The following is a 129227-nucleotide window of genomic DNA, read 5'->3' on the forward strand; positions in this document are numbered from 1 at the left end:
CCGCTGTGTTACACCCAGACGTTCGCACACGTCCTTCCCTCTGTCTTGAATCCTCCTCTGCCCTTTCGTCCCTCTGACATGGTCTGAAGGATCCGAAGTCTGAGCCCCGCCACTCCGCCGCTACAAAGTGTGCCCGTGTATCACCATGAAGCGTAATCACTCATCTGCGTGTCTGTCTCCCGCGCTTCCGGGTGCACTCTTGGAGGCTCTGTCTTCTTCATCTCTCTATCTCCAGCTTCTACCCCAGAATAAATGTTCAGTGAGTGAGTGAATGCCATTTCTTCTTGCTCTGGCACAGTCTTCTGGATCAGGAGGACATTTCTGAGCCTTAATAATTCTGAGCCTTAATAATTCTGAGCCTTAATAATAAACCAGTCAACCCTAGAATAATGCTGACACTTGCTGAGTATTTTCTGTATGCTGAGCAGAATACTAAGAAGTGGACTGAGGACTCAGCATTCATAACCGTATTAAGGATCTACCACTTGCAGTAGCGCGACCCAGAATAATGGGGCTGCGCTTCTCTTTGACTCCATTTCTGCAGGAATAAAATGGAGATAGTCAGTGTTGTTGTTGTTGTTTAACCACTAAGTCGTGTCCAGCTCTTTTTCGACCCCATGGGCTGGAGTCTGCCAGGCTCCTCTGTCCATGGTATTTCCCAGACAAGAATACTGGAGTGGGTTGCCATTTCCTTCACTAGAAGATCTTCCCAACCCAGGGATCGAACCCTTCTCTCCTGCACTGGCTGGCAGATTCTTTAGGCTGAGCCACCAGGGAAGTTCCGATAGTCAGCATACTTATATCATCATGATTAAATGAGTTATTATACATAAATACTTAGTAAGCCTCCCCAAAATGTGCTGCCACCCTAACCCCAAAGTTCAGATTAACTAAGATTATTAGTTCTAACCACTGGAGTCTACTACTTCAGAATTGCTGTGTGGCTCAGGCTGCTCAAGAAAGTAGAACTAAAAACCAACAGGTGGGGGGAACAAGAGGCAGCTATCTACTCATTATAAATATGTTTTTCTAATAAAGCCTGTAAAATTATAAATACAGCAAATTTACTTCTCTCCCTTTGAAAAACTATTATTCATGTGTATAAGTGGCATATATAAATATATACATGAAAGCCTTGTTTGCATTAATTAAAATTGGAGCAATCTCTATGTCCATCCACTTAGGAATGATTAAATAAACTGTGCTTACATAATAATTGCTTACATTAAATTAACTCATTTAATCCTCACAAGAACTCTATGGGTATCGGTATGCTATAATCCCAATTAACAAAGGAGGAAACTGGAGACTAAGGGAGTGTAATAATTTAGATAGTGCACATAGCAAGTGACAAAGCTATGATGTGAATCCAGGCAGTCTGGCACCAGAGTTCATCCTCTTAGTTAGTCCAATAATTTATTGTTGAGTGAAAAAAAAAGCAAGGGGCAGAAAGACACATAAAGTATGCTATTCATGTAAAATGTACATACAATCCTATATTGTTTCTAAATATGTATACAATGGCAAGAAAATGACCTACCAAAAAAATCATACCAAATTATAACTCTGGTTGCCTGTGCAAAAGCAACAAAGATTTAGGAACAAGGACTGGGAAGGATGGCCAGGAAGAATATCATCCTTATCTAAAATGTCCTAAATTTTTAAAAGATAATGTATTTCAGTATTGTAGAGTGATCAGAAACTTATAAAAATTGCCAGAGGGAACCAGATGATTCAGGATTAAATGCGTCCCCACATACTGTAAGGATTGAAGATATATACCTTACATTGCAACTCTTAAGGGATTCTATAGCAGGGATTCAAGTGTCAGTGAGTATTCATTGTCACCTTAGGCAAGCAAACTCAATGGGATCCACATCACTCCAGATTTTATCATAATACTTCTCACCCGTATGTCACCCCTGTGCGCATGCATACTAAGTCTCTTCAGCTGTGTCCAACTCTTTGTGACCCTATGGGTTGTCACCAGGTTTCTCTGTCCATGGGGATTCTCCAGGCAAGAGTACTGGAGTGGGTTGCCATGCCTTCTTCCAGGGGATCTTCCCAACCTATGGATCAAACCCAAGTTCCTTATGTCTCTTGCATTGGCAGACTGGTTCTTTACCACTAGTGCCACCTGGGAAGCCCCCTTGTCTCCTCTCAGTTCAGTTCAGTTCAGTCACTCAGTCGTGGCCGACTCTTTGTGACCCCATGGACTGCAGTACACCAGGCCTCCCTGTCCATCACAAACTCCCGGAGTTTACTCAAACCCATGTCCATTGAGTCAGTGATGCCATCCAACAATCTCATCCTCTGTCGTCCCCTTCTCCTCCTGCCATCAATCTTTCCCAGCATCAGGGTCTTTTCCAATGAGTCAGCTCTTCACATGAGGTGGCCAAAATATTGGAGTTTCAGCTTCAACATCAGTCCTTCCAATGAAAACTCAGGACTGATCTCCTTTAGGATGAACTGGTTGGATCTCCTTGCAGTCAGTCCAAGGGACTCTCAAGAGTCTTCTCCAACACAGTTCAAAAGCATCAGTTCTTCAGGCAACCCACTCCAGTACTCTTGCCTGGAAAATCCCATGGATGGGGGAGCCTGGTAGGCTACAGTCCATGGGGTCGCGAAGAGTCAGACACGACTGAGCGACTTCACTTTCACTTTTCACTTTCATGCATTGGAGAAGGAAATGGCAACCCATTCTAGTGTTCTTGCCTGGAGAATCCCAGGGACGGGGGAGCCTGGTGGGCTTCTGTCTATGCGGTCGCACGGAGTCGGACACAGCTGAAGCGACTTAGCAGCAGCAACAGCAGTTTTCTTTACAGTCCAACTCTCACATCCATACGTGACTAGTAGAAAAACCATAGCCTTGACTAGATGGACCTTTGTTGGCACGGTAATGTCTCTGCTTTTTAAATATGCTGTCTAGGTTGGTCATAAGTTTCCTTCCAAGGAGTAAGCATCTTTTAATTTCATAGCTGAAGTCACCATCTGCAGTGATTTTGGAATCCAAAAAAAATAGTCAGCCACTGTTTCCACTGTTTCCCCATCTATTTCCCATGAAGTGATGGGACCAGATGCCATGATCTGAGTTTTCTGAATGTTGAGTTTTAAGCCAACTTTTTCATTCTCCTTTTTCACTTTCATCAAGAGGCTCTTTAGTTCCTCTTCACTTTCTGCCATAAGGGTGGTGTCATCTGCATATCTGAGGTTATTGATATTTCTCCCGGCAATCTTGATTCCAGCTTGTGCTTCCTCCAGCCCAGCATTTCTCATGATGTACTCTGCATATAAGTTAAATAAGCAAGGTGACAATATACAGCCTTGACCAACTCCTCTCCTGATTTGGAACCAGTCTGTTGTTCCATGTCCAGTTCTAACCGTTGCTTCCTGACCTGCATACAGATTTCTCAAGAGCCAGGTCAGGTGATCTGGTCTTCCCATCTCATGAAGAATAATTTTCCACACATTATTGTGATCCGCACAGTCAAAGGCTCTGTCTCCCCTAGGTCCACGAAAAACATTGCTGACATTTACCCAGCTGTCATTATAATTCCTTTTAAATCCATCAATTTTTCTAACCCTAGCTTCTTTACCCACACTTAGTAACTTTATCTATTCTTCCTTCTAATCATTTGAACACAGCTCTTCAGCAACCCTTAAGTCTTCTCTTCTCCTACTGGCTGTAGTGGTGAGAATGAGGAGCCGTGGCGGCGGCAGTGGCCGCGGTGATAAGAGAATGGATGGTGCAGCAGGCGCTGTGGCAATGACGGCAGTGCCACCGTCGGGGGGGACGACAGTGGCAATGAGGGCGGTGGCGCTGTCGGGGGGACGACAGTGGTGGAAGTGCTAAAGCTGCTGAATATGATCTAGTGGGGGTAGCGACAGTGGGGGTGAGGAAGGCGACAGAGGTGGTGGAAAGGGCAGTGATGCTGAGAATCAGTGGCGGTGGCGGTGGCCGCGCTTGTCATTGTGGTGGTGTTGGTGGAGGTGGTGAAGGTGAGCGAAGTGACAGAGCTAGAGGAGGTAGTGGTGCTGATGGTGAGGAGGAGCAGAGGTGGCAGTGACGGTACCGGGGACGTCGTAACACGATGCTTTTGTAACCGAGGGTCACATACAGTATTTGGCGTTTGATGTCCTATGGAAAAGAACAGCACTATATACATGGTGGCAGTGGGGCCGGAGATAATGAAAATAGAGGTGTTAGGTTAAAACTAGGCACATTGCAAAAAGCCATCTAGATCTAGGGCTGATTACCTGCGTGTGAGACCAAAATCCCTCCCCTATTTTTGCTGCAGCCTTTGGGTTAGGACAAGCAGAAGGGAGGGTATGTGAACTGGAATGAGGGCAGCAACTAGGATGAAACTTCCCAGACAGGTCTACAGGACTCGACTCATCCCTCCCCAGTCACAGCTGTGTGTTCTGGATCTCCGCCTCCCTTGTCTACTGTATTTCTGGTCTGTCCACTGTGACAATTCCCCATACGCCTCTGAAAGAAAGAAGAATGGGAAGAAAAATAAGCTAAGTCTGCCAAGGCAGGCTGTTAGAGTCTCTCAGCCCACCGTAGGCAAGCCTTGGCCAGACCTATGAAAGCCCGACCCTGCTAGCTGTCATTTCCTTCCTGGAGAAGTCAACAAGGAGGAGTGTGAAGCCACATTCCAGTGACGGCAGCCAGGCCCCAATAGCCACACCTGATCAACACCCCCACAGACGCTGAGCCCTGCAGAGGGATACTCAGCCTGTTCTCCCACAGACAGTAAGGTGTGCAATTAGGGTTGGGAATCAGAAACAATATTTTTTAAAGAATAACAAATCACGGTGCCTATAACAGACTATCTAAACAGAGCCACCACAACAGCCATGGAATCTCTGGAACTCACTGGCATTTCTGACACTCATTCCAGCAAGACGACAATTACGTTGAACTTGAGCCAGTTAATTCCATCTGAAGCATCTCTGTTGTCTCACATTTGAGTCACTGGGAGTTTAGGCATAATGATAAGCATTTTTTTTCCCCAACAATTTTTATTTATCGTATTTTTGGCTGCACTGGATCTTCGTTGCTTTGCGTGGGCTTTCTCCAGTTGCAGGGAGCGGAGGCTACACTTGGCTACTTTGCAAGGGCTTCTCCCTGTGGCGGCTTCTCGTTGCAGAGCCCAGTCTCCAGGTGTGCCGGTTTCAGTGGCTCCAGCTCCAGAGCTCGGGCTCAGTAGTTGTAGCACACAGGCTCAGTTGCTTAAGCAAGGCTCAGGACAAAGTGTGGCTTCCATGGTTTTCTGTAGCCAAATCTTAAGTGGTGATGATAATGACCCTGAAGTTAGTGCTGCCCCTGAAGGCTCCCAACCAGCACTGGATGACCTACTCACCAGGACAAGCTCATCTTCTGATGCAATAACATCCTCCTCAGGCCACAAATTGCAAGAATCTCCTAAAATTATTACTCTTTCCTTTTAGACTTTATTCTCTCCAAATTCTGATTACCTGCTCCCTGTTGGGTTCAATCACCTTGGTTATGATGTTTCCCTCATTCACCTCTACAGGGCACCACTATATGACACTGGGCTAAGTACTGGCGGTTCCGGGATCAAGTGTCAGATCTACCCTCAAGGAGATCTTAGTCCAACAAGGGAGACAGATATTAACATATAGTGTAAACACAATACAGAAAATGATTTTTTAAATAATAATCATAAGCTCGGAATATTCTAGGGGTTCAGAAAAGAGGCACCTAGTGTTAGAAAAGGCTTTATGGGATGCGTAATATCTGACTTGGCTGAGGAACCTCTTTTCCATCCAACCCAAAGCCAGGTTGACTTGGAGTCTGAAACCCTGGACATCCCCTACGGAGGGAGCCACAGTGGTTTCCCTTATCTTATCACGGGAGCTTAATAAGTCAGCCTGAATTCCAGCTTCTAAAGATACTTGTTTTCTAGGATGCTCAGACATCTTGGCCTGAAAGGAGATTTGTGTGTGTGTATTTTGTCCCTATTTAGAGCAACATGAGACAACTGGACAGCTCTCGGGAAATACTAGCTGATGTTAGATGTTGACACAGAATTGTGTCACACAGGATGGAAGAGTTTGAAAAGCTTGAGTTTTGGAGTCAGACAGACCTGCCTATAATCCTGCTCAGTTACTTCAGAGTGTATGACCTTGAGCAAGGCCTTTATGCTCCTCAGACCTCACTTTTGTCATCAGCAGAATGTGGGTAATAGTCCATCAGGGTGTGGTGAGGTTTAAATTAATAAATACTAGAGTATGTAACATAGTGTTTGTCACATAGTATGTGCTCAACAAACAGTAGTTGCTATGATTGGTAATAATAGTGTTCGGTACTAAATGAGTGACTCAGAGCAGAACATGGAGAGAAGTGGACAAAGGGGCCGGCTCGCCAAACCTCCAACCCTAAGGAAGGTAAACCCATGGAGAAAATCTGCCCGGAAAGACTTCCCCTGATCTCTTTCCCACTGTCATCCTCTCAAGGACTCCTGACATTTCACCATAAGAGCTTCATCCTTTCCACTATAATTCTGATCCTAATAAACTGTGTGCCCCAGTGAAGACCCAATTTGAACTACTATCAGATGTCTATACTTTGATTTAAATGAATTGTGCAATCTTTTCTTGAATTCAACAAACATCTAATCAAACATTATTTCCTAATAGCTTTCCAGAATAATAGATCTTTTTTAATCTTCACAACATCCACAAAACACAGACAGAGCAAAACCATTTTACACATGAGGAGACAGACTCGGAGAGATTCAGTCACATTACGTGTGGTCCCACAAGCAGCTAGTGATGACACTGGGAGGCTGCCTCACATTTCCTGACACTGATTCAGTCCCCAGGGTCTCATCACAACCCACTTTTGAGAATGAACTGAAGGCAGAACAGAAGAAGCTGAGGCACAAGCCGTAGGACTAGGGTCCCAGAGGATAGGCAGCCTGCTTCACGGTGGGTCTGAAGTAAGTGTGTCTTCTCTGGCCTGCCTCTAAAAACAGATGCTCCTGAATCTGCGTCTCCCTCAGGTCGAGGAGAGAGGGAGGTGGACTTGCCCTCACACTTCTGACCCTTCCCTCTGTCCTAACTAAACATGGGGACCAGACTTCTACAGCACAGTCTGTATAACCCAGGAGGATGTCCGGAACCCTCCAAATGGAGAGAGTAGGGTCCACATAGTAGTCTAGGGTTTCTGAAACCTCAGTAATTTACATACTTCCTTCATAAGTTTTCCCATATCCATGCATCCTCTGTATTATTAATACTTTTCTCTAGGCTGACTCACTGTGTTTACTTGGCCAAATTTATTGGAAAAGGTATATGATTGCATATTACTTTCTCTTTCCTCATTCTAAGCAATAATACCCATTGTTGTTGTTCAGTCACTGCGTTATGTCTTACTCCTTGTGACCCCATGGACTGCAGCACGCCAGGCTACCCTGTCCTTCACCATCTCCCACAGTATGCTCAAACTCATGTCCATTGAGTCAGTGATCAGTGATACTATCTAACAATCTCACCCTTTGCCGCCTACTTCTCCTTTTGCACTCAATCTTCTCTTGTGGCGTGTGAGATCTAGTTACCTGTCAGTTCAGCTCAGTCACTCAGTCGTGTCCGACTCTTTGCAACCCCATGATCTGCAGCACGCCAGGCCTCCCTGTCCATCACCAACTCCCAAAGTTCACTCAGACTCACGTCCATCAAGTCGGTGATGCCATCCAGCCATCTCATCCTCTGTCGTCCCCTTCTCCTCCTGCCCCCAATCCCTCCCAGCATCAGGGTCTTTTCCAATGAATCAACTGTTCACATGAGGTGGCCAAAGTACTGGAGTTTCAGCTTCAGCATCATTCCTTCCAAAGAACACCCAGGACTGATCTCCTTTAGAATGGACTGGTTGGATCTCGTTGCAGTCCAAGGGACTCTCAAGAGTCTCCCCCAACACCACAGTTCAAAAGCATCAATTCTTTGGTGCTCAGTTTTATTTCTGGTCCAACTCTCACATCCATACATGACTACTGGAAAAAACATAGTTTTGACTATATGGATATCCATAATAATATCCATAAAAGTCATAAATCTGTAGTGCTTGTTCTAATATACATTAAAAGTAGCACATAGCTATAAACATTTCTGGAAAATATATCAAGTGTTATAAAATATCACCTTCATTCTTTCTATTCATGGCATGAAGAAATGATTAAAATAAAATTTTAGTTTGACAAATATTTAGCAAATAAGTGAAAATATTAAGCTCAGTAAGATCTTTTTAAAGGTCAGAAATAACATTTAAATAGCATTTTCTTCATTCTCTGCAAATTATCACCCAGTTATATATTTACACCTGTATAGTAAATATTTCCAACCTCTTCCCACAATCTTCAAACATAAGTCACTTTTTCAAGAGAGGAATGGGGATGGGGAGGGAAAGTACCTATTCTCTTGCTTCTCCTTTGCAAGCATTCAATTGAGAGGTTTATATTCCCAGACTGAATTTCCTAATCCTTTCTCCCAATTAAGAATGTTCATTCTCATATTTCCTGGAGGAAGATAATTCCAAGTGAAATGAATCATTGACCTCAGGGACTCTGAAATTCAGAAACTGGAGGTAAACATCCAATTGTGAATGAAAAAAATCTCCTATAGACTTGCATACGGTACTAGGTATCATATAAAGATCTAAAGAAAAATGTTTATAATTTTAAAAAATAAAATGCACACAGAATTCTACTCAATACTCTGTGATGGCCTACATGGGGAAAGCGTCTAAAAAAGAGTGGTTTAGTCGCCAAGTGGTATCCAACTCTTGTGACACCGTGGACTATAGCCCACCAGACTCTTTTGTCCATGGGATTTTTCCAGGCAAGAATACTGGAGCTGGTTGCTATTTCCTTCTCCACTAAAAAAGAGTGGATATATGTATATGTATAACTGGTTCACTTTGCTGTGAACCTGAAAGTAACAGAGCAATGTAAATGAACGAAGTGGATGTATGTATGCTCTCAGTCCTGTTTGACTTTACAACCCGGGGAACTATGGCCCACCAGGCTCCTCTGTCCACGGGATTTTCCCAAGCAATACTGGAGTGGGCTGCCATTTCCTCCCCGAGAGGATCTTCCCGACCCAGGGATCCAATCCATGTCTCCTGTGTCTGCTGAACTTCAGGCAGATTCTTTACCACTGAGCCACTGAAGAAGGCTAAGTCAATTATACTCCAATAAAAAGTTTAAAAATAAAATTCATTCATGGTCTAGGGTTGGAATTTGGCTTTCTCATATGCTAATCCAATAACTGTGAGGTCGATATTATTTTATATCTTGTTTTAAGGTAAAGTCAAGCGACTTACCTCAAATTCCAAGATTAGTAAGAAAAGAACTCAGTATCCAAACACACAGTCTAGCACAAACTTCAGTATTTTCCTAAGAGAAAAAAACTGTAGTGCATAGCTACTAAAATAAGGAGGACACGTGATTCAGCAGTGGCAAGCACACCTCACTGTATGCAACTCTTCTGTAATCCACATAGGATCCAGTGGGGATGATGAGAAGCAAAACATCATAATGAATCATAGAGAGCAAGTAAATACATGAATAATTTGATCAGATATTAATATATATATAAATATTTCGACAGTCAAATTTTATTTAATAGATTTTATTTTTAATACACTCAGTACAAGGTGAATGTAGTTACATAAAAGTATGTAAATCTTAACTATAAAACTTAATGGATTATCACAGGATGAACATATTTTTGTAATGTAGCCTATATATCAAAAAGTAAAATATCACCAACATAACAAAAGCTGCTCTCAGGCTTCTACATCACTCTCTCCACCCTATTCATCAAAGAGAAAAACTTTTCTTGCAACATCTTAGTTTAGTCATGCCATGAAAACATGCAGAATAGACTTTGGTGTCTGGCTTTGCGAATTCCAATGTTTGTCCCTCAAGCTCTGTGGCAAAGCTTAAAGACTGCTCATCCTCTCAGCCTCCTAGCCACCACTTTCTGACCATATTCTCGGCTGGTGCTTTAACTTCTAAAGCTCCCAGTGGAAAAGTGGCAGAGCACACAGGACTCACGTTGCCTTCTTTCTCTCCACGATCTTGGCTCTAAAATCTTCACTGCCTTGGAAGTGCTCCAGTGCCTTCAAATACAAGCCTTTTTATATTTTGGCCAGTTTTTCTAGTTGTTCTCAGCTGATTTCAGTCAAGCTAGTTGTTCAAGCCAATCTCAACATTTTATCCTGTTGACTACCAATAAGCTAATCTTTTCATCAATATAAGCAGAAATCAAGCAAGTATTTTCACATTCTTGAATTATTCTTTTAATTCTATTGGCAAATTTTATGGCACAGAAATTGAGCATTCTTGCTTTGACTCATAATCCTGTTAGAATCTCTTTCTTGTTGCTCTATCTCTCCTTCCCCAGGACTTACCTACTTACCACCTCACCTCTTCCCATAGGAAAAATACTACTTCTTCCACAAAAAGTGATTTTCTTCTGGTGTCCATCTTGCATCCATAATGCCTTCTGTAACCTTGAGTAACATTTCATACTTCAATCAGGTACTCGTTATTCTCTCTACCCTATTTGGAAAGAAGAAGGGAAGAGAAGGAGAAAGAATTTTATCTCTAAGAGAAAGGATGAGTGGTGGTGTTATTGCTCAGTCGTTAAGTCGTGTCCGACTTTTTCAAAATCAGGTCCATTGAGTCAGTGACCCCCTCTAACCATCTCATCCTCTGCTGCCCTCTTCTCCTTTTGCCTTCAATCTTTCCCAGCATCAGGATGTTTCCAGTGAGTCGGTTCTTCACATCAAGTGGCCAAAGTAGCGGAACTTCAGCTTCAGCAACAGCCTTTCCAATAAATATTCAGGGTTGATTTATTTATTTCAGGATTAAAGATTTGATTTCCTTGCAGTCCAAGGGACTTCCAAGAGTCTTCTCCAACACCACAATTTGTAAGCATCAATTCTTCAGTGCTCGGCCTTCTTTATAGACCAACTCTCACATTCGTACTTATCTCACATCCACACTTAAGTATATTAACCTCTAAGGATGGGTACTTGTAGGTTAATATATATTAACTATATTGATAATGAAATCACATCAATAATTCAAAAGCCTATCCTGACATTCACTTTAAAACTTCTAAAACTATCTAATCTCAATTATCTCGCCCTTTAGGGGGAGATAAGGCCCCCTTTAGGGGCCTTATGTAATTTCTGGGAGTTGCCAGAATTAGATCAGAGAACCCAAATTTGGGTAGATAGAGAAAGACATTCAGACCAGATATAAACCAGCATTGTTATAAATCCTGAAACAATCCTGTGGTCCCTTCTGTCTCTCTTTTCCTCCATTTTCTACCTCATTCTTTTTCTTTTTTTTTTCTTTCTGACTCAGAGCCTAGTGTGTCCACAGGCTCCAGGTTTACTAAGAGCTACAATGCCATCCCTGACCTGCAGGAGCAAACAGTCCTGTTGGAGAGGAGAAAATAGGACGAAGAGTTAATATCCACCCCACCCAGGCTAAAACAGCTACTATCCAGGTCACTGACAATTCCAGGAGGGGGCAGATAAAGGGCAATTCATTCATTCATCCAACCATTCTACAGGCATTCCCTGTGGACTGTGCCAAACACTGTGCTGAATGCTTGATGTGCAGGACAGTGATCAAGATCTGGTACCCTCTTCAAGAAGACCTCAGTCTAGTGGGGGCAGGGTCCTGTCCTGCAAGGCAAAGTGCTCTTGCCATCAGACTGGGGTGCTGGGGAAACTTTCCTGGAGGAGTGATATGTAATAATGTTGAAAGGAAAACAGAAGTTTGGCACATTAAGGAAAAGGGGCATTCACAGGTGCAAGGAAAATCTCCGGAAAAAATACAGACATAACATGGCTTAGCGGAGGAAAGGGTCTGACTCTCTCTGGAGCAAAATGCTTCTCTAAGAGAATAGTTCCCTGGAAGGGGACATGGCAACCAACTCCAGTATTCTTGCAGGGAAAATCCCATGGTCAAGGAGCCTGGAAGGCTACAGTCCATGGGGTTGCAAAGAGTCAGACATGACTGAAGCGAGTATAAGGGGAACAGTCAGAGTTGAGAAGGAAGTGAACCACAAAAGGCCCTTTGAACTAAGAAACCTAGGCTTCATCCTGATGTGGGGACACTGAAGATTTTGAGCAGAAGAATGACATAATAGAGCAAATCCACTGGCATGGTTAGAGAAACAGGTTGTGATGCAAGATGTGGGTCAGTCCCACACACACACACTGTTGTCACGGACACTGAGAGCTGGTTAACAAGTGAGGGTCGAGAGCAATCTCAGGGCCAAGAAGGAGTGCCCACAATCCTGTCCAAGGAGAGAGGGAACAGGTTCTACCAGGAAGAGTCAGGCCCAGGGAGAGGAGACAGACACGACACAGACTTATGTACACATATCATATGTACACACGTACATACGAAGGCAATACGAGGCCAAAGCCTAAATCTGGGGAAACTGATCTGTGGTTTTCACTGTTTCTCAATCGTAACACAAAACTCACCTCTTCCAAGAAGAATTTTCCAGTTGCTTCTTTTCTCTGCCTCCCATTACACTGATGACTCTTTTTTCCAAATGCATATTCCTCTGCCCTCCCCACGGCCTCCCCTCCCATATCCTCTCACACACGCATTAAAAGACGTTGCTTCAGATCACATGTTCCCAAGGGAATGGTGACCCAGAAGCCTGTGAAGAGAAGATGACATTGCAGGAGACAAGATGAAAACCTCTGGACGGAAACAACGATACCGTGGAGCCAGACAGAGTCTAGGAAACTGAGGCACCGGGTCCTACACAAGGAGGGTCAGGGGAGACGAGAAGCGGAGGGGGAGGATGGTACTCACACGACAAACCTTTCTTCTTCTCAGCTACTGTGCAGCCATCCTACATATAAAGTCCCACCAGCAGCCCATCAGGGAGCCAACCAAGACCCAACAAAATCCAGTAATGAAGTCTCGAGGGTTCAGAGGGTCCAGGATAGCTGGAAGGTCTAAGCGGTAAGACTCAGAATGGGCAGTGGAACACAGCCACTAATACTAGTGGTTAAGAGACCGTGGAAAAGAGCACAGAAACTCTCCCATCTCCCTGGCTGCCAGCCTCGGGCTCAGATCAGAGGTGTTTTAGGAACAGGATGGTATGCGCGTGATAACAAAGTCACATGGAAAATCAGCATCACAAACTGAGAGTTTATATAAAAAGGAAGGATAAATGAAAAGAAAGAAGAGCAAGATAAAAATAATCACCAAAACCTTAACACCAGTTCTATCTGAATACTGGAATTATAGGTGACTGTTTTTCTTTGCTTTGTTTTCAAATTATTTGTACTGAGGCTCCTTTTTTTTTTTTTTTTTTGTATTTTACAGCAGAATAACTCACTACTAGAGGGTAAGAAGGCCAGTTCCACCACCAAGGGATTCGCAGCAAAGGAACATTCAGGAGCCAAATTAATCCTTCCTCTGAGACCCAAAAGAATAGATGTTAATTGCAGGAGGTTCTAAAGCAACACAGTATGTTCACATGCCTTTCTTAATCCAGTGCAATTACATCCACCTTGGGTAATGACACGCTGCAAATGTTACTCATAACACAGGCCAGCTTTCCTCACCCAGCCCTCCTGCTGTCCCCCTTCCTCCTCCACCATAGTTAGCTCAGGGGCCGAAATGCTCTTGGGGGACAAAAGTTCCCAAAATGCCTCTGATTTGAGCCCATGGCTGGCATCCAGGGAGATATGAGTTTCTATGCTCTTTTCCAAGAGGCGTGTGGTTCTTGTCATTCCATCTAGTTTTTCCCCTATCACTGCCTCTGACCCTCCTCATCTTTCCCTCCTCTCTGTCCAAAGAGTGGACTTGGCCAGGGGTGGGGGAAGGAGAGGTTGCCCAAAAGGAAGCCAGTACAGGACTAAGTTAGACTGACCTTATGGATGAAGAAACAGGTCTGGAGGATAGTGCGTGGCCCAGACTCACAAGTCACTGGAGGTTGGTCCAGGTTTAGAGCACAGGTCCTCCCTGACCCCAAGTCAAGTCACTGGAGGTTGGTCTAGGTTTAGAGCACAAGTCCTCCCTGACCCCAACTCAAGTAACTGGTGGTTGATCCGGTTTAGAGCACAGGTCCTCCCTGACCCCAAGTCAAGTCACTGGTGGTTGGTCCAGGTTTAGAGCACAGGTCCTCCCTGATCTCAAGTCCTCAGAAAAGTTTTTGATCCCTACCCTTCAGAACAGAGCAGAGACTGCAAACCTCACAAGTCACCTGGTGCTGCTTCAGGTCCAGCCAGAAAGCTGACCACTGGATCTCAGGTGGTCAGGATCTCTGGAAGCCAGGATCCAAGGGAGATTCTGAAAAATATGAAGCAGGAGACAATGGGGCAATGAGGTGCCCTGGATGGAAGATGGGGGATGGCAAGGGAGAGGCGTTTGCCACGGCCAACTTATATAAGCTACTTTCCATGGAAAAATAAATCAGATTATAATAGCCCTGGGATCATCTTCTTGGTTGATCAAATATTTATCAAATATTCACACTGAGGCCCAGCCTTGTGGAGATTTGGAGATTTAGGAGGATCTGATCTTGTCTGGACAGTGCTCATAGTGCAGAAGGAAAGACCCTGGGAACCTACACAGATGAGAACAATGGTCCTATAGTCTCTCACCTTGGGATTCTCTGAGCACATGGATGAAACAAAAGAAAGAAGTCACTAGAGACTCTCCAACCAAACTGATCGTTTTCTACCCTGTAGGCAGTGAGAAGATTTGCCCCAAGTCATCCCCCTAATTTCAACAGGTTCAGCTATTGAACTAAAGAGTATCATTGGAAGAATGAATAAAAATTAAGAATAGCCAGAAAGTCTGAGGAACAAGCTTTCCTGGCCAAGACAGAGACTGGATCTAGATTCTGATCTTCAGTAGTAAATCCTATGAACAGTTTGTGAGTAAGAGAGAAGTTACACCCAAGGCCCAGGGCAGGCGAGGCAATTTCTGAAAGCACCAAGAGGATTCAAACCCCAAGCGGAGGGAGCACTCACCTTGCCCTGCTTTTCAATGACCCCCAGAAAAGAAGTGCCTTGGCGTGGTCACCTAATCCAGCACATGCCTGAAAAACTGGGATTAAATGAGCAAAGAAGATGTGGTCCAAATATACAATGGAGTATTTCTCAGCCACAAAAAGGAACAAAACTGAGTCACTTGTAGAGATGTGGATGGACCTAGAGACTCTTATACAGAGTGAAGTAAGTCAGAAAGAGAAAAACATATATCATATATTAACATATGTATGTGGAATCTAGAAAAAAGGTATAGACAGTTTTATCTGCAAAGCAGAAACAGAGACACTGATGTAGAGAATAAATACATGGATACCAGAGGGTTGGGGGGATGAATGGAAGATTGGGATTGACTTATATACCCCACTGTGCATGAGATAGGTAACTAATGAGAACCTACTGTACGGGAAAGGGAACTCTCCTCAGTGTTCTGTGTTGACCTAAAAGGGAAGAAAATCCAAAAAAAGAGGGGAGATATATATATATATATGTATATATATATATATATATGTGTGTATATATATATATATATGTGTATATATATATATATATATCTCTAATTCACTTTGCTATACAGTAAGACACTAACACAACATTGTAAAGCAGCTATATTTCAATAAAAAATAATTTAACAAAGAAAAAAATACTAGGATTAAACCTTTAGGCCAAAAAGCCTTTAAGGCTATGGATTTGAAATGCTTTTGCTTTTCCCTCTGTGTCATATTGACTTCCAAGATTCCATTTGACTTGGGATTCAGTTAAAACAACCTGGATTATCCACCCACAGACACCAGTGGAGACGGTGGTCAAAGAGCCAGCATGCTTGGACCTGCTATCACCACCATGTATGAAAGTCCTTAGACGGGTCAAGTGACATTGCCTATCTCAGGGCAGGAGATCGGGCCCACAAATGCTGCTCACTGCTCCTCCCTGCTATAAACTTTATGTGTAAGCCCAGGAAGTAGGCCCTGAGCCCTCAGGCTACAGAGCAGCTGCCCACCTGTGAAAGGGCTTCATGACATCAGCAGTTAATTTCCAGGCCCAGAGGCTAGAGCACACAGGCCCAGCAGCTTCCTTGAGCATGTCTGCTCAGCTCTGAAAGACTGTTACTGTCATTTTAACAACTCTCTGGTCTCACTGCCAGCACCTGGAGGTACTATTGTCAGGAGAAAGCAGACAGTCACCACTTGCATCTGCAGGAGGAGTACTGAGCGGGGAGGAGAGACCCAGGTTCTGCTCTTGGCCCTTCTGTGTGGCCTTGGGAAGTGCGTTAGCCTCTCTGGGCTTTGGGTTTGTCATCTACCTCTACAATGACAGAAGCTGACTGGATGACCTCCACTGTCTTTCCAGCTGCTGCCATCCACCAATGCATTCGAGAGTCCCTGGGGAGCTAGGAGAGCCCATATAAGGTTCCTCTGTCCCCTGCTTCCCAGAGGGCACAAACCTAGCCTGACTTGGAAGGACAGGGGGTGCAATCCCTTTGTTCTGCTCACATCGATCCAAAAGAAGAGGTATGCCGTGCTTAGAAAGAACACAAGGTTTAGAATCAAAAGACCTGAGTCCAAATCCTTTGGACTTTGGGAATTTGAGCAATTGCATTGGCCTCCATGAGGCATATCCTCAGCTAGGGAACGAAGATAACATATCCCCAGGCACACAGGACGGTTATGAGAAATGCATAAGACACGTGACAGCGGTCCATAAACCCAAGAGTCTGTCCAGACAGGAAGTCCCTAGGTGCATGGCTCACCCCACATGCTACAAGCTCCTTGGGAATGCAGAACATCTCAGCCGCCGTCCTCCTCCTCCCTGCAAGTAGGAGCTCCAGGAGCACCTGAAAGAGACACATCTCAAGAGTAAACACATCCTGAGAAGGTCCCAGTAGGCCATCAAGAACTAAAGGAGACCCTGGTCTCAAGGTTTGTCAGTGGCAACTGGACCAAGGGGACAAGGCTTCCGGCTGTGTCACTGCTGCTGCTGCTGCTAAGTCGTTTCAGTCGTGTCCGACTCTGTGTCACCAGCAGGCTGCAAAGGCACAATCATTCCTTAAGACCTCTGAAGGGGAAGGTGGCAAGAGAGATGGAAACAGTGGTCGGGATGAACCCAGGGAAGCTTCCTGGAGAAGGAATTCCAGCAGCTAGGAGCTGCTATCGTGCTGCCCTTCTGCCCGATCTCTAAGTAACAGAAACTGCTGACCAGGAGGGCTGGAGAGAGCAGACAAACGGCAACCCAGGGGGGCGTCTGGGGCTCTGAGATGCCTCCTGGTCTGTGACTAAGAGAAAACTTTTCCCACTGAATATAAACAGCACCAAGGGCTTGCAAGTTCTATGCCTGACCTGCCAGTGCTCCTGAACCCCTGCCCTGCATCCATTTTATTCTTTACAAGCCATCCATTGCCCTTTTTTCCTCAGGTAGGTTGTCAACACTCAGTCATGAGAATGCAAATATGAAAATTAGGTACTTAAAGATGGTGATGAGCAGGCTTATATCAAACTGGGGGTTCCTTAGCTCAAGAGCTGTGATCTCCCCTCACACTGGGGATTGCCTGGGGGACAGGGACCAGGTCCTGCCTCCTACAGGGCCGTCAGTCAATGGGTTCCAATAATTCCCTTCAATTTACCATCAGTATTTACTGAGCACCTGCTAATGCCTAGCTATGAAAGATTTGCTGTAAGGGCCATCCCCTCTAAGGATACAGTTATAGGCAGGAACCATGACTTCATTTGTGAGGCTACAGAATCCAGATGTACTAGCAAGCACACATGCAGATTTAAGTGTCTAAAAGCTACAAATTTTAGAAATCTGACATGCCAAGTGTTGCAAAATTCCAAAGACTTAAGTGTCATAATTCTATAAACTTTCATCATTTCCTCATTGATAATGATAATATGTAATCATCAACCACTTCCACACAGATATTCCCCTACTTCTGGTTGAAAGGGATAAAATGGAGAATCAGGTTCATAATCTCACACTTGAGGCAAGGTTAACTCAGAGCCACAAGATCGAGCACAGCTGTCAATACCATGTTGCATCAGCCTCTTCCACATGTTAAGAAAGTACCAGTTAGCAGATTTTCCTTATTAAACCTCATACAGAGTAGCAGAGGCAGGCATGGAGTACCCCTCCCCCAAATCTACCAAGGGGATCCATGCACAGCTCTAAAAACTCCTCTGCAATCCTTAGCACACTGCCCAGTACACTGGTGTTGGCGTTAGAGAAATTAGCTGGAAGGAGTCTTGTTCAGGCTTCAGAGACAGGAAAGCAGAGCAGACCTCTGACCTTGCTTCTGACCTGCCTGGTCAGTGCCCTGACTATGTGCCTGCTCATGAGTGCCCCGATTTTTCTAGTAAAACCAGCAGCAATATAGAAAAGACAGGGAGCAGGTTTTAGAATTCTTGAGCCCCAGGAGGAGGTCTAGCCAACCACGCCCGGGGCTTAACAAAATCCTGTGACTCACAAGATAAAACAAACAGTATTGTAAAAAAAAAAAAAAAAGATTAATGTGAAACCAGGGCGGCAATTTGTTCACCAACTGATGACAGTATCAGTTTGTGGCCTGGAATTATAAGCGGGACCCCCAAAATTGCAATTTTGAAGTCTCACCCGTAGGGTGGATGCATCGTCGAGTATCTTTTTCCAACAGAGACTCTAGGTTGCTGTTTACGTGGGGCTTCCCAGCGCTGTTTGAATCTGGATGCTATTTGGTCCCAGTTAGGTGATGTATGTGCTATTACATTCCTCTACTGTTTCTATTTCTCTTTTCTTTTAGTGATTGCATATTGAAAGTAAGTTAGATAATTCTCTATTAAATATTTAAATTGTTTATTTGTGTTTAACAAGTAGTTTCTTTTGTTAACAAATCTTTTAAATCTGAAATTAAAGTTGAAGCTTTCGGCAAAACGGTTGGATTAATGAATAAAGCATTAGGATATTAAATCTGATAGAAAATATCATATCTTTCTTATAAGAACATAAATGCTCCAAACTAATACAGACAATTTCAAGATTATTAGCTCTTTGAAGTCACCTGCACTTGAGGTTCCCAAACTTTAGAATTTCATAAAGAAGTAACATCACCCTGAAAAAAAAAACTGTGATAACCAAATAACATGATAGCCAAATTCTCATTTTGACAAATAAGGACATGAAAGAAACAACTTGGACCTCTTGTCAACATCACTTTTAAAAGAAACAAAGCCTTAATATATACCCAAAAGAGGCAGGAGGCTCATGATTTCTGAATTAGACTTTCCTCCGCACAAACAGCCTGCTGACATCTTTTTATTTACATTTTCCTAAGGACTAGGGTATACACAGTAATGGGCCAACACGGGTCCACAGCCCAGGGTGGGAACCATGGTCCGCATCTTCTCTTCTCCAGTGAACCCAACAAAACAAAGCTGCCCTTTATTATGTGTCTTTTGTTAAACCCACAGCTAGTTGGAGCCTTTTTTTCCCCTCCAAAACCTCCATAACACTTCAGCTTCAAGCTGAAACATGCTTTCTCCAACAGATCCGGACTTCTCCCTCCTGGGTATTCTCTCAGGAGGGGAGCTCCTAAGCTCCTCCTGGGTTCACCCGGGTTCATGCTCTCCAAACTAAAACTAGCGCCACAAGTTTCTGAAGGCCACAGTCTAATCAGATCATGCAGATCATTAAAACTCCACCATAATTAACCGTCAATTTACTACTGGGGCTGTCATTTCAACACATATCTGGGTGGAACTAACTTCAAATGTGATATCTGAAACAACAGCAGTTGAGCTCCAATGATGAAAGAAGAGGACAAAATGCTGTTTCTCATACACAGAGTTGATGCTACTGGTCCAGGGTCAGCCAGGAATTTCCAAGTTATTTTCCTAGATAAGAGCTCGCCTCACGCCATCTGTGGACTCCCTCACAGCTTCACTAAAACAACAATTACCATTCTTATTTGATAGACAAGGTAACTGAGTATCAGACAGTTTGTTCAATAATCAACAAATGCTTACTAAGTGCCTCCGGTGTGTAGGCACTGCATACGGTACTGTGACTTTACGCAAGGTGATACAGCTGGCAAGTAGCACAGGGTGCACCCAAATCCAGCCACCTAATCTCAAGTCCCTTCCATTCCATGGCTGCCTCTTACACTGAGGTCAGTGTTACCACACAAGACAAGACCCCAGAGCTGAATGGCCATGGTGGGAAGAACCACATGGTCTATCTCTTTACCTTGTTCTTCTACAAGGAAAGTCAATAGTGAAGATCAGTAGTTTTAGACATTCATTGTCTTTAGGAGTAAATCAAAATTGCTACCATTGCCCCATTACTTATGGCGCTGTCTATGCTGTGCAACCCAGAACTGGGTGCTAGGTGCTTACACACTCTCTCTAGCCAGGAAACAAGACAGGAACATCCAGTGAAGCACATCCCGGGGGAGAAACTTGGCAAAGAAGAAACAGCATCTCTCTAAAATTCTAAGAGGTTCCAAGCAATAGGACCAGGAGCCAAAGAGTGGGATGTGAAAGTTCCTACTTCTTGGACCAAAGACTAAGAACTCCAGTGGGACTCTCTTAGGTTGCTTGAAGAGTCTGAGACCTATTGCTGAAGCACAGCCCTCTGGTGATGGCATGGGCCCCATGGCAGAAATTTTGCAAACAATGTCTAACATCCACTCTGGCTGACCATCCCTGCTAGCCAGCCTGCTTCACAGTTGCATCAGAGAAGGGGCCAGTCATACAGGAGGCTGCCCATCTCAAGAATGCCAAAATCTTCATGAATGGGTCACCCCATGACTACAATCACAAGGAGGTGGGGTGACAGCCAAAGGTCACATAACTTGGGCCAAACATGTAAGGCTGGTCCAGATCGATAGCTGATGAGTCAGAACTCAGAGAGAGTATAAAACCTCAGAAGCTCCAGTGCTCCTCACACAGCCAGCATCTCCTCTCCTCACTCATCCTTACTGGTGCTTTGGGTAAGTGTGAGTTCTACTGGCTCTCATCTTCCATTGCCCAGGCTTGCATGGGCTATGTGGACCAGGGCACAGGTGGGCAAGGCCTCTCTCCCCTTTAGGACCTACAGGACCTCTGCTCTTCCAACTGTATCCATGTTCAGAGGGGCTTCAGGCAGGAAAGAGAGCTGAGCTACTGCTGTAGAGATGGCGTTTCTGATCTGGCCAAAATGTAAACGCCACAAAGACAAGACTATCATCTCCTGTCTCTCTGGCACCCCTGTAAGAGACATGCCCTGTCCCCAGCACAGAAGTGCATTCTGCAGAGACTGTCCCAGACAGCCTGTGGATGGGCTGGATGGACTTTGTGAACTTGTAAGGAGGAGAGGTTGGGTGTACTTTCAGAGAACAGGAAGAATGATTCAGAGGATGCTGCAGATGGTGAGATTTTAGCAGTCATGAGAACCCATTGCCTGTTTTACACAAGATGTTCTGAGAGGGAAATGACTTGTGAGATGCTGGACACAATTCCTGCTAGTTTGGTCCCCTCAACCCAGCTTGCCTCCTTGGTAAGCTTTGCTTGATATCTCCTAGTTAGAGATGCTGGTCTAAAGGATCATTGGGATCCTTACTCCTGTTTCCAGACAGGACAATGAGGGAGCATGCCTTTTCTGGTAACTGGTGGGTGATCATGGCTGAGGTCAATGGAACAGACCAAGAGTTTAAACTAATTCTTTTTTGCAAAGAATGGGGTGCAATAGCCCTCTGGCATTGGAACAAACCTTCCTCTGTTGTGCGGGGAGTGGATAAAATCCCCTACCCTAGGTGGAGGTTTGTCGTAATTTTCCATTTGCACTCAGTGTTGGGATCAGAGAACTAGGGAGTGAAATACTCGACTCATCTCATTTTACAGGAAATGAGGAAACGGAAAATGTGTGGGTCATTTGCCCGGAGATCACACAGCCGAGGCCTGAAGCAAAGCTGGGAAAGAAAGAGAAATGGGTACCACTAAGTGGGCTATTTAAAACTTGGTAAAGACTTTCTCAGGAGAAGCACAACCCTTTTCTAAAAGCACTAATCCAGGAGTCCCAGCTGAGTGCTCTTCCCAATCCGATCAGAAAGAGCATCAAGCCTGGCCGAGGCAGTGCTGCTCAGAGGATGATGGACGTTTCCATGGATGCAGCTGCCTCTGCCGCCGCATCCTCTTGCAGCTGGCCCACTGATGCTTTCTGCTCTCCTTCCAGGGTTCTGTTCCTCCTTAGACAAGATGTCTCACCAGACAAAGCAGCCCACCCCTCAGCCCCCAGTGGGCTGTGGGAAAACCTCTGGCGGCGGCGGCGGCGGCGGCGGCGTCTTCCATAGCGGCGGCGGCGGTGGCTCTGGTAGCTGCGGCGGCTCCGGGGGTGGCGGCGGCGGCGGCGGCTGCTCCGGTGGAAGCGTCAAGTATTCTGGAGGCGGCGGCAGCTCCGGCTGCAGCGGCGGCCACTCTGGCGGCGGCTGCGGGGGCGGCGGCGGCGGCGGCTCTGGTGGAAGTATCAAGTATTCCGGGGGCGGCGGCAGCTCGGGCTGCGGAGGCTACTCTTCCGGCGGCGGCTCCTCCAGTACTGTCTGCTACTCCAGCGGCGGCGGCGGCGGCGGCGGCTCCGGGGGCGGCTGCTACTCCAGCGGCGGCGGCGGCTCCTCCGGCCAGCAGGTCCAGTGCCAGAGCTACGGCGGCGTCTCTAGTGGGGGCGGCTCCGGCTGCGGCGGCATCTCCTCCGGGGGCGGCTGCGGGGGCATCTCCTCCGGGGGCGGCTCCGGCTGCGGCGTCATCTCCTCCGGGGGCGGCTCCGGCTGCGGCGGCATCTCCTCCGGGGGCGGCTCCGGCTGCGGCGGCATCTCCTCCGGGGGCGGCTCCGGATACTTCTCGTCCTCCCAGACCTCCCAAACCCCGTGCTTGCCCCAGCAGAGCTACGGAGGGGGCTCCTCCGGCGGCGGCTGCGGCGGCGGTTCCTCCGGGGGCGGCGGCTGCTTTTCCAGCGGTGGGGGCGGCAGTGGATCCGGCTGCGTGGGCGGCTCCTCCGGGGGCGGCGGCGGCTGCTTCTCTAGCGGTGGGGGCGGCAGCGGTTCCGGCTGCGGCGGCGGCTCCTCCGGGGGTGGTTCCGGGGGTGGCAAGGGCGTCCCAATCTGCCATCAGACCCAGCAGAAGCAGGCGCCTACCTGGCCAGGCAAGTAAGGCCCCCCTGGACACCGCGGAGACGAAGAAGCTGGAGGAGTTCTCCGTGGGTGTCGATGGGCTTACCGCTCTCATGATATTGCCCTGAGGTTTCTCAGCCCTTCACATCTGAATCCACCAGAAGCAGCCACTGAGCTCTGGAGCTGCGTCGTGTTCTGCAGTTTTCTCTCCCTGGTTTCTGTGCAACTACCTCCTAATTCCAGTACCTTCTCAGTCAATAAATTTGCAATTCATGAGAATTTCTGCGTTTCCAGGCATCTTTGCAGCTTCTGAGTTCATTCGTTCCATCCCATTCTTCTCCTTTTCTCCATCCATTCATCCACAGGGACATTCATGCAACAATACTTATTCTGTTGGGGGAGAATGGGTGATTAGATGAGAGTCAGCAGGGGAGGGAAGAATGGCTGGCAACCAAGGACCAAAGGCATGAATTATCTGATTTATGGCGTAAAATCATGAGGTGATCCCAAAGCACAAAAATCCTGAGAAGAGACTTCAGTAAACCTTCCCCGGTAGGTTCGGTAGCAATCATGGTTCTCTTCTTTGAGCTCAGTGATTTTTTTTTTTTTTTTTAAGACAAGGCTGCCCTATTCCCGAAGCAACTAGAGAAAGAAGAACAACGAAAATCCTAAGATGGTAGAAGGAAAGAAATTATACAGATCAGAGCAGAAATAAATGAAATAAAAACAAAAAAAAAAAGAAAAGAAAGAAAAGATCAATGAAACTAAAAGCTGGTTCTTTGAAAAGAACAAAATTCATAAACCTTTAACCAAACTCACCAAGGGAAAAAAAAGAGAGAGAGCCCAAGTCAATAAAATCAGAAATGAAAAGGGAGAAGTTACAACTGACACCACAGAAATACAAGACATCACAGGAGGTACTTCCCTAGTGGTCCAATGGTTAAGACTCTGCCTTGCAATGCAAGGGACTCAGGTTCCGTCCCTGGTAGATCCTTCATGCCACATGTGCCACAGTTGAAGACCGAATGCAGCCAAATAAATACATTTTTTTTAAGTAAGAAAAATTGGGGGGAAAAAAGATCATAAGAGACTACTATGGGCAATGATATGCCAATAAAATGGACAACCTAGAGGAAACTGGACAAAGATATAATCTCTGAAGACTGAACCAAGAAGAAGTAGAAAATATGAGCAGACCAATTACCAGTACTGAAATTGAGTCCCAATCTTAAAACTCCCAACAAACAGAAGTCCAGGACCAGATATCTTCACAGGTGAATAGTACAAAACATTCAAAGAGATAACACCTATTCCTCTGAAAAGGGAAAGTCGCTCAGTTGTGTCTAACTCCATGTGACCCCATGGTCTATACAATCCATAGAATTCTCCAGACCAGAATACTGGAGTAGGTAGCCATTCTCTTCTCCAGGGGATCTTTCCCACCCAGGGGTCAAACCCAGGTCTCCCATATTGCAGACAGATTCTTTACCAGCTGATTCTTTACCAGCAGATTCTTTACATATATATTACATTATATATATGTAATATATATATCTCATACACACACATATATATCACATATATATGTATATGTGATGGAATATTACTCAGCCATAGAAAAGAATAATTCCATTTACATTGAGCATGCACACAATCTACAACAATGGAGGGAAGAATATACAGTGGAGAAGAGACAGTCTCTTCAACAAGTGTGGTGCTGGGAAAACTGGACAGCTACATGTGAAATAATGAAACCAGAACATTCTCTAACATCATATGCAAAAATAAACTCAAAATTGATTAAAGATCTAAATGTAAAACTGAGTACTCTAAAACTCCTAGGAAAATATAGGCAGAACCCTCTTTGACATAAATCGCAATGATCTTTTTTTGGACCCGTCTCCTCAGTTCAGTTCAGTCACTCAGCTGTGTCCGACTCTTTGTGACCCCCATGGACTGCAGCATGCCAGGCTTCCCTGTCCATCACCAACTCCCAGAGCTTGCTGAAACTCATGTCCATCAAATCAGTGATGCCATCCAACCATCTCAACCTCTGTCATCTCTTTCTCATCCTGCCTTCAGTCTTTCCCAACATCAAGGTCTTTTCCAGTGAGTCAGTTCTTCGCATTAGGTAGCCCAAATATTGGCCTTTCAGCTTCAGCATCAGTCCTTCCAATGAATATTCAGGACTGACTTCCTTGAGGATTGACTGGTTGGATCTCCTTGCAGTCCTAGAGAGTCTCCAACACCACAGTTCAAAGGTATCAATTCTTTGGCGCTCAGCTTTCTTTATGGTCCAACTCTCATATTCATACATGACTACTGGAAAAATCATAGCCTTGACTAGACAGACCTTTGTTGGCAAAGTAATGTCTCTGCTTTTTAATGTGCTGTTTAGGTTGGTCATAACTTTTCTCCCAAGGAGCAAGCATCTTTTAATTTCATGGCTGCAGTCACCATCTGCAGTGATTTTGGAGCCCAAGAAAATAGTCTGTCACTGTTTCCATTGTTTTTCCATCTATTTGCCATGAAGTGATGGGACTGGATGCCATGATCTTAGTTTTATGAATGTTGAGTTTTAACCATCTTCTAGAGTAATGGAAATAAAAACAAATGTAAACAAATGGATCCTAATTGAACTTAAAAGCTTTTGCACAGCAAAGGAAAACATGAAAAAAAAAAAAAAAGAAGTAACCTACAGACTGTGAGGAAGTATTTTTAAACTATGCGACCAACAAGAGATTCATTTCTAAAATATATAAACAGCTCATACAGCTCAATATAAAAAAAAACAGCCCAATCAAAAATGGGCAGAAGATCTATTCAGACATATCTCCCAAGCAGGCATACTGATGGTCAACAGGCACATGAAAAAGTGCTCAGCATCACTAATTAGTAAAGAAATACAAATCAAAACTACCAGAAGGTATCACCTCATACCAGTCAGAATGGCCATCATCAAAAATTCTACAAATAAATGCTGGGGTCAGTGAAGAAAAACAAACATTTTTACAGTGTTGGTGGGAATGTAAATTGGTACAGCCACTATGAAGAACAGTATGGAGGGACCTTTAAAAAGTAAAAATGGAATTACTGCATGATCCAATGATCCCATTCCTGGGAATATATCCACAGAAAACTATAATTTGAAAAGATACATGCATCCCAATGTTCATAGCAGCACTATTTAAAAAGGCTAAAGCTTGGGAGAAACCTAAGCATCCCTTGACAGATGAATACATAAAGAAGATGTGATATATATACTTGATGGAATATTACTCAGCCATAAAAAGAATGAAATAATGCCATTTATAGCAACATGGATGGACCTAGAGATTATCATACTAAGTGAAATAAGCCAGGAAGAGAAAGACAAATATCACATGGTATCACCTATATACGGAATCTTTTAAAATGATACAAATGAACTTATTTGCAAACAGAAATAGACTCACAGACATAGAAAACAAACTTATGGTTACCAAAGGGGAAAGAGGGAGATAAATCAGGAATTTGGGATTAAAATATATATACACTCCTATATATGGAGTAGACAGCCAACAAGGACCTACTGTGCAGCACAGGAAACTAGATTCAATATCTTGTAATAACCCATAATCGAAAATAATCTAAACATGAATGTGTATATATTTACATATAACTGAACCACTTTGCTTTACACCTGAACTAATACGACATTTTACACAAACTATATTTCAATTTAAAAAAATTTTACAGACACGACTGCCCTGGGAAGGTACTGTCTCTCCTAATCTTTAGCCTAGTCTTCAAGGTCTAAAAGTAGGTGGCTGCACATTGGAAGCAAGTCAAGTCACCCCAACAGCAGAAAAAGTAGTCCTATCAGATATTTCTGAGCCACAGGACATAGGGATCAAGGTCATCCCCATGGAAAAGAAATGCTAAAAAAAAGCAAAATGGCTGTCTGGGGAGGCCTTACAAATAGCTGTGAAAAGAAGAGAAGCGAAAAGCAAAGGCGAAAAGGAAAGATATGAGGATCTGAATGCAGATGTTCCAGAGAATAGCAAGAAGAGATAAGAAAGCCTTCCTCAGCGATCATTGCAAAGAAATACAGGAAAACAACAGAGTGGGAAAGACTAGAGATGTCTTCAAGAAAATTAGAGATACCAAGGGAACATTTCATGCAAAGATGGGCTCGATAAAGGACAGAAATGGTAGGGACCTAACAGAAGCAGAAGATATTAAGAAGAGATGGCAAGAACACACAGAAGAACTGTACAAAAAAGATCTTCAAGACCCAGATAATCACGATGGTGTGATCACTCACCTAGAGCCAGACATCCTGGAATGTGATGTCAAATGGGCCTTAGAAAGCATCACTACAAACAAAGCTAGTGGAGGTGATGGAATTCCAGTTGAGCTATTTCAAATCCTGAAAGATGATGCTGTGAAAGTGCTGCACTCAGTATGCCAGCAAATTTGGAAAACTCAGCAGTGGCCACAGGACTGGAAAAGGTCAGTTTTCGTTCCAATCCCAAAGAAAGGCAATGCCAAAGAATGCTCAAACTACTGCATAATTGCACTCATCTCACATGCTAGTAAAGTAATGCTCAAAATTCTCCAAGCCATGATTCAGCAATACATGAACCGTGAAATTCCAGATGTTCAAGCTGGTTTTAGAAAAGGCAGAGGAACCAGAGATCAAATTGCCAACATCCGCTGGATCATCGAAAAAGCAAGAGAGTTCTAAAAAAATATCTATTTCTGCTTTCTTGACTATGCCAAAGCCTTTGACTGTGTGGATCACAATAAACTGTGGAAAATTCTGAAAGAGATGGGAATAACAGACCACCTGACCTGCCTCTTGAGAAATCTGTATGCACGTCAGGAAGCAACAGCTAGAACTGGACATGGAACAACAGACTGGTTCCAAATAGGGAAAGGAGTCCGTCAAGGCTGTATATTGTCACCCTGCTTATTTAACTTATATGCAGAGTACATCATGAGAAACGCTGGACTGGAAGAAACACAAGCTGGAATCAAGATTGCCGGGAGAAATATCGATAACCTCAGATATGCAGATGACACCACCCTTGTGGCAGAAAGTGAAGAGGAACTAAAAAGCCTCTTGATGAAAGTGAAAGAGGAGAGTGAAAAAGTTGGCTTCAAACTCAACATTCAGAAAACAAAGATCATGGCATCTGGTCCCATCACTTCATGGGAAATAGATGGGGAAACAGTGGAAACAGGGTCAGACTTTATTTGGGGGGGGCTCCAAAATCACTGCAGATGGTGATTGCAGCCATGAAATTAAAAGACACTTACTCCTTGGAAGGAAAGTTATGACCAACCGAGATAGCCTATTCAAAAGCAGAGACATTACTTTGCCGACTAAGGTCCGTCTAGTCAAGGCTATGGTTTTTCCTGAGGTCATGTATGGATGTGAGAGTTGGACTATGAAGAAGGCTGAGCGCTGAAGAATTGATGCTTTTGAACTGTGGTGTTGGAGAAGACTCTTGAGAGTCCCTTGGACTGCAAGGAGATCCAACCAGTCCATTCTGAAGGAGTTCAGCCCTGGGATTTCTTTGGAAGGAATGATGCTGAAGCTGAAACTCCAGTACTTTGGCCACCTCATGCGAAGAGTTGACTCATTGGAAAAGACTGTGATGCTGGGAGGGATTGGGGGCAGGAGGAGAAGGGGACAACAGAGGATGAGATGGCTGGATGGCATCACGGACTCATTGGACATGAGTCTGAGTGAACTCCGGGAGATGGTGATGGACAAGGAGGCCTGGCGTGCTGCGACTCATGGGTAGGAAAGAGTCGGACACGACCAGAGACTGAACTGAACTGAACTGAGGTATAGGTCGTGATGTGATAATGCAAGAGATAAGAAATTCAGTATTTTTGAAGAAATTCCAGAGTTTATTAGAAGGATAATGAAATGAAATGTCTCTAAAATATTCCAGAAAGGCTATTTGGAAATTGGTAGAAGTTTGTAATGTGTTCTCGAATTGAGATTTATTAATAGGTATTACAATTTTATGAGAATCGGAGCCAATTAGAGTCTTAGCTCTATTTCTTCCATTGATAATGATTAGAGCGATCAAATCAAGATAGGGTGTAAGTGATCTTGTCTCTCTAAAATGGGTATAGATCCATTCTATCAGGTATTCTTGTTGGGTAAGAAGTCCTGTGGGAGAATGGAGAGAGAGGAGTATAAATAACTCTAGAGGTAAATCCAAATGAATACAAGTAAGAAACTGCTTTTGCAATTTATTTTGCACCAAACAGAGTTCTTCTCATGTCTCTTGTGAAAGTGAACGAGGGCTATTTGAATCAGGATCTCTTTTTAAAGTGTTAAATAAATTAGTTAGTTGATAATTTGCAATGTCTAAAGAGGGTCTAATCCAATTTATATCACCTAAAAGTTTTTTTTTAATCTTTTAAGGTTGATAATTTATCAACAAGAATCTGTGTTAGTTGGGGAGTAATATGTTGTCTATTAACAATAAATCTCAAGTAATGGTAAGGTGTAGAGGTTTGAATCTTTTCAGGGGCAATGATTAATCTAGAAGCTCTTAAGCATTGTTGAGCTATGTCAAACATTTGTGGAGTTTCTAAAACAGATAGAGCCAAAAACAATATATCATCCATGTAATGAACAACAAGAAAGTCAGAAAATTGTTTTCTCACAGGTTCAAGGGCTTTGGCTATATGATATTGACATATGGTGGGAGAATTCATCATTTTTTGAGGCAACATAGTCCACTGATACCATTTATGAGGCCCGAATGTATGGATGTGAAAGTTGGACTGTGAAGAAAGCTGAGTGCCAAAGAACTGATGCTTTTGAACTGTGGTGTTGGAGAAGACTCTTGAAAGTCCCTTGGACTGCAAGGAGATCCAACCAGGCCATTCTAAAGGAGACCAATCCTGGGTGTTCTTTGGAAGGATTGATGCTAAAGCTGAAACTCCAACACACTGGCCATCTCATGCAAAGAGTTGACTCATTGGAAAAGACTCTGATGCTGGGAGGGATTGGGGCAGGAGAAGGGGACGACAGAGGATGAGATGGCTGGATGGCATCACCAACTCGATGGACATGAGTTTGGGTGAACTCCAGGAGTTGGTGATGGACAGGGAGGCCTGGCATGTTGCAATTTATGGGGTCGAAAAGGGTTGGACGCGACTGAGCGACTGAACTGAACTCATGAGGCCTGACTGATTAGGATAAGGAAGAGAGAAAGCAAATCTCTCTCAGTCTAGAGAGTGTAAAGGTACAGTAAAAAAGCAATCTTGTAAATCTATAATAATAATATGTCAGTTTTGAGGAATAGTGGTAGGTGATGGAATTTCTGGTTGTAATGTACCCATAGGTTTCATATGTGTGTTAACTTTTTGAAGATCTGTTAAAAGATGCCATTTGCTAGCGTTCCTTTTTTTTGTTTTAATTACAAAAATGGGAAAACTTCACGGAGAATAAGATTCCTCAATATGTTTTAGTTTCAATTGTGTATCTATAAGCTCTTTAGTAGCCTCTAATTTCTCTTTTGTAAGGGGCCGCTGCCTTGTCCAAATAGGCTCATCATTTTTCCAAGTTATTTTAATAATTGTATTGTTTGTTAAATGAGCAGTGGCCTCTAGGAAAAATGTGGAGAATATATTTGAGTTTTCCATTGCTTAAGTAAATCTCTTCCTATTAAATTAAAGGGTGCATCTATCACATAAGGTCGTAATGTTGCAGCCTGGCCTTCTGGTCCCTCACATGGATATATTTGGACACTTTGATAAACCTCTTGTACTTTGGTTTGAGAAACTCCTTCAATCTGGCAAGAAATTCTCTGTATAGGCCAAGATTTGGGCCATAAATGTTTGGAAATAAGTAATATCGGATCCAGATATACTATAAAGATATAATATACTATCCAGATATAATATAAATATCCAGATATACTACAAAGATATAATATACTACCAGATATAATATAAATCTCACTGGATAGGCTCAATGACAAAATGAGAAGACAAAGTGAAAGAATTAATGATTGTTCTCCCTGAGTGTAATGCCTTTCTTTTCTCTGACTGATTTTTAAAATACATTCTTTTCATCTTTGGTTTTCAGTAATTTTGACTAAAATAGGCTAAATGCTATCTCTTTTGTATTTGTCCCGATTGGCACTCTCTGAGTTTCTTTTACCTGTGGTTTGATGTGTTTCATTAACTTTTAAATATTTATTAGCCTATCACCAGAAAGATTTATCCTTCCCCTTATCCTCTGCCTCTTTTCCCTTCTTTCTGGGACTCTACGTATTTGTTGGCTAATCCCACAGGTCTTAAACACTCTGCTATGTTTTATTCATCCTCTCTTCTTCGTCTATTTCAGTTTGAGTAATTTCTATTGATTTTTTTTTTTTTTTTAGTCGCTCAGTCGTGACTACTTTTTGAGACCCCATGGACTGTAGCCTGCCAGGCTCCTCTGCCCACGGAATTTCCAAGGCAAGAATACTGGAGTGGGTAGCCATTTCCTTCTCCTTCTATTGATCTTTAAGTTCCCTGATTCTCCTGCTGAATTCAGTAGAGCTGATCTGCTGGATTTTTTCATTTCAAACATTGTACTTTTTATTTTAGAATGTCCATTTGTTTCTTTTGTAAGGAGTCCATCTTACCACTGAGAATTTACATCTAATTACCTATTTCAACCATTTTTTCCTATCAATTCTTTATCGTATTGTTAACTGCTTTAAAGTCTGCTAACCCTACCTGCTGGTTAATTCTTGATCTACATTTTTAGGGGGATGTGGATGGAGCTACATCTAGTAATGTTGGGACTTTTGGCTTTACTTTCTTTCTCTAGAAGACTGTTAATTTTTGTTCTGGCAGGCAATTACATTATTAGCAGATCACCTTAATTTTATGAAGCTGTTTTCCTTGCATTATAGTTATTTTTGTGGGAAAAAAATATGTATTTGTGTTTTCTTTTTTAAGAATTGTTAAATGTCTCACATATTCGAGGGGTAGTATTGTGTAGTTACAGTCTTAAAATAATAATGAAACAAATAGCTCAACAATTAAAATCTACTCAACACACATCTTAAGAAATAGATAATAAACAGTAGTTTGGAAACCTATTGGGTACCTCTTTCCAGTAACAACCTCTAATTCCACTTCACTTTGAATTTATGAAAATCATTTTAATAAATATTGACAATATGTGTGATATATACCTAAATCATATGTTTCCTTTTGACCACATTTTTATGTTTACATAAATGGATTCATACTTTGTTATCTTCTATGATATGCTTATTTCACTCAATATTAAGTTTTTGAGATACACCAATTTTGAAGCATAAAACTAATTTTCATTGATTTTCACTGCTGTATAGTATTCTGTGTTGTGCAGTGCTTAGTCACCCAGTCATGTCTGACTCTTTTCGACCCCATGGACTGTAGCCTGTCAGGCTCCTCTGTCCATGGGGATTCTCCAGGCAAGAACACTTGAGTGAGCTGCCATACCCTCCTCCAGGGGTTTAGTAGTCTACATTTGGCTCTAGCACAGTATATTTTATTTATTCATGGTACTGTTGATGGTATTGAATTATTTTCAAGTTTTAGGATGCTACTGTAACATTTTATTATATATTTATTTGTTATATGTGTAAGAGTTTCTGTAGAATTGGCAGAATTGCCAAATTTTAGACTACATACATCTTCAACTTTATTCTTACCAATGCCATTTGTTCTTCAAAGTGGCTGTTACAATTTAAATCTCCACTAGGAGAAGGAAATGGCAACCCACTCCAGTACTCTTGCCTGGAAAATCCCATGGATGGAGGAGCCTGGTAGGCTACAGTCCATAGGGTCAGGAAGAGTTGGACACGACTGAGCAACTTCACTTTCACTTTTCACTTTCGTGCACTGGAGAAGGAAATGGCAACCCACTCCAGTGTTCTTTCCCGGAGAATCCCAGGGACAGAGGAGCCTGGTGGGCTGCCGTCTACGGGGTCGCACAGAGTCGGGCACGACTGAAGCGACTTAGCAGCAGCAGCAGTGCTACGTAAGAGTTCCAGTTCTTCCACGTCCTTATCAGTACTTGATATTGTCAAATATTTTAACTGTTACTAATTTAGGCATGCGTGCTAAGTCACTTTAGTCATGTCTGACTCTTTGTAATCCTGCGGACCATGGCCTGCCAAGCTCCTTTGTCCATGGGATTCTCCAGGCAAAAATACTGGAGTGGGTGTCCATGTCCTCCTCCAGGAGATCTTCCTGACCCAGGGATCAAACCTGAGTCTCCTGCAGCTCCTACCTTGGCAGGCAGGCTCCTTTACCACAAGAGCCACCTAGGAAGTCCAATTTATGCATATCTTAACGCTCTAACTTTAGGTTGATTCTGTTGTTGCTTTTTAGACGTCTCAAATTACATAGTTGGCTGATTATCAGCATAACTAATAAGACTAAGTTTTTTCATATATTTATTGGCCAGTGACATTTTCTGTTACAAAATGCCTGTTCATATATTTTTGCCCATTTTTCTACTAGGTTGACTGCCTTTTTCTGGTTGAATCATTAGAGTTCTCTATATCCATGGACAGGAATTTATATTCCTGGAGTGGAAGTCAGGTTATTGCATATCACTTTTGTGCATTTAAAATACTAATAATTTTCTTTAGGATTTTTATATCTGTATACACTAAAGAAACTGGCTTGCAATTTTGCTTTATTGCCTATCTCTGGTTTTGATGTCAAGAATAACCTAGCTTTACAAAATCCATTGACATATGGGTTCTTCTTTTAAAGAACTATAAGAATTTTTATACATCTAGAAATTTCTTGAACACTAGTAGAACATGCTAATACTAATACTAATACCACACATCTCTTCTGAAGCAATGACCTCTGACTCCATCTATTTTGCCCCCATTCTCTGCTGAAAGGAAAATCTAACTTAATTGACTACAATTAAAAGAGGGTCATACACACATTCATAATGCTAAAGATTAGCCTTTCTGGTCATCTTCTTTTCTTTTCCGGATATATCTACTATGAATGCTTTACTTTTTTGGCTACTCTTCTCCCGGTCTTTGGCTCCATATCCAGAGTTCTGATTTCATACGCACAACAATGCAATAACTAAGACAAAATGTACAAAGCACTTTCACAGCTACATCCTTCTTTGACTCCTGTGATGTACACAGAGTGGAAACTATTGCCATTTTATAAATGAAACAAGTCCAAAGTAGTGTAACTCATTTATCTAAGGTCACTCCTCAAGGCTGCATTTGGACCTAGAGCACTGGCTTGAATGATTTAAGATCCAAATCCCAATGCAAATTCAAGAGAAAGCTGTGTGTGCTTATACAAGTTACTCAGTATCATCTCTGAACCTAAATTTCTCAAGTGTGAAAAAGAAGCAATGAACTAGATCTGCACTTCTAACTCTTTGTGTGCACATAAAACTTTGTTGTTCAGTCACTCAGCCATGTCCTACTCTTTGCGACCCCATAGACTGCAGCACGCCAGGCTTCTCTGTCCATCACCATCTCCCACAGTATGCTCAGACTCATGTCCACTGAGTTGGTGATGCCATCCAACCATCTCATCCTCTGTCATCTCCTTCTCCTCCTGCCTTCAGTCTTTCTCAGCATCAGGGTCTTTTCTAATGAATCAGCTCTTCACGTCATGTGGGCAAAGTATAGGTGCTTCAGTTTCAGAATCAGTCCTTCCAATGAATTGTTGATTTCATTTATGATGGACTGGTTTGATCTCCTTGCAGTCCAAGGGACTCTCAAGAGCCTTCTCCAACACCACAGTTCAAAAGCATCAATTCTTTGGCACTCAGCTTTCTTTATGATCCAATTCTCACATCCATACATGACTACTGGAAAAATCATAGCTTTGACTATAAGGACTTTTGTCAGCAAAGTAACGTCTCTGCTTTCTAATATGCTGCCTAGGTTTGTCATAACTTTTCTTCCAAGAAAAGAAAGCAAGCGTCTTTTGATTTCATGGTTGCAGTTGATTTCACTAGCTGCAGTGATTTTGGAGCCCAAGAAAATAATGTCTATCACTGTTTGCATTGTTTCAAAGTCTGTCATCTATTTGCCATGAAGTTATGGTACCAGATGCCATGATCTTCATTTTTTGAATGTTGAGTTTTAAGCCAGCTTTTTCCACTCTCCTCTTTCACTTTCACCAAAACTTAACCCAAGTGATAATAATAAAAACAGATTTTCAACCTTTACCTCTCAGAGAGTCTGGAGTGGAACCTAGGAATTTAAATTTTAAAGATTACCCACAGTATTGCTGATATGTATTGACTTAAAACAAATAGAAAGCCAATTATTTGTCCAGGAAAAAATGGTTTATTCAGGATCAGCAAAGAACTGCCATTTGGAGGTTGCAACCACAGCAAGCTATGTGCATATCCCCACATGGCAAGAAGAGGAAAGTGCTTTTCTAGAGGGGGAAAAGGAATTTGGGAGGGCTGTAGCAGAAAAGAATCCATTGGAGGAACTGAGAGTTAAAAATAGAGTGACTTTTCATTGGCTAAGTTATGACAGTCTCTCATTGGCTGAACTCTTGCCAGGCAAGAAGAGGAAGTTTTTCTTTTTCCAGTGGGGTGCCACTGTTGTTGTAGGGCCTAGGAGCTCCCCCTTCTGGTCTCATAACTTTATTTTAATTTAAGTTTCTTTTTATTAATTTTTACACTCAGATGATCCAAGGTGCATTCTTTAAAAAAACACAGTTGATTTTATCCCAGAGTGCCTCCATCTCTGACAATGGCTAGTTCTAAAATTTGACCTTCATAGGGCAGGGATGTTGTTTAATCTAGTGTTTTGTATCTTGGTGGCCAGGGGGTGAGACACAGCAAAAAGCATTCTGAATGTGGTGTGAGAGAACTTCACTTAATTTCCCCAAAGCTCCTTTTCAATCACAAAATGCAGATAATCACTCAAATATAGAGGTAAATATGATATGAAATAATGTAGGTACAAGTGCCCAGCTCATTGTTGGTGCTCAAAAAATATGAATTTATCAAAAGACTTTAAACGTGTGTTTTGACTTCTGTTGTAAGCTATCCCTTCCTTTAATCCCAACTCTTCAGCTTCTCTCAGAAGGCCACCCACATCTTTCATCTGCCTGCCCCATCTCACACTAATCCCACTCACACTCTTTGCTCCAATCATGTCAAATGCTACCCAATCCAAGAAACTCAATGTTTTGTGGGTTTGTTTTTTTTTTTTTTTTTTTGGATGGTTTCGTATGAACCCTCCTCATCCTTCACCTAGTTACTTCCTATTCTTCTCGGCTGACCTTCTCAATGCCCCAGGCCCTCACCTATGTTACCTTAGGGCTTCACATACCTCCAAGACAGCACTCCCCAGTCTGCATTGCTTGCCTACGGATATGTTTGTTGTATTCGACAGCCACATATTGGTGTTGGATTATCACTTAGAATAACCCTGCCTGACAGATTAGTAAGAGTCCACACTGACTGATACCAGACTTGCCATGAGTGACACGTCAATCTTTGTTGCATTAAGACTCTGTAACTTGGAGGGCTTTGTTAGCTAGGGAAGTCTATCCTGACTAATTCAATTTCCAACCAACAGCATAGCAGAAAATGTCCAAATACATATGGTGGAAAATTCAAATTCATACAAAGAACAGAAGGGAGTTAATATCTGACATCAATTCTGATGTGTGAGTTTTCCAACACCACCAAGTGATTCTCTGACACCAGACGAGTATCCTAACAATTCAACTCAATTCTAACACTGTGAGTGTGTGAAAGTCACTCAATTGTGTCTGACTTTTTGCGACCCCATGGACTAAACAGTCCATGGAATTCTCCAGGCCAGAATACTGGAGTGGGTAGCCATTCCCTTCTCCAGAGGATCTTTCCAACCCAGGGATTGTACTCAGGTCTCCCACATTGCAGGCAGCTTCTTTACCATCTGAGCCACCAGGGAAGATTCTGACACCATCTATCTGGAAATAGCATCAGAGCTCACTGGTTAAGAGTCAGTCCTATAAGACTGCCATACTACCACCATTTCAGATGCCAGTCACACACGCAGGTTGTTGCCAATGCTATGGATTGGAGGTTCCAATGACCTCCAGTTGGATTCAATTACTAGTAATTTGCTAGAGTAGCTCCCGGAACTCAGAGAAGCATTTTATTTACTAGATTACAGGTTTATTCGAAAAGATGTAACTCAGAAGAGCCAGATAGAGGAGATGCACAGGGCAAGGTGTGGGGAAAGGGTACAGAGCTCCCATGCCCTCTCCAGTGTGCCACTCTCTGAAATCCCCACATGTTCACCAACCCAGAAGTTCTCCAAAACCCAGTACTTCTGGGGATTTTATTTTATTGGAGTATAGTTGATTTACTTCCCTGATGGCTCAGTGATAAAGAATCCACCTGGCAATGCAGGAGAGACGGGTTCAACCCTGAGTTAGAAAAATCACCTGGAGAAGGAAATGGCAACCCACTCCAATATTCTTAGAATGAGAAAGACTAGAAATCTCTTCAAGAAAATTAGAGATACCAAGGGAACATTTCATGCAAAGATCTGCACAATAAAGGACAGAAACGGTATGGACCTAACAGAAGCAGAAGATATAAAGAAGAGGTGGCAAGAATACACAAAAGAACTATACAAAAGGATCTTAAGGACCCAGATAACCACGATGGTGCAGTCACTCACCTAGAGCCAGACATCTCAGAGTGCGAAGGCAAGTGGACCTTAGGAAATGTCATTATGAACAAGGCTAGTGGAGTTGATGAAATTCCAGTTGAGTATTTAAAATCTTAAAAGATGATGTTGTTAAAGTGCTGCGGTAAATACGTAAGCAAATTTGAAAAACTCAGCAGTGGCCATAGGACTGGAAAAGGTCATTTTCATTCCATCCCAAAGAAGAGCAATGCCAAAAACTGTTTAAACTACCACACAATTGCACTCATTTCACATGCTAGCAAAGTAATGCTCAAAATTCTCCAAGCCAGGCTTCAACAGTATGTGAATGGAAAACTCCCAGATGTTCAAGCTGGATTTAGAAAAGGCAAATGGAATCAGAGATCAAATTCCCAACATCTGTTGGATCATAGAAAAAACAAGGGAATTCCAGAAAAATATCTACTTCTGCTTCATTGATTACGCCAAAGCCTTTGACTGTGTGAACCACAACAAACTGTGGAAAATTCTCCAAGAGATGTGAATACCAGACCACCTTACCTGGCTCTTGAGAAACCTGTCTGCAGATCAAGAAGCAACAGTTAGAACCAGACATGGAACAACAGACTGGTCCCACATTGGGAAAGGAGTACATCAAGGCTGTATATTGTCACCCTGCTTATTTAATTTATATGCAGAGTACATCATGTGAAATTCTGGGCTGGATGAAGCACAAGCTGGAATCAAGATTGCCAGGAGAAATATGAATAACCTCAGATATGCAGATGACACCACCCTTATGGCAGAAAATGAAGAAGAATTAAATATCCTCTTGATGAAGGTGAAAGAGGAAAGTGAAAAAGCTGGTTTAAAACTCACCATTCAAAAAATGAAGATCATGGCATCTGGTCCTATCATTTCATGGTCAATAGATGGGGAAACAATGGAAGCAGTGACAGACTTTATTTTCTTGGACTCCCAAATCGCTGCAGATGGTGACTGCAGCCATGAAATTAAAGGACCTGATGAAGGTCCACAGAGTCAAAGCAATGGTTTTTCCAGTAGTCATGTCTGCATGTGAGAGTTGTACCATAAAGAAGGATGAGCACCAAAAAATTAATGCTTTTGAACTGCAGTGTTGGAGAAGACTCTTGAGAGTACCTTGGACTGCAAGGAGATCCTAAAGGAAATCAATTATAAATGTTCTTTCGAAGGACTGATGCTGATTCCGAACCTCCAATACTTTGGCCACCTGATGCAAAGAGTCGACTCATTAGAAAAGACCCTGATTCTGGGAAAGATAGAAGGTTGTAGAAGAAGGGGACAACAGAGGATGAGATGGTTGGATGGCACCACAGACTCAATGGACATGAGTTTGAGCAAGCTCCAAGAGGTGGTGAAGGGAAGGGAAACCTGGCATGCTGCAGTCCATAGGGTCGTAAAGAGTTGGACACAACTGAGCAACTGAACAACAACCAGTATACTTCCTAGGAAATCCCATGGACAGAGGAGCCTGGTGGGCTATATAGTACATGGGGTTGCAAAAGAGTCAGACGGGACTTAGCAACTTAAGAACAACAGTTGATTTATAGTGCTGTGGTGGTTTCAGGTGTGCAACAAAGTGATTCAGTTATACATATACATACACTCATTCTTCTTCAGATTCTTTAGCCATATAGGTTATTATAGAATACTGAGAAGAGTTCCCTGCGCTATATAATATAATATGGGAGGTTATCTATTTTATATGTAGTGGTGTATGCATGTTAACCTCAAGCTCCTCATTTATTCTTCCCTCTCATGTCTCCCCTTTATTAACCATAAATTTCTTTTTGTAATCTGTAAGTCTGTTTCTGTTTTGTAAATAAGTTCATCTGTATAATTTGTATTAGATTTCACTTATGAATGATAGTATATGATATTTGTCTTTGACATTCCACTTAGTATGATAATCTCTAATTCTATCCATGTTGCTAAAAATGACATCATTTCATCCTATTTTATGGCTAAGTAATATTCCATTATATATACGTACCACATCTTTACCATTTCTCTGTCAATGGACATTTATGTTACTTCCATATCTTGGCTATTGTAAATAGTGATGTGCATGGTAGCACAGTGCATGTATCTTTCTGAATTGTGTTTTCTCTGGATATATACTCAGAAGTGAGATTGGTGGACCTTATAGAAATATCAAATGCATAATGGAGGCTTTATTACACAGGCTTGATTGGTTAAATATTGGCCATTGGTGACTGAACTCATTTTCCAGCCCCTCTACCCTCCCTAGAGATGGGGGGCAGCACTGAAAGTTTTAACTCTCTAATCACATGGTTTGCTCCACTGGCAAGCAAACCCCAACCTTAGGTGCTTTCTGCAAGTCCCCTAATTAATATAGCAAAAACACTTTTAAAGCTCTCATTGCAGGACATTCTGAAGCTTTTAGGAGCTCTGTGTCAGAATCAGAGATGAAGAACAAACACATATATCTTATAAATCACAATGTTACAGAATATAACTTTATACTAATTGGTATCTGAACAGCTATGGACTTAATTAAGTCCTCCTCTCCAAATTCAAATGTTGAAGCCCTAACTCCCAATGTGACAGTATTTGGAGATGGGACCTTTGGGAAATAATTAAGTTTAGATGAGGTCATGAGGATGGGGCCTTTGTGATGGGATTAGTGCCCTTAAAAGAAGAGGTGGGCTCTCTCTCCCTCTGTCTACCATGAGAGGACACAGAAAGAAGGCAGCTGTCTGAAAGCCAGGAAGAGAGTTCTCCCCAGAGCCTGATTGTGGGGGCACTGTTACAGGAGGCACACTGACTGAAACCCACCCACCGTGGCCAGGCACAATAGTCACCATTTGTGTGAGTTATTTTATTACAGGAGGTCCTGGTAAGGAACACAGAACTAATAAGCCACCACTAACTATATGCAGGTCAGAAAGCAACAGTTAGAACTGGACATGGAACAACAGACTGGTTCCAAATCAGGAAAGGAGTACGTCAAGGCTGTATATTGTCACCCTGCTTATTTAACTTCTATGCAGAGTACATCATGAGAAACGCTGGGCTGAAAGAAGCACAAGCTGGAATCAAGATTGCCAGGAGAAATATCAATAACCTCAGATATGCAGATGACACCACCCTTATGGCAGAAAGTGAAGAGGAGCTAAAAAGCCTCTTGATGAAAGTGAAAGAGGAGAGTGAAAAAGTTGGCTTAAAGCTCAACACTCAGAAAACTAGGATCATGGCATCTGGTCCCATCACTTCATGGGAAATAGATGGGGAAACAGTGGAAACAGTGTCAGACTTTATTTTGGGGGGGCTCGAAAATCACTGCAGATGGTGATTGCAGCCATGAAATTAAAAGACGCTTACTCCTTGGAAGAAAAGTTATGACCAACCTAGACAGTGTATTCAAAAGCAAAGACATTACTTTGCCGACTAAGGTCCATCTAGTCAAGGCTATGGTTTTTCCTGTGGTCATGTATGGATGTAAGATTTGGACTTTGAAGAAGGCTGAGCGCCGAAGAATTGATGCTTTTGAACTGTGGTGTTGGAGAAGACTCTTGAGAGTCCCTTGGACTGCAAGGAGATCCAACCAGTCCATTCTGAAGGAGATCAGCCCTGGGATTTCTTTGGAGGGAATGATGCTAAAGCTGAAGCTCCAGTACTTTGGCCACCTCATGCGAAGAGTTGACTCATTGGAAAAGACTGTGATGCTGGGAGGGATTGGGGGCAGGAGGAGAAGGGGACGACAGAGGATGAGATGGCTGGATGGCATCACGGACTCGATGGACGTGAGTCTGAGTGCACTCTGGGAGTTGGTGATGGACAGGGAGGCCTGGCGTGCTGCGATTCATGGGGTCGCAAAGAGTCAGACACGACTGAGCGACTGAACTGAACTGAAGAGTTCCTGAAAATGTTCTAGTGTTCCTACATCTTACACGAGAACAAGAGCAGACTCGCCTGCCCCCTGCCGGTAAATGGCGGTATTGCACATTATCTTCCTCTTGGAGCCTCTGACGGGCTACAGTCCACGGAGGTCACAAGAGTTGAACAAAACCTAGCGACTAAACAACAACCCCAAAATTTGAGGTCTCCTTCCCACTCTAGCAAATACTTGCCTCATTCAGTCTCAGGGTTGCACAGGTAGCCTCATGGGGGTGATTAGCATTCTCTGACAAAGGCTCAATGGGATCAGTCACATTTTCCACACACAGAGAAAAGGCGGGGTTGGGGGTGGGGGGTCGAGTGTCCCCTGTGTCCCTAAGACTAGAGGGTATTATACTGAGGAAAGTGCTCTGGCTTTGAAGTCAGCCAGGCTTGAGTCTGCAGATCTGTGCCCTTTCCAGCCGAGCCACTTTGGATTCTTCATTGGCGCTTATTGAGAGCCACTTGGTTACCTACTTTCTGAGGCCGCTTGGTCTTTTAAGAAAATACCAACATATTAAGAGAAATAGAAATACATTAGCTGAGACTTTTGAGTTCAGTGGGAGAAGGAGAGGGTGGGATGATTTGAGAGAATAGCACTGAAAGATATGTTGCCATATGTAAAATAGACAGCCAGGGGGAGTTTGATGTACGAGCCAGAGCATCCACAGCTGGTGCTCTGTGACAGCCTAGAGGCAGGGAGGTGGAGGCGGTTACAGGATGGAGAGGAACCATGTATGCCTATGACCGATTCATACTGATGTATGGCAAAAACCATCACAATATTGTAATTATCCTCCAATTAAAATAAATAAATAAATTTAAATAAATTTTATATATATATATGTATACTAAGACCAACAAACAGTTTCCTTTTGCTAAGAAGGTTGTCGCTCCATCATTGTGGAAAACAGAACAAATTTCTCACAGCCATCTTATAGACACAAATGAAGTTAAGGCCTAGAGAGATTAGCTAAACTATCCAAAAGCACCAGGTTTATTTTTATTTCTATTGTTATTGTTGTTTAACTGTGGTCATCACCTTAAACTCCAGGAAAAACCCATAATGTTAGAGGAGGGGTAGGTAGGTGCAGAAATAGGAAGCAGAAGGAAAAGCCAGGAAGCTGTTTCCCATAGAAGAAGACAATTCTATTCCAAGGAACCCCCATGAGAGTCGCTAGCTAGGGACTAACACAGACTGAGCCCCCACCCACAAAGTATCAGCCAAGCAGTTTTAATCTGAGGGTAGCCCTGTGTCTTTATCCATGGTGACATTCAGCTCTCATTTTCCCATTCACTCACACAAGCTATTAAGCAACAATGACATTCAGGAACTCAGCTACACACAAGAATGAATGGCGCACAGGTCTTAGCCCTTTCTAAGTTCAACTTCCAGCGGGAAGACAATCAAGTAGACCAAGAATACTTTTAGTTCATTATTCACGCTGCAAATGTTTATTGAGCCCTTAGAAGTTGGGGCTGTATTACGAAATATGACAGAATGTGGTCTGTCCTCAAAAGCTCACAGGGAAACTAGAGAAATAAGTCAAAATCCAACACAACTCAGAAAACAATAGCTCCCAGGGTCTCAGATGAGGGAATTTCTGTCTTGGATGACTGAGGAGGGATGAAGAGAGGATGTGGTGTTTGTGCTGGGTTTTTAAGAACATTTATGCTACCAGGCAGAAGAGCAACGGGGAAAACGCCCAAAAAGATAGAACAGCACATTCAAAGCACAATGAAAGGCACTGACCTGAAGGGTCTGGTAAGTTCAGGGAACAGTTATGTTGGCTGAGTCAGGGGAGAAACAAGGGAATGAGGAAGGGAGTAGATGCGGACGAGGGGAGCTGAGCGTGCAGAGAGAAGGGCCTGGTGTGCCAGGACAAGAAGTTTCGACTTTATCCTGTGGGTAAAAGGAAACAGCAAGGCCTAACAGAGGGTTTTTTGTTCCTTCGCTTTCCTTTTGTTTATAAGAAAGGTTATAAACCTGTAGGATGAGAAATGAATAGCCAATAATATGATTCATGAAGTACTTGGGTGAGAAATGATGACATTAACTCAGGCCTTGGCATGAGAAAGGAAGGGAGTAGAATCAGGAGACATTTCTGAGCTGAAAACCAGAAGACTTCCAGCTCATTGCTTGTAAATAATAGTTCATATTTGTTGAGGCTTCTTATGCTCTTGGTTGATGTCAGCACTCCATCTGCATTATCTCATTCAGTCCTCACAGTAGCTTAGAAGTCGTGAACTAGTATATTCTGTTTTGCAGATTTGGGAACAGAGGCTTAGATTTGGCTCCAGCTCTGTCCAGCATATAAGTATTGAACCAGTAACAATACTGGCTCCCATAGTGGATGTGGGTGGAAAAGAGGAGGAAAAAGTGATAAGCAGTTTTCCAGCTTGTAAAAAGACTTTTGGGAAAGAAGGTGCATTCACTGTTGGACACAGGAGCCCTGGGACAGCGGCCACACAGGCCATGGCTTGCGTGCACCTGGAGCTCAGCCAAGGATCTTGGCTGGACCCACAGAATTAAGCTTTCTTAATAGACAAGAGATGAAAACTATGACAACAGGGGAGCTAGTCTGTGGAACAAGAGAGGAAACAGACAAGAGGGACAAGGACAGACCCCTGGAGAATGCTGATATTCAGAGCAGCCGGAGAAAAAGGCCCCGTGGAGGAGGGTGAGAGGCAGTCGGCGAAGCGGAGGAGCAGCAGGAGAAACGCATGCCCTCACTGGGACTCCTGTCCGCTTGGGTTTTCTCTGCCAAGGAAAGTTTGTTATCATCTGCAAACCTGAATTTCAGAATACAATTCCAACTATCAATCAAGTGAACAAAAACACACACATGGCCTGTAAGCCCCTTAATGTTTCTCTGTTACTCCCAAGATATGATTTCAGTGAAAACATTGAAATTACACCATTGTAGGGCTGATCTCTCGGAAATGCCACCTTTCATACTTCCCCTTTCATAAGAGCTTTGATTTCTGTTCTTAGGACCAACCCCAGCAAATGACAAAAATAAGTCTCCCCCGGTGCCACATTGAGCCATTGGTGTAGAATGCTGTCAATATGTGCTTCAAAGCCAGAAATACAATGTTTCCTTCAAACACAGAAAAAAAAAAAAAAAAAAAAGGTCTGTGTTCACAAACGGTGGGACTGTCTATGTAGAAAATCCCAAAGAATTGACCCAAGAAAATAAATAAATAAGCATAGCATAGTCACAGGATATAAGGCTAATATACAAAAATTAATTGCTTTCCTATATACCAGAAATGAAATGAAAATTGAATTATACAATTTACAATAGCAGCAAAACTGAGAAATCATTTAAGTATAAATCTAATTACATAGGCATAGGATGTACATGGGAGAAGGCAGTGGCTCCCCACTCCAGTACTCCTGCCTGGAAAATCCCAGGGACGGAGGAGCCTGGCAGGCTGCAGTCCATGGGATCGCTGAGGGCTGGACACGACTGAAGTGACTTAGCAGCAGGATGTACATGCAGAAAACTGCACAACTCTGATGAAACAAATCAAAAAATGACCTCAATAAATGGAGAGATATTCTGTGTTTGTAGATTAAAATATTGTTAAGATGTCCATTCTTCCCAGCTTGATCTATAGATTTAATGCAATCCCAATCAAAATTCAGCAAGCTAGTTTAGAAGTATTGCCAAACTGATTCTAAAGTTTAAACAGAAAGGCAGATGACCCAGAATAGCCAACATAATAGTGAAGATGAATGAAGTTGGAAGACTTACACTACACCTAACTTCAAGACTTGTTATAAAGCCACAGCAATCAAGACTGTAGTACTTGCAAAAGAATGGATACATAGATCAACAGAACAGAAGAGGGAGCCTGGAAGTAGATCCACACAGGTATAGTCAGCTTACTTTTAACAAAGGAATAAAGACAATTCAGTGAACAAGAGATAGTCTTTTAAAGAAATTGTGCTGGAACCATTAGACAGTCTATATGAAAAAAAAAAAAAAAGGGCAAAAAAACTAACCTAGACACAGACTTTACACCTTTCACAAAAATAACTCAATATGAATCCTAGACCTAAATGTAGAATGTGAAGCTATAAACCATCTGGAAGAAAATAAAGAAAACAATCCATGTGACCTTGGGTTTGGCAATTTATTTAGACATGACATCCAAAGCACAATTCACAGAAGAAAAGTTAAACACTGGACTTCATTAAAATTAAAATTTTCTACTCTAAGAAATGGGCTTCCCAGGTGGCGCTAGTGGTAAAGAACCTGCTTCCAATGCAAGAGACCTAACAGACGAAGGTTCAGTCCCTGGGTTGGGAAGATCCCCTGGAGAAGGGCATGGGAACCCACTCCAGTATTCTGGCCTGGAGAACCCCATGGACAGAGAAGCCTGGGGGGCTACAGTCCATAGGGTCGCAAACAGTCGAACATGACTGAGTGACTTAGCACTCTGTGAATGTCAATGATAAGAGAATGAAAAGACAAAACCCACACTGGGAGAAAACATTTGCAAACCGTATATCAAACAAAGGACTTGCACCCAAAATACGCAAAGAACTCTTAAAACTCAAAAGAAAACAAACAATCCAGCTTTAAAATGGGCAAAATACCTAAACAGACATTGCATGCACTAAAAAAGAGTTACAGATGATGAATAAGCATATGAAAAGATGCTATCACTTGTCATTAGGGAATGACAAGCTAATATAATAACAAGCTATCACTACACATCGAATGGAATGCCTAGAATCCAAAAACTAAGCTGGTGAGGATGTGAAGCAATGGGAACTTTCACTCATTGTTCAATCTATTGGGAACACAAAATGATATAGCTCTTCTGGAAGATGGTTTGGCAGTTTTTCACAAAGTTAGGACTTCCCTTGTGGCTCAGCTGGTAAAGAATCTGCCTGTAATGCGGGAGACTTGCGTTTGATCCCTGGGTTGGGAAGATCCCCTGGAGAAGGAAAAGGCTACCCACCCCAGTATTCTGGCCTGGAGAATTCCATGGACTGTGTAGTCCATGGGGTTGCAAAGAGTTGGACATGACTGAGTGACTTTCACTCACTCACTCACTCACTAAAGTTAAGCTTGGGCTTACCATATGTCTGGCACTCATTCATCTAGGGATCTATCCAACTGATTTGAAAACATATCCAAACAAAAATTTTATGAAAGTATTTGTAGCATTTTTGCTCATAATCAGCAAAAACTAGAAGCAACCAAAATGTCCTTCAATAGGCAATAGTTAAACAAACAATGGTATGTCCATACATGGAATATTATTCAGCAATTAAAAGGAAACAAGCTATCAAACCAGAAGACATGAGTGACCCTTAAACATATATTAATAAGGGAAAGAAGCCAGTCTGTAAGAGCTATATCCTGCATGCTTCCATTCATATGACATTCTGAAAAAGGCAAAACTATAGAGACAGTAAAAAGATCAGTGGTTGCCCTGGGTCCAGGGTTTTGGAGGAGTTGAACAGGTTAACTACAAAGGATTTCCAGGGAAGCGAAACAACTCTGCATGATTCTGCATTTATAAACTATGACTGCGCATTTGGAAAAACTCATTGAATTGTACAGCACAAAGAATGATCCTAAATGCATGCAAACCTTTTTTTTTTAATCATTTAGGCACAATTCCAAGATAGAACACACATATTTTCTTTAACCTAACTGAATCACAAATGTATGAAACAGCCTAAAGTTGGAGTATGAAACACTCCTGAAGGGAGTGTCTGCTGGGTGTGAAAGCAGGCGAGCGAGGCTGGAGCGCAGTGAGAAAGGGGAGAAAGAGTAGGAGATGCAGTCAGAGGCAAAACTAGGAGTGAGGTTAAGCAGGACCTTTCAGGTCATAGTAAAAGGATGTTGGCTCTTACTTTGAGTGACACGGAGAGAAACCATCAGAGGCTCTTGAGTAGAGGAGAGACAGATCTGACCTGGTTGTATCTTAACAGGTTCTCTCTGGCTTCTGTGTTGAGAATAGACTCCAGGGCTAGGGACAGGCTTCCCCGGTGGGTCAGCAGTAAAGAACCTGCCTGCAGTGCAAGAGACACAGGTTCAATCCCTGGGTCAGGAAGATCCCCTGGAGGAAGGCACAGCAACCCACTCCAGTGTTATTGCCTGGAGAATCCCACGGACAGGAGAGCCTGGCAGGCTACAGTCTGTAAGTGTCGCAAAGAGTCAGATACGACTGAAGCGCTGAGCACACATACTGGGGGGCAGCAGGATCAGGGAAACCAATTAAAAGGCTACCATAGCATTTCAAGTGATAGGTGATGTTGACCAGAACCGGAGTGTAAATCAGAGTGTAATCAGGGAGGTGCTGAGAAGGGCTGAATTTAGAATTGTAATCCTAAATATATTTTGAAGGGATAACCAATCAGATGAGGGAAACGAGAGACAGAAAGGAGTCGGTGATGGCCCCGAGAGCCTTTGGCCATGGCAGCTAGAAACAGGACATTGCCTTGCTGCACTGGGGGAGACAGCAGCGGTAACAGTTTCAGAGGAAAGAGCAGGGAGTTCAGATTTAGACATCAAAGTTGTCGATGCTACTGGAGATCCAAGCGGAGATGCACGCAGTTAGAATTTGAACCTAGTCTTCAGGAAAGGTGTTTAGTCTATAAATTATAAATTTGGGAGGTATAGGTGATGAGTTAAAAGAAGGATTCCAAAAGAGCATTAACAGGAGACAAAGGAGAAGCAGAGAGCTGGATCTTGATAGCAGAGGGGACTCATCACCTGCTGAGGCTGATGTGAAGGAAGAAAACATGTGAAGAACAGGAGGTGGGAATGTGGCTGCAAGAACATTTTTTGCAAGGTCACAGGAAGTTGAAAGATGTCTTGCAGGGTGGTCCCCAGTTTTCTCTGCTGAGTGTAAGAGGACGGGGATGGAAGCCTGGGGAAGGAAGTGAAACATGGGCGTATTTGCAACGACAGTGGGAGCATAAGCTGACCAAGAGCAAGGAGGAGATTTGTCTCAAGGCAGTGCTGGAAACCCCTCCAGGAGCTTGGGCGGGGCTCCTCTCCGACCAAGTCTCAGGACATGCTGTCTGCCACTCCGCATCCTGATGTGCCAAGATTGGTCGTACCACAAGAAGTACCAGGACTCCAACACCCAACACACCTCTGCAGCCAGCACTTGCATTTCCAGCCCTTTTCCCTTCCTTCCTGCACCTGTGCCAGCTGGGCAACCTGCCTCCTCACCCAGCAGGTCCAGGCATTCAGCCCTGGCCAATATGCACCAGCTCCACATCCACCAGGGACTCCCCGTGCCCCAGCCCAACCAGGGAGTCACCTACTGGCCCAACCAGAGCAGAACTCCAGTTCCCTTCTGTTGCTATTTCCTCAGGCACCTTCCCCTCCCCCGCCTCCACAAGAGCCTCTGGAATTAGAGCCCTTACCGGGACCCTTAGACCCCACAACATCTCAGATCTGGAAAATGCCCAGGTCACATGATTCAACCCCACAGTCACAAAAAAAGATACTGAGGACATTCATTCAGTTCCCAAGTGTTTATTAGGCTACTATTAGGTGCCAGGGGTACACCAGGGAGGTCCCTGCCCTCATAGAGCTGACATCCAGTGAGGAAGATGGGTATAAATCAAATAACAGTAGGATTAAAGATTCAGTTCTGAATCGTGCAGTGCTGGAAAAAGGCAAGTTTCTGAATGAGTATATCGCTCATGGGGAGCAGGGGTGGGGGAGGGTTTCTCTCTGAAGGCATGATATTTAGACTGGACTGAAGGATGAACAGAACTTGATGGAGGGGTGGAATGGAGATGGCGGGGAGGACACTTTAGACAGAGTTAAGCCCTGAGGTCCATACCCCATGACCACCTCACATCAGCTCCCTGGTGGGTCTCCTCCCTTACCTTGTCCCCACCTATCTCCTGATGAAGACCTCCCTAAGCTGAGGGTGGGGGTGGCAGGAAGGCAATATTGGTTGCCTTTAGCTTGCTCAGTGTGAGAGATTAGATTAGTCACTAAGACGTGTCTGACTCATTTGCAACCCTGTGGACTATAGCCCACCAGGCTCCTCTTTCCATGGGATTCTCCAGGCAAGAATACTGGAGTGGGCTGCCATTTCCTTCTCCAGGGGATCTTCCTGACCCAGGGATCAAACCTGAGTTTCCTGCATTGCAGGCAGATTCTTTACCACTGGTAAAGAATGGGTATTTTATACTTCAGCTTATGTGTAACATTGCAACTTCTCCCTCTCTTTTTCCTTTAAATAGTAATCTAGAAATTTTCATTATTACCTAAACTTGACAGAGTAGAAAACCAAGATGATTAAATAAGTGTTGTTGGATTCACAGGAACTAGAATCTAAGCCAAGATTTCCTGTGATTTTTAAGCAACAGCCTGCCTTTAACCTTCTCAAACACTAGAAGTGTACACATCATGAAGCTCCATCAACCCTCTACATGTCTTGCATTCATCAGAAAAGTCCTTGTACATGTCATATTTAGCTTATTATATAAATATAAATGCTATGCCCATGTGCCTGCTTCAGTAACAGGCGAGCATGCCCATAGTTAACGAAGAATTAAGGGGCCGTGGTACTTGCAGTGTGAACCCCGTCACATGCACACGAAAGCACTAAGAGAGGGAAGCTAATTACGAACAGAGTTGAGGCATATGCTTGCCTTTACTGAAAAACGAGAATAAAAATTCCACATTTGGGATGCATGAGAATATCAGTAGTTATTGAAATGATGCCTGTGGGTGCTCAAAAATGAAAACAGACTAATGAGAGCAATGAACAATAGTGTCTGCACACCACACATACACACACACCCCACATACACATACATTCACACATTTCAGCCGTAATTCCTCTCTCCCTCCAGCAGAGATTGAATGAGAGCATCTGTCAGCGTGTTTGTGGTCGTCGTAATGAACAGCAGAGACCTGTAGCCAGTGGAGGTGGCTTCCCGGAACAGTGGTGGTGCATGCAAGTGGGCGCTCAGTTCCGTTCTGGAGCGTGTCTTCTCAGTCACTCATCTGCGAAATGGGGGTCACAGTGCCCCCCTCACAGGTTCGAATGGGGCACTGCATGTAGGAGGGCCTGGGGCTCATTGCCCGGTATATGTGGATGTTTGGGGAATGATACTGAAGGATTTGAGTAAAAATGCTGATGACGAAGAAGTAAGTGATGACTCACAGAGGATGATAATATTAAAATTCAAAAAGATTTCAACAGAATTTCACTATGAAGAGACGCTATTAAGAGGACACTAAATCAAAACACACTAGAGTCCTGCATTTAGGTTGAAAAAAATGGGCCTGCTGAGGGCATAATGGGGTGAGAGATGGGTTACCAGCAGTTATGATGGAACAACCCCACTGGGCCAGTGGGGCTGTCAATGTGACCGAAAGTCTCGGACTACAATGCTATTATTATTGATGTTGCTACAACATGAATTCAGAACTACATCATTATATAGTTTTACATGTATCACCTTAATTGAAGAATATTGTTAGATCAAGGGAAGTAACTTCTCCAGTGAACCCTGAGTCAAGGGATCCTTGCATGTTCTGTCCACTTCTAGTCACTAGCTGTAAAAACAGTGTGAGCAAACAGAGGATAGCCTGATTTGTGCAGACAAAGGAACAGAAACTCAGCTCAGCAGCACCATGCATTAGCCGTGTAATCTTAAGAAAGTGACAGTCTCTCCAAGCTGAGCCTCAGCTCCTTCAGCTGTCAAATAGGAATGATGGCTCCTATCCTACTAACCTGTCTTAGGGATTAAATGAAATCAAGTGTATCAGGTACCTAGCAGAGTCCGGAGAAAGGACCACTGAATGTTATTGGGAACCCAGCCCTCTCTGTCAGCCATGTATGGTATCTGTTTCCAGGGTCTACTCTAATCCGGTTTGATCCCAGGCAAGTTGCCTCCCGGTCCCTCCATCAATGTGATGAACCAGTGGGAGCTCAGTGGGGCCTGAACAGACAAACCAGCTACACTGGCCACCTGCTGTAAGACAAGCCAATAGACAACCACACCTCCTGTCCCCCCAGACCTTGGGATTCCACACGGATGTTTCCTGAGCACCTGCTGCAGGGAGAAAGCCAATTCTGACTCCATGTTTCTTTGACTTCTTTTTATTATTATAATCATACTCAGTGGCTTGCCTGGAGGACCCTGCCCCTCTGCTTGACTGTAAACTAAAGTGCCTTTGTTCGGCTCACGGAGAGATAGTTTTTCCCTGCCCACCTGTGAACAGAGGAGACTAACACACCCCTTCTGAAGGCTGGACTTTCCCTTGGAGATGTTTTGCAAGACTGAGGACCCTTTCACTTTACTTCCCCACTGCATCTCCCTCTCTACTCTGCCTTTTGACTTTGGTTCTTCATCGTTTCTCTCTCTCTGATCTATCAAAGAAGCTGGCATTCAGATCCCAATAAGATGGTTGTTTTGAGGTGTTAGCCTGCCACCTTCTCAGTCTGCCGGCTCCCCACTTCAAGTCTCTTCCTTGCCTCAACACCTCGTCTCTCAGATTCATTGGCCTATCGTGCGGGGAGCAGAGAGGGCGTGGACACGGTAACACGCTATGCACCAGGAGCAGACAGACACGAACGCAGAGAGCATGATCTCCACTATCGCAGCCCTTGTAATCTAGTGGGGAAGAAAGACAGATAATAAGATATCCACCTACACAAAGAGAAACACATAAATAAAGACAGAGTGCCAAAGAAGAACAGAATAGATTACTAATTTGGGGGCCTCAAGAGATGGACTCTTACATGTGATCACAGTGCTGAGGGTGCATAAGAGATGCCCCAGCTCCCCTCTGTTGACTAAAAAAATATAGTCACAACCTGAAAGTAGAGAGTTATTTTATTTTGCAGGATGTTTAGGACTCCAAGCCAGGGAGATAGCATCTCAGTAGCTCTGAGAAAACTGCTCCAAGGAGGCAGGGGGAAAGTCTGGCTATATTTAAGTTTGCTACAAAGGGAGCAGGCAGTCTGAACATCAAATATCAGGTATCAAGTTAAGGAATTTAGCATTCTATATGGAAAGATGCAGTCCTCACAAAATCCATTCCTTTCATATGCATCTGCTATCTGGGGCCAAATCCTGTTTCCTTGTTTGCCTTGCTTCTTGCAATCACCATGGAGGAGATGGGAGTGGGCGGGGTGGCAGCACCCGCTGGATCACAGTTTGGGGAGTTCTCATTCGCATTTGAAGGCCAGAAATCACTAATGGCTATGCCATTTCTTGTTTATTAATATGGCAAGAGATATTTTCATTTCACACCTCTCTGCAGGCAGCTTCATCAACCTTGAGTGCAAAAGCTCTTGGCCACCCTGAGAGAGAACCCCCAGCTTCCCACGTTGGGGATACATTTCTTAATCCAGCCCACTGCAGAAAGTCCCCGAAAAGTCCCTGCCACCCCTCTCAGGGTCTCACACCCCCGCCCACCACTCCTCCCAGCTAATCACACCTTCCTCAACCAGAGCTGGCTCCTCTAATTAAAGCCCTGTCCTAAATCAGCTGCCCCAGCAGAACCTGCTGGGTCAGAAACACACCTGTCCATTCTTTGTGGCTCTAAGCTTCCAAAAAATGTGTGCCTTCCCCAGAGCCACCCCACCCCGGCCTTCCACCCCGACTTCCTCCTCCCCAGCAGGGCTGGCAGCCCCGGGACAGAGCAGAGCTTGGTGGAGGGCAGGGTCTACAGTACTCCAGCACAGAGCCCATCATCTCCTCCACGCCACCGCAGCCTAGATGTTAATGAGAGCAAAAGAGAAAGGGCGAAGCCAGAGATACACAGCAGTAGAAGGGTGTCAGAGAGCAAAGGAGAGGCACTGAGAGATGAAGAGGGAGGCAGCATGAGAAAAAGAGAGCGGGGGAGGCAGGAGGGAGACAGCGGGACACTAGAGAGACACACAAGTGTGGGAAGAAAGAAGCCAGTGAGACAGAGGAAGAGGCAGGGAGCACAGGAGAGGCTGGGCGGAGACCTCGGGGAGGGAGCCTTTCCCGAAGGGCCAGCTCGTGGGGAGCAGCCTCAAGGCCCCCACAGGGAGACGGTGACAGAAGCCTCCAAGGGCTGGGGGAGCACTGGGGCTGGAGAATCTCTTCCCCCCAATCTCACACCAGTGGAGAGGCCACCAGAGTGCGGGAGCCACTGAGGGCAGGGAATTAAGATGGAATTAACCTGTGGCCTCTGATGTGTTACAAAAGTGGGTGGGTTCCTGGCAGCTGGCAGACACTGGGATTTTCCACTCTGTGACAAACACCCCAAGACCAGCCTGAGAAAGGGCTGCCGCCCTTCTGGGCTGGGAACGCTGCCTCTGCTTGCCCTGCCCTGCACAGATGGGGCTCTTCCCCTTCCAGTCCACAGACAGGCAGGTGTCACATCCCCACCCCAGTGCACCGGCTCTGGGCCAGGGAGGTGCAGGCACAGGCCCAGAAATCCAGGTCAGAAGGGAGAAGAAAGGGGAACAGCAATGAGCCACCAAGAAGACCAGGAAAGGCCCCAGGCACCCAGTGGAGGGAGATGTCATCTCTGGTCTGGAGAAACAGGAAGCATCTGGAAAACTGGTGGAACTGGAGGAGTCACAAGGAGTACAGGGACAGGTGGGCAAAGGCCCCAGGTGAGCCATTGCTGGAGGAGAATCAGCAAATTGCCACCTAAGTCTCATTCTGTGCAAAAGGGTAGGTTGGAGTGATTGTGGAAAGTGCTAAATGCTGTGCGTGCTAAGACGCTTTACTTTATTCTGTCGGAAAGGAGGGGTCATATGTGATTTCAACCAGAGAGATGCAAGAATGGGGCTGTGCTCAGAATCTGAGGATTCCTAGGACTTCCCTGGTGGTACTGTTGTAGCCACACATTCCAGGAAACAAACTCGATCAGAAAGACAATGCAGATAGTGGAGTGCCCTTTATTACACCGGTGGGCCCAAGGCAGAGTCTTCTCTTAGCCAAAGACGCTGACCAGTCTTTGCGAAAACCTTGTATACCCTAAGTGTATAAGGTTCCCTGAAACTAGTCTGAACAAAGGAAAAAGAAAGATATAATCAAAGTTAACCCCGATTCATATGCCTTAAGCCTAGGTAATTAACAGCGGACAATTATCAATAGGCTTGTGGTCATACCCCAATAAGCATAATAGAATGTATGATTCGGTTGCACAGATAATTAGGGTATTCTTTTAGGAGATGGAGAGCCCTGGGGCTCTTCCTTCTGGGGGCCTGGTTTTCCAGTTGGTATGTCATTTCCATAGATACTGGGCATATAGCTCAAAGTCCACAGTCTGGCCCAAGATGGAGTCCTGCTTTCAAGATAGAGCCTGTTCTGTTTCCACCTTCAGTACAGGGATTAAGACTCCATGATCCCAGTGCAAGGGGCCCAGATTCAATCCCTGGTCAGGCAACTAGATCCCGCATGCTGTAACTAAAGATTCTGCATGATGCCTCTAAGACCTGGCACAACCAAACAAATAATCTCATCCCTTAAAGAAAGATCAATAAAGCTCTTCAGATTAAAAAAGAAGAAGAAGAATCTAAGGGTGCCTCTTTTATTTAACTCACTGAGTGAACTTAAACAAGTCATCCGCCCTCTTTGGTTTCAGTTTTCTGGAAAATAGGCTTAAATCGAATTAGTATTCCAGAATCAAATAAAACTTTTTGTGGCATTTTTTTTTTCTTTCCAAGCTTACAGTTGTGGAAAACAGCTAACAAGATGGGCTTAGAGGCCTTCCAGCCCTGAAAGTCCAGGGTCGTGAAGCCTCTGTGTCCCTCCCGTGCCAAGGGCTCCTTCACCTGTGCCCGACCGGTGGGGCTCCTCCCTGCTCTCACCAGCCTTTGCCAACTCCCCAGGAGGCTGAGACTGATGCCCACAAGCGCGTATCCTTCCTGCCAGTCAAACAACAGTAACAGACTGCAACCACCAGCACAGCAGCGACAAGAACCGTGATACCACCACTCAGCTTTGGCAGGATCACATATATGCAACCACGAGTCGTAGGACTCTAAATCCGCTTAATCCTCACAGCTAACCTCCGAGGAGGGATGTTAGTATGAACTCCACCTTTTTTGGGGGGGGGTGGGGGGGCCACTCCCCAAGGCTTGCAGGATTCCCTCATCAGGGATCAAACCTGGGCCCCAGCAGTTAGAGCTAACCATCAGACCTTCCAGGGAATTCTCTGAATCCCACTTTAAATAATTAAAGGGGAGCTGGAAAGAATTTCTGCACACAAAGGACTCCTAAGAGGCAACTGAATGGAATTGGCTGCCTCAGGATTGACCTTGAAAAAGCATTTTCCTACTGAGTGCTCTGGTTTCACCTAGATTATGTATATTTAAGACTAATAAAAGTAAATAATCTTGAAAAGAGAATAATTCAGACCCTGCAATAACGCTGATTTGAGGAGGCCTTGATGAGCACTGATGGAGATGGGGGCGTCTGCAACCCACCACCACCACCCCCCCCCCAGGAAAGCCTGCCTGGGGCAGGGGCTGGGTAGGCTAGTGAGACCCTGAGGCCAGGCATGTGCTTTGATTTAAAGGCCAGAGACAATCCTCTTTGGAGGGTGCTAAGAAAGGCAGAGAAAGCTGGAGGGCAGCTCTTTTCTTGGGATCATTTCTCATCATACATCCACCTTTTTGACCACTCCCTGTAGGAAGGGCTCTGAAACTCACCCTGGATGTTGTAAGAGAAGGGGAGACACACTGTGGCAAGTTGGGGAGGTTTCACCCCTAAGAAGGGACTGAGTTGACCAGAGCTTCTGGTCCAGTGACTCCCATCCCAACGGGGTCTCCTCCTGGAGCAGCCTCCCCTCTTCCCCTGGCTCTGTAAGTCAGAAAGGGGCATTGAGACCCCCAGGCCTATGACTCTCTATATAAACAATTCCTTCCCCTGCTTCGGTGCTCAGGTGGCCTGAGGATAAAGTGAATCCAGTGAGATTGGGGGACAGTCTTTGAAAAGCACCAACAGCTGTGAAAATGTGAGGTTGAACCTACTTTGTTCTAAGAGGTGTGAAACACTCTAGAAGCAAAGACTCATGTGAATACCAAAGGAGGGGGTGGGGAGTCCGTGTTTCTCCCCTTCTTCCTCCTTCCCTTGTTTCCAGATCAGGAAAAACTAACCACTAGCAGCGAGTTTCCAGTTCCTGTGCTTCTAGTAAAGAGCAGTCAGTGTTTCCCCCACCTGAAAGGATGAGGCTTCACTTGGGGCAGGAGGAGCCCAGGGAGGGAGGCTGCAGAGCCCCCAGGCTCTGAGTCCCTGCTCAGCTTGATGCCTAGCAGACCCAACCAGGGAAGGACAGAGAGCAGTGCTGTGTGGACACAGCCTCTGCCCTCAGGGAGCTCTGGGAGGACGGGGACACGGGAGTCTGGAGACACAATAACCATTGCAGTTGAGCAACCAGAGCAGCTCTGAGTCTCAGACTGGGAGGCAACAGAACAGAGAGAATGCTGGTGGAATGAGGTATCATCCAGCAAGTCTTCCCCAAAAGGGGGGTGATAAGCAAATTGGAAAGGCGAGCAAGGACTTGGTCCACTAATTCATTTATTCATCCATTTCTCCAATAAATACTTGTAGCACCTTCCCTGATAGCTCAGTTGGTAAAGAATCCGCCTGCAATGCAGGAGACCCCAGTTCGATCCCTGGGTTGGGAAGATCTGCTGGAGAAGGGATAGGCTACCCACTCCAATATTCTTGGGCTTCCCTTGTGCCTTAGCCAGTAAAGAATCCACCTGCAATGAAGGAGACCTGGGTTTCAATCCCTGGGTTGGGAAGATCCCCTGGAGAAGGGAAAGGCTACTCACTCCAATATTCTGGCCTGGAGAATTCCATGAACTGTATAGTTCATGGGGTCAAAAAGAGCAGGACCCAACTGAGTGATTTCACTTTCACTTTTCTGTATTCCAGACACTGCTGAAGAACTGAGGACACAGACACAAATGAAACTGGACAAACTCACAACCCAGCGGAGAGAATTTCTATGAACAATCACTGCCCTGAAATAAGGGCTGCACCCAAATACAGACAAGGTGGTGTGTGAACAGAGAGGAGGGGCTGGGATGTTGACCTGGGTCACGTGTGAGGCTGGGAGCTGCCAGGCAGATGGTGAGCAAGGAAAGGAACAGGCCAGGCTGACTCCATCTTGAAAAAGAAGGAAACTCCATCTTGCATTCTCAGTGAGCTTTGGACTGTGTGCCTGGTAGCCATGGGGGTAACATACCTACGGCCGAACTGGCCTCCCAGACTGATAAACACCAGATTCCATACCAAGATTTCCCATCACCAAAAAGAATGTAATAATCCCCTTTGTAGTCAATCACCTTAATCTTTATGGCACCCATTGGTGAAGGCTACAATACATAACCAGCTGACCCTTCTGATTGTGAATCATGGCTGTAACCTGACTGTATCTCCCTTTAACACTTTTCAGGCTAGGTTTAAGGAATTTGGGGGTGTGGGCTTCAGTAGTACACTTAAGGTATATAAGTTTTCACAAAAGTCGGTCAGAGTCCTTGGCTAAGAGGAGACTCTGCCTTGAGCCCGCTGGTATAATAAACTGCACTCCACTATCCGCATTGTCATTCTGAGTGAGTTTGTTTCCCGGAACGCGTGGCTACAACAACAGCAGGGGAAGGCACACCAGGAGAGGGGTGTGTACAAAGGGACAAGAAGCCTCAGCTGGGTGAGGAGGTGGGTGCTCGGGAGAGGAAGGTGAGGAGGGAAGGAGGCCGGGTGCAGACTCAGAGGGCCGGAATGCCCCACTGTGGAGTCTGATCACATGGAGCTGATCATACAAGTTAGGAAATGATCATACAAACCTGAAGCAGAAGAAACAGGATGGGGCTGGCAGGGAGGGGTCGCAGGAATTGAGCCAGGATGGAAGGTGAAGAAGGGGAGGCTCAGAATCTAGAGTTGGGGAGGGGTGGCATTGGAGGAACTGGGGTGCCCTCATTGTCTGAAATGAGGCCAAGTCTTAATGATGTTGTACAAAGCCCGTCCAGGAGACAGAATATCGGTCACATCGCTGTGCCCCACCAACAGGTAGTTGGGGACCAGATGCCCCTTGACCACGGAACAGTGGATCAGGTTCTGAGCCGCCTCCAGCGCTGCAGCATTTGGCGGTTTTTCTGCAAAATACATTTAGCCAAGCAATCACTAGGGTCTCAAGGTTACTTACTTTGGGCAAGAACAAGCACATAGCCCAGTCTCCCTCTACCCCCATCACCACCATAGCCAACAAATTCCTGTAAGTTTCTGCAGCCAGGCACATTGAGAAAACAAGGTCATTGTGTTCCCTGATTCTGTCTTCTAGAAAGTTCAAAACCTCTCTGAAAAATAACTGCAGCTCAACACACCACTTCTCAACAGTCACCATGGGGCAGACATCGCAGGACCAGACCATTCATTGCTTGTCCATAAGAGATAGTGGTGCTCCCCAGTGCTGTTGCCATGGTTACCAAGGAAGAAGCTGCATTTGCCAGCAGTGCTATGAAAACACCAAAGTTTGCAAAAGACTTTTTTCTCTCTTGCTCCATGCTTGCATTGGGCATGGCTCTAAAGACAGATAGAATCGGGTATTGGTACAGGTGAATTCGGAGGAACTGTTCTGCCTGAGAGGGACTCCTGGGGACCTGCCTCTTGCATTGAGAGTCTCACTGACACTGTCGGGCACCACAGTGCATCTTATCCCCATTGCTTCCCAGATATTTCACATTTTACTTCATCATCCAGAGTCCCTCTGCCCCATGTTTACCCCTTACCTACCTACAAAGTTGCCTATGAAGGCAATTCCTAGGCCAATATCATTGTATCCGTATGTGTGAGAGCCTTGGGTATGCCAGCCAACTCCTTCATACACACCACCATCCTGGCCCACCAGGAAGCTAAGGTCAGGCAAAGGGAAAAGGAGAAAATTACTCTGGGGAGAACTGGCTTCACTCACTCCTTGAATCATTAATCCATCCTTTCATCCACTTACTATTATTAGTATTACCATTACTATTACTATTACCGTATGTGCCAGTGTGAACAGAGACAAAAAGAAAAAGAAAAAAACAAAGCCCCTGAACCTAAGAAATGAAGACATACAGTGACAAGCAATGATGACGGCAGCATCAGTCCACGGCCACATGGTTACACTAGTAATGAAAACTGATTTTTATTCTGATCCTGTTGGCCACTAATTTCTTGACGTGTTTCTCTTCCCTGGTTCTCCTCCCCTGGGACTCTGGTCTCACCCCTTCTCTCTTCTCACTCAACATTTTCTCCCTGGACAACCATCCAGTCTAATAACTCCAACTATTGCTGTTTTTTAGTCACTTAAGTCGTGTCCAACACTTTTGCCCACTTTTGACTCATATCTGCTCGTGGCCTGTAGCCCCCCAGGCTCCTCTGTCCATGGGATTCCCCAGCCAAGAACACTGGAGTAGGTTTCCGTTTCCTTCTCCAGGGCATCTTCCCAACTCAGGGACTGAACCCGCGTCTCTATGTCTCCTGCTTGGCTGGCAGATTCTTTACCACTGAGCCAGCTGGGAAGCCATAGCTCAATTACAAGCTCTAAAAGCCAACATGTCCAAACAAACCCATCTTCTTCCACAATTTCCTTAGCTAGAAAGTTGGACATCAGACTGAATGCCTCACTCTCCCTCTCCCAGCCCCATCCAATCAACATTCATGGCTTATCAACCATTTCTCCTGTTTTAAATTTCTCCACTTATCTCTATGCTATGCTATTCCAGGTCACCATCACTTGCTGTCTGAATTACTGCAAAAGCTGTCTGCCCAGAGTTTTACTCCTTCCAATCCATGCTTAAAACAGCCCCCAGAGGTTTTGCTAAATACAGATCCCATTATAGGGTATGGATTTCCAGTTGCCTTTCAAATAGAGTCAGCTTGTCAGGACCAAGGCCCAGGCCCCTGTGCTGTGGCTCCCGTCAACCTCTCCAGCCTTCCCTCTCACCAGTCCCCTCTTTGTAGTCTGTTTTAGGCAGGAGTTAAGCTTCTTTGTGGGCATCCCAGGTGGTGCTAATGGTAAAGAACACGCCTGTCAAAGCAAGAGATATAAGAGACATGGGTTTGATCCCTGGATCAGGAAGATCCCCTGGAGAAGGCCATGGCAACTCACTGCAGGATTCTTGCCTGGAAAATCCCACGGACAGAGGAGCCTGGTGGGCTACAGTCCATGGAGTCGCAAAGAGTCGGGCGTGACTGGAGCAAGTCAGCACGCAAGCTTCTTCCATCTGTGCTCTGTCTGGACTCCAGGCCCTTGTATATGCTGCTCCCTCTTGCCTGGAACACTCCGTATCCTTCTTTGCCTGACTGACCCCCACTCCGTAGCCATGGCCCAGTGTGGATGCCTCTCCCTGCCGAAGCCCTGCTGTGATACCATTCAGTCCTCCAAAGTCTTGTTAGAGGTCCACCCTGGGCACATCCTGTTACTCATCCACCCCGGTGCCAACACTCACAATCGTCATGACCTGTTTACTATCCTCTCTCCTCCACAAGGGAAGGAGCCAATTCATCTCGCTGAGCACCAAGCACACAGTGTGCATGCATGCTCAGTTGCTTCAGTTGTATCTGACTCTTTGCAAACCCATGGACTGTAGCCCGCCAGTCTCCTCTATCCTGGGGTTTTTCAGGCAGGAATACTGGAGTGGGCTGCCATTTCCTTCTCCAGAAACTGTACTTGCATCTCCTTGCAGGAGGATTCTTTATTGCTGAGCCACCAGGGATACCCCAATAAATATTGGTGAAAAAAGTAAGAAATGATGAATGGGAGGGCCTTTTGTCCATACTGAGCACAGTTGGTGCCACAGCAACAGATGCTGTATCCTGAGGCTGCAGGGGGAGTGAGCACCATAACAGGCTTCCAAAGTCAAGGGACAAGAACCAAGCCAGTCCCCAAAGGATGAATGTGAAAGGAAACTAACATTCCCTCAGCTCCTGGCATTTTCCATTTGGAATTTCCACATTTAATTCTTTATTAACTAAGCTTAATAACCATAACAAGGCTGTGGAAAACCCTGTAAAATGCAGCCATAGTTTTCTCTTATTTACAAAGGCTGTTTTTAAAATGGGAGTTCAGAGGAGAGAGGCAGCCAGCCCAGAATGAGACGTGCTTAGTCACTCAGTCGTGTCCAACTCTTTGCGACCCCAGGGACTAGAGCCCTCCAGGCTCCTCTGTCCATGGGGATTCACAGGCAAGAATATTGGAGTGGGTTGCCATGCTCTCCTTCAGGGGATCTTCCCAACCCAGGGATCGAAGCCAGGTCTCCTTCATTGCAGGTGGGTTCTTTACCGTCTGAGCCACCAGGACGTATATAAAAGTAAACCCACCTGCGACTTCATAAAATTTGTTGTGATTAAGTCACAGCTTCCCTGTAGCTCAGTGGTAAAGAATCTACCTGCCAATGCAGGAAACACAGGTTTGACCTTGATTCGGGAAGATCTCAGACGCTGTGGAGAAACTAAGCCCATGAGACATAACCATTGAGCCTGTGCTCCACAACAAGAGAAGCCACCACAAAAAGAAGCCCGCATCACAACTAAAGAAGAGGCACCCCCTGCTCCCCACAGCTAGAGAAAACCAGCACAGCAAAGAAGACTCAGAAAGTGATGTCGCTCAGTTGTGTCTGACTCTTTGCAACCCCATGGACTGCAGCCCACCAGGCTCCTCCGTCCATGGGATTTTCCAGGGCAAGAGTACTGGAGTGGGTTGCCATTGCCTTCTCCAGGGGACCTTCCCAATCTAGGGCTCTAACCCGGGTTTCCCGCATTGCAGGCAGACGCTTTACCCTCTGGGCCACCAGGGAAGCCCATGAAGACCCAGACCAGCCAGCAAATAAATAAATAAATAATTTTTTAATTTATTCTTTTATAGGTTATCACTGAATCACTTTGCTGTATACCTGAAACTAATACAACACTGTAAATCAACTAGATGCCAATAAAATTAAAAGTAGTATTAATAATTAAGTTATCATACTCTAACCCTAAATTTCTTCTATGAAAATTCCAAGGGAATGCCTAAGAAGCTTCCCACTGTTCTACTAGCTTACTATGTTTCTTAACTGTAGACTTGGCATTAAAGGAACTGAAAGAGAACACTTTTTTTTAATTTCACTTGGTATTGTCAATCAAATAAGGTATTGTTGCCCTACTGCAGAGAGGAGGCAAAAGAAGTCCAGAGAAGTTAAAGTTTCTTGTGTCTATAAATGGAGTAAGCAATACCAGAGCTATTGCAAGATTCTAACATCAGAGAGAGCAAGTTTGGGGTTGGGCTCAAGGGCAGTAGTGGGTGAACAGGGTCTGGGTTTCTGGCTGGTTGGAAGGGATTAAATTTAAAAGGCATGGTCCATTGACAGCCTCCCATAAGGGTCTTGCACTCTTGGTTTATCACTACTGTTTTAACATCTTCCTTTCAGAGTCTTCCTAACCACTCATGGAGAACATGCCCAGGGGAGATAACTAAACCTTGGCTAGGCTCTGAAGAATGCTCAGTCCAGAATCCTGCACAAACAAAAAGGTGATGTCTTGTGTAAAGCGCCTGGCACAAAGGAAGAGCTTGGTAAACACTGGCTCCCTCCCCAAGCCTTCCTCCCTATAGCCCTGAAGAAAAGGAGGGTCAAGTTTGCACCAGTCCCACTTACTGATATCCAATGTCACAGAAGTTCTGTGTGTCCATGTGGTAAGATTGTATATCTCGGACGCGGATCCGGCAGTCCATGGATACGTTGCAGGTTGCCCCAGCAGTGTGGATGATGACAACATATTTGGCTGGGAGGCCCATTGTAGGGCAGTGTGTCTGTCTGGCTCCCCAAGCTGACCTTGTGATGATGTTGGGGCAAGCTGTGGTGAGGGGAAAAAACAATGAGATGCGAATTCACCTGTGCCCACATGTAGACTATCTCACAACTGCAGGCTGGTAACTCCTCAGAATCCCCAACCTCTAACACCCACTAGCACATCCTAACATGTGAGATTTTGTGGGATTCTGGGAAAGTCTAGATAGGGATTGTCTGGGTCAGGCAGATGGAGCCAAGGGGCAGAGGCAAAAGTCAAGTTCTGATAACAACTGTGGAAATCAGCATGTGAGCAGAAGGGAAAATACTACTGATACCTACAAGCTTGAATATGCACTGCAAATAAATGCAGATGTATGTACTTATATGACAAGACCAATGTGCAGAAATCAGCTGACTTTCTGAACTGATCACATGCATATGGTAATTTGAAATCTCTAAAGAAGTCTACACACGTAAAACTGTTATTAATGAAGACAACACTAGTCTGAAAGCAAGACAAATTTTAAAGACTTGCAACTTGAAAACCTTAATGAAAAACATTGATGAGTCCTAGGCAAGATCCGGAGAAGGCAATGGCACCCCACTCCAGTACTCTTACCTGGAAAATCCCATGGATGGAGGAGCCTGGTAGGCTGCAGTCCATGGGGTCGCTAAGAGTCGGACACGACTGAAGCGACTTAGCAGCAGCAGCAGCAGCAGCAGCAGGCGAGACCAACTCTAGCAGAGAGTGCTAAACTATTGAAAGCGCTTGTCACTGTGCTGGTTTTAGGTTGCTGCTTGTCTTTCCAAAGTGGTGCATGATTTTTATTTTCCAGCTTCCTGGACTATTCACGCTCACGGCAGTGTAATCTGTGAACCCAAGCTTTTCTCAGCGTGCTGTGGTCATGGTGAAGGTTGGCTTGTTTTGCTTTTAGAGGGAGGTGTGTGTGAGCGAGGGAGACTATGAGACAGAGATTGTGTGTGTATGTGTGTTCATGTAATATGCACAAATCTATATATATATTTTTTTACCCCACCCCATTTCCATGCTTTATTCTTCTCCATAACCCTGATGTTACATCTAACATCATACACCTTTCACTTATTGATTCTTCATTTTCTATCTTTCCCTACTTTAATGTGCAGTTTCATCTGTTTTGTTCACAGCTGCACCCTCAGTACCTAGAAGAGTGCCTGGTATTCAGTAAACATTCGTTGACGGAAAACATGTGTACATATATATTTATGTCAAGAATGGTTCCATGGCTATATGGTTCCAGTGGAAAGGAGAGGCCGGGGAGGTGCCCTCTTAGAATTTTCCAGATCTCAGCAAGAGATGTTCTTGGTCTGAGACCAATGAATACCAATAAGAAAAGGCATTCCATACTGTTGCTGGGTGGTAATTGGGCGGAGGATGAGGCAGGACAGAGAGGCTTTACCTTTCCTGGGCATCAGTGGCTGATGAGGAACCAGGCAGCTCTCTGCTTTCAAGAGAAGCGGCTGAATATACCTGGGTGATAGGTGACCCTTCTTTATGGCATAGAAGATCAGGTCCTCTGCGGCTGATAAGGCAGTGGGGCTGGGACTGCTGCCTGAGAGAGGATGACATGGAGCACAGAACTGTTAGCAAAAAGTTCCAACCTGGTCTAGATGTAGAGGGAGGTTAAGTTGACCCCTTGAGCCTAAATGACTGATGGATGAGAAGAGAAAAAACCAGTCCAGTAGCCAGGACAGAGAGGCTAAGAGACAAAGAAGTACTTACACACAGCTCTTAGAAACCAAGTTGGTGACTTCTTCCAAGTGCCTTACTTATCCACTCCATCACTATGTGGAGTCACTGGGAGACAGTGAAAGCTACATGTAGGAGGCCCACCCGACCAAGTCAGGAATGCCCTAGCTTGGTGGAGAAGGTGACTGTATTTATTTAATAGCTTCCACTATCAGACATGAGGCCAAGTGCTCTTCACATCCATTAACTCATGTAATCCTCACAGAAAACCTCTGAGATAAATGCTATTACTAGCCCCACTTGGAAGATGAGGCAGGTGCCAGTTGTTTCTTGTTGGCTCCTTTTTTTAAAAAATTGATTTGTTTTAATTGGAAGCTAATTACAGTATTGTAGTGGCTTTTGTCATACATTGACATGAATCAGCCATGGCCTACTCTGTGCTCCCCTGTGCTTTGCAGAGGACTAGAAACCTGCAAATTACATTTCCCAGACTTCCTTGCTTGCTGGCCACTGGTTGGGCTCTACCAAAGGGAGACACTGGAGGAAGAGAGAAGCCACGTTTTTCTGCCTCTGCCAGTTCCTAATTATCAACTTCAGGGCTTCCCTGATAGCTCAGCTGGTAAAGAATCCGCCTGCAATGCAGGAGACCCTGGCTCAATTCCTGGGTCAAGAAGAGCCCCTGGAGAAAGGAAAGACTACCCACTCCAGTATTCTGGCCTGGAGACAAAGAGTCGGAGACAACTGAGCGACTCTCACTTTTTTCAGACTCTCAAAGTGATGGCAGGAACTATGAGCTCAAGCAGTATCAGTGGTGGCTTCAGCAGTCTCATGGGAGTACAGACCAGAGGGGAGAAAGAGAACTCCCAAAATGCCCCATCACAGAATCCAAGGGAGAAAAGAACTTCAAGAGAGGGGCCATCATCAGAGAACAGCATGATGTAGGCTGAAAAGACAAGAGTGGGTGGCGGGACACAGTGTAGACAGCTCCTTGGTGGAGGGCCAGAGGGGTGACCATTACCTAGATTATTCCCAAAGAAGGCGAGGCCCAGGGAGACGTTGTTGTAGCCCTGGGTGTGCATGCCTTGGATGGTCCAGCCCACGCCTTCATACACCCTGCCATCGTTCCCAACCAGGAAGCTGCCAGGCAAGGAAACATGATTAAATGGCAAATTTCTGTAACAGAAAACTTCTCACCCATGCTCGGAATGCAAAAAGTTCTAGAGGCTCACATGTTACAATGACATAACAGTGAAAGGGAGTGGGATAATGCATTTTAGGCTTTCAAGAGATGCAGGAATGTGTCTTTAATTTTCCTATGACTTAGTTTATCTGTGCTTCCCAGAATCTCACTTTAAAAGTAATTCATTTGCTTCTCTAACTTCTCCAGACTACAGCATCCTCACCTATGACACAGGGTTGGTAATATTTCTCCTGCCCATTCCTCAGTGTGGCAGGGAAAGCCTACTTGAGTAATACTTGTAGAGACCTTCATAAATTGAAATGTTCTTCGAGCTTCAACAGGGAGACTGTACTTATCACACAACCTCCCTCACTTCTTTCCTGGAACTCCTAGTGGCCAAGACCACATCTGAATATGTGGCTCACGGTGGTCCTCCTCATGACCCCTGGGAGACTCTGGATTCTGTTTATATCAGCATTTTTTATTCATTAGAAAAGCAACATGAATGGGAAATTAAGAAATTCAGAGAAGGGGGAACAGAAGACACCCTCAAAAGGAGAATTCAAACGTGGGCTCCAGGGACCCCGCCAGCCTCTCACTTGTAGGCCACATCACACCAGCCCTTGGTGTAGACGGAACGGGACTGCAGGCCCCTCAGCTTTTGACTGCACGCGTTCTGCTCCTCGCATTCCATCCCTGCGATCTGGTCCGTGATGACATAGGCCACGGGCCGGGTCAGCTGGGCCCTGCAGGTCAGGGATCTGGCTCCCCACTCCTTGCGGGAGACGATGGTGGGCACACCTGGCGGGAAGGGGAGAGGGGAAGTAGGCTGGCATGCTGAGGCCCTGCCATGCCCTCTGGAGGCTGTCCAGGCCACCCTGAATCCTCTGTGATGGAAGAGGCCCCAGAAGGAGGCCTGCGCCCCCACAGCCTCCCCTTCCCTTCTCCATCTCTTGTTTGAAAGTGAAAGTAAAAGTGTTAGTTACTCAGTCCTGTCCAACTCTTTGCGACCCCATGGACTGTAGACCACCAGGCTCCTGAGGAAAGTTCTGCCACTCTCCTCAAACCAGCAGCTCCCCAGCCAGAGCCCACAGGAAGCCCCATGAACACTGGGGTGCAGGATTCCCTCTTTCAGGTGAATATGCACTGTGGGCAAGGCTATGAGAGCCCCACCCAGGACCCTAGGACCCCCGAGGGCTCCCTCATTATCCTTACTTGGGAGCCCCCTGGAACCGCCTGAGTGAAGTGGCCTCTCTACCCTGAGAGCTAGAGACTGGGATCCTTGTCTTTTTTCCCTGGGTTTCCTCTCCTTTCTGGAACCCACCTTTGCCTAAGGACTCAGGACAATCCATGGGAGGAGTTGTGGCTCTACCCTACCCCATCCACCCCACCCAGCCATAGTGATGTTCTAAGAAACACTTCTGTCTCCCTAAAAAGCTCCAGGCAGCCCCCACAAATGCCTCACCATTGCGACCTGTGTGAATAAGCTGTGAGATGCCAACAAACAGGTCCAGAAGCTCCTGTGACAGCCCCCTGGCTTGGGTCTCATTCAAGGACAACTCTAGGGAATCCCCTGCAAAGGAATACTACGCTTGGTGCTGGTCCTTGGAAAATACCTGGACCAGCTCAGAGGCACGGGCTCCATGTTCCTCCTGCGACCCCATAGCCCACAGCCTCTCGGTCTCCCCAGATAACTTCCCACTTGACCCACGTGACTTCCTCTAGGAAACAAGAAAGAGGAAAACCACAGAGGCATCTGGCCGCACCCTGCCTCTGCCTCTCACATCTGCCCCAGTGAGGCCTTTCCCCTCTCCCAGCCTCCCCAGCCTCCCTTCATTTCAGGTTCAGTGCAGTCTCTCTTGTCTTCTCAGCTGGGCAGCTCATTCCCAGTTCAGCTGTATATGTATTAATAGACCAGAGGGTCACACACCAAGATGGTCATCACGTGAACATGTATTCATATGTTAAGCACCTAGTGATCCAGGCAAGGTTCTTGAAATACAGAAATTTACAGACCGTTGTGACTGCCCTACCAACTTAATTTTTTTTTTAAGATAGGATTAATGGAGGATTAATCACCACAAATGGGCTTCCCAGATGGCTCAGTGAGTAAAGAATTCTCTTGCAATGCAGGAGCCTCAGGTTCGATCCCTGGGTCCAGAAGATCACTGAAGAGGGCATGGCAACCCCCTCCAGTATTCTTGCCTGGAGAATCCCATGGACAGAGGAGCCTGGCAGGCTACAGTCCCATGGGGCAGCAAAGAGTCAGATCATAGCTGAAGCGACTGAGCGCACGCACACACACACACACACACAAAAGTATCACAAATATGCCTCACTCCCCTCTGTCTGTTCAGTACCAAAGGTCATGGGGGCAATGTCACTGGAACAACAATGTCACCCACAGACCAGCTCTGTAGTTAACAAAGCATTTTCAAGGGCGCTATCACGTTTGTGGCTTAAAAAATCTTTGTGAAATAAACAAAGCAAATTAACTACTCCCTCTATACAAATGAGAAACTGGGGCTCAGAGAGGTTGTCTAAAATGCTATGGGTTTTAAGCTGCGGACTTGGATTCCAAGCCAGGCTGTCTGGCCCCAGACCCATGCTCATGACCACTAGACTCTGCATCCACCCCCAAATTGTCAGATGACCGAGAGCAAGTCACTGCCACAGTGGGGCCTGTTTCCCCGTCTACAAGACTAAGCTGTTAAGGGTCTCCACCGTGGTTCTGAGATTCTGTCCTTCTGTGAAATCATCAGGAGCGAATGCCTGACCGTGACCCTGACACGAGGCTGTACCGGGCAGGCTGGAGAGGCTGCTGAGGACCGGAGCCCGTCTCAGCTGGGGAGGGGGCACCTGAGCTGGACTCCGATAGGGAACATAGCTGATGGGGAGGAATGAGGACCCTGGAGAGGATAATTTACCAACACAACCAGGCTGGAGCTGATGCCAAAATCACTTGTGACCTAGTAAAAGAAAACTCACCCCAAGCCGCGAGATCCAAAGCAGACAAGACAAGAAAGCATAGCAGCATCCTCATGTGGTCCTAGGTCACCAACAGGCAGAGTATGGATCACAGCCCTGGGAGAGACACCGATAGTCAGACCAATCATCCTCACCCTTCAAACAGAGCACCTACCAATTGCATGGCCCTCATCTGCCTCCTTGCCAAACTGAGAACCTCCTAAGGACCAGCACCTGGTGAGTCTTCTCAAGGTCCTCAGGACAAGGTTGACCCTTAGCAGATGCTCAATAAAGGTGAGCTAACACCTCTGTCTGGAGAAGGCAATGGCACCCCTCTCCAGTACTCTTGCCTGGAAATCCCATGGATGGAGGAGCCTGGTAGGCTGCAGCCCATGGGGTTGTGAAGAGTCAGACACGACTGAGCAACTTCACCTTCACTTTTCACTTTCGTGCACTGGAGAAGGAAATGGCAACCCACTCCAGTGTTCTTGCCTGGAGAATCCCAGGGACGGGGGAGCCTGGTGGGCTGCCGTCTATGGGGTCGCACAGAGTCAGACACGACTGAAGCGACTTAGCAGCAGCAGCAGCAACACCTCTGTCTAGCCACCAGCCTACTATTACCCTGAGAATTCATGGTCCCTCCCAGGACCCCAGTGCCTCATCTACAGATTTCCAGCACAGATAATAACAATTTCTAAAACTCTTGAGTAGCTATTTGAATAAACTCTGCATGGACGTTTTTATATCTTAGTGCTGCTATTTTATATTTAATTCTTATAAAATTCCCATAAGATATTCGTAATCCTATTTTTTAATTTTTTTAATTATGAAAGTATGATAACAGATTTACAGGAGGCTTGGAAAATACAGAACAAGGTTACATATAGTTCCACTATATATTAAATTATTTTTTAAGTAAATAAATTAAGACTTAGTTGGAGTTTCAATATCAAACTCTCAAAAATTAACAGAATGAATATACAGAGACATAGAATGTTGTAGTAGACCTGAAAAGCAGAGAAGGCAATGGCACCCCACTCCAGTACTCTTGCCTGGAAAATCCCATGGATGGAGGAGCCTGGTAGGCTGTGGTCCATGGGGTCGCTAAGAGTCGGACATGACTGAGCAACTTCACTTTCACTTTTCACTTTCATGCATTGGAAGAGGAAATGGCAACCCACTCCGGTGTTCTTGCCTGGAGAATCCCAGGGATAGGGGAGCCTGGTGGGCTGCCGTTCATGGGGTCGCACAGAGTCGGACACGACAGAAGCAACTTAGCAGCAGCAGCAGCAGACCTGAAAAGCACTGTGAATCAATTGAACATAATTGAAATTTATACAATTTTCACACAACAATAGGACACAAATTATATTCAAGTTCTCTTTGACTGTAAGCTAGGAGATATACCTAGGGACATAAAAAGGTGCAAAATTTTCATGGTCTTGAAATCATATGGAGTCTGTTTTCTTATCACTGTGAAATTATCATAATCTCATTTTTACGTGTGAGAACACTGAGGCTCAGAAGAAGCAAACTACAGTAGAGGCAGCTGCTAAGTCACGTCATTCGTGTCCGACTCTGTGCGACCCCATAGACGGCAGCCCACCAGGCTCCCCCGTCCCTGGGATTCTCCAGGCAAGAACACCGGAGTGGGTTGCCATTTCCTTCTCCAATGCATGAAAGTGAAAAGTGATAGTGAAGCCGCTCAGTCATGTCCGACTCTTAGCGACCCCATGGACCGCAGCCTACCAGGCTCCTCCGTCCATGGGATTTTCCAGGCAAGAGTACTGGATTGGGGTGCCATTGCCTTCTCCGACAGTAGAGGCAGGGGTGGGCTTTATTCGCAAAGGTTCGTGACAGATGCTCACCTAACTTCTTCTCAAGTGAGAATGGTACTAATAGCAGCACTTACCAAATATTGATCACATCTTATATTCCAAGTATTTGCTGAGGTACTGGTGGTAGTTTAATCACTAATTCATGTCCAACTCATGACCCCATGGACTGTACAGCCTCCAGGCTCCTCTGTCCATGGGATTTTCCAGGCAGGAATATGGAGTGGGTTTCCATTTCCTTGTCCAGGAGGACTTCACAGTTACTCATGAAGTATCTTCACAATGACCCATGAGAATTGTGCTTATCATCAGGAAACTGGACTTCAGAGAGGTTAAGTCTCTAGCCCAAAGTTACCCAGTTAGAAAGGGCAGATTTGTCTGACTTGAAAGCCTCTGCCTGGAACTTCACAATCTGCTTGAGCTTCTGATGATGGAGATTCACAACAAGGGCCCAGGAGGTTAACCTCCAGGATTATTATGTCCTTTCCATTGCAGAAATATTTTCTGCTGTGTCAGGCAGAAATGAACTGCTTATTTCAACTCAATCCAAATGAAATACTGACTCCATGAGATGTCAACCAAAACATCAACTGTTCTCCTAATTATCCTATTAAGAAACTGTAGAGGAAAGTTTGAGATCAAATAGGGTAGATGACTACCCTCAAGAGATTTTATGTTATCATCAGTAGTTCCCAGATGGAAAATGTTTAGAACCCCAGTTAAAAATGAGCATATAGGAGCTTCCTGGATCAGGACAAGCAACCTCTCAGCCATTAACACCCAGGAATCCATTCATTCAAGAAGACTGTGTCCTGGTGACAAGTGAGCCCTCCACAGAGGAAGGCAGTCACCTAATGTGGGAAAGTGTTGAGCTTCCCTCTTTGATCAAAAAAGAGGCAAGGATTCAGTGCCCAAAATGGAAGCCCCGTAGGCTAGCCTCCCAGGAAAGAAGCTGGTGTCTTGCAAAACTACCTAGACACCAGCAATCAATTCTGGTCAACAGGAGGTCTAGACTCTGGTCACTTGATCATGGTGCTTCCCCAGCCATGAATGATAATGCAGTGAATGCTGTCCCGAGCTTGTCACATCACACAGCTGAAGTAGAAAACCTTGAGCCCAACCCCTGATCATGCCAAGGCAGGAATTTCTGGTGTCTCCCACCCCTACCTCTAACTGCAAACACTGAGCCAGCAGGACAGGCTGCAGCCACAATTCACCCACCATGGCTCACGTTGCTATGTATTCTCTGTACTTAAAATGAAGATGTAATATTAGAACAGGAGACAAGTGAGATATAATAGATAAGGATTCCAGGCTAGTCAGAAAGGAAAGAAATTGGGTAGAGGTGATCCCAAGACCCACACCCTTGGCAAGAAAGATCCAGGCATGGTGGAACCAAACCCATTTAGAACAATTTGGGTAGAGAGTTTTCTTATTTGGAGGAAGAGTTCAAGAATGGAGATCAGGGGAACTTTCTCCACCATGTTAACTTTGTAACCTGATAGAGTCCAATCCCTCCAATAATAGAGGGGGTTCTCAAGAAGACACACACACACACACACACACACACACACACACACTCAGAAATACCTGTGGGTCCCTGCTGTCCCAGTCCCACAGGTCGAGCTGCAGCCGGCTCACCCCTCATTGGCTGGCAGGGCCTCCTTTCAGGCTTGGCCTCTGGCCCTGCCCTCCTCCTCGGCCTTCACCCTCCCGGGCACTAGAGGGCACTCTCTCCCCGGGAAAGAAGACTGGGCCCTAGCTTTCCAGAGAGAAGAGAAAGGCCAGGAGCCCTAACCAAAGCGGGAGAGGGGGAGAAAGAAGAGGGCCAGGCTCTGCTCAGTCCACCGTCTACAGCACGGAGAGGGAATTAGTGAGACCAGACAGGTGCTGACAGCAGGGACCCGCCCTGTGAATAATCCCAGGTACCTCCTCCCTGGGAATGGGTGCGGCTGCCCAAGGCTCCCCAGCAGCTTCCTCAGCCCCAGCCTCCAGGAAGCCCTGCCAATCGGCTATGCTTTGCACTGGCTAGGTGTGTGGAATCCAGAGAGGAAGAAGACAGCGTCCCCACCCTCAAGGAGCTCAAAGTCAGAAGTGGGAGGCTAGGCCAGCACACCAACAACCACCCTACAGAGCAGAGGCTGCACCTGACTGCTTGGAGAATGCTTTATTGGGCTTGCATATTATTTTTAGTTTTGCATTTCAATTAAGATACACACTATTATTTTAAAATCTAGAGATTTAAAATAAAATATTGAGGTATACAGGAATCTTAGCTCAGGGTGCCATAAAATACCCTAGACTGAATGACTTAGACAGAAATTTATTTTCTCACAATTCTGGCGGCTAGAGCCCACAATCAAGACTCCAGCATGCTCATTTTTGGGTGAGGGCTCTCTTCCTGGCTTGGAACTGTTAGGGGAAAAACTGGTTGAAACCACCCACCCTAGCCAGGCACCACAGCAACCCATCTGCATGAGTTATTTTATGACAGGAGGTCCTGGTAAGAAACACAGAACTAAGTCATCACCAACCAGAAAAATTTGGGAAAGGTCAAAAGGAGATGCCAACCTCCCAGAATCCTACTTGCTAGAATCCATCTTGGCTGAGGAATGTGTGAGCCACCAGGAAAGACCCTGAGTCAGAATAATTGGCCAGAGACAACCTGGAAACTAATCCCATCACCATAAAACCTGAGACTGTGAGCCACATGGCAGAGCAGTCCTCCTGGCTTCCCCTACCCTCCTACTCTCTGCCCAGGCACCCCTTCCCAAGAGTCTTTTGCTTTGTCAGCACATGTGTCTCTTCAGATAATTCATTTCCAACTGTTAGACAAGAGAACGTTCTCAGGCCCTGGGATCTTCTCACTGTGTCCTGACCTAGTGAGGGGAAAGAGAGAGTGAGAAAGCTCTTTGATGTCTTTTCTTTTAAGGACCTTAATCTCTTCATGAGGGCCCCACCCCCATGATCTCATCTAGCTCTGACTAACTCCCAAAGGTCCTATCTCCAAATACCATCACCTTGGAGGTTAAGGCTTCAACACATGAATTTTCAGGAACACAATTCAATCTATTTTGTTGTTCAATTGCTCAGTCGTGTCTGACTCTTTGTGACCCCATGGACTGCAGCATGCCAGGCTTCCCTGTCCTTCACCATCTCCTGGAGCTTGCTCAAACTCACGTCTATTGAGTCAGTGATGCCATACAACCATCTTATCCTCTGTCATCCCCTTCTCCTCCTGCCTTCAATCTTTCCCTGCATCTGGGTCTTTTTCATTGAGTCAGTTATTCACATCAGGTGGCCAACGTATTGAAGTTTCAGCTTCAGCATCAGGCCTTCCAATGAATATTCAGGACTGATTTCCAAGATTGACTGGTTGGATCTCCTCGCAGACCAAGGGACTCTCAAGAGTCTTCTCCAATGCCACAGTTCAACAGCACCAATTCTTTGGCTTTCAGCCTTCTTTATAGTCCAGCTCTCACATCCATACAGACTACTAGAAAAACCAATCTATAGCAAAATTCAATCTATAGTAACTGGAATATGAGAAGATCCTTCTCACAATCCAGAAATTGAGAACATTTATACATTGATTTGTGAAACAAACATTGAGCTACCAGGGTGACCCAGTGCTCCTGACACCATATTAGGAACTGGGTATATGCCAGGGAGAAAAACACACCCTGTTGTCTGCCCCCATGAGGTCTACATCCTAGTGGAAAAGAGAGACACAAAGCAATCAAATGAACACAACATCTCTAATGGTGCTGTGCGGAAAAAGAGCAGGGCACTGAGCACATTTGTGAGAAAGTGATGCTGGATTGGGACTAAAAGATGAACAGATGTTTCCCAAAACTAGAGGGGAAAAGTGAGTGCATATGAGCAGACCCTGAGGTTCACAGCTCCATGACTCACAGCACAAACCACCTCCCTCCAGCCCTCTTCTTCTCGCAAGGAAGGATCTCTCCTCTTGAGGAAGGAAGGAACTTGGTGAATCCGTATGTCAGTTCCCTGGCAAGTTCTCCTCACTCCAGAGCACCTACAGATGAAACCACCATGTGCTATGTGAAAGCAAGAGGTTCGCCTTTACTCTAAACACCCTAAAGATATGTGGACATTTGATTCTTTATCTTATTATATCCACAGTGTTCTAAGTTCCTACTTGTAATGTAAGTTCCCATCCCTTCTCAACTAGCCTAGCCCAAGGTATTTCAGTATCACCATTATTTGATATGAAAGTAAAGAGAACGTATAAATTTGGCCTCACAGTAACCAAGATCTAAGCCGAGTTTCCCCAACATTTCTGCAGTGATAGAGGCACTCTGAACTGTCCATAGATCACATATGCATCTTGTATATTTCTTATTCCAGACTGGGAATCAATTATTTCTCCAAGAACCTCTGTCCTCCCATCACAAGCAACCATCAGCCAATAGTATCCTTTACAAATGTCATGTTATAAGGGTAACACTAAATGAAACACACATGGCTCAGGAACTGGCTAGTGTCTGACATTACTTTGAGGGCCTTTTCACCAACCACCAGGAAATTCACACTTGACGTGTGAATATTTGGTGAAATTTGGTGAAGTTTCTCTACCATTTGGTTACTCACTTCTGTCCTTTGTATAGGAAGAGCAGAATAGGTGCTTTTTTCCTTCCCCCTTTTTACAGGTTTTCAAATAAATGAGTGGAATCAGGTTTTCCAAAGGTGATCAGTTAGGCATTTTGTATCATTATGAACTTATGAATTTAAATTTAATGAGCTCAGACCCATAGAAACTGTTGTTGCTCTCAATGCTCAGCTTGTCCCATTGGGTAGATAGGAGACATTGGAATTCTCCCATTAGGCAGCAGTCTCCCAAGACCTTTTGACCCAAACTGAGAAAATGTTTTTTGACTTCATTGTTATCTGATATGAGAAAATGTTTCACACTTATCTTGCACATTTTCTATCCCCAGACACAAAATCAGTTGTTTCTCCAAGAACTTTTTATTTCTTTTATTGGGATATTGTAATTTCAGCTCACAATCTGGTGCTAACTTATTGCTACTGGATGGATCAAAGTTTCCAGACCCTTCACCAGACAGTGGTTAAAAATGTTAAAATGAAACACTTCATGAGTTCATAAGTACCTCGTGGGTTTATCCTTATATTTTCAATTCAAATCCAGGGCTCTGGTATATTACTTAACCTCTTCTTTTTCCACCTTGAGAATCTTACTTTCAAAAACACTGGGGGTGATAGAATTAGAATATCACATATTTACTCATTTGTTTGACCCCACATCTCACAGTAAATTTTCATGCAAAAACAATACAAAGATTAGCACCAACAGTATAATTACTAAAATAGTTTAAATTTGCAGACACTCTTCTCATTCCCTCCACATTTTTTTTCAGTTCTGTAATCTGCTACATTGTTAGCACTCACAACCATTACATACTATACTCTCACTTTGATAATCTTCATTTAGTCTTAATTTACAAATACACATACATTAATATTTATCTCTGGTCATTATGTTAATGTCTTATTTTGGTTGTTTGAGGTCATTATCTTGTAGACTCCTAAGGAAGGGCTCATGAGACTATATTCCCAGAATTCTTACATGTTGATGAGAGTATATCTGTGACCTTTGTATTTGAAACTCAATTTTATTGACTATAAAACCCTTGGATCACATTATCACATTTTCCCCTTACATTTTAAATATATTCTTCCACTTTTTTCCTAGCTGAAAATGTTGTCAAAAAGTCTGATGACATTTTTCTCTCTTATTTGTCACATTTTGGGGGTTTTATTCTGAATGCCCAGAGGAAATGTTTTATTGAAAACCCGTTAGTTTAATACACCCTGTAATTCATCTTTGTGAGTCATTCTTTTTAAATACAAAGCAAAGTAAAAGCAAATTTTCAAAACTTTTTTTTCAGGAAGGTTTTCTAGAATTACAGTTTTTGTATTTGTCCTATTCCCTTATTTTAGTTTTCTTGTTTAGGGACTTCAGTTATACATGCCTTGTAACTTCTTTGCTTATCAACTACATTGGTTACTTTCCATCTGGTTGTTTTACTCTTGTTTTTTATTTCTTTTGGATTTTTAATTTTTTCCTTCATTCGATCTTCTTTTTCTTCTAAGGTGTTATCTGTTATGTGCATTTACTTTTTATCTTCCTTCTTTTACCTGGTCATTTCTGAAATGGTTATTATATTTCTTACTCTCTCATGAGTTCTATTACCCAATTTCTCATATTTTACACTTCTAGTTAATTTTTCTTTCCTACCTTACATGATTTCCTTGATACTTTTAGCTGGATCTGAAATGCTAGTTTATAATTTGTTATCTGTGAGCATCCCTTATGCGGGGAGGTGCTGGGTGGCCTGTGTGGACACAGCCTGGGCCTGGGTCTGGAGTAATGCATGGTCCTGTCCTCACAGGGGTGTGGGAGGATGTGGACACAGGACCCCAGAGACAAGCAACCAGAGCCAGTTCTGAGCCTCGGACTGGAAAAGAATGGAACAGAGAGAATGCTGGCAGGATGGGGGACTGCCCAAGGTCCAGCAAATCCTGCCCAAAGAGGGTATGTCCAGCAAATTGGAAAGGGGAGCAGGGACTTGGCCCACTCCCCTTTATTCATCCATTTCTCCAATAAATATCTGTCTCATCTCCTGAATTCTAGACACTGCTGAAGAACTGAAGACACAGACATGAATGAAAGTGGACAACCTCACAACCCAGTGGAGAGAATGTCTATAAACAATTACTGCCTTGAAATAAGGGCTGCTTCCAAATTAGGGCAAGGCAGTGTGTGAGCAGAGAGGAGGGGCTGGGACACTGACCTGGGTCACATGTGAGGCTGGGGGCTGCCAGGCAGACGGCAGGGGAAGGCACACCAGGAGAGGGGTGTGCGTCAGGGGACAAGAAAGCTCACCTGGCTGAAGACATGGGTGGTGGGGAGAGGAAGGTGAGAAGAGAGGAAGACTGGGCCCAGACTCAGAGGGCTGGGAACATCCAACTGCAGGGTTTAAGAGATTCTGGGAGATGCTGGCAGGAAATGATCACACTAACCTGAGACAGGAGGCACAGGATGGGGTTGCCAAGGAGGGGATACAGGTGTTGAATCAGAATGGAGAGGAAGGGGAGGACCAGCAGGTGGGGCTGGGGAAGGGGAAGGGGATGGGGTTGGGGATGGGAATGGTCTTGGGAGAAAAAGGGGCTCCCTAGTGTCTGAAATGAGGCCAAGTCTTAATGACGTTGTACAAAGCCCGCCCAGGAGACAGAACGTTGGTCACGTCACTGTGCCCCACCAACAGGTAGTCGGAGACCAGGTGCCCCTTGATCACGGAACACTGGATCAGGTTCTTGGCTGCCTCCAGCGCTGCGGCATTGGGCGGGGAACCTGCAAACCACAGCAGACTCATCAGTTATAGGATTCCCGCGTTTGTTCCAGGGCAGGACACACTCCTAGATCCCCCTAACCCACCTTTACCACCAAACTGGTACATTCCACCTTGCAGACAGGTAGAAAACCAAGTCTTTAGATTGCTCAGCACCAAAGTTCTTCCTGAATCAGAAGAGCAGAGCCTGAGATACAATATACAATCATTCTGGGGCTGTACAAAGCCTTTAGCCTGGTTGTTCTACAGGCGACAATCTAACCCCCTAGATCAACCTAGATAGCATATTCAAAAGCAGAGACATTACTTTGCCGACTAAGGTCCGTCTAGTCAAGGCTCTGGTTTTTCCTGTGGTCATGTATGGATGTGAGAGTTGGACTGTGAAGAAGGCTGAGCGCCAAAGAATTGATGCTTTTGAACTGTGGTGTTGGAGAAGACTCTTGAGAGTCCCTTGGACTGCAAGGAGATCCAACCAGTCCATTCTGAAGGAGATCAGCCCTGGGATTTCTTTGGAAGGAATGATGCTAAAGCTGAAGCTCCAGTACTTTGGACACCTCATGTGAAGAGTTGACTCATTGGAAAAGACTCTGATGCTGGGAGGGATTTGGGGGCAGGAGGAGAAGGGGACGACCGAGGATGAGATGGCTGGATGGCATCACGGACTCGATGGACATGGGTCTGAGTGCACTCTGGGAGTTGGTGATGGACAGGGAGGCCTGGCGTGCTGCGATTCATGGGGTCGCAAAGAGTCGGACAAGACTGAGCAACTGAACTGAACTGAGAAACATTTTGGGTTGTGACAGTGAAGGGAAGGATGTTGTAGGTATCTAGTAGTTAGATGCCAGGGATGTTGCTAAATACCCTACAGTGAACAGGGCAGCCCCAGTGAATTATCTGACCTGAAATGTTGATAATGTTATGGTTTAACAGCCCTGCATTAGCCATAGAGTGTTTTCTTCACCTTCATAGGCCCAGCATCATCCCCAGGCATATTCCCCTGGCTCACTCCTTCCCCTATCCAAGGCCCGATCTAGTACTAGCCCCCAGCGACATAGCCTTCTCTTCCCAGAGATTCCACAAAAGGCCCCTGAGCTTAAACAAACTCTGATCAAACCTCTGAGCAATAGCAATTCTCAGCGTGCACTCTGGATGCAGAGACAGGGCTCATCTGTGCATTTGGCAAATAAGGCAAGTGTCCACACGTGGATGTCATGGTAAAAACTTACCAGAAACATACACAAAGATCTTCTTTCCTTGTCTAATGTGTCTCGGATATCAGAAGAGAGAGGCATTTGTTTGGGTGTGAAATATGTAAATTTGGGGTGGAATTCTGTCTCAAAGGCCACCTCTCACACTGAACTTAGTTCAACATCAGATCTGAAGTGGGGCAAACCCAGCACTGCTGCTGCTGCTGCTGCTAAGTCACTTCAGCAGACGCTGTCAGATGCTTTCCCTCAAATACCACACAATGACCACTACTGCCCAAAGCATCCACTTACCAGAGAAGGTGCCCATAAAGGCGAGGCCCAGGGCAATGTCATTGTAGCTGGGGGTGTGGGAGCCTTGGACACTCCAGCCTACTCCTTCATAGATGATGCCATCCTGGCCCACAAGGAAGCTAGAGGACAGCCAGGGGAGATGGAGAAGGGCGTGAAAGAGAGGCACTCTGAGGCTGTTCCATTCACTCAGTCATTCTTGTCTACTCATCAGACATTGATTAGCTTATCAAGTCCTAAACACTGTGTAACAAAGAGTCCCTGCCAGTGTCATGCTGGTCAGCCAGCTCTCATGGGCAAGGGACATGGTCCTCAGCCCTGACCTGCAGCTTTCGTTGCTCTCCCACCATGGCTGATCTCAGCCTACCAATGATTTGACAAAATTCCCAACAACAATCCTCTCTCATGAGCCCATGGGCCTCAGCACAGCACCACTGTTGCAGGTAGCTCACAGTCTAGGAACAGTGACAGTATTTTCAACCCCTGCAGCCCTACCTCACCAGTGGAACTGCTGCGCACAGATGACCTACACCTCCCCACGACTAAGGACACACGAAGAACACGTTCCCAACCTTGCCTTCCCTGGCCTCTCTGTTCGGGAGGCCCTGCCAATCCCTGCCTCTTCAAACACTCTTAGTTTCCGTCGCACTGCACTCTCCCAGTTGCTTCTTCTCTGGCTGCTCCTCATCACCTCATCTTCCTGTGTCCTTCCCTGCACCTGGAGGGTTCCTCGGGATGTGGCCCTAACTCCCCTCTTCTCACTTGACACTTTGTCCCAGGACTAACCCATCTACTTCCCTGGCTTCAGCTGCCACCCAGAAAGACCATGAACCCACACCTGGACCCACCTATTCCCCTTGCTGGGCTCCTGATCTTGGTGAGAAATCCCACCATTCCCTCCTCCTCCTGCTGCTGCTGCTGCTGCTGCTGCTGCTGCTTAAGTCACTTCAGTCGTGTCCGACTCTGTGTGACCCCACAGACAGCAGACCACCAGGCTCCCCCGTCCCTGGGATTCTCCAGGCAATAACACTGGAGTGGGTTGCCATTTCCTTCTCCAATGCATGAAAGTGAAAAGTGAAAGGGAAGTCGCTCAGTCGTGTCCAACTTTTAGCAACCCCACGGACTGCAGCCCACCAGGCTCCTCCATCCATGGGATTTTCCAGGCAAGAGTACTGGAGTGGGGTGCCATCGCCTTCTCCTCCCTCCTCCTACTGGGAATAATTCTGCATACCAGGGCCCAGAAAAACACATCCTGATAGGTAATAGATGTTGGAGGAAAAGTTTCCTCCTATCTTGAAAACGATGTTACTACCAGGGATTGGAGAGAGGAGAGGCAGTCAGCCCAGGAGTACATCAAGCAGCAGTGGTAAATCCATCTAAGGCAGGGTCCCTGCACATAGCTGTCCTGGGCTTGGGGACAAGTAGGGACTAAAACAGAGAAGGCAATGGCACCCCACTCCAGTACTCTTGCCTGGAAAATCCCATGGACGGGGGAGCCTGGTGGGCTGCAGTCCATGGGGTCGCTGAGGGTCGGACACGACTGAGCGACTTCACTTTCACTTTTCACTTTCATGCATTGGAGAAGGCAATGGCAACCCACTCCAGTGTTCTTGCCTGGAGAATCCCAGGGTCGGGGGAGCCTGGTGGGCTACAGTCCATGGGGTCGCACAGAGTCGGACATAACTGAGGCGACTCAGCAGCAGCAGCAGCAGCAGGGACTAAACTCCAGCTCCACTGGGGCTCCTGTGACTCCTGTGCACACATACGCTGTCTGGGTCAGTAGAGACCCACCCTAAGACGTAAGACTCCATGCCGCCGTTTCTGATAGGACGTTGTTGTTGCTGTTGCTGTTGTTCAGAGGCTAAGTCCAAGATATTAAATAGGAGAAGACTCTTGAGGGTCCCTTGGACTGCAAGGAGATCCAACCAGTCCATTCTGAAGGAGATCAGCCCTGGGATTTCTTTGGAAGGACTGATGCTAAAGCTAAAGCTCCAGTACTTTGGCCACCTCATGCAAAGAGTTGACTCATTGGAAAAGACTCTGATGCTGGGAGGGATTGGGGGCAGGAGGAGAAGGGGACGACAAGAGGATGAGATGGCTGGATGGCATCACGGACTCGATGGATGTGAGTCTGAGTGAACTCCGGGAGTTGGTGATGGACAGGGAGGCCTGGCGTGCTGCGATTCATGGGGTCGCAAAGAGTCAGACACGACTGAGCGACTGAACTGAACTGAACCCCAAACATCTTATCTTCAGTCTCTGAAAGCATCCTTCAAAAAGTCTCCACTCTTCTGTTAGGTCAGTGTCTCCTCTATAAAAGGATTACAGACTTTGCCATTAGAGAGATCCAAAGGTACTATCTGGACAGGAGAACACTTCCCTGACTTTGCCTTCCCTGACCTCTCTGTTTCAGAAAAAAAGAAAGTGGAGTTGCTCAGTTGTGTCCAACTCTTTGCGACCCCATGGACTGTAGCCTACCATGCTACTCTATCCATGGGATTTTCCAGGCAATAGTACTGGAGTGGGCTGCCATTTCGTTCTCCAGGGATCTTCCCAACCCAGGGATCGAACCTGGGTCTCACGCATTGTAGACAGACGCTTTACCATCTGAGCCACCAGGGAAGCAGAGGCCCTGCCAATTCCCACCTCTTCAAACACTCTTAGCTTCCATTGCACCACACTCTCCCAGTTGCTTCTTCTCTGGCTGCTCCCCGTCACCTCATCTACTTGTGTAAGGAAAGATGTCCTCCCAAGGAGGCTGATACTTTCCAGATGCCAAGGAGAGTCTAACATGAGGGAGACAAACTTCAGGTTGGGGCTGAACTGAGAGACAGAGCCTAAGCCGAGGAGTGGGAGGTGATTCTGTGAAAAAGGCATAATCTTTAGATGCTCCTTTCTACAGGTTTTACAATCTTCCCTGCATCTGATGTCCTATAGTACCTTTTCAGCACAGCCTTGGTCTCCATCGTGTCAATATCTGACCTTTCGAAAGGACACACATTCACACTACTGTTCATAAAGGAGATAACCAACAAGGACCTCCTGTCTAGCACAGGAAGCTCTACTTACTATTGTGTGGGCGTAGCAAACACCCTCTCCAACAGCACAAGAGACGACTCTACACATGGACAGCATCAGATGGCCGACACCAAAGTCAGATTGATTATATTCTTTGTAGCCAAAGACAGAAAAGCTCTACACAGTCAGCAAAAACACCACCAGGAGCTGACTGTGGCTCAGACTACGAACTCTTATTGCCAAATTCAGACTTAAATTGAAGAAAGGAGGGAAAACCACTAGACCATTTAGGTATGACCTAAATCAAATCCCTAGGATTATACAATGGAAGTGACAAATAGATTCAAGGGATTAGATTTGCTAGATAGAGTGCCTGAAGAACTATGGATGGAGATTTGTGACGCTGTACAGGAGGTGGTGATCAAGACCATCCCCAAAAGAAAGAAATACAAAAAAGGCAAAATGGTTGTCTGAAGAGGCCTTAAAAATAGCTGAGAAAAGAAGAGAAGCTAAAGGCAACGGAGAAAAGGAAAAATATACTCATCCAAATGCAGAGTTCCAAAGAATAGCAAGGAGAGATAAGAAAGCCTTCCTCAGTGATCAATGCAAAGAAATAGAGGAAAACAATAGGATGGGAAAGACTAAAGATGTCTTCAAGAAAATTAGAGATAACAAGGGAACAATTCATGCAAAGATGGGCATAAGAAGGGACAGAAATCATATGGACCTAACAGAAGCAGAAGCAGAAGATATTAAGAAGAGGTGGCAAGAATGCAGAGAAGAAATGTACGAAAAATAAAAAGATCTTCGTTACCCAAATAACCACGATGGTGTGATCACTCACATAGAGCCAGACATCCTGGAGTCAGAAGTCAAGTGGGCCTTAGCAAGCATCAGGACGAACAAAGCCAGTGGAGGTGATGGGATTCCAGTTGAGCTATTTCAAATCTTAAAAGATGATGCTGTTAAAGTGCTGCAGTAAATATGTCAGCAAAGCTGAAAAACTCAGCAGTGGCCACAGGACTGGAAAAGGTCAGTTTTCATTCCAATCCCAAAGAAAGGCAAAGCCAAAGAATGCTCAAACTATCACACAATTGCACACATCTCATACATTAGCAAAGTAATGTTCAAAATTCCCCAAGCGAGGCTTCAACAGTATGTGAACTGAGAACTTCCAGATGTTCAAGCTGGATTTAAAAAAATCAGAGGAACCAGAGATCAAATTGCCAACATCTGTTGGATCACAGAAAAAGCAAGAGAGTTCCAGAAAAATATCTATTTCTGCTTCATTGAGTATGCTAAAGCTTTTGACTGTGTGGGTTACAACAAACTGGAGAATTCTTAGAGATGGGAATACCAGACCACTTTGCCTGCCTCCTGAGAAATCTGTATGCAGGTCAAGAAGCAACAGTTAGAACCGGACATGAAAAAATTGACTGGTTCCAAATTGAGAAAGGAGTATATCAAGGCTGTATATTGTCACCTGTTTATCTAACTTAAATGCAGAGTACATCATGAAAAATGCCAGGCTGGATGAAGCACAAGCTAAAAGCAAGATTACTGGGAGAAATATCAATAACCTCAGATATGCAGATAACACTACCATTTTGGCAGAAAGGAAAGAGGAACTAAAGAGCCTCTTGCTGAAAGTGAAAGAGGAGAGTGAAAAAGTTGGCTTAAAATTCATCTTTAAAAAACTAAGATCATGGCATCTGATCCCATCACTTCATGGGAAATAGATGGGGGAACAATGCAAACAGTGTCAGACTTTATTTTGGGGGCCTCCTAAATCACTGCAGATGGTGACTGCAGCCATGAAATTAAAAGACACTTGCTCCTTGGAAGAAAAGCTATGACCAATTTAGACAGCATATTAGAAAGCAGAGACATTGCTTTGCCAACAAAGGTCCATATCATCAAAGCTATGGTTTTCCCAGTAGTCACGTATATTTGGGTTGGACCATAAAGAAAGCTGAGCACTGAAGAATTGATGCTTTTGAATTGTGGTGTTGGATAAGATTCTTGAGAGTCCCTTGGACTGCAAGGAGATCCAACCAGTCAATCCTAACAGAAATCAGTCCTGAATATTCATTGGCAGGACTATGCTAAAGCTGAAGCTCCAATCCTTTGGCCACCCAGTGTGAAGAACTGACTCATTTGAAAAGAACCTAAAGTTGGGAAAGACTGAAGGCAGGATGAGAAGGGGATGACAGAGGATGAGATGGTTGGATGACATCACGGACTCGATGAACATGAGTTTGAGCAAGCTCTGGGAGTTGGTAATGGACAGGGAAGCCTGGCGTGCTGCAGTCCATGGAGTCTCAAAGTGCCAGACACAACTGAGTGACTGAACTGAACTGAACTGAATAACCTATTAGGGAAAAGAATCTGAAAAAGAATATATATGTATGTATAAAACTGAATCACTTTGCACCTGAAACTAACAAAACATTATAAACAGCTATACTTCAATTAAAATAATAAAGACACACATTTTGAGAATGTGCTCAAGAGAGATGACCACCCCTTAGCTACATCCTAAATAAGGCCTACCCAGGGCTTGGTGAGGAATCCGTGAGTGAGAAGGACCACCTCTCCTATGCTGGGCTCTCAGTAAATATTAGGTCCTCTTCCCACTCCTTTCACAGGATCAGTATCCACCCCCATGGGAAGAGAAGCCTTCACAGCCTCAGGCACACTTACTTGTACCCAATATCACACGAGTCCAATCTATCCATGAAGGAGGACTGGATATCTTGGACCAGCACGCGACATTCATCAGACCTGTTGCAGGTTCGCCCCGCGGTGTGGATAATGATGACATACTGAGCCGGCTGGTTCATCTCGGGGCAGTGGGCCTCCCTGGCATCCCAAGCAGACCTCTGGACAATAAGTGGGCAAACTGTAGTGGGGCAAAAAATGGATGTGAGGATTCATTGTGCCCGCTCTGGTCACCCACCTCGCTACTGAACATCTCGCCCACCCTCTCGGCATCCTGCCCTGACCATGACTATGGACCTGGAGAGCCCAGCAGTTCCTGGTGGCCTATCTGGGAACAGAAATTGCATTCAAGATGCAGGAGCTAAGAATCACCAGCTACAACCCCAAAAATCAGAACCCAAAGGACAATGGGAATGTTGATCTTGAGGGGACATGGATGCTTTATCCCAAGTCCAAAGTGTATTTATTTATCTGAACAACTGTCGTGTGTGTGTGTGTTGTGTGTGTGTGTGTGTGTGTGTGTGTGTGTGTACGTATGCGTAACAGGGTCTTTTTGGAGAAATCAGTTGAATTTTCATCTGAAAACATGTCTTTAAGAATCACTTGTAGTCCACAAAACTCTGTCAGCATAAGCAATTATTAATACTGACAGATGACACCATCCAAAGGCAGAGATCAAATTCACTCCAAGGTCTAATACAAAAGTCCAATTTTCTTTAAAATTCTATTAAGTCCAAGAAAAGATGAATAGTGCCTATTAACTACACTGTTTGTTTAGGCCACACCATGTGGCTTGTGGGATCTAAGTTCCCTAACGAGGGATCAAACCGGGACCCCCAGCAGTGAAAGCACAGAGCCCTGACCACTGGACCACCAGGAAACTCCCTTCTAACTGTCCCAGTTTTGATGTTGCTGCTTGTTAAACTCAAAATCTGCATTTAATCTTCCTTGAATTATGTTGAACTCTTCCTTTAAGTCAGTACAAGTAATGCCTTAAGCTCTTGGTCTGTTAATGCAGCTCTACTGATAATTTCTGTATTCAGAAAGGCGTGCATTTTTGTGTTTGTGTACCCTACCCCTCGCCAGGCTTTTTTCCCTTCATAGCACTTTTCACCATTTCACCAGGTAACACACCAACTATTTTACTTGTTTGTGTTCTTATTGTGTTTCACCATCTTGACTGAAACTTCATGAGGGCACTGCTGTTGTGTGTTTGCTCTCTTGATACATCCTCAGCAACACGCAGGTGCTCAGTAAATAACTGACGTAGGAATGAGTGAACACAAGCTAGACTATGCCGAGTGCCATGCCTCTATCATTCTAGGAATCGGAGGGACAAGTAGGTGACCTGGAGGGCCCCCCTCAAGGTTTGCAAGCCCTAATGTTTCAGAGAGTTGGGTGACCAGTTGCCCATCAGAGGACTCCAGTGAAAAAGACAGCCTCTTCAATAAGTGGTACTGGGAAAAATGGACAGCTACGTGAAAAAGAATGAAATTAGAACACTTCTTAACATCATACACAAAAATAAACTTTAAATGGATTAAAGGCTTAAATGTAAGGCCAGAAACTATAAAGCTCTTAGAGGAAAACATAGACAGTACACTCTTTGACATAAATTGCAGCAAGATTCTCTCTGACCCATCTCCTAAATTAAGGGAAATAAAAACAAAAATAAACAAGTGGAAACTAATAAAACTTAAAAGCTTTTGCACAACAAAGGAAACTATAGACAACATGAAAAGATAAACCGCAGAATGGGAGAAAATATTTGCAAACGAAGCAACTGACAAAGGGTTCAGTTCAGTTCAGTTCAGTCGCTCAGTCATGTCTGACTCTTTGTGACCCCATGGATTTCAGCACGCCAGGCCTCCCTGTCCATCACCAACTCCCAGAGTTTACTCAAACTCATGTCCATTGAGTCGGTGATGCCATCCAATCATCTCATCCTCTGTTGCCCCTTTCTCCTTACGCCTTCAATCTTTCCCAGCATCAGGGTCTTTTCAAATGAGTCAGCTCTTCACATCAGGTGGCCAAAGTATTGGAGTTTCAGCTTCAACACCAGTCCTTCCAATGAATATTCAGGACTGACTTCCTTTAGGATGGACTGGTTGGATATCCTTGCAGTCCAAGGGACTCTCAAGAGTCTTCTCCAACACCACAGTTCAAACGCATCAATTCTTCTGCACTCAGCTTTCTTTATAGTCCAACTCTCACATCCATACATGACTATTAGAAAAACCATAGCCTTGACTAGATGGACCTTTGTTGGCAAAGTAATGTCTCTGCTTTTTAATATGCTGTCTATGTTTGTCATAGCCTTTCTTCCAAGGAGCAAGCGTCTTTTAATTTCATGGCTGCACTCACCATCTGCAGTGATTTTGGAGCCCCCTCAAAAAAGTCTGCCACTATTTACACTGTTTCCCCAGACAAAGAGTTAACCTCCAAAATACATAAGCAGTTCATACAGCTCAATATCAGAAAAACAAGCAACCCAATTAAAAAAATGGCAGACATTTCTTCAAAGAAGACATACAGATGAATAATAAACACATGAAAAGATGCTCAACAACACTCATTATGAGAAAAATCCAAATCAAAACTATTGTAACATATCACTCATACCAGTTGGAATAGCCATCATCAAAAAAAATCTACAAACAGTAAATGCTGGAGCAGGGATGGAGAAAAGGGAACCCTCCTGCACTGTTGATGGAAAGGTAAATAGATACAGCCATTATGGAAAACAAATGGAATAGTATGGCGATTCCTTAAAAATCCAGGAATAAATCTACCATATGACCCAGAAATCCCACTACTGGGCATATACCCCAAGAAAACCACAATTATAAAAGATACAAGTACCCCAATGTTCACTGAAGCAATATTTACAATAGCCAAGACATGGAAGCAACCTAGATGTCCATCAACAGATGAGTTTGCATTAAAAAAAAAAAAAAACTTGTGGTACATTTATACAATGGAATATTATTCAGCCATAACAAAGAATGAATCTGAGTCAGTAGTAGTGAGATGGATAAACCTAGAGCTTCTTATACAGAGTGAAGTAAGTTAGAAAGAGAAAAATAGGTGTCATATAGTAACATATACATATGGAATCTAGAAGCATGGTACTGATGAACCTCGTAGAGAACAGACTTGTACACACAGCAGAGGAAGATGAGAGTGGGACAAATTGAGAAAGTGGCATTGACATATATACACTATCATCAGTAAAACAGACAGTGGGAAGTTGCTAAAGGACTCAGAGAGCCCAGCCCAGCACATTGTGATGACCTAGAGGGCTGGGGTGGGGGGGGGGGGAGGATATATATAATTATGACTGATTCACATTATGGCAGAAACCAACCCAAAATTGTAAAGCAATTTTCCACCAATTAAAAAATACTTTTAAAAAAAAGAACAACTCCAGTGAGAGCCTGACTGAAAAAGTCACATCCAGTGGCATTTGGAAGTGAATGGGAGTGAATCTTGAGGGAGGTCCAGTAAGACTCAAGGTCTTAGGGACTTCCCTGGGGGTTCAGTGATTAACACTCCATACTTCCAAGGTAGGCAACCTGAGTTTGATCCCTGGTCAGGGAACTAAGATCTCATATGCCTTGCAGCACTGCCAAAAAAAAATTTTTCTTTTAAGACTTAAAGTCTTACCTTCCTTGAGACTTGCATTCTGCTGAGAGGACAGGCAGCTCTCACCTTTCACAAGGAGTGGCTGGACATACAGGGGTGACAGGTGGCCCTTGCGGACAGCAGAGGAGATCAAACCTTCCATGGCTGCCAGGGCGGCAGGGCTAGGGCTGTGGCCTGGAAGAGAGTGATCCTTAGGAAGCCTCGATCTGGCCTGAGTTGCAGAGTTCTGTGGGGAGACAAGATGTCCTGCCAGCTCCTGCATAGCTGTTGAAGGGGGAGGAAGGGGAACAGGCTCATCCTGAGTGCTGGACAGCTTGGAATTCAAGGGTCTGCCTGGACAGAGCTTTGGTGACTGGAAAGACCTTTCCCAAAGACCCACCGAGACTTCATTCATCTGTCTCCCTGGGGAAGAGCTGGATGGCAGCCCCATGCTCACTAAAGCCCCCTGGCTGCGTTAGGGTTTCCCATCACTAGGGCCCTTCCAGGCATGTGCCAGCCTCTCTGTCTGCAGTGGCTGCTGTAATCCTCACATCAAGCCTGAGAGGCAGATGCTATGATGAACCCCACTATTCACAAAGAGGAACTTGAGGTCGCCAAGAAGTTCTGAGCTCAAGAGCCCACAGCTCACAAGGTAACACCCAGGGGCAAAGAGTGGTACAGAAATCAACCGAGTTGAACATCAAGACTCCTCTGGCAAACAGGAAGCTGCCCTGGAGCAGAAATGGAAGGGATGAGCTTGTGTTCTGATTCCTCTCCTTACAGCTATGTCACCTGGGTCACTTACCTCTCTGAAACTTGGGCTGTACCTACTGTAATAGTAGTCGTGAAACTTACCTGGGCCATCTCAAAAGATATTGGGAGGGCGCCATAGGAAACTAGATGTGCAGAGGCTTTGCTAGTTGTTGTTATTTAGTCACAAAATCATGTCCGACTCTCTTGAGACCCCATGGACTGTAGCCTGCCAGGCTCCTCTGTCCATGGGATTTCCCAGGCAAGAGTACTGGAATGGGCTGCCATTCCCTTCTCCAGGAGATATTCCCAACCCAGGAACCAAACCCTCATCTCCTGCACTGCAGGTGAGTTCTTTATCACTGAGTCACCAGGTAAGCCCACTTATTAACTGTAAACGTTCAGAGAATCAATGGATGTATGTTGGGATGCAGGCGGGCGGGGTGGCAATAAGACTAGAGGACAGTGGAGGGGACTTGGGGTTTGGAGCCCCAACATGGCTTTTAAAAATTGCACAGAAAATCTCAGAGAGAGAGAGAGAGATGGAAGGAGGAAGTGGCTGGCCAGAAGCCAGGCCTGATACTACAGAAGCATCTGAGCTAGAGAGGTGTTCTAGTCTTTGATGCAAGAATGAGAGTTGGAGCCCAGACTCTCCCAAGACCAGAGCGGGAGCAGAACTAGGGTGCAGGAGGAAGGATGGAGAGCCTCCCCTGAGGGGTGGGCCAGGAGGCAAGGAGGCTGGGAGGAAGCCAGAGCAGGGGGAGGAAGACCGTTCCCCAAAGGCAGGGGAGAGGATTCCAGGAGAGGAAGCGTCATCACCAGTGTGCGGGGGGTGGAGAGACAGTGTGAGACAAAGAACTAGCTAGCTCTACGGAGAAGGACAGCTGGGGTGACCATTACCTCTGCTGCTGCCAAAGAAGGCGAGGCCCAGGGAGATATTGTTGTAGCCCTGGGTGTGCACACCTTGGACATTCCAGCCAACACCTTCGTACACCCTGCCGTCGTCCCCAACCAGGAAGCTGTGGAGAGGGAAATCCAGGCTTGGTGGCTGGCCCCAGGCACATCCCTGAAGAGGAACCCCAACCCAGCCTCCTAAGGGAGAAGGGCCAAACCAAGTTCACTAGAGGGAATTTGCACGGATTCATCCGAGACAATCGGAGAAGGCAATGGCACCCTACTCCAGTACTGGAAAATCCCATGGGCGGAGGAGCCTGGTAGGCTGCAGGCCATGGGGTCGCTAAGAGTCAGGCACGACTGAGCGACTTCACTTTCACTTTTCACTTTCATGCATTGGAGAAGGACATGGCAACCCACTCCAGTGTTCTTGCCTGGAGAATGCCAGGGACGGGGGAGCCTGGCGGGCTGCCATCCATGGGGTCGCACAGAGTCGAACACGACTGAAGCGACTTAGCAGCAGCAGCAGCAGCATCCGAGACAATGGATACACAAAGTGACTTACACTCATCCTTAGAAGGACTACTCCCGCGTTCCTCACCCCGCCCCCAGTTCAGATGCTGGGTTTTGTATAGATCATCCTGCACACTTGAAAGGGAAGGGGTCCTGGAGCTGCCACCCAGAGGCTCCCCCAGACCCAACCAAACAATTTAAGATTCTTCTCGGCCTCTACGTTTCCTCAAAATGGCTCTCCTCCTCCTTCCAAAATGCTGTGTGTCTGTGATCTCCACACAGGCTGTTGGTGTGATTTCTCTCTGCTAGGGTAACCTCTTACATAGACTTCCCAGGAGGCAGCACCTCAAACAAGGATGTGGATGCAGGCAGTTTATTTGGGAAGAGACCTCGGAAGCCAGACTGAAGGGGCCAGAGGAGTGAGCCAGGAAGAAACACCACGCGAGAAGAATTGGTTTGGCTTCCCCACGGACACCTGGGGCTCAGCACCGCACTCCTTGACATGTGACCTTCCAAGGAGAGAAGTACTTAAAATTGTCCCTTCAGAAGGCTGGAGACTAAGAAGTTAGCCACAAAGCCTGGCCTCCAGGGGGTTCACCGTCAGGGGCTTGGATGAAAGCCTGAAGCAGAAAAGCAGAGAGCTGCAGGTGCTCTTGAGGTGGGAAGCCGTTCCCACACACAGGAATCGTCCACGATGAGCTGACATCAGAGGGGGGCTGAGGTACTTGGTCCTGGGCACTGGGAGGGCCTGCTAGAGTGACCATCGGGGGAAGAGGTAGATGCCTCCCTCACTGAGGTGAAAGCCCAGACAGCGCTGTAGTGGAAGGATCAGAGGGCAAAGGGGCAATCCCGAGCCAGCCTGGGCCACATGACTTAGCAGCATTGTGACCTTGGTCCCCCAGCCTGTAACATGGAGATGGCGACACCCACCCAGCCAACCTCACACTCTGTCAGGGGGCAAACGCACCCATGCACCCACATACGGGGAAGCCATTCCTAGCCTGCAATGTGCTGTGTGAACCATTAGCAGGTGAACAGAAAGTAGAGTCATCACTTAAATTTCCTTCCTCCCTTTTAAGAGAGCTCAAAGTCAAGAACCTCACAGAAAATTTCAAAGGCTTTGGAATTTTATAGGATATTTTTTCATTGCATTCATTATTAACCAGGTACAACCACAACCCAGAAAATGAAGGAAATAGAGAAGAGAGGGGTGAGGGAGGCACCCTTAGGAGCGCTGGGTCACACGCCCCCAGCCCAGCCTCTTACTTGTAGGCTACGTCACACCAGCCGTTGCGCACGTGATGGCCCTGCAGCTCCCGCAGCCTCTGACTGCACAAGGTCTGGTTGTGACATTCCAGCCCAGGGACGTGGTGTGTGACAAGGAAGTCCACCGGCAGGGCCAGCTGGGCACAGCAGCCAATGGCATCTGCCCCCCACTGCTCGCGAGAGACCATGGTGGAGACACCTGCAGGGGAGCCGTGCGGGTGTCACTTGGCACACCCTGCTCCACTGTTGCCACCTTGGGCCCTGGGCCACACACACCAGCTGAGGCCAGTTCTGCCCCGTGGTAGCTGCAGAAGAGCTGCAGGAGGAGGCCTTCTGTGGGCAGGCGGGCACAGCCTCCTCTCCTTGCCTCCACGTTTCTACTTCACTACTCACTCCAATGCAGGACTGCGCCTGCCCAGACCAGCCTAGGTGCTTGGCCCCCACAACTGGATGACCTTCTCTGGTTGAGGGTCCCTCCCTCCTCTGCTCCAGGAAGCCTTTCATGTCACCATTTGCCCCAGGGAGAGCCCCCAGGGACCCTCTCCGTTCCACCCCAGCGCTACTGCCCTCTGTGTGCTCCAAGCTCACTGACAGTTTCTTCTGGGACTCTGCTTCCTTCGCCCTGCTCCCAGCGCTCCCGCAGGGGGGCATTTCCTCCTCAACCTGGGGGGCCCTCCAGGCAGGGCCAGTGACTCCCCTTCAGTCTGAGGACTCCTGAGGGCAAAGTCTCCAACCTCAGGCTTGGGGGCCTGAATTCACAGACTGCACCTCCCCTTCCTGGGTTTCTGGTCCCTCCCAGCAGCACTCCCACTTCCCCTTCCCCCGCTTCCCTGCCTGCCAAGGCCTAAGACAACCCATGCAGGTGTTCCTGTGTCTCAGCCCCAACCACCCCATCCCACCATTAACTGCCTGGTCCCAAGAGAAACCCAGCTGGTCCTCAAACCTCCTCACCACTGAGACCCCGTTTGTCTTTTTCAATGAGCTGTGAGATGTTGCCAAGCAGGTCCTGAAGTCCCTTGGACAGGTGTTTATCTTGCGTTTTATCCCAGGAGGAATCACCTGTAAAGGAACATTCCATTTCGCATCAGCCCTCAGAGAGCCCCAGTACCAGTCCTTTCTGTGGCAGTGGCTCAGGCTCCTCTCCACAACCCTCTGCCTCCCCAGATCTCTGAGTGCTTTCAGGAAGCCCCTCTGGGGCCAGAGGACCACCTCCAGCAGTACCATGAGGCATGGTTTTCTCCAACACCAGCTCCAGGTAAACTCCTAGGAAGTTAGTTAAACAGACAAGGGCAAGGGGTCGGAAATATTGTCCTTTTCTCATGTGCCACATACAATTGGCAAAATCAACAATGACAAAAACCACTGGAAATGCATCCAGGCTCTTCAAAACCACAAAGTCTTTCCTTGTATGCATTTTGCCTAATGGAAGCAATGGACCGACTGTACACAGAAGGGACTGGAATTCCCTGCACAAATCAAGTCAGTTCCTCTGGGATTGATTTTGGGGGCATTTGCTATGCCCATGCTCCTGTGGGCGGGACTCTGGGGATTTCAACAGACTCCCACCCTGAAGGAGCTTTCTCTTACTGACAACCAATAAACCCCAGTCATAGGGTGACATAATATTGCAGATAGAATCATTGCCCCATTGCTCAAGTGCTAAGTCCTTCCAGTTCATTTTCCCATTCTATTCTCACAATAAATATAGATCATAACTTTATCTCAGGCTTCAAGTGGGAAAATTAAGCTTTCAAGAGGTGACTAACTTATTTAAAATCATTGCTGGAGGCAGGGCAAGGATTTGCACCCAGGTCTGCGGACTCCAAGTTCTGTGCTGTAAATGCAAAGCTGTCCTCCTGCTCCTGCTCTGGCTTCCTACCAGCCTCCTAAGGGAGACCAGGCATTCAAAGATTTCTTGTTACGAGACTGTAGGATGATCCTTCTTAATTACTCTCTAAGCCAATGAAGAAAACTCACCCCAGGCCCCGAGACCCAGAGTAGAGAAGACAAGAAGCCACCACAGCATCTTCACGTGATTCCAGGACACGGACAGGAGAGACCTCGGCTCTACGGAAGACAATGATGTTTACCCCAACTGCGCTCACCCCTCAAACGGAGCACCCTCCCCACTGCATGGCCCCATCTGCCCTCCTGAAGGCTAGCACGTGGATAAGCTTCTCTGGGTCCCCAGCACACGTCAGGTGCTCATTGGATGGGGAAACACCCCCACCCTGTTTCCCTGGGCAACCAGATCTCATTGAGTGCCTACCATGTGTGAGGCCTGAGTAGACACTCACATACGCTTTATTTAATCCTCGCACCAAGCCTGCAATCTAGGGTTGCTAACCCTCACTCTTATAGAAGAGGGCTGTGAGGTCCAGGGGTGAAAGTGAAAGTGAAGGTCGCTTAGTCATGTCCTACCCTTTGCGACCCCACGGACTGTAGCCCACCAGGCTCCTCTGTCCCTGGGATTCTTCAGGCCAGAATACTGGAGTGAGTAGCCGTTCCCTTCTCCAGGAGATCTTCCCAACCCAGGAATCGAATCTAACCAAGGCCTCCTGCATTGCAAGCGGATTCTTTACCAGTTGAGCTATCAGGGACCGGGGGTAGGAGGATGGAAAAATACAAACTCACTTCGAGAGGTCTAATGTGGAGAATTTCTTCCCAGCTGGGTACAGACTGTGATTGGGAAGAGGATGGGATGTAAGAGTTGAAGAGGGGGAGGGTCCTATTTCCAGAGCAGAGCAAAAACCCTGATCTTTACACTCCATCTGGTGGAGTCCAGTCCTTCTGATAAGAGAGGGCTTTTCAAGAAGAAACACAGCTAAACACACATACACTCAGAAATACCTGTGGGTCCCTTGCTGTCCCAGCTCCGCAGGTCAAGCTGCAGCCGGCTCACCCCTCATTGGCTGGCAGGGCCTCCTTTCAGGCTTGGCCTCTGGCCCTGCCCTCCTCCTCGGCCTTCACCCTCCCGGGCACTAGAGGGCACTCTCTCCCCGGGAAAGAAGACTGGGCCCTGGCTTTTCAGAGAGAAGAGAAAGGCCAGGAGCCCTAACCAAAGGGGGAGAGGAGGAGAAAAAGGAGGGCCAGGCTCTGCTCAGTCCACCGTCTACAGCACGGAGAGGGAATTAGTGAGACCAGACAGGTGCTGACAGCAGGGACCCGCCCTGTGAATAATCCCAGGTACCTCCTCCCTGGGAAAGGGTGCGGCTGCCCAAGGCTCCCAGGAAGCCTGGCGAACCCAGGGGTGCCTGTGGGACCTGAGGGTCACATCCTGACCTCTGGTAACTTTCTGCCTGTGGGGACAGGTCTGCTCCAAGAGTCTGAAGGTTCTGGATGGAGGTTGCTCCCCAACCCCCACTCCCACCCCTTTCCATCAGGCCCACCAGCAGCGGCAGATAAAGTAGAAAGGTACATCCCGGGAGGTGAGGCGCACACATGTCCTTATCGCTAGAACTGATCCCCACTCTGTGGCCAAGGGGCCCATTCACCCACCACCACCCCCACCTCTGCATCAGACTGTCCCCCACCCAAGAAGCCTCCCGCAAGCCAAGACACTCCAGCCCCTCAGCCGCTCTCAGCTCAAAGCCACAGTTATCACCTCACATGTTCTGCGTCTACTCACAGTCTGAGGCTCTGGTCTTGGGAGCCCTGAGTCTTCGTGGAGGAAACTTCAGGAGACACCTTGTGTGCGTGCAATAGGACATGTGTCTCCATGGGGACCTGCAGGGGCTCCCGCCTCTCCATGGCTGGAGCAGCCTCCTGAGAGCACTGAATGGACCCTTTTGAGGGAACACCTCAAATCTGGACAGGTTGTCCTGAGTGAAGCTATGGAGTCACCCTGAGGCCTGGGGTCCCCAGAAAACCTCCCTCGAAGGGGCCCCTTGAATACCTTAGTTCCATCTACTGTTCTCCCTTGTGGACCCACAAAGGTCCAGGGCTGTGGGAAGAAGGGCCCTGGGGTGGTGGGCAGCAGAGTGGGGCGCTCCTGATCTCATCTTGGGCCACGGGTGCAAGTGGAAGCAGCCCCAGAGATACATGAGGGGAGAGAGACCTGCAGCCGGGGGACTCACACTGCAGGGCCTGGGGCTTTCCTGAACCTGTGGACTGTCTCCCAGGCCTCCACCTCCCAGGCCTGACCCACAGTGAAGCTCTCAGAGAGGAGGCCTGTGGCCCCCAGAGCATCAAGTTAGGGAGAGGAGAATGGTTCCATTCTGCAGACGGGTTTGGGAGGTGGGAACCCTGAGGAGAGACTGGGTGGGTGGTGGCTGCCTGAGAGAGGAGGGCGAGCAGGTGAGCCCAGGTCCATCCTGAGACCAGCAAATTCTTGGAGACTAACAGGCTGAGGGGCTCCCTAAGAGAAAAACCCTGTTCTGGACAGAGGGTGTCAGGAGGGGGAAGAGAGACCTGAGCAGGCAGTTCTCTCTAGTTCTCTGCGCTCAGGACCAAAATCCTAACTGGCCTGCTAAGTTGAACAGCCCCACCCTGGCCATCTCACCCTCCTTGGCCAGAGCAGCTACCTTGCTGAGGGTTTTTGTCTCACTCCTCACCTGGGCCAGAAGGCCCCACATCCAGCCTGGCTTCTTCCAAGAGACCTTCTGTGGAAAAGAAGGAAGGAAAAAGAAAAACAGACAGATACACAGGCTCCTTCAAGGAACGTATTGCCTGAGACAGTGGTTCTCGAAGAATGTTCCAAGGAACCTGAGGGTTCCCAAGACCCTGCTGGGGCTCCATGAGGTCATGACTATTTCCAGTCATGATATAACACTGCAGTCCATAATAATATACCTGAGCCATCCACCACAAGAAGCCTCCCACCAACCAAGTATCCCCAGACCCTCCCCTTCCTCACCGTGCGGATATTTACACCAGTGGCCCTAAAACAAATGCAGGTCAGGCTATTTGCACATTAGCGGGCACCAGGGAGGTGGCAGCAAACCGCACCAGCGGCCATTGTATTCCTCATGCTGTATTCTTTCCAGACGAAAATGTAAAGCGATGGAAGCCATCATTTTATTAGATCTCCACCACAATCATCTCAAGGAAAAGCACTTGTGTGATTGAAGGGTAAGTCGAACTAGCCACTTTTTTCATAGAAACACCATTCTTACTTGAAAGAACAAATAACAGCTCGATTATGGATACTCATGCTACAGTATATAAGGCAGACGTCTAGCCTGGAAATGAACAGAGTTAAACCTTCACTTCAAGGAAAACCAGCAGGATATGTTAGTGCAATAAAACTGGAACTTTCGAGCAAAAATTAGAATTTGAAAAATTTGGCTCTGCTACCATGAGTTTGACAGTCTCTCGAAACGTAAAGATTTTCTTGATGAGATCAGTGGTGATATCAATAAAGGTGATTTTTACATGTGTGTATATATATATTAGATAATGAAATGTGCCAGCATTTGGAAGATGTGGATAACCCAGTAAATCAATCTTTTCCAAATGACCAGTATATTAAGTTACAGAATCATAAGAGACATATTTATATTTTGTGACAGACCAACAAATTCTAATGTAACAAAGAATTGATTAATATGGTCTGAGATTCTAGGATAACCCTTTCAAAACATCTGCTTGTTGAGTTTTGGTGAATTATCAAAGAAGAATATTCACAACAAACTTTATTGTAATTATTTATATGAGTGTAGGCTGTCATATCTGACTCTTTGCGACCCTGTGGACTACAGCCTGCCAGGCTCTTCTGTCCATGGGATTTTCCAGGCAAGACGACTGGAGTGGTTTGCCATTTCAACAACAACTTTTAAAGACTATTAATATGTTCTCCTCTTTCCAACTACTTATCTGTGTGAGGCTCGATTGTCTTCAAATCTTCAAACAAAAAACAAATATCGCATATTAACACATATATATGGAATCTAGAAAGACGGTGCTGAGGAGCCTAATTGCGGGGCAGCAAGGGAGACGCAGACACAGAGAGCAGACCTATGGACGTGGGGTGGGGTGGGGAGGGAGGGGTGGGGTGGATGGAGAGAGAAACGTGGAAGCATAGACACCACCATACATAAAATAGATAGCCAGTGGGCATTTGCTGTATGACTCAGGGAACCCAAACCAGGGCTCTGTAACAACCTAGAGGCCTGGGATGGGGAGGCAGGAGGGAGGGAGGCTCGAGACAGAGGGGTCATATGTACACCTATGGCTAATTCATGTTGATATATGGCAGAAACCAGTACAATATCGTAAAGCAACTATCCTTCAATTAAAAATAAAGTTTAAAAAAGAAAAGAAAAATTAAAAAAACACATACAACACACTGATTACAGAAGTAGGAAAGTCCATTTGTCTTCATAGAAGCCATACATTAAAGAGGTGTGCAAAAAATGTAACAAATGATATCATTTTTCTCACTAGGCTTTTTTCGAAAATATATTATTTCTTACTTTAAAAATGTGTTAGATAATGGGTGTACTGATACTATTTTAAGTGAATTAGTAAGTATTTTAAATTGTATAATATTGTATATAATAGTAGATGTAACCCATATAATCAAAACCTATTAGATACTCAATAATTTGTCAAGTGTGAAACGACCTTGAAAACCGCAAGGTTAAGAATCAGCGCCCAGGGAATGCAGCAGACTGTGCTGACACAGGTAGGCCAAAAGGGGGCAGCACGAACTCTGATCATCCCAGGCTACCGTCCACCCGCGGAGTCTCCCTCGTCTCCGTACCTCCTTCACCCCTCCCCACTTCCTTACTTTCCTTCTCTGCGTTTTCCCGAGCTGCACAACTTCTTAATTACAGGAAATGATCATCTTCTCAGCGTAGTTTCTAGCAAAGCCGTCAGTCACATATTGCTCTGCAGCCGTTTATCAGATGCCTCTCCGATGACGTTAATCACCCGGGGATGAGTAAGAGGAGTTAATAAGCTAGTGAGGGAGAGGGACCCCAAGGCCAGCCATTAGAACGCCAACGTGCTGATAACGTGACAGCCTTTTGTTTCCTGTTTCAGGGGGACTCCCGCGAGGCAGAGGAAGTCAACAGGGACACACAGATATTCATCAGGAATTTCTGGAAGGCTCTGGAACTTCAGCGACACGCTGAGAACAAAAACCAGGTTCCGCAAGAGATAGGAGAGGAGAAGGACTGGAAAAATGGGAGCCGGGGGACAGAAAATGGGAAAGAAAATTCCCCAGAAATCACAGAGATTATGAGTGAAGACAGCAAGAGGGAGTCAGGGGCAAGGATTGAGACTTGGGAACCCTGCCGAGTGGGGAGAGACACTGACCCCTCTTGGCCGTGGCCTCAGGGGACCAAGCTCACTGATAGGTCTCGAGCTGCAGAGCGTCTGCCTCCTCACTTGTTTGCGAGTGTTTTTAACACAGCTGAGGAAGCCATGCCCACTGTCCAGAACCAGGAAAACTATCCCAATTCATGCCCACTCAGGCAGCTCTGAATGTCTCTCTAGGAGACCCCACTTCCCACCACCCTTTCCTTCCAACCTCTGGCCTCGGTTGGCAGTGAGGAGGCTGGGTGGGATCTGGGCACTTATTGACCAAGCCAGAAATAGCCTGCCCAGGTCACAGCCTCTACAAGTCAGCCTCGGCCTCACCCAGGCCTGGGTTAGCCTGGGACCATAAGGTCTGCCAACCAAGGCCTTTTTTTTTCTTTTTCTTTTGGCTGCACAGGCTCTGAGTTATAAGATCTTCGATCTTCACTGGGGCATGTAGTGTCTTTTAGCTGTGGCATGAGAACTCTTAGCTGTGGCATGTGGGCTCTAGTTCCCTGACTAGGGATCAAACCCAGGCCCCCGGAATTGGGAGCATGGAGACTTAGCCACTGGACCACCAGGGAAGTCTCCTGCCACAGCCTTCTGTCATGAGGGAACTCACTGCCAAAGCAGGACCCACAAGTGTGGACTCCCCTCTGTTTCGAAGCCCCGTCCAGCTGCTCACTCCACCAACCACGGACCCTCCTCTCCTCCCACCCAGTCACTTCCATCCTAACCCACACTGCATGGTCCCAGCCAACATCTCTGCAGAAAGTCGCCGGGCAACAAACAGGCCTGTGTGCATTTCACACTCAGTCATTTCCCCATTCCTGCGCTTATTAATCCAACAACTGTTAATTCTGCACCTACCGAGCAGGCTCTTGCTCCATCCTGGAACCGCAGAGGTGATTCAGGCCACACCCCTGGCTCGGGGAGCCTCCGCAGAGTGGAGGAGAGAGACCTGAAAGACAAGAACTTCAGGCCTTGGCCTGCAACCGTGCTTTGTTCAGCACATACCACGTTCCATAGTTAACGTTTTTATTTTCCTTTAAAAGTAGTTGACGAGTCTTATAAGCAAGAGTTTTCACAGAAAAAAAAACAGATTTCCTGAACCTTCGGGAGGTCCATTAAATGATCCACTCTCTCACGCGGCTGCCTTCCCCCGAGGATGAGTAACAGCGGCCCCCTCAAGTGAGGAATGCTCTCGTTTGCCACAGTCCCCACCGCTCTCTAGGCTCTCCAACCCTGAGACCCATGTCTGCTGTCACAAGTCGCACAACTGACGGTGCTCTGGGTGCTCTTCAGCTCCCACTGCTTCACCGCTTGGCCCCAGGTCTCTAGCTCCTGCGAGCTTGGGTCTCGGATCCTTGGTCCAGAGCGAAACATGCCCTGATAGAGGCAGCAGAGGGCGCTGTGGTTGCACACACAAGGGGCACCCAGGCGAACTTGCCCCGACGGCCTAAAACGGAGATTCCCTAACTGAGGAGGGAACCACGCAGGGCGGCGGCAGGCTGTCCTCTGCACTTTCCATCAGCTCAAACAGTGGAGGCAGACCCCTCGCCCTCTTAAAAGCCAGGCCAGACAGGCGCAGGACGGCTCAGCCATCCTTGTTGGGCTGCCGCAGCGGGAGCCAGAGTGGGTTGGCCGCCTCAGGGGTCCTCAGGCCACCACCAGCCCCTGGCTATCACAGGTGGGGAGCACAACCTCGGTGGCTTCCGAGGGGTCCCAGAAGAGAGGCAGCCTGCTTCCCACCTCACTCAGGGGGGACAGGGGTGTGGGGTGCAGGGGAAGTGGACTAAGCACCTAGCTTCCTCCCAAACCAGCTCCGGGCCAGGGCTGGGGAATTTCACAAAAAGTCAAAAAGAGCTCTGTGAACACTTCCTGTCCTGGCCCAGCCCCCTTCCTGGCAGTGAAACAGCCCAGCCTGGGCTTTCCACATAGGCTCACCTATGAAGCAATCTTCACGCGACAGGGCTGAGTGTCTCGATCAGTGGTGTATAAAAACTGGGCCCGCATCTTGCTGTCAAACCCTTCTGTGCGGCTCCTCAGCTTGGGTAAGTGAGCTGCCAGCTACCCCGGGGCCGGAGCCTGCCCACTGACTCTTCACTCCCCTTACCCATCTTCCTCCTTGATTGACTGCTCACTTTAAAGCTTCCTCCCCTTTTTCTTAGGTCATGTTCTGCTGCAGTCTGCTATCCTCAAAGGCTCTCTTTTGGGCATTGCCTAGACATTGTATAACCCATTCCTCTCATGTCTAGAACTGGGTCATCTCCCAGTTTGCTGCAGTCCCCAATTTCTTTTCATTCTGTTTTTTCCTCTTCATTCCTGTGTGCAGACAGTAGGAGGGTCAAAGGAAGCTTGACAGTCTTCTAAGCATCCAACTCCGTTGCTCAAACAGAAGGCAGAAAAATGGCGGACCAATTGTCACAAATGGAGTGCAGCATAGAAACCATCATCAACATCTTCCACCAGTACTCTATACGGCTAAGGGACCCGGAAACCCTGATCCAGAGAGAACTCAAACAGCTGGTGCAAAAAGAGCTGCCAAACTTTCTCAAGGTAAGGCTGGATTCCCGGCAGACCTGACTCAGTCTGGGCTAAGGATGGAGAATGGGGATGCAGTGTGCAACCATCAAGGAAAATGTTCCTGCCCCTCAACCCAGCCTCCAAAGGCAGTGGGCTCCGTGTTTGGAGCAGGATTTGGACCCTGTCACTAGAGGTGGTCCACAGTAGGTGGCACCAACAGCCTGAGCTTGTACAGGGTGCTAGGTTCCGTCCCAGGCAGGGCACGTAGTGGCCAACAGGGACCACTGTCTTGAGGGGAGAGACACGTGGCAAACGTGTTGGCCAATCAAGAACACAGATAGATCCACCGCCAATAGAGTGCTGTGGGCAGTGTGGACTGGGCAGGAGAGAGGCAACTCGTTAAATACGTGAAGGGTCCCTCCAAGGAGGCGACCTTTGAGCTAAAACCTGAGTGTTGGGAAGGGGCTAGGGGAAGCAAGTGACAGCGACTCTTGGAAGGAAGCTAATGAGCCTGCAAGCATCAGATGAACTTAGAAGACCCAAGAGGACTTTTCTAATCCAAAGGCTCTCTGGTAGGAAACAAATAAACCACATGTGGGAAGGGACCCAGCCCAGCACCAGGTTGACAAAGCACTCCATAACATGTTAGTTAATTTCCCTGATCTGAAAATGATCCGGCAGCTCTAAGAAAAGGAAGATTCATTCCACTGGATCTTTTTGTTTTCTTTCCAAATGTGGCGACTTGGGGGACATAGATGCTGTGCTCAGAAGGCTGGGACATGTAAGTTCCAGTCTCAGTTCCATTTCTGGAGCAGGATAGCCCAGAATAGGTGGCCAGCCCTGCCTGGGGCCCCTTCCCACCTTGGTAAGGTGGAGAATTGCAGTGGACAGAGTCGGGGGGACGCTGACAGCTCCCTGCAGGGGCAGAACTCAGCAAGCCAGACTCTGGGTCGGGGGGACAAGAGACGATACAGCCATGAGGTTGTGTGGGCAAGGTTCTCCTCTGTGTGACCCCTACTCCACCCCATCCACCACCCCCCACATACAGAGCAGATAGGCCGGGAGGGAAAGCCAGGCCCCAGCCCGGGGGCTGCCCAGGAGTGAGCGCTCTGCCAGGACAATGGCAAAGGCACAGAAGAGGAGATCGTGGTGAAGCATTGCAAGAGGAGACTCAGCAAAAGTGCCCCGGCAGGGGGTGGCAGAGCTGGAGCCCAGGGGGCCTGGACCCTCCCCTCATGCCCTTCCTTGCACACGTATCACACCGTCTCATTTCCCTCAGGTGCTTCCCCACCCTGCAGGCTGAAATGAGGGTCACTAGCCTGGAGAGGGAGGGGAGAGGAGGGCGCGATCCTGGCAGAAGCAGTGAGAACAGGACAAGACCAGGCTCTGGGGCAGATTGTAACATGGGGGTCCTCCCTTCCACTCCCAAGCCTTGGCAATCTGCACGAGCTAGTTACCCTCTGCAAGACCATTTTCTCAAGTGTTCCTCAAGGAAGATTCCAAGTCTCTCTATAATTGTTGTAAGAACCCAGTGAGGAGGCATCGCTGTACTCACTGCGTGACCTCGGGCGAGTCACTTGACCTCGGATCCTCTCCTGTATAAGGGAGAGAATCGTGGTGCCGGGGCTGTGTGCAGAAGGAATGAGGAAGTGTCTAATAGATGCTGAAACTGAGGCCCAGAAGCCCAGTGTCCCTATGCCTCTGCCACTGAATCACTTGCAGTGCTCCTCCCTGTCCCCAGCCCTGGCCACACCCAGCCCTGACGCCCGTGTCTCCCTCCTGCAGAAGCAGAATAAGGATGAAGAGGCCATCAACGAGATCATGGAGGACCTGGACACAAACCAAGACAAGCAGCTGAGCTTCGAGGAGTTCATTATGCTGGTGGCCAGGCTGACGGTCGCCTCCCACGAGGAGATGCACAAGACCGCACCCCCGGGAAAAGGGCACCGGCATGGGCCAGGCTTCGACAAGGGTGGCGCAGGCCCGTGCCCTGGCCAGGGCGGCCCCGACCACAGCCACGGCGGTCACGGCCACAGCCACGGCGGTCACGGCCACAGCCACGGCGGTCACGGCCACGGCCACAGCCACTGATCAGGAGGCCAGCCACTGCCCACCTAGGGCCTCAGGGCTGCCTTCGCTGTGGGGCAGGGCGATGGGGGTGAAATAAAGTCTTCCTCCGAGTCAGTGCTCTGCGTGCTTCTTCCCCCTCCCGCCTCCCAACCTGACCTTCCCAGAAGCCTGGGCATCAGACAGTCCTGGGCCTTAACTGGGCCTCAACTTCTTCATGCAGTAATAACAAAAGAGAGAAGCAGAGAGACTGTGAGTCTCTTCTGGGTCCCTTGGGCTCATCTCCTGGACCATCTCCTCCCCCACGACTCCAGACTCCACTGCTCAGGTGCCCCTTACCCCACCCCAGCTCAGGACCTCCCAGTGAAGTCGGCCACTGTCACCGCAGAGAGAGACAGGTGTTATGCCTTCCCCTCGGCCTTCCAGCCACGTCCCAGCCCAGCCTTCCCCTTCTATGCCCAATGCCGCCCACACAGCCCTCTCTCTCCTACTAGAACCTCGAGTGTGTGAGTGTTATGTGCTGTCACGTCTGACCTTTTGTGACCCCATGGACTGTAGCCTGCCAGGCTCCTCTGTCCATGAGCTTTTTCCAGGCAAGAATACTAGAGCCAGTTGCCATTTCCTTCTCTGGGGGATCTTGCCGACCCAGGGGTCGAACCCGCATCTTCTGCACTGGCAGGTGGATTCTTTACCACTGAGCCACCTGGGAACCAGAACCTTAGGCCTCTGGAAGTCCTCCAGACACGCACGCAGACAGAGCGTGTCTGAGGAGGAACGCTGGAGTCAAGGACAGATGGAGTTCTGAATCCACGGGGGTGTTGGGCATCTCTAGCAGACGCAGCGTCCTTCCCGTGGACACAAGGGAAGGCGTGCACACAGGTGGGGAGCAGGGCCCTGGCCCCAGGAGGATGGGAGCGTGAGAAGGGCCCAGCCTGTCCGCTGGAAGAAACCAGAGCCATCCCTGGGTCTGCAGCTATGAGGCCCAACCACTGCTGTGAGGAGGGACACTGGGTCCAGGGAGCCTCTTGGGCCTGCAGGTTCTGATCCTAAGACTCCAAGGCAAGCTGAGCTCCTGGAGGGGGCAGGAGTTCCTCCGGGCCTCGTCAGTAGCTAAGAGCGCAGGTCAGCAGAAGCCCTGACTGCCCTATGAAATGCAGCCTGGCCTGGCTCCCAGGTTCCCTGCCTCAGCAGCCTCCAGACCCAGGCGCTCACTTCAGAGACACCCAAGTGACTCCCCTGCACTCGCTGCTTGCCCTGAGTGCAGCCTCTCCCGGGTCATCTCTGGCCTGGGGTGAGCCTTCCAAACCCCAGAGCCCAAATCAGGGTCGTCCTCCTGCCTGTGCTTTCAGCAGGGAGAGAACTCTGGCAGGGTTAGGATGGGGCACAGGGCAGGAAAAGATGAACAGCATCCATCCCCTGGGTTACAAGGAAAGAAAGCGAGGCACAGTGTGCAGAAGGGTCAGATAGTGGTGGCTGGTGAAGATGGCAGAGAGCCTTGAATCCATCTTCTCTGCAGCCTGGATCTTGCAGCTCCTTCCCCAATGCTGAGCACAAAGCAACGAACCAGGCTCAGATTCCAGCTCCCTGCAGCCTGCCTGCCATGGGCCTTGCAAATCCTGTTTTAAGAGACTTTGCTATGGCAACAGGGATGTCAGGGCTCGTGCCTGAGAGTATGGGGGTGTTTCCAGGAAGCACTCCAGGCTGTGAGCTTGGGGAGCAGAGTTCAGAGGGTCCCAGTCCCTTCCCTGCCTAGGAGACCCCGTAAGTGGAGAGACATCTCCTGACAGCCCTTCTAAGCCACCCTCAAGTCCCTGCTGTGCAGCTTGGTATAGGAGAAAGAGAGCTGGCCTGGCAGTTGGGAGGTTTTTTCAGTCCCTAAGTCGTGTCCGACTCTTTGCAACCCCATGGACTATAGCAAGCCAGTCTTCTCTGTCCTTCACCATCTCCCAGAGTTTGTTCAAATTCATGTCCATTGAGTCGGTGATGCCAACCAACCATCTCATCCTCTGTGACCCCATTTTCCTCCTGCCCTCCATCTTTCCCAATGTCAGGGTCTTTTCCAATGAGTCAGGTCTTCACATCAGGTGGCTAAAATATTGGAGCTAGAGCTCCAGCATCAATCCTTCCAATGAATATTCAAGGTTGATTTCTTTTAGGATTGACTTGTTTGATTTCCTTGCTGTCCAAGTGACTCTCAAGGGCCTTCTCCAACACCACAGCTCGAAAGCTCAACTCTTCAGTGCTGTCTTCTTTATAATCCAACTCTCACACCCATACATGACTACAGGAAAAACCAGAGCCTGGGTACTGGCCCAAATTAGAGGCCTCGGATAGAGCAGGTTCCCCCCCATCCCCTCCATCCACTGTTACCTATTGCAATGTGCCAGAAGTATGTCCTTGACTTTGCTTCCCCACTGCACTGGGAAGTCATGGGGAAGCAATGAGTCTTGTCCACGAGGGCAAGTCATGGCATCTGTCTTATTTTCTAGTTTATTCCCAGCACCTGGCGTAGTGACTGGTACACAATAGGCTCTCAACCAATACTGACTGTACAATTCAGTTCAGTTCAGTTCAGTCGCTCAGTCGTGTCCGACTATTTGCAACCCCATGAATCGCAGCATGCCAGGCCTCCCTGTCCATCACCAACTCCTGGAGTCTCCTCAAACTCATGTCCACAAGTCGGTGATGCCATCCAGCCATCTCATCCTCTGTCGCCCCCTTCTCCTCCTGCCCCCAATCCCTCCCAGCATCAGTCTTTTCCAATGAGTCAACTCTAGGCATGAGGTGGCCAAAGTACTGGAGCTTCAGCTTCAGCATCATTCCTTCCAAAGAATCCCAGAGCTATCCTAAAATACTCTACATGCTCCACACTCCCTTCTTGGGGGGCAATGTGAAGAAAGGAAGGAGAGAACATAGGATTAAAACCAGAAAAATGTGCCCAAAGCCTTGATCACCAGGGAAAAATATTGAGGGTTCTGTATATCATCATGGCATCTCCAACTGGAAGATAAGGGCAGTGAGGCGATGGGACTCTGGAGCCCCTCCCCAGCTTTATTCAGTTCTTACCAGTTCTGCCTTCATCCTCTGCACACTAGAAGCTTCCACCTGAATAAACGAGTTTGTCCTGAAAAAAGTTTGAACATTACTGGTTTAACCCTCCCTGTCCCACTCTCGCACTTGAGTGATTCTCTCCCTGCCAAGCGGTTGGCCCCAGCCTGCCCGAACTCCTCCAGGAAAGGGAGTGTCCTCCTTTGGTGCTGACACTTAGAAAGTCTTCCATTACACCAGCCAAAATCCGCCTCCTTGTGCCTGCTAAGCATTAACCCTGTTTTCCTCCCACACCACTGGGGGCGCAGAATAAATCTAGCTCCATCTATGCACACAGCTACCCAATCAGTTCTTCAAAACATTTTCCCTAAATCACATCTCGGCTTTCCCCATGCTCTACACGATTACACCAGGAATGCTCTCCTCGCCTTGAGGTCTCTAGTGTGTCCCTGGATGGCCATGAGGGCCTAGAGCCTGTGTCACTGCCCCCCCCCTTTCCTGACCACCCCCTTCCTCAAGCACACGGGGGCTTGCTCCTCCAGGCCCGTAGGACTCTCCGATATGTCTGCACGTGCGCTAGGGACTGTAACCCCTTATCTAGAGGCAGGGGCAATGGCGATTGCCCCCAGGTGCCAGCATGGAATAAACTCTCAGGAGCACTTTGAATGAGCAAGGGAAGGTATGATGGTCCTAGGGCCCCATGGGGCTAGAGGGTGACGTTGGGGCTGTCTTGGGGAGAAGGTGATGTGGGAACCGCTTTGGGCATGAGGGGTGTACCAATGGTCTGGCGACTTGAAGGCCGGAGATGGTAGAGCAGCTGGGCTCAAAACAATAGGAGACAGAGCTTCTTAGATACCAAAGGCTCCACTTTTGCCTTATCTTTCTGTTAGCTCGGTCTGAGAGGGGCAGGCTGCCCTAGATCCCGGAAGGTGTTACAGCAAACCGCTCTCGCAGAGCCCTGTGAATTTTGTTAAAAGAGCTGACCTGATGGAAGGGTGACTTAGCCCTTCCAGCTGATTAGCTTCTCCTATTCCAAAAAAGTGGTTCTATGGAGTAGAGGGGAGTCATCTTCTTCCCTCAGACAAAGAAGGAGAGCGTCCGGGTCAAAGTTAAGATTCGCATTCCAGGTGAGAAATGCTGACTACCTCTATGATTAATGAGTCCTTTCAAGAAACAAATGCTGGGGTTTCCCCAGCATTATGCTGATTGAAGAACAGAAAGCCTGTTGTCAGATGCCATTCCCCCGATTCCTATAAGAGGGAGTTGCCCTCCTTGGCAGTGAAGCCTGAACTTCTGCATACCTTTCTGGGAGGGGTGAGGAAGTACAGGGGCACCCCCAGCTGCAGGACACTGCCCAGAGACTCAACGATGCTCAGAATATGCTCTGGGACCTGGGCAGTGCCCAGAGGCTTAACGATGCTCAGAATATGCTCTGGGACCTGGGCAGTGCCCAGAGGCTTAACGATGCTCAGAATATGCTCTGGGACCTGGGCAGTGCCCAGAGGCTTAACGATGCTCAGAATATGCTCTGGGATCTGGGCAGTGCCCAGAGGCTTAACGATGCTCAGAATATGCTCTGGGACCTGGGCGCTGTGAAATGCTTCCAGAACTGGGCATGGAGATTAATTCCTTAATCATTCACTTGTCTTCTTATTCACTCAAGAGACACTAACTACAGACTCATTGTATGTCAGGCTCTGTATAAAGCTCTGAGGGGCCCCTGCAATAAATAAGGCTTCACTCTGTCATTTAAGGAACTCCCAGGACTGCAGGGCAAACAAGACAGTCTCTTAAATGAGTCTGATATAGAAAATCAAAGGTCAGAGAGGGATAAAGTTCTGTGGGGCTTTGATGGGAGGGCTGCCATTCGCCTGGGTGGTCTCCTGGAGGGGTGAGTTAAGGCTGGTGGCTGCAGGCATCCTCATGTGCAAGTGCTTCAGAAAAAGGGCACTTGTGCAAAGGCCTGGACGTAGAAGAGAAGGAGGTAGGCGATGAAGAGGAGAGCAGGGAGATATAGGCCAGGGAGCTACACTTTCCAGAAAACAGAGGGCAGAAGCAGCAGTGGAGACTTGGGGAGGGAAATGATATACTCATACTTTGGAAAAGTCTGCTGTGTGGGGATGACTTGGTGCAGAAATGAGACAGGTTAGGAGGCAGCACGATGGTCCACGTGAGGCTAGGAGAGCCCGAGGCGGTGCTTCTCAGAGAAATGATGCTTTCAGCCAGGGTCTCAAACTACCCGGACCATGTCAACAAGGCACGTATGTCTCACCACCTCTACAGGAAAAAGAAGAGGATTGTGTGATGTTTCCCAAGACCTTGCTGGGAAGAAAGGCCTCCGCTTTCACCAGCCGGCTGAGGCAATCTTACACAAACCTGACACAAGCCCTGCCATGAAGTAAAGTCCAGAATCCAACCTCAACGCCCTGCCCCCTCCCACAGTTGCTGAAAACCTGTAGTGTAGAAAGCTCTGTGTCATGGATTTTGACACTTCAATTACTAAAGTGACAGCAGGACAGAAACAATTGGTTGCTCAAGTCCTGCTTCCCCTTGGGACTCGGGCGGAAACAATTCCTCTACCCCAAGACTCTGGTCAATCCCCTGGCTGAACTAGACCCCTAGCTTCTGTCCTCAGAGGTCCCTGCCTGCAAACAATAAACAGGGAAAGTGGTCCCAGGGGTGGGAGGAGAGTCTGGCCTCCAGTGAGTGTTCCCAGAGTCTCCGTTTCCTCTGTGAGCTCCCTCACTCTTGCCCATGGACCCAGAATTGTCTCATGTACCATGAAATTGCACAGTGAGGAGGGGGATTTTTGCCAGTGTTGCAGGAAAGGGGGACCTCTTCCAGGGCCCTAAAGGGAGCCGTTGTCTAACACTCAGAAATGAATTGTCCGAGGAGTCACACGTTCCGACAAAGCAAGAGACTTTACTGGGAAGGGGCACCTGGGTGAGAGAAGCAGGGTGAGGGCACCCAGGGGAGCCACTCTGCCACGCGGGTTTCATGGTGATGGGGTTAGTGTCCAGGTTGCCTCTGGCCAGTGTCTCTCACTCAGGGCCCTTCCTGGTGGTGCACACATTGCTCAGCCAAAATGTATTCCAATAAGGAGGATTCTCAGAGGTGGGTAGGATGCTCCTCTCCTTTTGACCTTTCCTGAATTCTTCTGATTTGAAGTGGCTTGTTAATTTCATGTTCCTTACCAGGACCTTCTGTCATAAAAGAACTCACAGGAATGGTTACCACAGTGCCTGGCCAAGGGGGGGGCAGTTTCAGCCTGTGTGTTTCCCCTAACACCAAAACTGGGGCGGGCGAGGGGTGAAGCGGAGAGTAGTGGGTGTTTGCACCAGGGCAGCAGGATTCCAGCATGGGGTACAGGGCAGGGCAACCCACTTCCCTCCATCCCCCTCCTCTCTTCCTTCTCCTCTTGGTCTGCCTCCTCTCTTTCTCTTCACTTTCTACAGTAGTCTCTCTGGGTCTCTTTCTGAATCTCCTTCTCGTGGTGCTTTCTGCCTCTTGATCTCAGGCCTGAGGTGCAGTCTCAAGTAAGTAGGGTATTGTCAGGGAGGGGAATGCCTCTGAGGTATAATCAGTGTCATATCTCACCAGGGATGACGCCTCCTAAACAAAAGATGCTCAGCTTCTGAAATGCCCGTTAACAATGGAAGGAGATTACAATGGGAAACAGTTATAGATAGGGCTGAGGGTATTGAGCCTGGAAAAGAGAAGCTGGAGGGGATCGTGACAACTCCCTTCGAATATTGCCAAGGTCTGGAGAGAGGGGTCCTCTCCACAGTGAGGAGTCCAAAGCCCTCTGTGATGGGGTGTACTTGCCGTAGGGTCCCCCCACCCTCCCCTCCACTGCCACAAGCATCTCACTTTCATTTTATAAAAGCTGTTGTTCCCCTCTGTTAGCAAACAATAACTTGATTCTACTAAACCAGCAGGCATCCCTGAATAACAGAAGGAGCAGGACACTGCCACAAGCTCACAAAACGGAGCAGGTCCCAGCTCGGCTGGAGTTTCTGTTTAGGGAAACTCAGGCAAGAAGCAAGCCAAGGAAGAAAGAAGAGATCGTTGCAGGTGTGGACGAGTGCCACAGTAAGAGGAAGACAAGCCAGAACAGCTGCTAACTGGGCTGGGGACCCAGACAGGGCTTCCCGGGAAGGTGATAATGAGAATGAGACCTGGATGACAAGAAGCGCTGGAGAAAGTCTGCAGGGCCTTCACCAGGTAGTGGTGCAATGGGACTTATGTTTGGGCGTCACACTGGCTATTGCCTGGACAGGGATTGGGGACCCAGAGTAGGAGCACAGGGATCAGGCTGGAGGCTGTTATAAGGGATTTGCCAAGCCCGATGTTTGTATCAAACGCTTTGCAGGTCCCCTGCCTTCAAGGTGCCTTCAACCTAACGGGGGCAACAGACACCCAAATAGCTATTTTCCATATTAAGTTGTGACCGTAAAACAAAGGTGATGAGAAGCACGGGGTGACTGGGAGCACAGAGGAGGTGCTTTTCATTAGTGTTCTTGGGTGGAGCAGGCGTGGGGAGGATTAAGGAAAGATTCCTCAGATGAATGCTGAAAGGGCAAGAACTGAACTTCTGCTTAGCTGGGGCTGGGTTAAGTAACAAGGGAAATCAGAGAAGCAGAGGAAGTCAGGTCTTGCCCATCAGATAATTTTCACAATCTGGTTTGCTTCCTTTTAACATTGAAGACTTTTACATATGGGCCAAGTTAAATGACAAGTCCTAGCCATGCTAGCCCCAGGGGCTCTTGGTGGCCATCTCACTGAATCCAGATTCTTCTCCTGACTTCCAAAGTCCCAGTGTGCAAGTAAGCTCACGGTGTGTACCGGCCCAAGACATTCTCCTGAAGGGCAGGGGCGCACTCAGGGCACCTGGAAGAGTGCACTTTGTGTCCCATATCACATAATACGGGCTCAGTCACACAGCCGTGCCCTACCCTCTGTGACCCCGTGGACTGTAACCCACCAGGCTCCTCGTCCATGGGATTTCCCAGGCAAGAATACTGGAGTGGGTTGCCATTTCCTTCTCCAGGGGATCTTCCCAACCCAGGAACTGAACCCACGTCTCCTGCATTGGCAAGTGGCCTTCCCATATAAATTAGTATTTTACTATTCGTGTTAATACCTACTGAGTGCTTACATGGCATCAGATGCTGCGCTAAGTGCTTTGCAAGTTTTGCTAGGTTATCTAATCCTCACTTCAACTCTGGGAAAGATGCTGCTGTTATTTCCACTTCATTGATGGGGACACTGAGGTTTCGAGAGTTTAAGTAACTAGTTCAAGGTCTCACAATTAGTAAAAGGTAAAACTAGGGTCTGAATCCAGAAATATGACTTTAATCCTCATACTTAGGCCACTACCCTTTCTTTGCCCAAGAATACCCTGATGCCCATCTTTCTAGATCTTACTTAAAGGTCTCCATCCCATCCAAGTGTCTCAGAACATTAAAGTTGAATTATACCTGAGTGTTCACCTAGTCTGACCTCTTCAAATGAATTTCCAAAATTCCTTTGAATTCTTCAAAAATGAAGAAGAGAGATCCAGAGAGGCAAAGTGATTTTCCCAAGGTCAGTCAGCACACGAGGGCTTTCCCTGAGAGGCCCTCCTTTCTCATTCAGTGATGGAAGCCTTCATTCCAAGACCACCTTCTCTGGGTCCCGAATGCCTTCATCTTCCGCCAATCCCACTCCATCCCCATCTTCATCCTCTGCCCCGGCCTCATCTCCAGGAGAGGTCTCCACAGGTTCCTGCCTTCCACAGTCCCCTCTAGCCTTAACTTTGCCCCAGCTCCACATCACAGACAGAGCGGTTTCCTCTGATGGACAGTCCAGCGAACCTCCAACCCTGGGGCCTCTGGGGCCAGGACTTATCACTTCCTGGCCTCAGTACTGAATCCCAGCTTTCTACACATTATCTCTGCCCGGCTTTGCACCAAAATACAAACCCACCCCTGCCCCAGTATGAAGTTTCTCTCCTCACTTTTCCTCATATCTGTCATACCTGGGCTCCAGCAAGTTACCTAATCTTTTAAAATGGCGTCATAAACTCTGCCCTCCTGGCCTGTTCCTGCTGCTGAAGAGGAGGCAGGTGGGTCTGTCAGAGCCTAAGGCTGTACCCCAGCCTGCTCAGGCTGCTATAACAAGTGCCCGAGACCAGAGGTCCCCAAAATTTTTGGCACCAGGGACCAGTTTCATGGAAGACAATTTTTCCGTGAACAGGGTGTGGAGATGGTTTTAGGTTGATTCAGGCACATAGCATCTGTCGTGCACTTGAGTTTAATCTAATTCTGCAACTGATCTGACAGGAGGTACCAGTTCACAGCCTAAAGGTTGGGGAGCCTTGCCATAAACTGGATGGCTTAAACAACAGACATTTAATCTCCCCGTTCTAGAGGCTGGAAGCCTGAGATCAGGCTGCCAAGTGGAGTTGGGGGTGTGGTGAGGGCTCTCTTCCAGGCTTGCAGACTTGCTGTGTGCTCAGATGACCTCCTCTCCATGTGTGTTCATAGAGAGAGAGAAATATTTATTCTTCTTATAAGGGCACTAATCCTACCATGAAGGTCCCACCCTCATGACTAATCTAATTACCTCCCAACGGGCCCATCTCCAAATACCAACACACTAGGGGTTAGAGCTTCAGCAAATGAATTTGGGAGGGTACATGCACCCATAATGTGGGGGTATTCTGACCTCTTGACAAAATGGACCTCTTGACATCTGGTCTAAAAGGCCATGCCATCTATCCCAAACCTGACTCAGCACTCAACAGGAGATGGTGGACAGGGAGGCCCCCACTAACTTTTTCCCGTTCAGATGGAATGCACTTTTCACTAGGGAACCCGACACTTGGCCCCTAGGAAGATTATTCCATGCTCCTTCCTGTTTTCCCGTGGACCTTTTATAGGGGATCCGATCAGTATCCTATTAATTTCCATGAGTTTTGAGCAAACTCCGAGAGATAGTGAAGGACAGGGGAGCCTGGTCCACTGCAGTCCACGGGGTCAGAAAGAGCTAGATGTGACTGAGTGACTGACCAACAGTGATCTCCATTCTTTCATTCTTTTTTTTTTTTTTAACTGCACTGGGTATTTGTTTCAGGATGAGGGCTTTTTGTTGTGAGCCCTGTTTTGAGACCCAGGATGTACCTGGGTCCCCTGCCTGCAATGGAAGGCAGATTCTTAACCATTGGACCACCAGGTAAGCCCCCATACGCTCACTTCTATAAGAGATATTTCTGAAATAAACACTACATTCCAAGCACGGTGCTGATGACAGAGACGCTGCACCTGCTTGCACACACCCCCGTCAATGCAGGAGACAGACGTTAAACAAATAAGCACCCCAGGGGATACAGAATCTCAGCAGGAGAGAAGAGCCCGGCAGGAAAGCAGCACAGTCCTAGAGGAACATGTCACGAAGAACCTGGCCTAGATCAGCGTTGGGGGCAGAATCTGGCCTGAGAAGTCTTCCCTCCCCCGTATCTCATGCTTGCCTCCCGCTCCTGTCTCCCTTTTCCTCACATCTTTTCTAATCGGACCCAAGTTTCATGATCCATACAGGAAGCATAAGTGAAATCATCTCACTCACTTGCTCAAAACCCCCGTGACTCCCTAGCCCGCTTGGCACCAAGTCCAAGGTCCTCCACGCAGACTGTAAGCCCCTGCTCCCTACACCTGCTTCCTGTAGGTGCTCATCTCCCACCAGCCCCACCTCAGCTCTGCACCCGCCATCATACTGGCCATCGTGCAGGTCAGGCTCAAGCCTGTCTCAGGGCCTCGACCTCTCTCTACAGGAACTCTTGACTCCCAGACATCCGCAAGCTGCGCTCCATCCTTTTCAGATCTCTGCCCAGATGCATTCCTCGGTCAACATATTTAAACCAGAAGCCCTGTCCTTCCCTCTACCCTATACTCCTTTGCGTTAGGTTTCTACATATCTCTTTTCATTACCTACCAGTGCATCACAGGATGCATTGGTCTCTAATACTTAGTCGCTTGCTGGTTGGTTCATTTTCAATTCCCTCCCTATTAGAATGAAAACCCCAGAAGGATGAGGACTCCATGTCTTTGATCTCTGGCTACTATAGATGCTCACTAAATATTTGTTAAATAAATGAATAAATGAACAAATTAGAGAGATTTAATAAATTGTTGGTGAACAAATGAGCAGACAGAGAAGGGGGTCTCAGAGGTCTAAATGGGGCTTGTCAGAACAGCAGGGGTGAGGAAGGATCGAGTTTGGCAAAAGAAAAAAAGGACACAGCTTCTGCGAAGAACTTTGCCAAAGTACATTTATTAATTCTCTCTTCCCTTAGGTAAGGCAGCCTCAGGGAGGAGAAGGGAAAGTCTTCTTGGGGACATTGCTGGAAGGAGCTTCCTACTCTTTGTGGATATTTTCGTGGGCTGTCTTCAGCACCCTGGACACCAGGACTATGAACTCCTCAAAGCTGACCTCTTTATCTTTATTGGTATCCAGATCTTGGAATATTTCGTCAATGGTAGGTTGATCTTTGGTGTTCTGGGAAAAGAGAAAGCAGGGGCAGTGAGTTGCCCTTTCTTCAGGCCTCGCATCCCTCAGAACTCAGCCCAGGGCAGCCGGGAACAGTAACTCAAGAGCCAAAACTACGTGGGAGAATCCAATATGAGAAAATGGAAGGCAGACAGAAGCAGCTGTCTTAACCTAGAAGATGTTGTATTGCTCAGTAATCCAACCCCGCCCGACCCTGCCTCTCTCCACTTTACAGAGAGAGGAAGGCGTGAAGCCTAAGGTGACGGACAGAGCTATTCAGAAAGAGCGGTGGGCCCCTGTACTGCAGCTGGGAGGGGCTGGGGAACATCCTTGGGAGCGCAAACTGGGGTGAAGCCACCCCAGTCCTTGCCCCCGCCATCATCCTTCAACCACCGCCCTCAGCGCAAGGGGGTGGGAAACTGCCAAGAGAGGGGCCTCCCATACTTGGATGCAGTTGGGAAGTTCCTTTGTGATCAGCTGCTTCAGCTCACGCTTGACGAGGGTGTCGTAATGCCCCAGCCGGATGGAGTACTGGTGGAAGATGTTGATGATTCCCTCCAGGTGATCTTCCAGCTTAGTCATCCTGCCAAACTACGTTCACCTTCAGGAGACAAGGGAGGTCTAGGGCAGCGCCTCCCCAGCCCTGCGCTTCCGCTGTCTCCTCCTTCTGCATTAATGGTTTAGACCATGGCTACTATCCCGGGTCAGCTGCTCTGTTTGACCCACGGTGAATGTTCTTATTTGTGGATATAATAAGGGAGAAGGACATAGCATACCACCGAAAGTATCAAAGAATTAGCTTTAACTGCCACCTGTTCCAGGTGCCCCCATCTCCCGGGGAGTATAATTCAGAGAGTACTGGCCACTCAGGCTCACCTGGGAAGGGTTCTGGGGTTGCCCAGGCTGTTTCCTTTCCCCAAGTGATGGTACTTTAGGGCCCTTAAACGTGCCGGCCACCCCACCCACCTTGGCCATTCCCAAGTCCTGAGACTGGGTCTTCCTATCAGAGCAAGAGCTGGCACCCTTAGTCCCAAAGTGCAGTCAGCCAGAGGGAGTTCAGATGGCAGGGAGCTATAGCTCCCACCCTCCTGCCAAGTGGCCCCCCCGGGGCTGAGTCAAGGAAAGAACACTTACCCCTCTTCACAGAAGTGTGGGACGCCCGGAGTATGCACAACAGTGGTGAGGAGCACTGGGCTAGGGAGGTTTTTATAAATCAGGCTGCACCTTTGACCTCTGGTGAAGAAACATCTCTGATTCATTTTGGGGTGAGCGCTGGTGGATACTCTGTTGCTCAAGAGAAGCTTCAGACCTGTGGCTTTGACTGCAATGCAGGCAGCTCAGATTGCATCCATGGCACAGGCCACCTGCCACCCCCCACTCAGCCTGAAACAGAATGCCCATCCCTGCCACACCCACACTCCCCCCACCTCCTCCCCCCAACACACACACACACACACACACACACACACACACACACACACACACGCCCATCATGTTTCTCAGCCCTGGGGCAGGACCCAGCCTGCAGGTTGAGCTCTGTTCCCTGCTTCCTGTTAAGAGGCTAAGAAAACAAGTTTCAATGCCTGCATGGCTCCTACCCAGAAAGGGAAGGGCTGGGGAGAGGCGTTTGCTAAGTATCTGTACAACAAAAATGAGAATGGTAATAAAAAACAATCAAAGTGGACGTGTAACCCTGAAACAGGAAAAGGACACAGGTTTAAAACTAAAGAAAGCTAGCTCAAGGGTCAGGCAGGTTGGGCTGTGGGAGCAACAGATGCCCGAGCAGGAGGGCGCACACCTGTGTGTGCACCGCGGGCGCGGACGCTCCGCTCCCCTAACCTGTCGGCGGCCCCCCTCGTGCTTACGCAGAGCAGGAACCCTGGCCCAGGCTGGCTGCCAATGGCCCAGCATTTGGAAGAATACATACAGAGTTGTTTCCTTTACGTTGTGTCCTGTTTGGTTTGCTCTGCTTTTGATAGTTTTGATTTATTTTATTTTTGATGCCCCCTTTTGGTTAGAACTGGACATGGAACAACAGACTGGTTCCAAATAGGAAAAGGAATACGTCAAGGCTGTATATTGTCACCCTGCTTATTTAACTTATATACAGAGTACATCATGAGAAACGCTGGACTGGAAGAAACACAAGCTGGAATCAAGATTACCAGGAGAAATATCAATAACCTCAGATATGCAGATGACACCACACTTATGGCAGAAAGTGAAGAGGAACTAAAAAGCCTCTTGATAGAAATGAAAGAGGAGAGTGAAAAAGTTGGTTTAAAGTTCAACATTCAGAAAACGAAGATCATGGCATCCGGTCCCATCACTTCATGGCAAATAGATGGGGAAACAGTGGAAATAGTGTCAGATTTTATTTTGGGGGGCTCGAAAATCACTGCAGATGGTGACTGCAGCCATGAAATTAAAAGACGCTTGCTCCTTGGAAGAAAAGTTATGACCAACCTAGATAGCATGTTCAAAAGCAGAGACATTACTTTGCCAACTAAGGTCTGTCTAGTCAAGGCTATGGTTTTTCCAGTAGTCATGTATGGATGTGAGAGTTGGACTGTGAAGAACACTGAGTGCTGAAGAATTGATGCTTTTGAACTGTGGTGTTGGAGAAGACTCTTGAGAGTCCCTTGGACTGCAAGGAGATCCACCCAGTCCATTCTGAAGGAGATCAGCCCTGGGATTTCTTTGGAAGGAATGATGCTAAAGCTGAAACTCCAGTACTTTGGCCACCTCATGAGAAGAGTTGACTCATTGGAAAAGACTCTGATGCTAGGAGGGATTGGGGGCAGGAGGAGAAGGGGACAACAGAGGATGAGATGGCTGGATGGCATCACTGACTCGATGGATGTTGAGTCTGAGTGAACTCCGGGAGTTGGTGATGGACAGGGAGGCCTGGCGTGCTGCGGTTCATGGGGTTGCAAAGAGTCGGACACGACTGAACAACTGAATTGAACTGAACTGAACTGAACTTTGGCTATGTAAACTATTTCTGGTAATTATATATTTTTATTTATGAGTAAAGAATACCATTTCTTATACAAAAAAAAAACTAAAGAAATCTGAATATAAAGCTTAGAAATCAGTTGGCAATAAAGCGTCAAGAGTGATTGATTAATTGTAACATATGTACCACGATATGTAAAATGCTAACAATAGGGGAGGCTATGAAGGGCTATGGGAGCTCTTTATATTATTTTCGCAATTTTTCTCAATTTTTCCATACATCTCAAAAAACTTCTGAACTAAAGTCTAACAAACAGCTAAAGCTGTTTGTTTGTTTTAAAGTCCGAAGTCTTTGTTTTTGTTTTTTGGCCATGCTGCCCAGCTTCCGGGATCTTAGTTTCCCGACTAAGGGTTGAATCCAGGCCGAAGCAGTGACGAACCAAGTCCTAACCACTGGACCACCAGGGAAATCCCCTCCTTTTAAAAGTGGGCTTGTGTTGGCCACTCAAGTCATGCCAGGCACCGCCTTACACAAACCCTCACCTAATTCTCCAAACATTCTTCACTCCAACAGTGGGGTGAGTGCTACTGGTTTGCTCATTTGAAAATGAAGAAAAGGAGTTTGGAGAGTTAAGGAACTTTTCTAAGTGCCAAATTCAAGACTGTTTGCCTTCAAAACCTTTGCCATTTTCTAATTGTTCCTTAAAATGAGAATGGTTGTTTCTTCTTGTAAAAGTAATATATGCTCATACTTTTTATAGAAAAAAAACTAATTTTTGGTAAATGATGCCATCTTGTATCAGACTGATCTTTTTCTTCTATTTTTTTTTTTTAACACAGCCAATTCTTGATTAGCCTTTTTAAAAATCCTTTCTTCTGCACTCCTCCACACCCCTCAACTCACTGTGCCAGACTTGGCCACAGAGCAGCACGAATTCAGTGGTTGCCCTCCAGGAATTTGGAGTCTAATGGGTTCAGACACCTTCCTGAATCATAGCACACACAGTTCACCGCACATGGAGGTGGGAGATTTCTGAGCACTAATCCAGCCAAGACTAGTGACTTAGATTCCACACTGGAATGGGGCCTTGGGGGAACCAGGACTGCCTGGCAGGCCACAGTGAGAAGGGTGCCAGGGGCCACACTGTGCCCTTGGGCAAGCCCTTGAATTCCGCGGGCCTACTTCTTCATTTGCATGTCAGTCAACTTACTAGCCTCCTTTAGTTCCCAGAGTAGTTCCGAGGCTTGCTGATAGAATATGTGGGATAAGGCTTGAAAACAGTAAACAGCAATCTTTAAGTTGGTTTTTCTTTTACCCTTACCCTCCCATCATAGATATGGGTCATTTAACCCAGCAGGCACGAACCTGAGTCCAGAGCCAGCCCTCCAGGACCCCGCCACTGGACCCTGGGAGACCTGGAACAGAGGGCTTCCTCGCCTGTGTCCTGACAAGCGTCCACTGATAGGGGAGGCCACACCCCAGCTTCCCCTCTAAGCACCAGCCCCTACATCTGTGCCTGACCAGCAATGCCTTTCAGAAGGCAAGGGAGTCCATGCAGCAGGCGAGTGGCATGGTCCTGGCATGCAGAGTAATGCTACTTGCCTTACCTTCCTCCCTTCTCCTACCTGACCCCGCTGAAAAGGTAGGATTGGCCCCCAGGGGCCAGGCCCAGCCTGGACAGTGTTCCCTCCTGCCGCTGGCCTTGGTGCTTCCAAGGGTATTCCAGAGACTGGTGGCCTCCTGACTGTCCCTTGGGCTGGCCCTGCCTCCCCATCGACAGGACCTCCTCAAGTCAGGACTGTGTAGGAAGGCTGATGCTCATGGCAGCCAAGGAGGATGAAGAGGATGGGGGGCAACTCTTCTGTTGACAGTTTGACATAGACGATACAGCAATGGTGGATACATGTTGTTATACATTTGTCGAAACCCACAGAATGTACAACACGAAAACGGAACAGTAATGTGAATTATGGACCTTGGTCAAAAACAAGGCATTAATGTTGGCTCATCATCTGTAGCAAATGTTGTTCAGTTGCTCAGTCGTGTCCAGCTCTTTGCGACCCCATGGATTGCAGCACGCCAGGCTTCCCTGTCCTTCACTATCTCCCAGAGTTTGCTCAAACTCATGTCCATTGAGTCGGTGATGCCATCCAACCATCTCATCCTCTGCCAGATGTCAGTAACCGTGGAGCTGGGGGAGGGAGGGCTAAGGAGTGTATGAGAACTCTCTGGACTTTCTGCTCAATTTTGCTGTAAACCTAAAACCTCCCTAAAAAAATAAAGTTTATTAATAAAAGAAATACTACTGCCTCTAAAGTCACTATGTAAAAAAAGTAATAGGATACTGTACAACAAGAAACAACCTTTTCAAATAAATGCTGAGCCAAATTGATAGAGATTCACCCGTACAACTCCCTCTATGGAGTTAGTCAAAATACCATGGCAACAGTGGGAAGCCAGCACTTTAAAGAAAATGGTAACTAACAAAAACATGAATTCATTCTAACTCTTCTAACCTCAATGAGAAATAAATACGTGCTCTAAAGTAGAAGGCAGATCTTCAAGAGACTTCAACTGAATGTGATCATGTAAACACCTTGATGATGTATATTCTCATAATGCAAAGAAACAGTGAATTAAGCTGATAAATCTGAGTAAAGCGTATATGGGAATTTCTTGTACTTCACCTGTAATTTCTCTGTGAGTTTGGAATTATCAAAGTAAATTACATCAAACTGAAATTATATCCAAGTCTAAAATTACCCACAAAGTACTCATAGCCGCTGAAATGACTTTGTTAGTCACACTCAAGACATGGGGAGGGGTACACACAGAGCTGAAGGTGAGGCAGCGTGATCTGAAGGGGCAGGATGCAGCCCACCAAGATGGGATCCCCCTCCAAGTTATCCCAGAGCCCAGCTCTGGTTGCTGCTGCTACTGCTAAGTCATGTCAGTCATGTCCGACTCTGTGCGACCCCATAGATGGAAGCCCACCAGGCTCCCCCGTCCCTGGGATTCTCCAGGCAAGAACACTGGAGTGGGTTGCCATTTCCTTCTCCAATGTATGAAAGTGAAAAGTGAAAGTGAAGTCGCTCAGTTGTGTCCGACTCTTCAGCTCTGGTTAGAGACAATAAATACGAGTGCTTGCTCTTACAGAGGCACCCTCTCTAAAAGATGCTTCTCTGGGAGGGAAACATACTCCCAGGTAAGCAAGGAGAGGGGGAAAAAGAGGATGACATTGCTTTAAGGCAGTGGTCCCCAACCTTTCTGCCATCAGGAGTTGGTTTCGTAGAAGACAATTTTTCCATGGACCAGGGTAGGGGGAAGGTTTCAGAATGACTGAAGCTCATTACATTTATTGTGCATTTTATTTCTATTATTATTACATCAGCTCCACCTCAGACCATCAGGCATTAGGTTCCAAAGGTTGAGGACTCCTGCTCTAAAGGATGGAAAGTCTGGGTCTAAAGGGATTCCATTCCCGGAGATGTGGAAGCAGGCTCAGATCAACTCTAACCTCTGTGCAGTGGTGAGCAGAAGGGCAGCGTGGGTTCCTCCACCTGGCAAACACCTCCTAGCCCTTCATATCTGCTGGTCACTGCTGGCCAGGCACTGGGGGAAGCAGCCACGAACAGAACAGACAGGAGCCCACCCTCACTGAACAGTCTCAGGAGCTCTAGGATGGAAAAGGCTCTCTGATAAGGTGGTGACGGAGCTAAAAAGGGCAGAGAAGCAAGCAATTGCTTCTTGCTGTTTGAACAAAATTAATTATCAGTCTTGTCTTCATTTTTGGCAAGTGGACAAAAATCTTTTCTGTCTGTAAGGGAAGGGAGACCTCTCCCTCAGTTTTTTCTAGAATGCAAAGCTAATCACTGGAGCATTTGTCAAAAGGGATCCAGGGGTTTTCAGGAACTGAGACACCAATCCCTCTACGCCTTCCCCCCACTTTCCCATCACAATTCCCAAATTTGGCTGTTAGAAAAGCTTTCAAGTTGGGCTATGATGACCAGGATCAAAGCCCCAAGGTAGGAAGAGGTTATCAAGGACTCTGAAATAAAATCTTTTGAAATCTAGCCTGGTGATCTCCATTCAGTACTCTAGACTCCACTACATGCTTTGTGTTAACATGGTTACCATAGCAACAGGTACTGCCTAAATGAGGACCCAGACCACCCCTGTAGCGCATCTCTGCAGTAGTGGGCTAGCAATTTGTCCCTAAAACTGCCCAGACCAGGAGGTTTCAGTGGCTACACCTTACAAGCACAAGAAGCAATTGCTTCGGGGGGACAACTAGTGAGACCGTAGCTCCCTATCTCCTTGGCTTGTGGAGGCAGAACAGATCCTACCAATGAAGTAAGAAAGCCACCGGGGTGTTTGGGCATTTCAGGAATGGGGAGGCTGCAGGAGGGGGAGAAACTAGACGGGTAGGAGCATGAAATGGAGATAAAATAAGAGACTCGTAGTGCTGTGTTCATCCTGAACTGAACAAACCATGTCACAATTCTATTTTGAAATCACATCCAGATTACTCAGTGTCATGGGCTACTTTACCCCTTCTGAATTAGACAACCGATGTTGGTACAAGGCTGTGATTATGTTAGGAAATTGGGTGTGGCAGAGCCTGTCCAAGGTCACTGCTCCCTTTCTTTTTACTTTTTCAGGTGAAATTAACTCTATTTTTTAAACAGTTTTATTGAGGCATAACTGATGTACAAAAATTGCACATATTTAATGTGTAAAACTTAATGAATTTAGACCTTTTCAAACACTGGTGATACCACCACACCACACCACAATACCATACCACCATGCCATCAGCACATCCATTACCCCTGAAAACTTCCTTGAGTGCTTTTGGCTTTGTTTTTAATTTTTGTGGTAAGAACACTTAGGGTGAGATTACCATCTTAACAAATATTAAAGTGCACACGATGTTGTTGTTCAGTCACTAAGTCATGTCCAACTCTTTGTGACCCCATGAACTGCAGCACGCTAGGCTTCCCTGTCCTTCACTGTCTCCTGGAGTTTGCTCAGATTCGTGTCCATTGGGTTGATGATGCTATCTAAGCATCTCATCCTCTGCTGCCCTCTTCTTCTTTTATCCTTCCTACCATCAGGGTCTTTTTCAATGAGTCAGCTCTTCACATCTGGTGGCCAAAGTATTAGAGTTTCAGTATCAGTACTTCCAATGAATATTCAGGGTTGATTTCCTTTAGAGTTGACTGATTTTATCTCCTTGGAGTCCAAGGGACTCTCAAGAGTCTTCTCCATCACCACAGTTCGAAAGCATAAATTTTCCGGTGTTTAGCCTTCTTTATGGTCCAACTCTCACATCCATACATGACGACTGGAAAAACCATAGCTTTGACTACATGGACCTTTGACTATATCACCAAAGTGATGTCTTTGCTTTTTAATATGCTGTCTAGGTTTGTCGTAGCTTTCCTTCTAAGGAGCAAGTGAAGTCGCTCAGTCGTGTCTGACTCTTAGCAACCCATGGACTGCAGCCTACCAGGCTCCTCCGTCCATGGGATTTTCCAGGCAAGAGTACTGGAGTGGGGTGCCATCGCCTTGCTCTAAGGAGCAAGCATCTTTAAATTTCATGGCTGCAGTCACTGTCCACAGTAATTTTGGAGCCCAAGAAAATAAAATCTGCCACTACTTCTGCTTTCCCCTTACTATTTGCCATGAATTAATGGGACCAAATGCCATATTCTTAGTTTTTTGAAGGTTGAGTTTCAAGCCAGCTTTTTACTCTCCTCTTTCATCCTCATTAAGAGGCTCTTTAGTTCCTCTTTACTTTCTACTTTCTGCCTTTAGAGTGCTATCATCTGCATATCTGAGGTTGTTGATATTTCTCCCAGGAATCTTGCTTGATTCCAGCTTGTGATTCAGTGCATGATGCCGTATCTGTAACCGTAGGCACTATATAGACACTGAAGCTGAAACTCCAGTATTTTGGCCACCTGATGCGAAGAACTGACTCATTGGAAAAGACCCTGATGCTGGGAGAGATTGAAGGCAGGAGGAGAAGGGGACGACAGAGGATGAGTTGGTTGGATGGCATCACTGACTCAATGGGCATGAGTTTGAGTGAACTCTGGGAGTTGGTGATGGACAGAGAGGCCTGGCGTGCTGCAGTCCATGGAGTCGCAGAGAGTCGAACACGACTGAGTGACGGATCTGAACTGACTGTGTTGCACAGCAGATCTCTAGGTCTTGTTCATCTCACAGGACTGTAACTTTAAACCACTGAACAGTACTAGTCACTGCTGCCTAGGAGGATATAGCTCAAAGCGGTGAGACGGCTTGAAGAACTCCAGAAGAGTATTTCTTTTTTGTTTTTGTTCCCCCGCTTACTACTGCATTCCATATCATTTTGAGACATGCAAAAGACTATACATAGCTTATAAGTTCATTATAAGGCAAAATAAAGCAGCAAATACCTGTGAATCTCTAGGAAGCCTTTAGCACCCGGGACAGAAACCAAGTGATTGGTAAAGTATTCCAGAAAGCAGAGAAGGAAGAAACTAAATAACTTTTTTGTTTGCTGAAAAACGTAATTCTCTGAGAGTGGCCAGACACACTAGCAGAGTAGCCGAGTATGTTTTAAGAATGTTTGTTACCAGCCAAGACATGTCCATGGACAGATGAGTGGATAAACAAGATGTGGTATGTACATACAATGGAATGCTTCTCAACCATAAAAATGAATGAAATAATGTCATTTGCAGCAACATGGATGGAACTAGAGATTTTCATATTAAGTGAAGGAAGTCAGAAAAAGAAAGACAAATACCATACTGTCTCACTGACATGTGGAATTTAAACTATGACCCAAATGAGCCTACCTATGGAACAGAAACAGACTCACAGAGGTAGGAATAGACTTGTGGTTGCCAAGCGGGAGGGGTGGGGGAGGCGTGGACTGAGAGTTTGGGATTCACAGATGCAAATTTATGACAAAAACAACAAGGCCCTACTGTGTAGCACAGGGAACTGTATTCAATATCCTGAGAAAAAAAATCATGATAAGGGGGAAGAGAATATATGGGTGTGTGTATGGCCGAATCACTTAGCTGTACAATAGAAACTGATACAGCATTGTGAATCAACTATCCTTCAATTTAATAAAATAAAATGCCTTTTAATGAAAATAAAAGTGATTTGCTACTACAAAAAAAATCAGTAATTTTTTTAAAATTTCATTTATTATTTTGGCTGCCCTGGATCTTTGTTGCTACACAAGGGCTTTCTCTAGGCTGCGGCAAGCAGGGGTCGCTCTCCAGCTGCAGCTTCTTGTAGTCATGCCTTCTCTTGTTGCAGAATGTGGGCTCTCAGAGCCTGGGCTCAGCTTAGTTGTGGCACATGGCCTTAGCTGCCCAGCAGCATGTGGAATTTTCCAATACCAGGGATCAAACCCATGTCCTCCACATTGGCAGGCAGATTCTTAACCACTGGATACCAGGGAAATCCAAAATCAGTCATTTTACATAGAGCAAATACTACATTTTATGCTGGGTAGGGGGTGGGGGAGAATGATTTGTTAGCTTCTCTACCTCAGACTGAATTTCTTAAGACTCTGAGCCTCTTCCTAGAAGGGGGCAGGCCCACACTGCTTGAATCAGTGGGTTCTGGGAATGAGGCTACCCTGAGGCTCTAACCCAACCTAGAGTGATTGGTGGAGCCAGTTCATTGTGAAGAGGGAGTGTGGTTGATGAAAGCAGACATTACAGCCTCAGGGGAGCATGCATTCCAGACAGGACTGGGAACCTGGCTGAAAATTGTAAGAGGAAAAAAAAAAGAGAGAGAGAGAGAGAGAGAGAGATGAAGGAGGTCAAGAGGCTCTGCAAGAACCATATGGGCTTCATGTAGAAAAAGCATCCGTAACTGTGCTGGAGAGGCAGAGGCCACAAAAGGTGTACTTGGAGCTGCGAAGAGTTGCATGGCCCCTGTGGGATTTCCCAGAAACCTGAGAAGGTGACTGTTGTTGCTAGACTGTGCTCCAGAAACTGCTGGAGGAGGCATCAGGGCTCGACCTGTTCAAGTCAGGGGAAAGGGGGACACCTGTCACAAAAGTCTCTGGGCTGAGGCCCTCCAGACTGACTGGTGTCCCTGAAGCTAGTTCTAGAGGTGGGGTGGGTGGGGGAGCAGGCAGGAGTCTCTGGTCCATGGCAGGAGGGAAAAGAGAGACAGACACATCTCATTGGAGAAAGCAGCTAAGGGCCCCATACAGGCCAAGGCACCTGACTGGGACTTAGAATTCCACTCAGGGCATCAGTCAATGCGAAATTCCAAAGCTCTGAAAGTAGGCCTGAGAAGGAGCTTTTTCTGAGACAACTTCTAAAAACCTTGAAAAAATGAAAATGGCCATCCTCTCACCTATCTGTGGACAAGGTGGCTGTTTTCTGGTGACCTGATCCCATATGGTGAATCTGTCTATAGTGTCTCAGAAGCTGAGGCTGACATACACGGGAGATGAGGCCTCTTGAGATGCTTTCAGCCCTGCAGGATTCAGCTCAGTAATCACCAGGGCCTTTCCCTACTCCAGTGCAGATACACTAGAGGAAGACAATAAAAACTCAGGTCGGAGAAAGGCAGACATCCAAAAGAAATTCAGCAGAGGTCTCTGCTTCCTCCAGCTGCATCCCCCATCAGAGAACGAGAGAGGAAGCGAGAGGGAGCAAGGGCCGCCCCTTCCCAGCCTGGAGAGCCCCAGAACTGGCGAAGTCCACAACCCTGCAGGTGAGGACTGCATGAGTGATGGATCAGCCACAAGTGCCCAAATACAGATGGATTAAAGCCTGAATCAGGAGCTGTTTACCTGTTTTCAGAATAGGAAAAACAGAGAGCTGTCTTAAAGCAGTTCTGCTTTGCTCCGTGGGGCAATGGCACTGAGATATCTGCCCTCTGACACTCCCCACCCCCCCGACCCTCCCCCACCCCCACCCCAGTAGGCAGTTAGTCAACATCACTACTGGCCCAATTGGGGAAGAGAAATCTCCTAGAGATATGAGGCAAGAGAGACATTTGGCCCCAGTCAGATCCACAGGCAGGAAAACTTTCCTGAAACCAAATTAATATAGTGAGCAAAAGGGGAGATCATGCCAGTGACAAGGAAACACAAGAACAATAAAATTGATGGAAACTCTCCCAAACCCAACCTTCCCATGTGCTTTGGGTGACAGTGTCCTCTATAGAGGTCGCATTGCCTGGCCTTTATAGAGGGCTTCCCAGCAGCTTGCTAGAAACGAATCATCCACAGAATTGTGCAGACTGGCCTTCAACAACAGCTTTTATAACAAATAGGAACAAACACAAGAGACTACTGCTGTTCATGAGAGCAGAAATTATCCTCAGATTCCCCACTGGCCTGAGTGAGCACCAGGCTCAAGGAGACACCAGACACCCTCTTAGTAGGAGATGTGGAAACTTGAGCAGTTAACTGGGAAAAGAAAAACATGTAGTTGTAAATTATTAAATCATACTTATTGCATTTGGAAGTTCCTTGGAAGATCCCCACCTGCCTTGTGGATCAATTGATTTTCCTGGAATTGGAGCCATTTGCTTTTTAAAACAGTAGCTGGAATTGTGTCAGAAATCTGGTTGATGGGGCAGATGTGATGTTGACTGTCAACTGTCTGTGCTGGAATTGGCTGAGTTTGAAGGATTTGTACAGGATATCTCCAAACCCTTCAACATCATGGAATAGTTGGCAGAATATTTCTGGAGTAAAAAGAAAGCAGATAAAGCTTTTTTTTTTTAATTATTGAAAAGGTAATTCTCTGTGAGACCCAGAATAGGTAACTGAAGAGGGGAGTGCATCAGAAATTATTTCTGAGGTCCTTACCTCAGACTGCAAATTTCTAAATTTCTGAACATTTTCCTAGAGGAGGGGCCTCAGTATTAATATCTGATGACCTCTGGA

The 129227-nt window shown here is 46.6% G+C and overlaps 5 protein-coding genes across 15 annotated transcripts; 2 read left to right on the top strand and 3 right to left on the bottom strand.

Moving 5' to 3' along the window:
- LOR (loricrin) lies at nucleotides 20936–23475 on the top strand. Its single transcript, XM_018046124.1, has 2 exons — nucleotides 20936–21029; nucleotides 22250–23475. The coding sequence occupies exon 2, from the start codon at nucleotides 22273–22275 to the stop codon at nucleotides 23218–23220; it is 948 nt and encodes a 315-aa protein (XP_017901613.1). The 5' UTR covers nucleotides 20936–21029; nucleotides 22250–22272; the 3' UTR covers nucleotides 23221–23475.
- Nucleotides 51918–73351, bottom strand: PGLYRP3 (peptidoglycan recognition protein 3). Of its 5 annotated transcripts, XR_001917874.1 has the most exons (10): nucleotides 72843–73351; nucleotides 69439–69534; nucleotides 67916–68023; nucleotides 67050–67251; nucleotides 66289–66407; nucleotides 64981–65133; nucleotides 63407–63605; nucleotides 59523–59641; nucleotides 58577–58885; nucleotides 51918–52409 (listed from the first exon to the last, which is right to left on the bottom strand). XR_001917874.1 is itself a non-coding variant. In XM_018046125.1 (9 exons), exons 2-9 carry the CDS (start codon nucleotides 69491–69493, stop codon nucleotides 58707–58709), a joined length of 1134 nt encoding a protein of 377 aa, XP_017901614.1. In that variant the 5' UTR covers nucleotides 69494–69534; nucleotides 72843–73351; the 3' UTR covers nucleotides 57563–58706. The 5 variants fall into 5 exon arrangements, 4 of the variants coding, with proteins under 4 accessions (XP_017901614.1, XP_017901615.1, XP_005677574.1 ...); XM_018046125.1 differs by lacking the exon at nucleotides 51918–52409 and having other exon boundaries at nucleotides 57563–58885; XM_018046126.1 differs by lacking the exons at nucleotides 51918–52409; nucleotides 72843–73351 and adding an exon at nucleotides 71330–71460 and having other exon boundaries at nucleotides 57563–58885.
- Nucleotides 76238–96283, bottom strand: PGLYRP4 (peptidoglycan recognition protein 4). 5 transcript variants are annotated; one of them, XM_005677515.3, is made up of 9 exons: nucleotides 95782–96283; nucleotides 94909–94998; nucleotides 93883–93990; nucleotides 92932–93130; nucleotides 91159–91277; nucleotides 89551–89703; nucleotides 85867–86065; nucleotides 80149–80267; nucleotides 76238–78651 (listed from the first exon to the last, which is right to left on the bottom strand). In XM_005677515.3, exons 2-9 carry the CDS (start codon nucleotides 94955–94957, stop codon nucleotides 78473–78475), a joined length of 1125 nt encoding a protein of 374 aa, XP_005677572.2. In that variant the 5' UTR covers nucleotides 94958–94998; nucleotides 95782–96283; the 3' UTR covers nucleotides 76238–78472. The 5 variants fall into 5 exon arrangements, with proteins under 5 accessions (XP_005677572.2, XP_017901618.1, XP_017901616.1 ...); XM_018046129.1 differs by having other exon boundaries at nucleotides 89596–89793; XM_018046127.1 differs by having other exon boundaries at nucleotides 89551–89793.
- On the top strand, nucleotides 102092–104883 carry S100A9 (S100 calcium binding protein A9). 2 transcript variants are annotated; one of them, XM_013977249.2, is made up of 3 exons: nucleotides 102092–102227; nucleotides 102509–102732; nucleotides 104485–104883. In XM_013977249.2, exons 2-3 carry the CDS (start codon nucleotides 102583–102585, stop codon nucleotides 104788–104790), a joined length of 456 nt encoding a protein of 151 aa, XP_013832703.2. In that variant the 5' UTR covers nucleotides 102092–102227; nucleotides 102509–102582; the 3' UTR covers nucleotides 104791–104883. The 2 variants fall into 2 exon arrangements, with proteins under 2 accessions (XP_013832703.2, XP_017901621.1); XM_018046132.1 differs by having other exon boundaries at nucleotides 102100–102227; nucleotides 102572–102732.
- Nucleotides 116096–117621, bottom strand: LOC102169149 (protein S100-A12). 2 transcript variants are annotated; one of them, XM_018046133.1, is made up of 3 exons: nucleotides 117475–117621; nucleotides 116785–116941; nucleotides 116096–116349 (listed from the first exon to the last, which is right to left on the bottom strand). In XM_018046133.1, exons 2-3 carry the CDS (start codon nucleotides 116920–116922, stop codon nucleotides 116209–116211), a joined length of 279 nt encoding a protein of 92 aa, XP_017901622.1. In that variant the 5' UTR covers nucleotides 116923–116941; nucleotides 117475–117621; the 3' UTR covers nucleotides 116096–116208. The 2 variants fall into 2 exon arrangements, with proteins under 2 accessions (XP_017901622.1, XP_017901623.1); XM_018046134.1 differs by having other exon boundaries at nucleotides 116099–116349; nucleotides 116785–117076; nucleotides 117475–117567.

The sequence above is a fragment of the Capra hircus genome, chromosome 3 (assembly GCF_001704415.2).
Source record: "Capra hircus breed San Clemente chromosome 3, ASM170441v1, whole genome shotgun sequence".
Lineage (NCBI taxonomy): Eukaryota > Metazoa > Chordata > Mammalia > Artiodactyla > Bovidae > Capra > Capra hircus.

What these genes read in the sequence shown, in the direction of transcription:
- S100A9 (XM_013977249.2), top strand. Translation starts at nt 102,583, where the DNA reads ATGGCGGACCAATTGTCACAAATGGAGTGCAGCATAGAAACCATCATC. An exon ending in AGCTGCCAAACTTTCTCAAG is followed by an intron (nt 102,733 to 104,484) that starts GTAAGGCTGGAT and finishes TCCCTCCTGCAG; the next exon opens with AAGCAGAATAAGGATGAAGA.
- PGLYRP4 (XM_018046127.1), bottom strand. Translation starts at nt 94,957, where the DNA reads ATGCTGTGGTGGCTTCTTGTCTTCTCTACTCTGGGTCTCGGGGCCTGG. An exon ending in AGACAAACGGGGTCTCAGTG is followed by an intron (nt 93,131 to 93,882) that starts GTGAGGAGGTTT and finishes GCTCCCCTGCAG; the next exon opens with GTGTCTCCACCATGGTCTCT. An exon ending in TGGTGTGACGTAGCCTACAA is followed by an intron (nt 91,278 to 92,931) that starts GTAAGAGGCTGG and finishes CCCTCTCCACAG; the next exon opens with CTTCCTGGTTGGGGACGACG.
- LOC102169149 (XM_018046133.1), bottom strand. Translation starts at nt 116,922, where the DNA reads ATGACTAAGCTGGAAGATCACCTGGAGGGAATCATCAACATCTTCCAC. An exon ending in AACTTCCCAACTGCATCCAA is followed by an intron (nt 116,350 to 116,784) that starts GTATGGGAGGCC and finishes CTCTTTTCCCAG; the next exon opens with AACACCAAAGATCAACCTAC.
- LOR (XM_018046124.1), top strand. Translation starts at nt 22,273, where the DNA reads ATGTCTCACCAGACAAAGCAGCCCACCCCTCAGCCCCCAGTGGGCTGT.
- PGLYRP3 (XM_018046125.1), bottom strand. Translation starts at nt 69,493, where the DNA reads ATGAGGATGCTGCTATGCTTTCTTGTCTTGTCTGCTTTGGATCTCGCG. An exon ending in TATTCACACAGGTCGCAATG is followed by an intron (nt 67,252 to 67,915) that starts GTGAGGCATTTG and finishes CCTTCCCGCCAG; the next exon opens with GTGTGCCCACCATCGTCTCC. An exon ending in TTCTGTGACATTGGATATCA is followed by an intron (nt 59,642 to 63,406) that starts GTAAGTGGGACT and finishes GCCTGACCTTAG; the next exon opens with CTTCCTGGTGGGCCAGGATG.